This window comes from Megalobrama amblycephala, linkage group LG20 (genome assembly GCF_018812025.1).
Source record: "Megalobrama amblycephala isolate DHTTF-2021 linkage group LG20, ASM1881202v1, whole genome shotgun sequence".
Classification (NCBI taxonomy): Eukaryota; Metazoa; Chordata; class Actinopteri; order Cypriniformes; family Xenocyprididae; genus Megalobrama; species Megalobrama amblycephala.
Genome location: NC_063063.1, coordinates 9807239 through 9951417, shown reverse-complemented (window position 1 = coordinate 9951417; position 144179 = coordinate 9807239). Strand labels below are relative to the sequence as shown.

The following is a 144179-nucleotide window of genomic DNA, read 5'->3' as shown; positions in this document are numbered from 1 at the left end:
TCAGTCTAATGTGTCTCAGGTCACCTGCTAAAATATGTTTTGAATATTACAATAAAATAAAAGTTGAAGTCCTTGAATTTTAAGTCCTCAGAACTTGCAAATGACATGCCTGACCTCAGCTCATGTCCAAAGGTTCACATTTCTACTATGTTCCCTTTTAAATAATAATTGTTTCTTTGTACTGATGGTTGATTTATAATTTTATTCACATTAGTCACTTAATTGGTCTGTTTTCTAATGTTAGACTCTTACTGCTTGTAATTACTGTACAATTATAGAGGGGTCATGTAATTATGTAGTAATTACACACATCTTAAAACCATTACAGCTTCTAAATAGTTTGCAGAGGAAATCAGTAAATGCTGTATTTTAACACTGAAGTATCAGATGTATTCAGACTACTATTAAGTGCTAATGTCATGTCAAGTTATTATGGTAAAATCTTAAATTAAGGAAAATGTTACTATGTGGTTGCTAAATAACCTGGGAATTGCTGTTGGGGGAGTATTTCATTCAGAAGCAATATGTGGTTAACGGGAAAAACATCAGGGAAACTGTCTGTCATTACTTTGTGGGTTGAGGTGACTTCTTCTGCATAGATTGTGTAATTATATGTGACATGTCTTGAAAACGATAGCTGAATTTTCTACTTTAGTGACAACCATCATTGTAATTATGGTTTCAAAAGGCACAGTCTGGTGAGGAGATAAGACAGACTTTTGAAATGTGCCTTTTCAAATACACAAGAGCAAGAGAAATCATGCAATGAGAAACTTGAAAATATCACCTTCACCCCCAGTACCTCTGATAGGCTACATAATGTGCATGACAACATCAGCATGTCCAAGAAGAAAAGAGAGTTAGAAGACGGAATTGTGCACCTCCTCTTCAAACCCTATCAATCTGCTGAATTGTTAACCTTTCTGGGGGAAAAATCAAAAAGACATACCTGAATGTTAAATTTTAATCTTCCTTTATGGTTCAAAACAGGTCAAAATGCTACTGATTGGATGTGATTGGATCTTTCCATTCAGAGTCTGAAATCCATTTTTGTTCAGCAAAACATTGTCAAATATTCAAACCGCGAGGTAGCCTGAAACTAACAACGCATTCAAAGTGACCACAGGGCCTATCAAATTTTCAAATGTACCACATTTAAAATGGAAAACAAATACAAATGCAATTGACACTGAACCTCTAGAAGCTCAGTGTTGAGCATTTAATATTTTTATTATATGACAAAATATTATTCAAATCTGATATGATTACAGTACATCTGAAGGATTTCATTTTTATTTCCACTTTGATATATTAATATTGTAGGCATCTTTCCACAACACTGGAACTCAGATTTGGCTGGGTTTGTCTGATATTGACTAACCAGATTACTGACCAAATCAGCAAGAGTCATAATTAATTCAGAAGCAGGTCAACTGAGATTTTCACGATCAATGTCATAGTTCAGAAAGTTCAGAATTTACAATCATAGTTCAGAGTACAAAAAAAAAAAAAAAAAAAAAAAAAAACAGAAGTCTGGCACATAAAAAGCACTTGCTTCTTTAGAGAGAACTAGAATTTCTGGTTTTGTTGTTTTGTTTTTTGTTTGTTTGTTTGTTTTTATTATTTCTTCTGAAATTATACTAATAATACAGTGGGTTTTTGTTGTTGTTGTTGTTGTTGCAGCCCGTGATGACCATTTTTCTCATCCTTAAACTAGCAAAAGTGGATTCGGAGACTCCCTTAGTGCACTTGCGCTGTGCGCTTTAGACCATGCGCTTGAATCGTTAAAATAGGGCCCAAAATTGTAAAGCTGCTTTGAAACGATATGCATTATGAAAAGCGTTATACAAATAAATGTGAATTGAATTAATTAGTTTCTTGTTAGTTAATAGTAGTTACTAGAATGTTAATATTGTGTTACTCATTTGTTACTGTTTAGTTATTCATTAATGATGGAACAGTATTGTAAAGTGTTATCAAAACGTATCTAAAGAGGAACGATCAGATGTTACCTATTTTTCAGCAAGACAATGCTCTTGATCTACTTTATCTACAGTATTTGTGCAATTCTTGCTAATTTCCTTACAAGTGATTTGTGATTAAAATGGTTAAGACCATTAAAGTCTACTATTAATATATACTAATTTACTATATTACTATATACTCATTTTTCGCCGTTTTTGGCTCGACCCCCTTTTTTTCTTTTTCTTTTTTTTTAAAGGTTAATAAACATGACTGCTGAGCTTAGATCCTGCCTCATGACTTTCATTGTGGCAACCAGCTGTGACAGCTGTGTTTTAGTGATAAATACAATAAATACTAGTCAGTACATAAATAATTATGAAATTACACATAAAGATCTACTTACAATAAGTCCTAAGTAAATCAAACACTCTTAAATATGAATTTATATATAATATAAATTTATAAATTTAATCTATAATTCATTTTTAATTATACTTTAAATAAAAAAAATGAGAAAGAATCTCGTCTCTATGTCAAGTTGTATAAAACTGGTATTGGACTTCATTTTGTGGATTAAACTAACCTGTTATTTGATCTTCTTCTTCGTTGTGTGCTTGTATTTTATACACAACGAGCATGACACCGTTAACATTACATTCAGTTCACCCTTAGTATATTATTTTAAAGTATATTATTTCCATAATAAGTTCTATTTTTAAAAGTATGTTAAAGTGCACCTTCACAAAGGATGTCAACGTAACACAGTTTTCTGAAAAAAGGAAAAAATCATCAAAGAGTGATGAAGCAGGGGCATCGCTAGCAGGAGAAAAGGTGGAACTGAGCACAGGGGGCCTAAAGTTATGACTGGAATAGTCACTGAGCCAAACAGAAAGAGTCATAATTAATTCAGAAGCAGGTAAATTGAGTTGTTGATAATCACAGTAGTGCAGAACCAATCATCTCTACAAGAGGGATTCACATTCTGGCATGCAAGACACCACAGGTTTCTGCAGGGGACCCAAGATATACATTCAAGCAGGTGTTTAATTATGTATGCGCATGCTAATGCAGGTCAGTCTTATTTATTTGATAGAACACTGACCGAATAGGAGCTCTTTCTCTAGACTCTCAATAATGAACTTGTAGTAAATCATTGTGTGGAACACAGTGCCAAGATGATGTCAGGAGGGTTCTCTTGCATTTTTGTTGCTATTTAAGGCAGATAGCATTTGATGGTATTTTTTAATGAAGCATCTGCAGTCTGAACTGACAAGCTTCCAGGAAGTCTTCCTTTTGTCTTTTAAATTAAACCTGCAACCACAGGTAGAGGACATCAGAACTGAGCCATTACAGTGTATTAAAAACATGCTGTGACAGCCCTCACTTCACACATCATTAAGATCTTTGGGAAGCTGATCCTGAAACAGCCCCATGTTCACAGACCATCTGGACTTAGTGCAGTTTGCCTTCAGGCATGAATAGTTGTGGACGGTGCTTAGATCTAAATGCTTCATAGCACCTACTTCCACCTGGACAAGACTGGCAACACTGTCAGGATTATAGAATAGAATAGAATAGAATAGAATAGAATAGAATAGAATAGAATAGAATAGAATAGAATAGAATAGCTAGGACTCAGATTGTCCCACTTCTAAGTTGTTTTTGAAATTCAATTAATTTTGAAGCATGGATGTAATGTAAAAAGTGTTTAATATGATTTGTTTAGATAAACTATAATATAATATAAGTAAAATGTAATATATTAAATCATAAATATAAAATTATTGATTACTATTGTTGATATTGCTTGTTGATTGTGTAAGGTAAATGTTATACATTAACCCAGAAATGTGCAAACATTAAATAGAAATGTATTTAAAGAAAAAAAGAAAAAAAAATCATTAAAAAACACAGACGGGGGACTTTGTCCTCTCATTTTACTCTTAACTTCAACAAATTGTATTTAATATAAATTTAAAGTATAAAACATTTTCATTATAGCATAACAAGCAATTAAGTGTCCAACAACATTACACTGAGTTTGTACTTAAGTATATTCTTTTAAATATATTATTTCTGTAATAAGTAAAAAAAAAAAGTATCTTTACTTATCACAAGGGTATGTGTACTTCTTTATCACAAGGGTATGCTTTTTTTCTCCATCCAACAAAAATGCACAATCTGAAAAAGTATCTAAAGTATTTGAGCGGAGTGGAGCAAAAGCAATTTCCCTTCCCCACTCAAAGTGTTGTGTTCACTATATACAGTATTTTCCAGCTCCATCCCAGGTTCCTCCATCCCAGGTTTCCTGCTCCCAACATAAACTATTTACTAAATTGCATTTGCTTTTAAATTGTAGAAATTTGTGTAGTGTTCCAAGAAAATTATGCATGTAACTTGTAATCTGAAATCAAGAAAAATGAACAGTTACATACTGTCCAGATGGCTGTGTTAATTGTTTTGAGAGTATTAGTTTGGGAAAATGGGTAAAATTGTTTGAGAAAAATTGAGATTGGGATGTTTTAGCTGTTAGCGATATCTGGCATCTGCCTGAAGCGAGCAGATGTTATGTGTTGGGTGGGATGGGATCTTTTTAGCATGTGTGAAGTTGCATTTGATGTACAGGGATTCAGTGGAGGGGAGGTCTGTACCAAGAAAGTTTCTGTAACACAGATGTAAACAAGAGAGAGAGGTGGGCTTAAATGCAGGAGTCACACACACGTGATCAAAATACATAGGGAAGAGTGCGAAAACCGAGTAATAAAAGAGTCCAAAACCACTCTGGTAAATATAAATGTAAAACAGATGACTAGGAGAACAAAACAGCTTCCGAGAAGCACTTAACAGGAAAAGATAAACAAACTTAAACTTAACAAAATTAACTTAAATAGTCTGTAAAACTTGCACAGGAATCAACACCGGAGAGTTTAGTACTTCTTTATTCACACAGTCTTTAGTGCTGGAAACCAAACAGGAGAGTAATCCGTGGAAACAATCACAATCACAAAGAAAGCACAAGTAGCAGGAAAGTTTCTCGCAGTGAAAACAGGTCCATTCAGGACTGTTCCACTGGGCCATAGACCTCCCAGTCAACCAGGTATTCTAGTCTACCTCCACAGTGACGGAAATCCAGGATCTCGTTGACGATAAATGCGGACCCATCATCCAGGATGAGCGGCAGTGGGAGAACATCCGAGGAACTGGAAGAAGCAGATTGAGAAGGGTGGTAAGGTTTTAAAAGGGACACATGAAAATTGGGATGAATCTTATAGTCATGGGTAACTGTAATTGGTAAGTGACGGGATTTATTCGTTTGGTTATGAGGAAAGGACCAATGTTATATGTGGACTTCTTGCAGGGTAGTCGGAGCCAGATGTCCCTGGTGGAGACCTTCTGCCCAGGTTGCTACTGGGGAGGACTGGATCACCATGTGTCAGCCTGGCTCTTCTGGCACCAAACTGCCCTGCGAAGTTGGATGTGAGCTGCATTCCAAACCCTCTCGCTTCCCTTGAGCCGATGGTCCACAGCTTGAACGTGCGATGGTTTCCCTGACCAGGGAAACAGGGGAGGTTGGAAGCCGAGTATGCATTGAAATTAAGTCATCCCCATGGATGCCTGTCGAAGTGATTTCTGTGCATACTCGTCCCATATAAGAAAACGACTCCAACTGTGTTGGTTGGAATGACAGAACGTCCTCAGGAAGTGACCGATCTCTTGTATCTTTCTCTCCGACTGCCCGTTCGAATGAGGATGATACCCTGAGGACAGACTAACTGTTACACCAAGTAACTTCATGAAGTTCTTCCATACCTGCGAGACAAATTGAGGACCTCTGTCCGATACGATATCCTCCGGAGGGCCAAAGTTTCGGAATACCTCCTGGAAGAGTTTCTCAGCCATCTCCAAAGCAGATGGTAATCCTCTTAGGAGTATCAAATTGCACGCTTTAGAAAAACCATCAACCACCACCAATATGCAAGTGTTTTTTTTCTTTCTGATGAACACAATCTGAGATATATTAATAAATATCCTGTATTCAGATTAGAAAAGAAACGGAACTGGCATCACGTCAGTTAAGCTTTTTCCATAAGTTGAATAGGGAAGGCGTAGGACAAAGCGTAAGCTTTTTGAACTGCGAGAATTTTACACTTTCTTCATAAGTAGAATAGAAGGTGGTCTGACGGAAGCTAGATATTTTACTTCAAAACTTATTAAATATGGATTTAATGCATAAATAATGCATCGCTTCCCTTTAGAAGGCCTTTATTAACCCCCTGGAGCCGTGTAGAGAATGTTTATGATGGATGGATGTACATGGAGGCACTTTCTTCAGCTCATACTCGCTGATCCCGCTCACTGCCTGTAGGAGCCATTTGTTTCAGTTTATATAGTTTTTCTTTCACGCCACTAGAGGGCGCTTAATGTATTTATGTTGTCTAATCACTAACACAAGGGGAGGGCACGAAGAAGGTCAAACAAACGTTTTGACAGTCGTCATCGTAAGGGACTTGAATAGAGTTTTGTTTTCTTTATTTTCTTTATTGTTTGTTGCTGTTTGAATTGAGCAAATAAACGGAGTGGAATATCCAACTTTAATTTTTTATGGTATGGACATTTTATCTATTCAAGAACCAAACGCGTCAAAAACAAAGATCTTTAAAATTGGACAATCGTGCGCCCACACTGCCATTATTAAGCTTGGATGCGTCAGGATATTTATTAAAGTGCCCCTGTTATGGTATTTGAAACGTTCCTAATTTTGTTTTGGAGGTCTCCTACAACAGGTTTACATGCATCCAAGGTCAAAAAACACTTTCATTTTCTCATAATATACATTGAATATCACCACTAACGCAGAATGCTTGATTTATGATGCACTTTCAGCTTTACAACTTTGTGGTCTGTTTACATTCACATACAGCTACATTACACACTGCATGAAAGGTAATTTTCAAAAATCCATAATAGGGGCACTTTAATATATCTCCGATTGTGTTCATCAGAAAGAAGAAAGTCATATACACCTAGGATGGCTTGAGGGTGAGTAAAGCTTGGGGTAATTTTCATTTGAAAGTGAACTAATCCTTTAAAGGTTTTACAATCGGTTACATGCATTTCTCAATACATGTTATGAATAAATACCCTTTAGATAGTCAGTACAACAGATTTTGATAGATTTTTCAGGTGTGTTTGATTATAAATGAAGCTAAACTCTGCAACTCAGTGGCCCTCCAGAACAAGAGTTGCTCATCCCTGATTATGTTATGCAAACATGGCTGACAGACAGGTGGAGTGAAGAGGAAGAGGAAGAGGAACAGGGTAACACAAATGAGAGGAAGACTAAGAGCTGTAGTCTCAGATGAGATCAGTGCTATATAACTACAGTATAATCAATCATGTCATAAATCAAGACCTTTCCTTCAGAGAAGCTGGTCTGATAGTGCTGCCAATTCTATAGGACTCAAGTGGCGTCAATTGTGAGAAGTTTCAGCAAACAAAAAGGAAAAATATATTTAGTCTTCAACAGCATTTAGCTGAACTATATTTTGGCATTTTAAGCCCTATTCGGACGGGATTAGTTTTACGTGGGGAGGTGGAGTAAAGTAATTTTACCTCAAGACGTCTGTAATATTAATTGGCTAATTCGCACGGGACAAGACATCTCAGTAAAACTAGCAGAAGTGGGAGGGGTAACTCGATTTACGCACCGCCGTCACCTCCCTGTCGTCGTGTGGGTATACGTTGCTTCCAATGTGCGAAAACACATATAATCTAAATATATAAACTATAAATAACAGTTAGGTTCGATTTATTAATTAAATTCTGATTGGATTATGATGGTAATGGGCACTTAGCTAAAGATAAAATTAGTTTTGTGCCGCTTTGATCTTCTTTTTGCTCTGAATGGTATGTAGAAAATACTTGAGGTTTGCCACAGACTTGTCCCACCACCTACAACACAAATGAATGTTTCTTCAAGTGCTTCCATGCTTGAAAAATGCACAGAAAACTACTTTTAAACAGGAAATGACGGAATTTTACCGTACATATTTACAGCGGGTCTATTCGAACTGGTGTATTAATTAGTATTACCTGAGGTAATTTTTTCGGACCTTTTTACAGAAGGTAAAAGTCGCCGCAATCTTTACTGACATTGTCCGTAATGATTACCGAGATGGCACATTCGGACGGGACTAAAATCACTGAGAAGCTCTGGTAATAATTACTTTACCCCCACCTCCCCATGTAAAACTAATCCCATCCGAATAGGGCTTTAGATTTACATCGGCAAAGAATCCAAAAAAGGGGGAGAGGAAGTTCTCTTCACCAATATGTCCAGGTAAGATGTCTGCACAACAGAGCAGTGGTTTAGAACAAAACAAAACAAGAAAAACACAAAAACAAAAAAAACAACGCAGGCACTAAACAGTCTAACTGTTTTGTTGTCTTGTATTGATGTATTAAAGATTTATGAAGATCAACTATAGGCCAAAACAAGACAAGAGAAAAGTATGTTTCAGGGAGCATACCTGAACACATCCAACCTAGTCTTATCTCAGACGTCATGCCCATGGAACAATGGATGTCTGAACAACTGATGCACACAAAATGGGAAACTTTGCGAGTCCATCATCATCTGATTGATTGAATTCTACGGGATTTCCAGGAGACGCATCTTTCTTTAACGGTTCGCCTGGAAACAAAGCTGTTGTGACACCACACCGCCTCACGGAAGAAGAAAGCCATTGTGTTTACAACTCTGACAATGGGCGCTTATCAGGATCAAGTAAAGTATAGGCCTCGCCTATATAAACGCAACTTGTTTGGGAATGTTGCCATAAAAAAGCCTTTGGCGACATCAAACTGAATTTTCATGCACTTACAGTTTGCCAGGCATTACTGGAACTTTCAGTGGGACTGGGTTTTATGGTCAGATGAGACCAACATAAAGCTTTTTGGAGAAACACTAGAGGTGGGTTTGGCATAGACAGAAACATATCCATGTAGAAATGTGCCTCATCCACACTGTGAAGTATAGTGGTGGATCTTTAATGCTGTGGGGCTAATTTTCTTCCAAAGACCCTGGAAAACTTTTTGGGATACACAGTATCATAAACTCCATCAAGTACCAGCAGATATTACGACCCTGTCAGGAAGCTTAAACTGAGCCGTGGTTGGATCTTCCAGCATGACAATGATCCAAAGCACATCTCAAAACAAACAACAAAAGAGTTCACTAACCACAGAATGAAGGTTTGCCATGGACCTGACCAAAACCCCATAAAATTAAAAAAAAAAAAAAAAAAAACATGGACCTCTGAATCTGAATCATCTGGAGAGATTCTGTATGAAGGAATGGTTTCAGGTCACTTTCCATATGTTCATCAACCTTATCCAGATCTGTTATCTTGGCAAAAGGAGGTTGTACAAAATATCAAATGAAGGGGTGCCAACAACTGTGGAATATATTTTTCAGAAAAGAAAATAGAATGTGTTTTTTTTTTTTTTTTTTTTTTTTAACTGACTAATTAAAGGTTATATTTTTGTGAATATTTTGAATGAAAGACTAAGAGGAGAAATTGCAAAACAAATTTTCAGTCAGTTTTGATCATATTTACCAAGGTTGCCGATATTTGTTGAGCTCACTGTATATAACAGGTAATACAGTTTATTATTGTATTATATATATATGTCACAATTATGTTCAGTTAGTTTCATTTTCATGGACTTTTAGTTTGTATTAATCCGTTACATGTTTCCTTTGTTCCTGTTTCCCCACAACTAATCTGTTACCATGGATATTCATTAATGATCACACCTGTTTATTATCCTGTGCATTTAGCTCCTCAGTTTGGTTCTTTCTTTGTCTGGTATTGTTCTTCTGTTTGTGCTTGCACGCCATCTTGCATCATTTTGCATTACCCGAGATTACCTTGTGTTAAGAAAAACACTTCTACCAGAAAGACTCGGGAGGCAAGGAAACATTTGAAAAGATTTATTTAACAGTTTGTATGCAAATATCGAGTAGATGGAATGATAAAGTTCTTTGGCATAGGCCCCGTCCATAGTACAATCCGGAGGGTAGCAGACGATTGCAGATCCTGCCTGAAGATGAAGGCAGGGGCAGAGCCTACCCCAGATGTATGGACAGGGACCGACCTGGTGGTGGTGGTGGGGAGGATGGGGGTGAACGCCAGCGTCGGTATCTGCGAACACAATAGTGTGTGGAAACAGAACTTTTACTCAGTTGACGTGTAATGATTGGTTAGATAATGAGCAATGACGTGCATTAGAGTCTTCTGGGTAGAACTTCCGCTTAAGCTCCCATTTCTATTTGAATCTTCTTCATTGTCTTTAGACTGAAATGTGACAATATGACATTGTTTTGCAAGTGGATTAATAAAGCATTTGGAAGTTCAGTGTCACCATGTGAAGGCCTAGCAGCAGTGGATGTCCCAGGTCATCCCAGGGTTGGCATCATCACAATGTGTGCAGTATCCTCTGATGGCCTGCAGTTCCAAAAACCTGTAATTGGGCTATACAATACAGAGAGGCTCATTTCCTTCCTGAATGACCTCAATGGGAGTCCAAGTAAGGAGAAAAATGGCAACATTTATGATTATATGGGACAATGTGGCATTTTAACACTCCCGTGCAGTCAAAGAGCAATTCTCAGTACATCTTAGAACGATGTCTTTTTGCCTCCCACAAGATTTTTCTTAACACTGTGAGGAGCTTTTGTTCTCATGTAGGTGGAAAGTCTATGACCACTATTTATATGACCAGATGGTTCTCTTGGGTGTAATGAATGCTGCTGGCCTGAACATAAAAAAAAGATATGTGTATTTCATGAGAATATATTTGAAATGCAGAAGACCACTTTAACAAGGTTTGCAGACAAAGTTTGGTTTGCAGCACTTTAATTGACAACTATTTTTTAGATGTGTGTTGAAATGACTTTTAGTTGGCCACCTCAATCCAATGAAGGCAAATCAGATTTCTGATTTTATCTTGCAATATGCAAGATGTCCAGGAAGCAATGTTTTAAAGAATCTGAGCATATGAGGTTTCTGACAAAAACATAGACCTTGTATAAACTATAGGCCATTTGTACCTTCTTCACAACTCCACAATGGCACTATAAAAACCGAGTAGAAGGTGCTGACTGACTCTGAATTTTCTTAATTGTTTGAGGGAGTACAATGTTTGGTGTGTCTTTCTGATGAGGTGGTCTATGTGCTGCAGAAATGGGTGCCTAGGGATTTGAACAAGTCTGCTATGGTAATTTGTTGCCTGTGAGGAAATAAATTGGAAGTTTGGTGTTAACATTTATGTTCTTTTCTCGATTGTCTTCAACACCATCCTACTTTTCAGCAGATCCATGCAGGTAAATAACTTTTTCTGAATCATAGGCTGCCAACAGATGACAGGTAGCATGTGAAGCCAGATGTGTCCAGTAACATCTCTTCTCATCTCTGATGATGTGTTTCTCAGTGTGAGAATGGGACAACCTGTCACTCACATGAAATCTCAACAACAGCAAACATCAGAGATACAACAATTCCAGATATTCCAGACAAAATCAAGTATATTAAATGCAATTAAGAGTGCTTTTTTTGGACCACTTAAGAAGGGCTTAAGTACATCTGTAATAACATAATTTTTGAAATAGTCTTTGAAATATGGTTAAAGTGGACTGCCAAATGTACTGACAAGCATTTAATGTATTCATTTCTATTGAAACTTTTGTCATATATTTACATAAATTTGTATTTGCACATTTGTAATGATAATGTTGCAATTTAGAACATTTAACATTTACTAAGTATAATTTCAAATAACACACTACTGTTAAAAATTATAGTCAAGTACTTTATATGTGCTTTAGTGTGTTAGTCAACATATCAAAATAACTGTACTTCTTTAAAGCTTGACAAAAGCTTATTTAATCATAATGATTTACTTTAAAGTAAACCTTTTAATTTGACATATTTCTACGAACAGTCATGAAAGTGTTCTCTATTTAAGTACACTTAATGGATTGGTTCACTTCAGAATTAAATTTTCCTCATAATTTACTCACCCCCATGTCTTCCAAGATGTTCATGCCTTTCTTTCTTCATTCGAAATGAAATTAAAGGTCCTATGACATGCTACTTTTTGGATGCTTTTATATAGGCCTAAGTGTAGTCCCATGTGAAGTCAGCCTTGGTGCAGAATTTCAGCCGCTACAAGCCAGTCCCACAATGAGCTTTCCTCAGGATGTGTCGTTTCTGGGACTGTAGCTTTAAATGCTAATGAGGAGGAGAGAGGCGGGGCAGGGTGGAGGGTGGGTGTGGCCTTAACCAGCTTGCGGCTACGGTACCATGCACTAATGTTAAAGGTGCTCTAAGCAATCCTGGGTGGAGTAACTTCCTGTTGACGTTCGAAGTGTTGTCAAACAAAACAGAGGCTAGCTAGACCCTCCCTCCTCCCCTCCCCTCCGTGCTTCCTGAAACAGTCATGAACGCGCATTTAAAATCATTCTTGTCAGTTATTGGCTGGAGCGTGTTTATTATGATTCGTGGTCCAGGCTGCACCAGTTTGTTTTTATTGCCGTTTTTTGGAACTTGTGGCGACTACAGAGACCGTGTTTTTTTACAGTGTGTTCAGGGGACAGGCAGCTAGCGGATAGTGAGGAGATGTTTGCTGTATGTGACAAAAAATGTTTTGGCCTAAAAACGCGTGACATTGCTTAGAGCACCTTTAACAGTGGATGTATCCAATGGCTTGTAGACACGCAGACGTTCAAGCTTTCAGTTTGACCAAGAATCTGATCCGGATGAAGAAGTTGCAACTCAGCGGCTACAGCAGGACATCTCCGAATGGTTAGTTTAAAACATTGTGTCTGGATACAGTACTTTAGTTGGTTTACATATGCCGTTACAGTTATCATGTAGCTAATGCTAGCCTATATTTTGTTGGCTCTTCATGTTGCTATGATATGCTATCGTATATATATTATATATAATAATCAGTTATAGACACTAACCAGCGCAACTAAATTAGTCTTCTGAAATTATTACAAATACCTTTTCGGATAGGTCCGTTGTGGAAATGGCTACCATGCCAACATCATTTATCTGTTTACATATTTTATATTTCATAAATCTTAAAAGTTTTTACAATCTTTTTACAATTACATAAGCTTCAATCTGGAAATGTGGATATCGCGTGCGCCATAACAGCAGAACGGTTATTCAAACAACAAAGAAATGTAAAACACTCATGTTACAGTGTGTATTCGCACACATTCTTGATGCTGTCCACCTTTACATTAGCGACAGTAACTGGGCTGTTTTTGGCCACTAAAAAAATATTAAGGTGTTCATTTGTACATCCAGACACTGAGCAACTACCATGATTCGCTCGTTTGCAAGCCATGATGTGTCTCTCGAGGAAAAAAAAAAATATTGTGCTCGAATCTCACTGTAGTAGCTCATTTTCTCATGGGCGGGCAACGCAGAGAAATGGGAGGTAACCTTTCCCCTTATGACGACATATGGGGAAGATTCCAGATCAGGTCGTATAAGCTTTCATTTTCTCAAATGCGAAGCAAAACACCCAGTGCTCGGTTTACACTCATCGCCTTTTCTAGCCACTGGGGGACCATATGCAGGCTAGGGGATGTCATATTAACCCTCTGGAGTCTGAGGCTGATTTGGGGCTTGGAGAAGTTTTGACATGCCCTGACATTTGTGCATTTTTCAGTTGTTCATAAACATATAAATGACAAAAGTGTCATTACACTGTATTCAGCACAAACTAGACTACAATAATATGTGAGGAACATGTATGTACATGTTTGTATTTTTGAAGGAATAATGTTTATGCGTGGTTATTGAAAAAACAAAAAACTTAAGTCACTGAAATAAAGCCAAAAAAGTATATTAAATCTGTGTTCACAAGACTTTTGGGTATTGGAGGTTGTAGACTAGAGTTTTTGCTTCAGAATTATGTAAAAAATTATGCTGCCTACTCCTTCATATAAAACAATATATTGATTTAGTTTTTGTAAGACACTTTTTGTCAAGAAACACAGTATGCGTGGAGGCATGAATCTGCATGAATAATGGGCCATTTACACCTGATAAGACAAAAGAATCACATAATAATGACCTGAAATGACTTGCATATTAATGAGGCCTTTCAGTCAGGTAGGCTGTGAAAAAAAACCTCTGTAATAATGTCTCAGCTCATCATAAACAGCAATACTGTGAAATATTATTACAATTTAAAATAATGGTATTCTATTATATTCTTTAAAATAAAATGTATTTCTGTGATGCAAAGTGTCTGAACAATTATGTTACCTCTATGGCATTTCATATAGGCTTTTAGCTTAAAAGCATGCACATTTGGAGAAATATTGATGGATTTTATATATTTATGTCAATTTTCTATACTGAGGAGTAATATTTATTGTCATCACTATGAGTGCTGGATACTGTTTTTTCAATTCATACTTGCAGCCGGAGAGCGCTCTCTGTACACCTTTAGTCCACAAATTATTCTAAAGAAGAAGAGGACATTTCAGGAATGGTATTTTCAATTCATACTTGCAGCCGGAGGGCGCTCTCTGTACACCTTTAGGCCACAAATTCATATAAAGAAGAAAAGGAACTAGGAACTGATGGCATGTCTTCTAGAGATCGCTAACCATTGCTTTAACATCCAAATAAACACTTTTCAAGACAATAAATACACGATTGAGACGATGAATGCATGTATTGACTCAGAATTTGCGTCTGAATAGCACTGGCTCCGTGGGCGTGGCCGCATTAGCGGATAATGAGCTGAATCACAGACTTCTGACATGGCTCTCTTTTCATACAGATTACATAAACACAGAATGTTTGTTGAAAAACCTGACATTTCAACGTTTCTTTAGACGTAAGTGTCATTTTTTTGTCATTAGTATTCATAAGTTACAGTTCATTTTCTGAGAACTATCAGATTGGACTTCGTTCAGAGGGAGAGGAGAGATCACGCATCATGTTAGTTTTCTTTATTTTACAAAAAGCACAACATTGTGTTTTTACTCTGAGTGTACACAAATAAAAGAAGACATTCTATAGTTTCAATTGATATATTACTTATGTCTCTATGACAAGAAATGACGGAGTATTTTAAGTCTGTTTTGCTGCAATGTGAAAAAAATCCTGCAAAACGCGCCGGCGCGTTTTCAGACCTCAGGGAGTTAATGTTAAAAAACCTCATAAAGTGAAATTTTCATGCCATGGGACCTGAAATTAAGGTTTTTGAGGAAAACTTTCCAGGATTTCATTCCATATAGTGGACTTCAGTGGGGTTCACCGGGTAGAAGATCCAAATTGCAGTTTCAGTGCAGCTTCAAAGGGTTCTACATGATCCCAAACAAGGAATAAGGGTCTTATCTAGCGAAACGATTGGTCTTTTTTTCTTTTTTTTTTAAATACAAATTTATATACTTTTTAACCACAAATGCTCGTCTTGCACTGCTCTGCGATCACACATTACCTTGGAAAGGTCACACGTGACGTAGGCAGAAGTACCGCGGTAGGGCTCCAACTTCAAAATCGTCCGATACCTGTTGTTTTACCTTTTTTTGTTTAGGCCGTTAGGCTTATTTTTTTTTTCACGCTCGCTTTGTAAATACTGGATCGATGAAGTACGTGTGACCTTTGTAACGTGGTGACATCATGCGTGGCGGATCGCAGAGCTAGGTGCAAGACGAGCATTTATGGTTAAAAAGTATATAATTCTTATAGAATATAATTCTATATAATTTTTTTTTTTTTTTTTTTTTAAATGACCGATCGTTTCACTAGATAAGACCCTTATTCCTCATCTGGGATCATGTAGAGCACTTTGAAGCTGCACTGAAACTGCAATTTGCAATTTGGACCTTCCACCTGGTGAACCCCACTGAAGTCCACTATATGGAATAAAAACCTGGAATGTTTTCCTCAAAAACCTTAATTTATTTTCCACTGAAGAAAGAACGACATGAATATCTTGGATGATATGGGGGATGAGTAAATTATCAGGAAATTTTAATTCTGAAGTGAACTAATCATTTATGTGTCCTTTTCATTTTGTTAATTATTATTATTAATTCTGCATTAATTATTGTTCAGCATTAATTATCATCTGCATATACAGTGTGCAAATACAATTTAAAATTCTTGCAAACCATCCTGAGATCCCTGAAACTTATCAAAGTACAAGTGGGTGGAACATGACAAATCATGTTTAAATTGTTTGTAAGTTCTTTGAAATTGAAAATTTGAGTTAATACAATGAAGGTGATTGTTTTAATCAACAGAAACTCAAAATATTATGTTATCTGAACCACATTAATTGGCTAAGTTGATTTGACAAAAGAAAAAATGTCATAAATCATGAAAATATTTCTTTACAGTGTATGTCAATGGAGCTTTCGCTTCTCACATCTCACCTGTGTGGGACACATACTCCAGGTAGGTACAGAACAATCACAAAAATTTATATAATTAATATAGTATTATAATGAAAAATATTTGAACACATAATTTTTATTTCCACTCCCATATTTTGCTTCACTGAAACATATGATAGCTCCATTCAAACAGCTGAAAACTGGCTTTAGTTTCCAAAAAGACTCAGCTGAGCACATGTTCTGAGACATCTGTAATAGACAGCACGCTTTTGTACTCGGTGAGAGTGACATCGATTTCGATCTCTTGAACAAACCAGTCAGCGCACAGCAAGTATTCACTCGCCTTCACACGAATGACTGTTTTATTCCCATGTGAAATGTTCCAGCTGACACAGATTGATTTTGTGGAGTGTTTAACAGGTGGTCATTTGGTCTGTGCGTGCCTGATTACACGTGTGAGAATGGTGATTTCAAAGTAGGACGGGGATCAGTGGTCCGGTGGTACTCTAGAGGCCTCCACGCAGCCAGACCCTCCACACTGAACAGCTAAACAACAGAACGGCACAGACAACACACGAGGTTGGTGAAGAGAAATCGATGAATAAAAAAAAAAAAAAGGAGATGGGGAAGGAGAGAAATGAGAGGAGAATTTTGAAGTAAGAGGCAGCAACATGAGGTAAACAGAGGTGAATGCAGAAAATAAAAGGATTGGGGCCAGAAAATACAAACGATGTAGGAAAGGAATGAATATGCTTTATGCCTTGTCGTAATTACAAGATAACAACCTGAAATGTCCTCAGACTCAGAATTGTATGTTTCTATGGCAACACTATCAATGGCAAAATGAATCTGCAGTGGTCAGGTGGCACAATGGTCACATGGTACAAGTCAGAGCTCAAAAATTTAAATGTTGTAAGGATGTGAATGATTTTTACAAGTCAGAATCTTGTAATTATGTAATTCTGACAAGGCATTACTCACCTTTTGACCAATCTGTGGCCACCATTTGACATCACATGACCATCCCCTTGTTTTTAGTTATTAATTATGGATTACAATATTGATATATTGCAGCCTTGTCAAATAAAATCTTAAGGATTTGTTCATCAATCAATCAATGAATCAATAATTCTGTCATTTGCTCCTAAAATCATCTGACACAAAAAAATAAAAATAATTCTGAAAGAAAACTAAAGATTTCTGACTTCTGATTGGGAAGATTATGAATAATGACTTAATTTTAGTAAAATCAGTTTGTTTCTTACAGAATGCAACAGTATAACTTGAAATGTTGTGCACTAATCACATGAAATACTTACATTTTTTGGTGATTTTAGGAATATATAATATATCATTACCATATTAGTTATCAGCTGATATTTAAAAGATTTTTACATTTTTACATTATTATTTAAAAGTTTGGGGTCAATAAGATTTTGATTTTGATTTTTTTTTTTTTACTTCAGAGAGGATGCGTTAAATTGATCGAACGTGACAGTAAAAGCATTTATAATGTTACAAAAGATTTCAAATAAATTTTACTCTTTGGAACTTTCTATCCATCAAAAATCTTGAAAAAAATGTATTAAGGTTTCCTCAAAAATATTAAGCAGCACAACAGGTCTCAAAATAGTTGGGACGGGGGCATGTTTACCATAGTGTAGTATCTCCTCTTCTTTTCAAAACAGTTTGAAGATGTCTGGGCATCGAGGTTCTGAGTTTCTGGTGTTGGAATTTGGTCCCATTCTTGCCTGATATAGGTATCCAGCTGCTGAAGAGTTTGTGGTCGTCTTTGATGTATTTTTTATTTAATGATGCGCCAATCTTTCAGCATTCATAGTGCCTTCCAAAACATGCAAGCTGCACTTATGCACCCCCATACCATCAGAGATGTTGGCTTTTGAACTGAACGCTGATAATACAGTGGAAGGTCCCCCTCCTCTTTAGCCCGGAGGATGTGGCATCTGTGATTTCCAACAAGAATGTCAAATTTGGACTCGCCTGACCATAGAACACTTTTCCACTTTGAAACAGTCCATTTTAAATGAGCCTTGGCCCACAGGACATGACGGCGCTTCTGGACCATGTTCACATATGGCTTCTTTTTTGCATGATTAAGCTTTAGTTGGCATCCGCAGATGGCACGGAGGATTGTGTTTACCGACAGTGGTTTCAGGAAGTATTCCTGGGCCCTTTTAGTAATGTTATTGACACAATCATGCTGATGAGTGATGCAGTGTCGTCTGAGTGCCCAAAGACCACGGGCATCCAGTAAAGGTCTTCGGCTTTGTCCCTTACACACAGAAATTTCTCCAGTTTCTCTGAATCTTTTGATGATGTTATGCACTGTAGATGATGAGATTTGCAAAGCCTTTGCAATTTGATGTTGAGGAAAATTGTTTTTAAAAGTATTCCACAATCTTTTTACACACTCTTTCACAGATTGGAGAGCCTCTGCCCATCTTTACTTCTGAGAGACTCTGCCTCTCTAAGGCATCCCTTTTAAAGCTAATCATGTTACAGACCTGTAATCAATTAACTTAATTAGTTGCTAGATGTTCTCCCAGCTGAGTCTTTTCAAAATATCTTGCTTTTTCAGACATTTGTTGCCCCCGTGCCAACTTTTTTTGAGACCTGCAGCAAGCATCAAATTTGAAATTAGCTCATTTAGTGGATAAAAGTGTACAATTTCTCCCTTTAAACCTTTGTTATTTTATCTATGTTCTATTGTGAATAAAATATTGGCTCATGTAATTTGAAAGTCTTTTAGTTTTCATTTTATTCAGATTTAAAAAATGTCCCAACATTTCCGTAATTCGGGTTGCAGAATGATTTCTGAAGGATCATGTGACACTGAAGACTGGAGTAATACTGAAAAATTCAGCTTTGCCATCACAGGAATAAATTACATTTTATTACCATATATTGATTATTAGCCATAGCATTGAAATAATTATTGGCTTACTGCTAATCAAGAATAATTTTAATTTCAAACTGCTTTTATAGTGCTGTTCTGTGGTTCTTTGTGGTCACTAAGAACTATATTTTTGCATAGAAAAGAGCCACATGATTCTTCAGAATTTTTAACTTCAAACAGGTTTGAAATTACACGACTGTGAATAGTGACAGAATTTCTTAATTTGGGAGAACTAATGCTTTAATGAATGCAGACTGACTCACCAAAGTGCAAAAAAACAAAGTGCTTTTGTTTGGTTTGATTTGTTGGCAAGTCAGATAGCACACTCCCTGAGCATCTGATGCCTATTAGACACAACTAGAAAGCACTTTCTCAATCTGGTTACTCTAATCTGATTGGCTGACTTTATGTACGTTATGGGAGTCATTGTGCACAGGCTGTTCCATTAAGGGAGTCTTTTCCATGATGTTCTATTGTGATGTCAGCTATTTCAGATTTACTCCCTCCTGGAGAAACAAACTATTGGTTCATCTATTGTAAGTCACTTTGTATAAAAGCATCTTCTAAATGCACACGTAAATGGTCAGTTCTTAAGGGGCAGCAACAAATGGTTATTTTATGGGCAAAGTCCAGTAATTTCAATAGGAATCCACAGAATCCAGAATTTTGTGTGAAAGCAAATGTGGCTTCTGGGAGAGCTGTGGTTTCAGACATTGCTACACTATTGACCATAGATCTTAATCTGGTTAGGCACACTCAAGACCTGTCTCAGTCTTGAGACCGGTCTCGAGGCCGTTTTTTGAAGGTCTTGTCATGGTTATTGATTGAATATAAGACACTATTATAGAGTTATATAGAAAATAAGAATATGTGAATAATTCAATTTTTACAAAAATGTCAGATAGAACCTTATAATTCCAAGGGGACGATTTGTGAAAACAGTTCTCTTGCTCTTGTGATATTGCTTAATTATATCATATGGGTAACACTGGTATGGGGAACACATATTCACTATTAACTATGAATTTTGCCTAAACTCTAAATTTACTGCTTATTAATAGCTAGTAAGGTAGTTGTTGTAGCATTTGGGTAGGATTTAGGAATGAAGAATAAGATCCTGCAGATTAAGGCACTAATTACTAAGGGCTTTATAAGTACTAATAAACAGCCAATATGCAAGCTAATAAGCAACTAGTTAAAAGTGAAAATTGTTTCCCATACTAAAGTGTTACCATTTGATTACATTTTTGACACAATCCCACCTTAATTTCTGACCCAGAATAACAGTAACAAAAGAAATATGAAGCAGGAATTTTTATGATAAGACCTTTCTTAGGCAGTAAATGTGGATCTTTCATATGAATTTGAGGAATGCTGGTCTGGTCTTGGTCTTGGATTTGACTTGGTCTTGGTCTCAACCCCATAAAAGTCTTGGTCTTGTTATGGTCTCAACACACACTGGTCTTGGTTTAGGTGGTCTTGACTACAACACTAGACTGCAGTGTATTTCGTTAATAGCCTACATTTAGATTTGTACTTCTGGTCATTGCATTTAGGCTTCAAATTTCATAAAAGTTTGTGAATATTTTCATGGTGAACAAAATGTGTTAGAATCGTAAACCTTTATTGGTCACAGAGCTTATTTTCTGCAACCATCCAAAAGCCAATGAAAAAATCCTGTTGGGTTTTTTTGTTGAGGGATCCAGAGTGATGCTGACTCCTAGGTTGGACCACCTGGACCACCATTATGACCACCTTCCTAATATTGTGTTGGTCCCCCTTTTGCTGCCAAAACAGCCTCTGACCCATCAAGGCATGGACTCCACTAGAGCCCTGAAGGTGTGCTGTGGTATCTGGCACCAAGATGTTAGCAGCAGATCCTTTAAGTCCTGTAAGTTGTGAGGTGGGGCCATGGATCGGACTTGTTTGTTGTTTGTTTTATATATATATATATATATATATATATATATATATATATATATATATATATATATATATATATATATATATATATATAAAAGAGTGTTGGCAGATAGTTTTTAGTTTATATGTATTTTTCGAAAGTTCACTACATACAGTCCTTATTTTAATTGATGCATAAGTGTAAAGAGGAGACAAACTCAATTATTAAAAAGTTTTGACACATATGTCCTCGGGGAATGGGCGCATAGACTGAAAGCACGAGCTCCACTGTGACACTGTGAATAAAAATGCTAATCTGCTGTGGAGAGAGATGATGTGACCTTGTATATGAAATGGCTTTTCATTTATTTTACAGTCGTCTCCAGAGAGCGATACTGAGCCACTTTCATTTATTACTGAAGATAAATGCGAGGTACCCTACTCCCAAACATCATCTGAGCATTTACAGGAATAATGTTGACTCAACAGCTAACCGGCTCATGTCCCGCAACACACCATCACGTAACCCTGTGCAAGAGCTCTGTAGATACAGTATACCTATTAAATATAAATACAAAACTGAGCAGAATCAGACTTATGTATAGCACAGAGCTGTTGTTGATTTGTGTGATTAAGTGTCTTTAACATTTAAATTAATCATTTGATACAGTGCACTTATAGTGTACATGCATGTTTCTATATTGTACTTATATTAAAAAAAAAAGAAAAAGATTTGCATAATTACAGTATTTACAAATATTATATGTGTGAAATAATTGCTATTATTGAATTTGTTATAATCTAACAACATAAGCACCAAAACAGATTGCATGTTTATATGATGCTGAATAAAATGTTATTTTGAATGGAAGCATGATATTTTGAATGAAATTAGTGAGTGAACTGGCCACAGTCCACACAATGTCAAATTGGAGTTTGAAGTTGGAATGACAAGAGGAATTTACTGAATTATAAAAAAAAAAAAAAAAAAAAAAAAAAAATTCAACACAACAAAAGAATTTCATTACTCCAACAGAACAGAAACTTCTTAGGTTTTGTGGTTTTGTTCTGAAAACTTCAAAGAAATTGCAGTTAATACGAAGAATTTAATGAAATAAAATAATTAAATACACATTTCCATAGTTTACATTGAAATAATTATATTAATATAATTATTAATAATAATTATATTATAACTTATTTGGAAATAGCCCATAGATTGTGTATGACTTATTTTGGTAATTCATACTAAAAAATTACATTTATATTTAAAATAAAGTACATTCAAATCTCTATAAAGTCACATTTTGCATGGCAAACACTGCTCACATGTTCTTCAGAAAATGTAAAAATGTAAAAAAAAAAAATGTAATATGTATTTCGGCTTGCTTAAAGGCACAATATGTAAGATTTTTGGCTTAAAATTTCCAAAAACCACTAGAACAGTGTTATATCTTTTGTTGCCTTGTGTACTTACATTATCCCAGATGTTTCCAAGAATGTTTAAATCCAGAGAAATCAGATATTTTAACTAGGACACGGAACATGTCCGTGCGTTGCCTATCAATAACATCATATCTGCGTTACCCTCGATTTCCAGTTTTATTTTGTAGATATTCAAATATCGATCTAGCTTACTGCAGTGTGTCTCATAGCAGCTGCTGAGCGAACGAACACAGTAAGGTTATAACCATTTTCAACACACTCAAATGTATCTAATATGATAAAACAGCACTGCATTACCCCACATACGCTTGACTGGAAGAAGCAGAAGCGGCGAATGCGGGATAATAAAAGTTCCACTGCTGTCAAGCCGTGCGTTGCATTCGTCTCTCATGAGCAATCGCTCCAGCGGCCTCATTCCGCTCCAACAGCACTCGGCCCTGCTCTGCTTCATACTACAGTAATGTTAATAATCTTATCCATGAACATGATTCCTGCCCAAGTCCTGTCGGATTCCTTTCCACCGGCTGTGAGGTGAAGACAACATCTCCCATGATTCCACGCTCAATCTCGGCATCATCAAGCTACACCTTTGTTTCGAATAGGTGACCTCCAGTGGCGAAAAAGTACTGTGCCATTAACCAGTTTATGTAAAAAGCAAAATAATAATTTGACAACATTGAAAATACTGAGTGATAAGACTGACTGACTGTAAATATAAAATTTCAGTAACACTTCAGTTTAGGGTCCAATTCTCACTATTAACTAGTTGTTCAATGCTATCTCAAGACCAATTTGTACGTATTTTATGAGGTGGCTAATTTCGTATGAATTCATATGACCTCACTCGTACGAATTTGTAAAATTTGTTTAAACCCCAGTGACGGGTAGGTTTAGGGGCGGGGTTTGGGGTAGGTCATTCGTATGAATTCATCCGAATTTGTCAATTCGTAAAATTTTTCGCAAACAAATTCTGAATTTGTACGAGTGAGGTCATACGAATTAGCCACCTCGTAAAATAAGTTTGAATTGCCGTGAGATTGGGTTGAGTTGTTTATTAGCATGCATATCATAGGATATTGGCTGTTTAGTAGTACTTATTAAGCACATATTAATGCCTTATTCTGCATGATCATATTCTACATCCCTTGATCCTACCCAATACCTAAACTTAACAACTACCTTACTAACTATTAATAAGCAGTAATTATGAGTTTATTGAGGCAAAAGTTGTAGTTAATAGTGAGAATTGGACCCTAATCTAAAGTGTGATCAAAATTTCTGTTCTGAAGAAGTATACGTTGACTGTAGAATGAATGTGTGTGTGTGTGTGTGTGTGTGTGTGTGTGTGTGTGTGTGTGTGTGTATGTGTGTATATATCAATCATACATTGACATTCATACCATGATGGTTTAACCCTCCTTTTGTTTTAATTATACTCAAACATGTACAAACATGCACCTCTTTCATCTTTTCATTTGAAAACACACCCTGAGCTGCTCCTAATTGCCCTCAGGTGGATATGCTTCAGAAACATTGATTAAAACTGTGAATAATTTATCATCGCATGCCTGAAAACAAATTCTGCGAGTGAGCATTCACTGTAACTAACAACCAACTCAATGCAACTCTAACTTTTCCCATTTGAAGTGTAAAACAAGTCAAAGGAGCAAGAAACAGGATTACTTAATTAATTTTGAAAAATGTGTCTTATAGTTTTTTTCAACTGCGTGCACACATTTTCAAAACTTTGCCTCTTTTTTCAAAACTTTACACAAATCCAAGAATTGCACACACAAAATGCGAAATGCCTCACATCTCTTGCAAAATGAAGCACTGCATTCAAAATATCACAAACACATCTCAAAAGCAAACATTTGTCTTACGCTGCAAACACCTTTGCCATAATATTTGACATAATCATATACGCACAGTTATTTAAAACCTAAAGCTCTTCTTTCATGAGCTCCTATGTACATTTCTGTACAAGACTGAAAGTAATTAGCAGAGAGATGTTGAAAAATTCACGGTAAAAATGAAAGCAAGATTGAAACCACACTATTTATTTTTTTACTGTAAGCATTTGTGGTTGTGAATACAGTATTAGAAAACAGTATGAAAGAAAAGAAATACGTCAACCATGTGTAGTTGGACAGAAACAATGGTTGTGTTTGAAAAAGGAAATCAAGATACTTCCTATTAGATTTTTTTTGTGTGTTACATAGAGAATTGTTTGAGGTGTGAGTTGTTTTGCAAAAAGTGTTTTATGAAACTGAAAACTGAGTCAAAGGCAGATAATTGGTGAATGGTTTTGCAGATTTGGTGCGTGGTTTTGGTATTTAAATGTCAGTTTTCAGAAATTGTGTGACAAGTAAGGATTTTGTATGTAAGCAGTTGAAAAAACTTTAACTTTGATTGGCTACACATCCTGTATCACCTAAAAACTGAACTATTCCAAATCCTTATCACTTTCATTCTATTGTGAAACAAGATGCGTTTTAGTGCCATTGATATACTACTATAGTTTTTTTTTTTTTAAATATTTTGAATTTGATCAATCTACACATCATACACCATAAAGACAAACCAAAAAATGATTTGTGATAACTTTGTAAATGTATTAAAAAATACACAAATAAAAAAACTGAAATAATTACCTTGCATAAGTATTCATACCCTTTTCTGGGGACAGTGTGATTTTGCAAAGTAAGACATGTTCCCTGGATATTTTGTTGATCCTGGAACAACATTCCAATCAACCAATCAGATTTGAGGGACAAGTTCACAGTTTATGTCAAGTTTAGGCTTATAATCAGGGTTTGGTGGTCAGTGTTATTCACCTATCATTTCCCCCTGATTTTAGGTATGGATGGGGATAGAGCTTAATTTTTGGACAATGTTGTTCCTGGATCAAAAAAATATACTGACCCAGGAACTCTTCTAACTCAGAAAAATCAGGGTGTGCTTCCTAATCCTGTCCCTACCCCTAAACCTATACCCATAACTAATTAACTTAAATGATAGGTGAATAAGAATGGTGTAGAAGCCCCTAACCCTTGTTGTAAGCCTAAACTTGACATTAACTATAAAACTATCCCTCAAATCTGATTGGTTAATTGGAATATTTTTCCAGGATCAACATGGATATTGATCCAGGAACATGTTCTACTTGGTGAAATCATGTTCACCCTTTTCTGGGACACTTGAAATTTACAGTGCATCCGGAAAGTATTCACAGCGCTTCATGTGCCAAGCTTGTAGCTATGATGCTATAAGCTTGGCACACCTATTCTTGGTCAGTTTCTCCCATTTTTCTTTGCAGGACCTTTCAAGCTCCATCAGGTTGGATGGGGGGTGTCAGTGCACAGCCATTTTCAGATCTCTCCAGAGATGTTCAGTCGGGTTCAAGTCTGGGCTCTGTCTGGGCCACTCAAGGACATTCACAGAGTTGTCCCATAGCCACTCCTTTGTTATCTTGGCTGTGTGCTTAGGGTCGTTGTCCTGTTGGAAGATGAACCTTCGCCCCAGTCTGAGGTCCAGAGCACTCTGGAGCAGGTTTTCATCAAGGATGTCTCTGTACATTGCAGCATTCATCTTTCCCTCGATCCTGGCTAGTCTCCCAGTTCCTGCCGCTGAAAAAAAAAATCCCACGGCATGATGCTGCCACCACCATGCTTCACTGTTAGGATGGTATTGGCCAGATGATGAGCGGTGCCTGGTTTCCTCCAGACATGATGCTTGCTATTCAGGCCAAAGAGTTCAATTTGATTTTGATTTGTTTCATCAGACCAGAGAATTTAGTTTCTCATGGTCTGAGAGTCCTCCAGGCAGGCTGTCATGTGCCTTGCACTGGCTTTCGTCTGGCCGCTCTACCATACAGGCCTGATTGGTGGAGTGCTGCAGAGATGATTGTTCTTCTGGAAGGTTCTTCTCTCTCCACAGAGAAATGCTGGAGCTCTGTCAAAGTGACCATTGGGTTCTTGGTCACCTCCCTGACTAAGGCCCTTCTCCCCCGAACACTCAGTTTGGCCAAGCGGCCCGCTCTAGGAAGAGTCCTGGTGGTTCTAAACTTCTTCCATTTATGGATGATGGAAGCCACTGTGCTCATTGGGACCTTCAATGCAGCAGAATTTTTTATATATTATATACCCTTCCCCAGATCTGTGCCTCGATACAAACCTGTTTCGGAGGTCTACAGTCAATTCCTTGGACATCATGGCTTGGTTTGTGCTCTGACATGCACTGTTAACTGTGGGACCTTATATAGACAGGTCGGGGCCTTTCCAAATCATGTCCACCGTTCACAGGTTCATTACCACAGGTGGATTCCAAGTAAGTTGTAGAAACATCTCAAGGATGATCAGTGGAAACAGGATGCACTTGAGTTAAAATTTGAGTGTCATGGCAAAGGCTGTGAATACTTATGCACGTGATTTTTTTTTTCGTGTTTATTTTTTATAAATTTACAAAGATTTCAAGCAAACTTCTTTCACATTGTCATTATGGGGTATTGTTTGTAGAATTTTGAGGAAAATAATGAATTTAATCCCTTTTGGAATGAGGCTGTAACATATAAAAATGTGGAAAAAGTGAAGCACTGTGAATACTTACTGGATGCACTGTAGCTCAGGAGCGTTCCAATTTCGCTTGTAGATGTTATTACACTTTGAGTGGAGTTAACCTGTGGCAAATTCAATTGAATAGGTATGGTTTGGAAAGGCACATACCTCTCAATAAAAGGTCTAAAATGCAAATCAGAGCAAAAACCAAGCCATGAGGTCAAAGGAACTGCCTATAGAGCTCAGAGACAAGACTGCATCAAGACAGAGATCTGGGGAAGACTACAAAAAAATGTTCTACTGCACTGAAATTTCAGTCAGGATTCAGATCTCATCATAGCACAGAAACTGCGCTCGTTAAAATTACAAACGACTTACTTCTAGCTTCTGACCAGGGCTGTGTCTCAATACTAGTGTTACTTGATCTCAGTGCTGCGTTCGACACTATAGATCATAAAATACTCCTAGATCGACTACAAAATTACACTGGTATTCAGGGCCAGGCATTACGGTGGTTTAGATCGTACCTATCAGACCGTCACAATTTTGTTTATATAAACGGGGAAAAATCTAAGATCACAATAGTAAACTATGGAGTGCCACAAGGATCTGTGTTAGGCCCTCTGCTATTTTCAATCTACATGCTGCCACTCGGCAATATTATAAGAAAACATGGAATTAGTTTCCACTGCTATGCCGATGATACTCAGTTATATATTTCAACACAACCAGATGAAATCTCTAAATTATCCAATCTGACAGAATGTATTAAAGAAGTAAAACATTGGATGACTAGTAATTTTCTTCTATTAAATTCAGATAAGACTGAAGTATTACTTATTGGGCCAAAAACCTGTACACAGAATCTCTCAGACTACAATATGCATTTAGAAGGATGTACTGTTACTCCATCCTCGACAGTTAAAGACCTGGGTGTTATATTAGACAGCAACTTGTCCTTTGAAAATCATATTTCATATGTTACAAAAACAGCCTTCTTTCACCTCAGAAACATTGCTAAGATTCGGAATATGTTATCTATTTCTGATGCAGAAAAGTTAGTTCATGCTTTCATGGCGTCTCGACTAGATTACTGTAATGCATTATTAGCTGGTTGTCCTGCTTCCTCAATAAATAAGCTACAATTAGTACAAAATGCAGCTGCTAGAGTTCTTACCAGGTCAAGAAAATATGATCATATAACACCAATCTTATCATCTCTACACTGGTTACCTATTAAGTTCTGTATTGATTATAAAGTAATGCTAATGACCTATAAGGCTCTAAATGGTTTAGCTCCTGTGTACTTAACCGATCTTCTATCACCCTACAATCCTTCACACTCTTTAAGATCACAAAACTCTGGACTTCTGGTTGTACCTAGGATATCTAAGTCCACTAAAGGAGGGAAAGCATTTTCACATTTGTCTCCGAAACTCTGGAATAGCCTTCCTGATAATGTTCGGGGCTCAGACTCGCTCACCCAGTTTAAATCTAGATTAAAGACACATCTCTTTAGCCAAGCATTCACATAATGCATCTCATATCAGATCAATTGCACATGACTATCTTTGCTTAATGTTATGAACAGCAGCTACGCTAATTATTCTCCATTTGCTTTTCTGTTTTGCCTCAGGACACCCGTCCCGAGGTGACTAGAGAGGACTTCAGCTTCAGTTTGGATCCAGCCTCTTAAGAAGTCCTCAGATGACCAACACCTATGAAGAGACGGCGCCAACTCCTGCAAGGACTTCAGAAGACGCAATCATCTGGATCAACATGCACATTGCACAATTTCTACATCCTAATTATTGTTAATATGTAATTCTTTTTTCCAAGAACTCATTGCTTCTACGTTCAGTTAAACTGCTAACAGTGATTGTAAATTAATTGCCTAAATTATTACATTATTTGCTAACTGCATTCTTTAAATTGTAATGTTGACATGCATTCTCTGTAAAGCTGCTTTGAAATGATATGTATCGTGAAAAGTGCTATATAAATAATTGTGAATTGAATTGAATTGAATTGAAGGTTCACCGAAGCATGTATCTTTATAATCCTTAATGGAAGAAGTCTGGAACAACCAGTATTCTTCCTAGAGCTTGCCTCCTGGCCAAACTAAGCAGTTGATGGAGAAGAGCCTTGGTTAGATTGGTGACCAAGAAGCTGATGGTCAATCTAGTTGAACTCCATGATCATATATGGAGATGGGAGAAAATTACAGAGGGACAAACATCACTGCAACAGAGTGGCCAGACTTAAGCCTCTCCTCAGTGAAGACACATGAAAACTGACTTGAAATTTGCAAAAGAAGCACCTAAAGGACTATCTCAGACTGTGAAAAACAAGAATCTCTGGTCTGATGAATTCCGAGTATCAAGTATGGAGGAAAACAGGCACTGCTCATCACCTGCACAATACCATCTCAAACAGTAAAGTGTGGTGGTAGCAACATCATGCTGTGGGGTGTTTTTCAGGGGCAGGGACTGGGGGACTCGTCAGGGTAGAAGAAAAGCTCAATATAGCAAAATATAGAGGTAGCCTCAATGAAAACCTAGTCCATAGCATTCAGAACCTTGGGGCAGAAGGTTCACCTTCCAACAGGACAATGATCCTAAGTACACAGCTAAGACAATGCAAAAGTGGCTTATAGACAACTCTGTGAATGACTTTGAGTGGCCCAGCCAGAGCTAGAGCCCAAACTTTAACCCAACTGAACATCTCTGGAGAAACCTGAAAATATCTGTCTATTTTTCCTTTTTAATTAATTTGCAAAGTTGTCACAAATCTGTTTTTTGCTTTGTCACTATGGTGTATGGAGTGTAGACTGATGTGGAAATAGTAATTTAAAGTAGTTTAACATAAGGCAGCAACATAAATGTGGGGGAAAAAAAATAAGTGGTACAAATATTTTTGCAAGGCAATATATATAAATTGTATATTTTATGAAACTGAACGAAACTTAGAAACAGTGCCTTGACAACTAGCTGAAATAAAAACATATATATATATATATATATATATATATATATATATATATATATATATATATAATTTCAGATAATGACTATTTTATTTCAAGTAGTGAAAATGTTTTAGTAAACAATAGGCAATATAACTTGAATCTTACTAAAATGTATTTTTTTGAGATATCAACCTAAAATTCGGCACAGAACTTGTTCAGATATTTAACTTTGATTTTATTGAAGTTTTAGAGTTGAATATGTTTTGTAAAATATATATTTAATATCAAATATAAAAAATATATATATATTTTATATATTTAAAATTTTCATAAACTATAACTTTTTTAAACTTTACTTTTACAACTTTTTACTTGTACAATAATCTGTGAAGTTTTCCCTTTAAAAAGATACCAAACTTAAGTCTTATGCTCTTAAGTATTCAAGATTTTTAACAATTTAAGTTAGAAAAGTCATTTTTCATATCTATGCTCAAAAAGTGGGATAGATAATTAACAGGTAAAACAACTTATATTTCCACAAACTTTGAAAATAAAAAGCTGTTAAACTCAGTAAGACACTGGCAATTCAGTACTAGAGTTGAGGAGTTCTGACGTACAACACAGAAGTGTTTTGTATTTTGGGTCTGTAGTTGATTTTGAATGGCTGTCTATATGGGTGAAATTGACCCATGAACAGTACAAACGTATACAATTTCTGTATGCACATTTCAAAACACATTAGTGTGTTGAAACTTTGCATGCATGTTCATGACCCTAAATGAGAAAAAGTTACAAAATTTCATGAAAAACAATGCAAGTTAGATAGTATTTCAGATAGATTGAACAAAGAAATAATAGCTAATTTTTACCATATACCATATACCATATATATATATAATTTCAGATAATGACTATTTTATTTCAAGTAGTGAAAATGTTTTAGTAAACAATAGGCAATATAACTTGTGTTCTATACAAACAAGTTCAGCTGGTTATCTTTTTTCCATAATTGCACCATCTGGCAGCAAAAAGCATCTTTCCCCCTTTTCATTGTTTGACAATGAAACGCCTAAAGCCAGATATCTTATGCAGCCTATTTATATCACTGGAACCTGTATATCATAAATTTAATATTTTGCTTTGATGAATGGTGAAATCTTTGAATAGTGATCCATAAATATTTGATAAAGTAAAGTGGACGTAGACGTACTTCAAAATCCACTATTAATCCTTGTTCTAACAGATATATGTAGATCTAGAGAACTTTTACTCATTAACTCATCAGCTCATTAGTACAGTGACAAATGAGTCTGTTGTCCATTGTCAATCTTCAAGATTTACTTAATTGCTAAATCTTCCCCAAATTTCTTTGGCATCTAAGGTTCTTCATAAAGCTGATTCCCATGAAAATGTCCCTAAAATATTAATTAAATGTGACTGCATCCTTACTGGGAAAAAAATATGTTATTTTTTTAGGACTACCTACTTATATAGATTTCAAATCGTGTAATCAGGTACCGACACTCATTAAATAGTGTTAATAAAACAAATGCAGGCAGGGAGTTTCATATTCACAATTTTCATTCGCAAGAAATTATGCCAATAATTCCTCATGCATTTCATCCAAATATAGCAAACACTATAATCTCTGTTCTCAATATAAGCTTGCATTGAACTTGACTGGCTGTAAATAGCTTAAAATTAATGATTGTTCAAATATTTAATGGTGAGAATCAGATCATTTCATATTTAAATTAGACTTCTGTGTTCAAAGTAAGACCAATAGGTTTCAAATAAGTATGTATTTACTTAATGGGCAGAGAAAAAAAACTCTAAATGAGTGAGTTAAAGCCAGTGTAGCCAACAGCAGATGACAGGAGTGACTGGACAAAGTGTTGGGTAAGACCAGCATAACAACCATCCTGCTAATACAACAAAATTACCCAGCACACCTAAGCCCATAATATATTAGGACTTTATATCTCAACATTATGTGGAAAAAAATGTCAAAATTGCAAGTTAATTACTCTGAGAAATAAAGTCAGAATTGCAAGGTAAAATATGACAATTTAAGCTGCATTTCCACCGAAATTACCTTGAACAATTTGTCCCAGAAACTTTTTTTTCCCCCCCAGACCTGCTGTTGTCTGCGTTTCCATCACGGTCTAAAGTACCGTCAAGATTAGGCAAATTAGTCTGGTGACGTAGAACTGCGTGCGGCTGCTCCTCAGTCCAGGAAACATAGCAAGCCCATTGCAAACAACTCTTACTGCACGCAACAGACTTTTAACCCTCAAGCATTGTTCGATTTCTGGCAGCTGCCTGTATGGTCCGGGTCAAACTGACCCTAACTGGATTCTATACAATTCCTCAAAAATCACACTATGAAAAAAAAAAAAAAAACATACAATCATGTTTAAATAATTAACTTTTAATATCAATACATTTCACACATTACAAAGAATAAATATCTGAATTTATGATTTATAAAAATATTTTTAACCACTATTTTTAAGACTGCCCCTCCCCCGACCTGTGGGACATTTACCTTTATACATTTATAACAATAATATCTTAGTCTAAACGTAAAGTAATCTTGACAAACTATATATAGTTTGAAAGCTTTCAGACTCTAGTTTTCATAATTGTTGACTGATTTTCAAAAGAAATGACAGAGCAATAGATAAATAGCGATAGATACTTCATTTGTGATGCGGTGCCAAACTATAACACGCTCTGATTCTTTCCTTATGTTTTTTTTATGTGTTTTAGGGATCGAATTCAAATCAAATATTAATATTACTGCCCAAACTTCTAATGAATAGAATGTCGACTTCATAAATATTTTGAAAAGTATAGAAAATATGGTTCAGATCACTCAAACCATATATGGAAATCGAAGAGTCACCGGTGGAGTCTGGATGTCATCTAGTGAAAAAGTTTGGTACTGCGCACAAAAAAAAAATCTTACTAAAATGTATTTTTTTGAGATATCAACCTAAAATTCGGCACAGAACTTGTTCAGATATTTAACTTTGATTTTATTGAAGTTTTAGAGTTGAATATGTTTTGTAAAATATATATTTAATATCAAATATAAAAAATAGATATATATTTTATATATTTAAAATTTTCATAAACTATAACTTTTTTAAACTTTACTTTTACAACTTTTTACTTGTACAATAATCTGTGAAGTTTTCCCTTTAAAAAGATACCAAACTTAAGTCTTATGCTCTTAAGTATTCAAGATTTTTAACAATTTAAGTTAGAAAAGTCATTTTTCATATCTATGCTCAAAAAGTGGGATAGATAATTAACAGGTAAAACAACTTATATTTCCACAAACTTTGAAAATAAAAAGCTGTTAAACTCAGTAAGACACTGGCAATTCAGTACTAGAGTTGAGGAGTTCTGACGTACAACACAGAAGTGTTTTGTATTTTGGGTCTGTAGTTGATTTTGAATGGCTGTCTATATGGGTGAAATGAACAGTACAAACGTATACAATTTCTGTATGCACATTTCAAAACACATTAGTGTGTTGAAACTTTGCATGCATGTTCATGACCCTAAATGAGAAAAAGTTACAAAATTTCATGAAAAACAATGCAAGTTAGATAGTATTTCAGATAGATTGAACAAAGAAATAATAGCTAATTTTTACCATATATGGCTGACAAAATATTTTTTGTATTGAAATAAGTGAGGAAAAACTCCTTTTTTTAGCTTCATAGGGTAGTAAAAAACTAAAATAACAAAATATAACCAAGACATGTTTTTATTTTGGGTCTATACAGTTGCCTTAGAGCATTAACATATGTGGGTCAAATTGACCCGCGAACAGTACCAAAGGAACCAAAATTTAGTGTTTATGTCAAAACGAATCAGCCTGTTGAAACTTTGCATACATGTTCATGACCCTAAATGAGAAAACGTCACAAAATTTCAAGAAAAAAAAAACAGGTTAACTAATGTTTCTGAACAACTCAAAAATCAAAACGGGTCAAATCGACCCGCAACAGTACACAAGGGTTAATAACGGTGGTTGAAATAAAATGCTGCTTGAAGTCAACCAATCAAAATGCTATTTGAACTCAACCAATCAGTATGTTTAGCACCCAAGTCCACCCCTGAAAGTTCCTGAACTTTGAAAAAGTACTACCTCCTGAGCAGGGACTTTCTGAGGCAGAAATTTTTACCTGGAACTTCATTTAAACCCTGGTTCCATTTACCTGGTTTTATTTAAACCTGTGTTCGAAACACATCGAGTACCACACCAAAGTCCTGGGGAATATTCCTATGGTGGAAACGCAGCTATAGAAAATAATAAATTCAAAAGTTTATATCTCACAATTCTGAAAAAAAGTTGTGTCAATTGTGAGTTACAAACTCGGAATTGTGAGAAATAAAGTCAGATTTGCAAATTTATAAGTCAAACTCATATATTCTGACTTTGCACAAATTCTGAGTTTATACCTATTTATCAGATGGTCTGGACTGTCCTTGGTCATAGCTTTCATTGTATGGAAAATAGCCATGTGTGAACTATTCCTTCAAATTGTAGTTATTAAACCTTATTATGCTGGCTGTCTTTGTCTAGCTCTCATACATGTATAATACATTATACAATCACGAAAAAAAAAAAAAAACTCATTTTAGCAGCAGATATTCCTTTCTAAACTTGCTTTGATTTTTCTTTTTGAATTGAGGATTAAAGCCAGACACATCTCTTTATGCTTTTCAATCCCTATAAGCCTTACATAGTTATTACAGGCTATTTTGTGCAAAATTGAAAGGTATGTAATTATACAGAAGACACAATCACAGTCATATCAGAGCAAATAACCGCCTCAGTGATGATCAACCATCATATTTTGACACTCTAGACAGATTCTTTCAAAGTCTCTTTAATATATCTATCATGTTACTCTTGTTCTGATATCATCAGTGTATTTGTGTCAATCAGATATGTATGATACTTTACACACACTTATAATGGATACTTGCAAGTTTTTATTACTTGTAAAAACTATTATTATATATTTGAATTGATCTGATTTAAACAATTATTTTCAACTGGTGCCTCAAGATGGTGCAGATTGCTAGAGGAGTAGACTGAAATAAAATAGTCAGAGTGATGAAATACAGTAAAGACAATCTTTAAATGCAATTTCTTTTATAGGCACAGCCTTATGCAGCCGCTTCAGTGATAGTTGTGTTTGTGAATTTTATAGCGCTGGCTGCAGGTGCTTTATTTGAAGTGCCCTTAAAAAGATTGAAATATCATGACGCCTAAACTTATTACTGTCTCTCAACAAGACTTTCAGAAGCTCAAATAAAATAAAGTATAATTTCAAATGGTCTTCCAGTACCTTTTAAAAAGACAAAGCAGAGTTTTTCAAATCTGTAAACTGTACACACACACACACACACACACGCTTTAGCATACTTTTAAAAAAGTATTTATGGAAATAATATCCTTTGAAAGAATATACTGAAGTGTGAACTAAATGTAATGTTTTCAGATACTTAACTGCATGTTACACACTGCTGTGCTCAATTTTAAACGCTTGTAACACTTCTTTTCTAATGATATAGTCTGGGTTTGATTTTTTTTTTTTTCTTCAGAGATATTGTTAGAGTAAAGTACAGTACATGAATATACTGACCAAACACAGCACGCAAGACCAGTACTGCACATTGATGAAAATGTTTATTTCTCTCCACATTGTAAAATCAGTCAATACATCCATGCTTTCCCAAAGGGTGCAAAGGTCGCCTAGCTGGATCTGGCCATAGCACTTTATCCTCATCACATGCGAGATCCTCTCTCGCAAGACAGAGAGGGAAGAATTTTCTTGAATGTTGAATCCATCCTTGCACAGACCCTGCATCAATTAAGACCCAGGCCTCCTGCATTGCTTGAATGCGGTATATCCTGACAAAGGGCTGGAGATCATAAACCTCCCACCGCCATGCCGGAAAAAAAAGAAAAGAAAAAACTCCTCAATGGGGTTAAGGAAGTGAGAGTATTGCAGGAGGTACTGGAGTTGAAAATTGGAGTGGAGGACCCCATTCTGTGTAATTACAGCACACATTGTGACGTTATCACCACATTGGCCCAGGACATTCGAAATATCTCTCTGGCCAATGATGTTTCTCCCTCTTCTTACTTTTGTCAGGTTAAACCCAGCCTCATCTATGAAGATAAATTCATGTGGTATTAGATGTGTCAATTCTGAAAAAAACTCAAAATTGTGTAGTACACGTAAAAAGGTTATGTGTGCAGTGCACAATATTGAAGTGTACATTACTTACCTGCACATATTCATGCTGTAGGTCTTTTACTCTTTCAGAATTTCTTTCAGACACTCGGTAGAGTTCACTCAAAAAATTAGCTTTCACTCAAACATCCGTGTTCACATTACTTAAAAAACTTATGTAACTATATGAACTTAATTTAACTTAATTGAGCTGTTTCTACTAAAAATGGATTAGTCCACTTTTAAATAAAATTCCTCAAGCGTTTTGAGGAATACGGAAAGAGGAAGCATGTGCAAGCCGTTAATTTGTGTTTATAAAGCATATACAGTTGTATTTTTTTCGAAAATGACTGATCGTTTCGCTAGATAAGACCCTTATTCCTTGTCTGGTATCGTTTAAAGCCCTTTGAAGCTGCACTGAAACTGTAATTTTGACCTTCAACCATCTGGAGGCCACTGAAGTCCACTATAAGGAGAATAATCCTGGAATGTTTTCATCAAAAACTTTAATTTCTTTTCGACTGAAAAAAGAAAGACATGGACATCTTGGATGATATGGGGGTGAGTAAATTATCAGGAAATTTTTATTTAAAAGTGGACTAATTCTTTAAGTGTTTGCTCAGTCACCGTAACTGCTGAGTGAAACGCACAAATTAATGTTGACATAACCTGACTGGGCAGTGGATCTGTAGTTCCCAGCATGCTTTGCAAGGGACTGCATTAGGAGAGTAAATTTAGGTATTAAAGTGTTATTTTATGTGTTTTTCTGTGAATATGTGGCCCCTTCCTACTTTATGTTCTCGATCCTCAATCCTATGTAGAACAATAAAAATGCATGTTACAGCACAAGACATTGTTTCAAACATGGAATACAGTGAATGGGTTTCAAAAAGTACTGATGGAGGTCACCTAGCAGGATACATTGTACTGATTGTACTGTAGACAGTAGAGAAAAGTTGTTTGTTTTTTTTACCTGTGCTCATGTCAAAATTACTGTAGCATCAGTATACCTGCTGAGGTTTTGCTAAACTCGCTGTCCAGACTCCCTCAATGTCAACCCATGGCTTACAACAGTCAACCAAGGTTGCTCGAATCACATCTGATAAATTTGGCCTCTGTCTTCTTCCTCCACATCCTCCTCCAGGTCTACCTCTCCATCTCCCTCTTCCTCTTACTGCAACACTGTCTTGCATTTTTGTTGAAAACAGGTAAAATCACGTTGCCTTTTTATAGTGCTTAAACCTGATTGTTGAATTTACAATTAAGCACCTAATGGCACTTTTCCACTGCGCTGTACTACTCAGCTCGCTTTACTCTTCCACTGCAGTTTAGTACCGCTTCAAAGTGTGTGGGATTATAGACTGATCATTATAGTTGTGCCGCTTTACTGCCATGGATACGCTGGTGGGATATGGGTATGGTTGGGGACAGGTTTGGTGGTATTGTTATAGGTTTAAAGGTGGGTTAATGTGTGAGGGAAGTGTGTGTCAAGAAATTCTGATCAAAAGATAATATTTCTTTATCCCATTCTGCACTTCTGTTGGGAGACCTTTTTCATATTAACCCTCTATGGTACACAATATGTTCTAACCATGAAATATTTTTCAAATAAGTTATTACATGAAATAGCTTCAATTATGTAAATACATATCGATATTGAACGCGATATTGCGTGGCTTATCAGTGATCTACGGCTCTGTCTATTAAATGCCGCTCCATTTGAAAGCAGGTGATGGCGATTTAGCGGTAATCAGGGAACCGGCTTTACTGAAGAAATGCGCGTGACAAAAGCATTCGATACATCGCCCAGCCCTACTTGGAACTTATGCAAACCAAAAATAAGTAGATATAATTCAATACCTACAATTCCCTATCATTTGGCTAACTCATCCTCACACTCATCATATGGAAGAGCTAACTCTGCACTCTTCCTATTGCACTTTCTGTAAAATATTGCTATATTCATTTACTGAAAAGAAGAAATGATTTTGTTATTTATACATAAACACAACTATACTACAAAAACACTTCATATTGTTGATGCTACTATCTATAAAAAAATCCCAATGGGGAAATACATTACTGCAGTTCCACTGTGTAGAGTTGCCATATGGCAACATTGATATTTTCTCAATTTACAGTGAAACTATGTTAGACAAAGTTTATTTGTGAATAGAGTTTTCTAATTTACTTAAAGATGCTGCAAAAAAAAAAATCCCCCTTGAGAAGAGATGTTTAGAAATTAGGTAAATAGAGCAATTTCTGGAGCACTTCTACAGCTGTTTTCCGTATGAGGGTGACAGTGGGAAAGAGAGATTTGACGGACATTCAAATGTCATGGGAATTAAAAACAGCACATCATTGGTAACGTTAAGGCCTACCCTTTTATTCCCATAGTGAAATATATTGTATTTTTTTCTGAATAACAAGAGTAGAAAATGAAATTAAGTAGAAATGAATTGTTGCCCTATGGCAACTCTGTAACAGAGAGTTAAGGCCCAAAAGCAACTCTAAGGACTTCAACAATAATATTAAACTAAAGAACTAAAATATCTATTACACTCAATGGCTCAGTTTACTAGTAGAACCTTTAACACTTGAGAAATTAATGGTTACACTTTATTTTGATGATTCCCTTTAGACATTTTGTTGACTATAAGTAACATTGCACCTACATGTCAATTAACTTTCATTAGAGTATTAGTAGAGTATTAGTAGACTGTTAGGGGTAGGGTTAGTAGAATAAGTTGACATGTACTTGCAAAGTGACTTCTTGTCAGTAGAATGTCTGTTGGAGAAACATCACAATAAAGCAGATATTAAACAGACAGTCTACAGTCTACTAATGCTCTACTAATACTCTAATGAGAGTTAGTTGACATGTATGTGCAATGTTACTTATACATACTTATACAGAGAAGAGACTCAATGAATGAAACACAACTATCTTTCACAGAAGAAGAGAACCACAGTACTGGGTGACTTTGATAAATGCAAGAGAAAAGGATGGAGGAAAATACAGCTCTTAACGATCAGCCAGACATGAGTAAAGGTCATTTGTGAATCTGCCTCAGTGGAAAAGAAAGGAGAAAAAAAAAAAAAAAAAAAAAACAGCTGACCTTTGACACTTCAGTTGTTGAGATGATATTTGGCATGTCAGTGGAGTGTGCATTTCCATCCACTCAACTATTCACATGAAAACACTGATTTTCACTCTCTCTGTTCTCACACACAGAAGATCTGGCTTCCACAAGCTTCATTGAACTCTCATGCTGAGCACAGACACACACACACACACTAGCGATGAGGCAAATCGATGCCTGGTAATTAGGCCGCATGGTGCTCTGGACACACACACTCGCGGTGCCCAGCAGTGTGAAATGAAACAAATGAGAGGTCAGTGGAGAAGCAGATGACCCTCAGAGTGCAGAGGTCTGGGGTCAGTGCTCCTGCCATGTCCCACCTCTCTCACATCCGCCCACTTTTTAGAAACACTCAGAATTTTGCTGTTGGTACAATTCCCAAGCTGTCCAGATGTTTAGTGCAGGAACAAATGAGGGGTGCACAAAATCATCAAAGACAGAGGGAGAGAGAGGTGGCCCCACAACAATTCAGGATGGAAAGAGACAAGTATGATGAATTGTGGGAAGACAAGTGGCATTAATGCTGCCTTCACGTGCTATCTGAAATTTGATAATTCCCACTTCTGAAGTCTAGATTACGAGCTCATCTCATTCAACTTTCGAAATGGGAGGGCGTTAATGTGCAATTTTTACCTAAGAAATTCCGAAAGCACATGAAGGAAGCATAACAACCATGCTAGTTTTTTTAGATAAGAGATATTAAAGGGGACCTATTATTCCCTTTTTCAGTCTTGATTTTGTTTTTGGGCTCTACTAGAATAAGTTTTCATGCTTGATTTTTCAAAAAAAAAAAAAAAAAAAAAAAAAAAAAAAAAATCACATATTTGACATTGTTGCAGCACCTCTGTTCCCAGTCTGTCAGTAACACTGTTTAGTTCTTATCTATATAAAGCCCCTCCATCCGAAAAATGCAATGTGCTCTGATTGGTTGGCTGGACCAGTGTGTTGTGATTGGTCAACCGCTTTGAGTGTGTATCGGAAATGTCAAGCTCCTTATCGTAACTGTGAGTTTCAACACACAACTCAACCAGGCCTTGACCTGTTATTTTGCGTATGCTTTGGGTGGGAATTACTGTATTTAAATGAGGAATATTGTGACATATAAAAAAACTTAAGACTACAATCAAGGCACTTCATTAAACAACTTTAATACATGATGTGAAGGCAAAGAAGGTCTCAGTTTACGTATACGTATATATTACATATGTAACCCTCGTTCCCCGAAGGAGGGAATGGAGAAATCACGTCGGAATGTACCGATGAATTGGGATCTCACCTGAAAGCCCAATCACCTTTGAGTGTAAACTAAATGAGCCAATGCACAATCTCACAATGTGCATTGGCTAGTTTAGTTCTGATCAGCAGTGATCGACTTTTTCAGCGTAAGCTGCCTGTAGGGAGGTATCATGCGGGAGTTACACATATGGCTTGGCCTTAGGCAGTACTACATATAGAAGTCTTCGGGGAAGCTCTGGCCTGTTCAGGAGGGAGTCAACACCTGGTCATAGAAGGCAGAGCGGACTCTGCTAAGGAAAAGGCATGGGCTTGCCGCCAGGGAAGCCGTACCATGGAAGAATACACATATGGGATCGCCGTAGGGATCACAACATATGGCACCTAGCCTATAACGGGTCAAGCACTGGGCGGGGTCTCCGGTCTTACTGGCTACCTGAGGTGAGCACACAGGAGGATACTGGCTCTACACGAAGGCTATAGAATCTAGAAAACATGTTGGGTGTCACCCAGCCCACAGCTCTACATATACCCGTCAATGAGGCACCATGCACCAGCATCCAGGAGGAAGCAACACTTCTGGTAGCGTGACCTCTCAACCCGAGGGGGCATGGCACGCCTTTGGTTTGATACTTCAATATGATGGCATCCACTATCCAGTGGGCCATCCTCTGCTTAGAGACAGCCTTTCCCTTCTGCTGGCCTATATAACAGACAAAGAGCTGGTCTGAGGTCCTGAAGCTCTGCGTTCAATCCACATACAGGTGCAAAGCGCGGACGGGACAGAGCAAAACTAGGGCTGGGTCTGCCTCCTCCAGGGGCAGCACTTGCAGGTTCACCACCTTGTCCCTAAAAGGAGTGGTGGGAACCTTGGGCACATATCCAGGCCGTGAGAGTTAGCCAGCCCGAATTCCAGGCACGATTTGTCGCCAAAAAATTTGTGCAGGTCCCCAAACCCTTTTTGATGGAAGCCAGTGCAGTCAGGAGCACTGACTTTATTGACAGGATTTTCAACTCAGCTGACTGCAGAGGTTCAAAGGGGGCTCTCTGCAATGCTGTAAGTACCAGAGATGGATCCCAAGAGGGAACGGGGTGAGAGCGAGGAGGATTCAGCCATCTCACACCCCTCAGGAACCTGATGATCAGGTCATGCTGTCTGAGAGATTTACCATCTACTGCATCGTGATGTGTAGCAATCACAGTAGCACACACTTTCAGGGTGGAGGAAGACAGCCTTTGCTCCAGCTCATCCTGCAGGAAGGAGAGTACAGCTCTGATCGAGCATCTACGGGGGTCTTCCCAGTGAGAAGAACACCACTCAATGAATAGGTTCCAATTCAATGCATAAGCATGCCACGTAGAGGGCACTCTCGCAGAAGTTATGGTGTCTATCACACCCTGGGGTAGATCACTCTAAGTCCTCCTCGTCTTGTCCAGAGATCTGGATGCAGGATGCCATAGGGTTCCCAGTCTCTGTGAAAGCAGGTCCTTCTTCAGAGGAATGCACCAGGGAGGGGCTGTCATTTGGGCCGGTTGGGCCAAAAAGGGGCAACTAGCAAGACCTGCTCCTCTTCCTCCCTGACTTTGCACAGTGTTTGACGTCGTAGCGGCAATTTGAGGTGGCCCAGCACAAGGCGTACTGCAAGCAACTTGAGGTAATTGATGTACCAATGCAGATGGGGTCCTGTCCAAACAACTAAAAACTGCATGCCTATTGTATGATGCACCCCAGCCGGTAGTGGAGGCATCCGTGAAGAAAACAGCATGCCCGGACACTTGTTCTAGGGGAACTCCTGCCTGTAGAAACACAAGGGTCCAAACACGGGCTGAAGGTTTGGTGACAGGCCTGGGTGATTTTCACCCAGTGCGTGCCACGTTGCCACGCCCATCTCGGGACTCGTACATGAAGCCAGTGCTGAAGCGACCTCATATGAAGCAATCCAAGCGGCGTTATTGCGGATGCCATATGCCCCAGGAGTCTCAGAAATAATTTCAGTAGGGCTGCTGTCCTTCTCTTAAGTGAATTCAAGCAGTTCAACACTGAGCGAACACGTTCCTCTGTGAGTCCAGCTCCATACCAAGAAAAGAGATCCTCTGCACAGAGTTTGCTCTTTTCCCAGTTGACCCAAAGCCCAACTGGCTGAGTTATCTGAGCACCATATCCCTGTGTTCCCACAACTGCTCTCGTGACTGGGCCAGTATGAGCCAGTCATTGAGGATCCGAACACAGTGTTCTCTCAGGGGAACAAGGGCCGTCTCCGCAACCTTCATAAAGACGCAAGGTGACAGGGACAGCCAGAAGGGGAAGATTTTGTACTGATATACCTGCCCCTCGAACGCAAAGCGATGCACCCGATGATATGTTTCTGCGTTAGCATTTTCAAAACTCACAGTTCCAAGATTGGCTGTAGTCCACCACCTTTCTTGGCAGCCTGGGAAAGTAGCCTTCAGCTCTGAAGTAGGGCAACGCTGCTCTGCCCAAAGGGGCAACCCTGTCTTCATATCAGCTGGAGGGAACGGTGTAACACTCCAGTTAGTATGCCAGGAGGATACACTAAATAAGGGGAACATAAAATAATGTGTAGCACTTAAACAGCTTTACAGTGTAAAACAAGGAAAGATAATACGAGTAACAATGGGAAACAATAAGACAGATGAAAAAAATTCATCAATAAACCATAACATTCAGTGAAATATTAGTACAATGCAGTCAATCAGTGAACACAAAAGTAACATTCAGAAAACGCGTAAGTTTTGAGAAGATTCTATATAGGAGCAGTCTCACAGAGTGAGCGGGGAAATAGCCAGAGTCCGAGAGTACTGAAAGATCTGCCCCCCATTTACAGGTAGGCAGTCCAGGGACTGTTTAAAGTCCAGAGTCTGGGGAACGAGTAGCGATCCGTAGGGGAAAAAAAACGATATACTCCACAAGAGATGGCGATTTAAAATCAGCACAGCAAAAAAACAGTCAGGAAACGAAGCAGGGAAAAAAGATTTAAATATGAATGAAAAAGACACGCTGTGAAACGCCGGTATTCGTGCAGCGGTTCCTTATATGTAATCTGGAAATGGACTGGAAGTGCCAATGAAAAACATCCCGCTGAGATGACAAATGTAACGTCACGTGACTTTGGACGGAGCACGAGGAGAATCTCGCGGGAGCAGAATCTCGCGGGAATATAAATCAGGGTCAAACACAGACATTTTTACACAGTATTGGATGTTTTGATGGAGAACCAGCAATTTCACGGTATACTGGGTAAAGCTATTACATCTAATACTCAATGTATCATTACTGACAATTGAAACTATAATTAGCCTTTCCCTTATGTGGCAACGCTACAACAGCTCTATCGCATCCTTCACCAGTAGGACTGTGATTTCCGCTTATAAGACAGAAGTGTTGCTGGCAAGCACGGAGGTGAACTGGATGCCCCTGAAGACTGGGGAACACTGGGAAAACTGAATCACATATATTTGGGTACCGCTGGTTGCGGGGCTAGTGGCGGAACAGAAACAAAACTGAACAAAAGATTTTCCACCCAGCCCTCCTCCGGGGGAGCGAGTGATGCGTCACCATCTCCCGAAGAGCTCTCCCCTCCATCTCTGGGTCGCCTGTCTCAGAGCTGCTTGCTTTTACGCATTCCACCTGGTTTGGCAGGGGCCCGGATGGAGGCTGCTGCTGAGGCTAAGCGGGAACTGCAGGCCTGTGAGACAAGTCAAGACAAGTCACTTGTCAGCCTCCCACATATCTGCCAGGTTCAGCCAGAGCTGGACCACCAGAGTGGACAACAGAGTGCCTGACAAATTTGAAATAGGATGGTAATTAGATAGAGGGAAGGTTGGGTTTCTTGAGAACAGGGGTAACACAGAGGAAATGAACAGTGATTTTGGTTGCATGTAAGGCAAGGTCCGTCGCTGTGTGTAGCTCCTGCTTAAGCTCTGGATCAGAACTACCCTTGTGCAACTCCTTAAGCGCCTTGACCTGATAGACCTGCAGGAGTGCCATGGTATGCAGGGTGGAGGCAGCCTGTCCAGCAGCTCTGTAAGCCTTGCCCATGAGAACAGAAGAGAACTGGCAGGCCTTGGATGAGAGACGCGGATTATCACTCCAGGAGGCAGCGTCTTTGGACACCATTGCATTGCAACCGGCCGCTACACGTACCCCTTGGCCGCCCCACCATCGAGGGTAGTGAGGTGGGGGAAGAGACACCGGACGGGTTTCTGTCAGAACAAGGTGCCATCCACGATCTGGTGACTTCCTCATGCACTTCTGGAAAGAAAAGTACCGGGTGGAGCACTGAGAACCAGCGCAGGCTGCCTCAAGAAACCAACTGTCCAGCCTGTACTGGTATCATGAAAATCAAGTTGCGGGCGGAGATTGTCCCGGTAAATGACAGCGAGACCACCCCCTTTACCATGCAGACAAGGTCTGGACGATACTTATATCCTTCATGCGAGAAGATTTAACTGTAGAAAATCATCCGGAACTTGCCAAGTTTCAGTGAGAAGAAAAATGTCCACAGTGATAATTTCAAGGGGCTTTGCGATATAGATCCTACTCGATGCAGGGAATTCAAGTTAGTGGTACTTTGCTGGGCTGGGATAAATTAAAAGCAATGTATATAGCCAGTTGTCTAAGCTCTGGGTCAGACTTAAAGCAAAAGGGCAATGCGGTGTATGTATAGAGGGCGCCAGAGAACTCTGCATTCATACCCAAACGCGGGGGCAACGTAAATATCCAATATCCATTTTGGAAGTGAGATAAAAAATGAGCAGAGTGCCCGAGGCTTCAGATCACCGGCACAGGCTCAAGCTCACCAAAAACAGCACTAAATAGGAGATAACCACTGATGCAGCAAAAGACATCAGAAGAGCCGAACTGATTAACAGGCAGAGGGCCCAGAGGAGCCAGACAACAGGAGTTTGATAATGAATGAAATGACTCCAGGTGACCCCGCACAAACATGGGAAGGACCAGCATGCTCATCCAGAAGCTCCACAAGTTTGCGATGTGCTAGAGAAGTGGGGTGTCCACGGAGATTGTACTTGGTGGGTTATTCCTCACTGTGATCCTCAGGTCACACTGGCCTCGTTTGAGGTACTGGAGTCTCATCTTCCCGCAATGGGTACATGACTCATCCACGAAAGCAACCTGACGCCCAGACATGTGAGACAACGATTGTGACTGTCATTTCGGCACCAGAAAAATGACCGCATCCAGAAACACAGTGTTTTGCTCTTTTAGGGAAATAAGCTCTCTTATAGTGCTGAAGCACACAGGGGAAATGGCCACGGCACAACTGGCAGGAAATAGTGAACCCTAGAGTGTGCACTCTCATTGAAGGCACAACAATACTCTTTCTTAGCTGTATGAATAGCAATATCTCATTGATGGCGCAACCAATGCTCTTTCTCAATGCTGCATGAACAGCAGGAAACTATCAGAGATCACAACCACCAATGCAGTGCCGTCACACCAACACCGGTAGAAGAGGCTCGTAGAATTAACACTCTCAGATGGCTTGCAGAGCAGTAACAATTGAACTGCTTGGCTCTGAAGCGAAAAGCTGAATGTCCGCTGCACGCGCTTCCACATCTATACACTGCTGGGAGGAATGCGAGACGCATATCTCGCACGACAATGTGCATTGGCTCATTTATTTTACACTAGAAGGTGATTGGGCTCTCAGGCGAGAACCCAAATCGTCGATGTGTTCTGGACGTGACCGACTGAAAGGGAACTGTTGATTATCCTGCTTGCCAGCATGGACAAGTTAAAGCTGTTTTTGATATACGTCATTCACAATGTTTCATGGGATTGTAGTTCTTTCCTTTAGTGCATAGTATTGTACCTCTTGTTATCGGTTTTTCACATTTTTTTTTTTTTTTACCTTGCTCCTGAGAAATGTGATATAGCAGCTCAATATTATTTTCATTTAATCTGTTTGCTTGTTATATTTACTTGAATGTATCTTTGGTCTTTGATTCTTTGCTGTGATATGCTGCAAGGGTCTTTGAAATAACCAAAATCATTTTGGTGAAGTGAAATGGAACTGTAACACAATCAAGACCTGCCTACTATAAGTTTAGCTGTGCATTTGCTGAAAAACAATTGCAAACCTTAGAACATGTCAACCAATCAGAATCCATCAAACAGCCACATGGTATAAATATTTATAAGTAAACAAAGTTACTGATCACTGTAAATTAGAGCTCCTTGCAGCACACAAGGGAAAACTGCATGCTTTAAGAGCCCTCTAAAACCAGTTATTTGTGAAAACATTTACAGTGTACTTCATCTAAGAATTTCTGGTTACTCTTTATTTTAAGGTGTCCTTGTTACAGTGTAATTATACATTTAAGTACCAAGTAATATTAATTATCTACTGCCTGGTTTCACAGACAGGGCTTAGATTAAGTCAGGATTAGACCTTAGTTTAATTAGGGCAATTAGAAACATGCATGTGTCCATATTTTCCTTTCTATTTGTTTGTTGCTTGCAAAACATTCTTAATATCTTCGCTACAAGAGATAGATGACATTTTACTGCACATTGGTTCCAATTTTGTATGTACCAGCAGATTTACATGAAAGATTTGCATAACTGTACAGTAGACATTTCCATGTTTTCATTTTCAGGATTGAAGAGACAATTTACTTGTTTCTAGAAAAAGAATGTTTAGCACCTAGAGAGGAAAAGAACAGCATAATTTTGTCATTTTTTCTGTCTTTCTGCAATGGAGGCATTTGCATGCTAACACAATGAAAGTTATGCTTCTGTCAGAAAAAAAAGGGAATGTTTGGCATTGAAAAAAAATGAAAAGGCGCAGTGTCATAACTTGCAACCTTTTATTAAATAATACAGGTTTTCAGTCAAAGTCCTCCTTCAGACCTTTTATCTTACCTTATATGCTTTGCAAAATCTTGCAAATCCAAAACTGTGCAGCAGCTACAACATTGTGCAGGACAACTTTTATTCTTTTACATTGCACTGATAAAAAACCCTGCATGACAGGATATTTTTGGCATAAATATCCAGTGCATGTCAGGGTGTATGCTAAGATTTAATGAATTGTGACAAGTGTCACTTTGCAGCAATATGGGCAGCTCAGGGTTTTGGCTCGTGCACCCTGCAAAATGTGGCTTCACTGGCACCATGTGAAAAGAAGCTGCTACCATCGATTCATCCTGTGTCACTAATCCCCTCAATGAAAACTCGGTTTCATTCGGGCTAGTTTCGCTCTGACAGGCGTGAATCCACCCCAATTTACCCTCTACGTGGGGTTTCCCTGAATGCACCCACCCCACGCTGGTTTGATCTCAGCCCGCGTCTTCGCCTCAATGAGGCGCTTCATTAGCTTTAATATGTGAAGTGTGCCAAGACCTACCCAGCCACATCACGGGCAGGGCATGAATAGCCCCCTCCATGAGCAAACTGAATCTTCTTTTGTTGCTCTTGAATATTGCAGTACGTGGAGTGTGTGTGGGGGGTTTCTGTGCTGGCGGTGTGGGTTCTGTGCGTAATTGGATTAGACTTATTGCTGCGGATGTCGCCTGTCAATTAGACCCTTATGAACTACACTTTATTGCCTGAGAATATTTCATGTACAATGAGCAGATTATATGAACAGACAGAGCAAAAGGCTTTAAATTAAACCGCTATCATGCGTGCATTATTGCAAAAGTCATTATAGACAATATTTATATTTATTTATTGTTTATTTATTTATCTGTTTAAATGTTTGGAACTGATTGCTCTTTGTACTTGTAATTGCAGTTGTGTTTGAAAAATGTCTAAATGTTGAGTTGCAAAATATTAAAGCTAGTGTCATTTAAAAAAAAAAAAAAAAAAAAAAAAAAACTTTCATGTTAAAGATGTTTAAGTTTCAAATTACAAAACCATATATTTTATATATTTACATTTAAAATAAAAGAATATATATATATATATATATATATATATATATATATATATATATATATATATATATATATATATATATATATATATATATATATATATATATATATATATATATATATATATATAAAAAATAAAAGCAGCCAACAAGTGTTAGTTGAGGCTGTAATACACTACTGTGGAAAATAAGAATAAAATGAGGTGTGTGGTGTATAACAAATCCATTTGTTTATTGATATTTGTGTAGCTGTTAAGCAGCGGCAGAAAGGCAGCAGTTATCTGTTTACCTCCTAGTGTCAGGAGGCCCGTCAGTGATCACTCACACGCATCTAATCCACTTTTGATGAACTGGGTTAATAGACTCCCTGTGGTCATTATCAAAGAGACTCATTTCTATTCATTTCTCAGCGCACACGACCCTCGCGCACCCACCCCTCATTACGTGTGTCCTCTCCTCAATAAATACAGCTCTTCTGTGCTCTGAAGTGTCAGTTCATCCTCAAGTGTTCAGCATGCCCCGTCCACAAGGCTCTTACGCGCAGTTAATCTGGAAAGAGGCAGAGAGAGCCCGCTCGGACACACATCCCAGAGCGGCAGAGGGCTGGAGGGAGGAGAGGGCGCAGGGCAGGGCGAGCTGTGACCCGTGCGCTCTCGTCCAGCTCCGGCTCTCCGGACTCGCATATCCCAACGAAGACCAGAGCGCCATCGCTCGAGCCCGGAGACGTCGCAGGCTGGCTGCTAACGCCCGTGAGAGGAGGAGGATGCTGGGTTTGAACGTGGCCTTTGACCGCCTGAGGAGCGTCATTCCTAACGTGGAGAGCGACAGGAAGCTGTCCAAGTCTGAGACGCTTCAGATGGCGCAGATCTACATCAGTACTCTGAGCGAGCTGCTGGAGGAAAGAGACTGCGACCCGGAATTCAGTTACCCGACGTTACCGATGGGCATGCAGGATCAGGTCATTCTGAAGGGTTCGATGGAGACAGAAGAGACCAAACCAGAGCAGAAAACTGTTCCCGCCTGTAGGATAAGATCATATGCTGGGAATTTCAGGCGTCCCACTTGCTGTGACCCCAAATCACCAGAACTCTTAGTGGACTCTCACTATCTGGAGAGGAGCAATGGAGCAAAATAACAGTCTCAGTGTTTTTTTATTTGTATTAAAATTGATTGTTTTTTTTGTTTTTTTTTTTAATTACAAAAACTGTTTTTGGACATTTTGTAGTAAAATATAAATATTCTGTAATTAATGATATATTTCGCCTTTTATGCTACACAAATAAATATTTTCAGAGGAAAAAGCTTGTCTTTTTCTCTTGAGTTCACAATGCATTTGTTAAATAGTTGATTTAGTACCAATAGTTATAATACTTTGCTTAATTATAATATGCCAATCAGACACCAAAAACGACAAGTAAAAAGTACTGAAAGTAGCAATTTTTATTTGCGTTAAAATTATGTACAAGTAACCAAAGACATTATTTTGAAATTGGTACAAATTTCATGTTCCTGCAGTTGGCTTTTCGATAACTCTTACCTCAAAGAACACAACTGAGAAAAATGCAGTATAAAATAAAACAATTGAATTCAGAAAAGTAGTCTATCTAGTTCTCCAACAGCCAATATTTACAGGAGTATTTACAGTTCATGTTGCTTCATTCAGTCCCCCGCTGTGTGACTTCCTGTTGTGATGTTTGGAGCTCACTGACACACTGCAGGACTGTGCCCAGAACTCGACACTGACTACCTACAAAATACAACTCATAGTGTTTCGTGTAACAGAGTGAAATTAAAACAGTTAAGAGCGTGAGAGAGAGAGGAAAAAATGACCCTAGCTTACTTTTGCCAAGCTTTGTGCATTAAAAATGAAGTTATTTCAGTCTAAGCCCATGAAAGGACTGACAACGGCAGCAAAACATCTTGAGCATCTCACAAATGAGCCTCCGTAAAGCTTACTGTTAAGGGCGATCACTTCAGAGGCAAACAAACAATAGAGAGCTTCTGAAAACACAAACTTGAAGACTAGAACGGTTTGGGTCAAAATTGTACTGGCCTTTTCAAAGAGAAGTCAAGCGCTAAGTTCAATCTTGTATTGAAAAATAAACCATAAACAAAGGACAAATTCCAAATTTATGAAACAAACTAGTGAAATGTGGGATGAAAGTTTGTTGTGTGGCTCAGTTTAACGGTTGAGCATCAAGGTCACGGTAGACTGTAACCAGCGCTCTGTAAAACTGCATTTATCGTTTATTCTCACAGCAACTTTGGCTCTAACCAAACCTTGGTAGCAGTGCGTGCGCAAGAATTTTCACAGAACCTGGGTTACTGTGCAACCATGACCCAAAACCCAAGGATGAGATTTCCTGGCTTCAAAAACGCATTTGAATTTATAAAAATTCCCAATCATCTCTCTCATGCACAATACGCTTATGCAGCCAAGCTTTTGCATGATATTAATAAGTTTTACTGTTGATTTTGAGCCTCATAAGGTTTGGAAATCAAGGTTAAGATCACAGTTAACGTTATGGCATTTGGACTATATGGTTATGAGTCACGACTACTAAAACATTCGAAAAACGCTTTGTCCCTTTCCTGCCCTAGCGAAATGGAAAGTGATGTAATTTATTCATTCGCAGACCTCTGACACCGCGCTATCGATTAAAAACGAATTTGTGCAACACAAAGGAAGCGCATCCTGAAGTGAAGAGAATGGATTTGAACCAGGAGGGCATGTCTTCACTGCATTTCAAAGAGGACCAGAATTGCGAATGCTGTTTTGGATTCGCCCTCCAATCGTTCAGGTCAGTGTTGAGCGCTCTTGAATTTACAGACTTGAAAGTGGAATTAAACAAACAGAGGGGGAGACATCCTTTAACAAGTTTTATCAAAGCTACTCTCTATTTCTGCCAATGAAAACAAACTTCCAAGGCGACTGATCAATAGATGGCAGATTAAGGAGGGTTGTGATGCAAGAAACACAATTAAGCCGTGACGAAAACATCTGAAGACGAAACGGATAAGCAACTTGTGACAAACTCAATCAAAACAGCTCCTTTTAATATAGTTCTGTGTGTGATGTGCTTTAAACTTCATTCTTTACAGTCTGAATGAGGAAAGTACTGGTCAATGGTGATGATGGGTTGTTTTCCAGGTGTGTCAGGCTGGGCAGGGGTGTACTGAGGTCTGTGTGTGGAGCTCCGCAATCACACTAGCAGTGTTCCAGATAATCAATGACCCTGGAGATAGACTTCTGGCCCGTGGTGCCCACATCACACTGTAAGGGACACAAAGACAATTGCTCGGTCAATAAGTGTCATTTTCTTATTGGTTTTCTTTCTGAAATGATGAGGCAGAACATTAGTATTAATATTGCTTACATGCTTACACATATACCTACCTACATATATTTCTATATTCATGTTGCATAATTTCTACCTGACAGGCCAATTAATCAGTCGATATTTGCCCATTCTGAGATTATAGTGGTTCAATTTACCCACTCAGACAATTAACAGAAGAGGAATTTCTATCACGGATCAAACTTTATTTTAATGTCACTGTTGAGCATCAAGGTCATGGTTAATTTAATCATTATTGTGTTAAATGAGAAAAGCATCAAATAAATGTCACAAAAAAATTTAGATATACAGTACTGTGCAAAAGTCGTAGGCACGTCAGTATTTTCAACCTCCAAAAAAGGTTTTAAGCCAGTTATTTATATCTTTTGCTGTAGTGTGTCAATGGGAAATATCCATTCACATTTCCAAACATTCATTTTGCCATTAATTGTAATAATCCATTGAGATTTTTACCCAAGTGCCTAAAACTGTATCTTTGCAGGCAGGTTTCTTCAAGCGTCTTAGAGACACGGCCACAGTTCTCCTGGATTTAGTTTGTCTCAGTTTCATCTGTTTCTTCATGTAATCACAAACGGATTCGACGATGGCGAGATCAGATCACTGTGTGGAGCACCGGCTGTTGTCAGACTCCTTGTATATTCAAAAATCTCACTGGATTATTACAATTAATGGCAAAATGAATGTTTGGAAATGTGAACGGATATTTCCTATTGACACACTACAGCAAAAGATATAAATAACTGGCTCAAAACCTTTTTTGGGGGGTGAAAAAAAACTGACGTGCCTAAGACTTTTGCACAGTACTGTATTTCCAGACCAAAACAGTTTGGTTACCAACATTCTTCAAAATATCTTCTTTTATGTTCCGCAAAAGAAAAAGTCATACAGGTTTGAAATGGCACAAGGGTGAGCAAATATAAATAAACAGAATTTTCATTTTTGGGCAAACTATCACCAAAATATGAAATTATTTTTTAAATCAAATGATACTCTAAATAAGAAACTAATACTGCCAGTAGGTGGCAGTAGATGTCTAAATGAGTAAAGCTAGGTGCGCACTGTACGATTTTGGCCACGATTTGTTCGTCCGAGACTAATTTTGAAAATTCTAAAAGATTCCTCTGATCCCAGGCTAAAATCTGTAGTCTTTGGTCATTAGTTTGACATGTTCACCGCCAGCCGATTAAAGACTGTCGATGAAATTTTACCTCCGATGAAATTCTGGCAGTGTCAGAAGATTTGGCGCACAGTCCTGCACTGTGACTTCTCCTACAACATGTGTCAAATTTACTTGTTTTTTAAGACAAGCCATGATGAAAATTAATGAGATTTCTTTGTTAGCCACCATTTCAGTCCCGCATGTAATGCATCTCACAGTCACTGAACGTGTATGGGGTGATGTATAAAACTCCAGACAAGTTTTCATGCGCGCGTCCGTCTTTAACGCGGCTTGACTGTCGTACAGTCTGACATAAATGGCAGCTTAGATACCACAGTGTGACATGAGGATTATGTTTGTACAGTCTGACAAGCAACAATTGCAAAGGACTATTATAAATCGCACAGTGTGGACTCGGCTTAAGTCATCGAGTCATTCATTCATTCGATTTGTTCAAACAGCTGATTCATTCAAGAATGAAGTAAATGGCTCTTTTTATGAATGGGACATTGAATCATTGGTTCACCCAACTGATTCGTTCAAAACGCTGAAACGAATCACTACTGTGTTGCTCGGAGATGCACAACAGTTCTGCTCTGGCTTTATAGGTAATATATGTGTATAATGTATTATTGAACTTGAACAACTTTTTTTATTGAACTGTTGTTCACACACACATACATATATGAAATAAAATCTCATATGGGGCATTTTTGCCCTGATATCTTAGGGGCATTCTAACTACAAATACATTCTATAGGCTAGACCTCACAGTGAGTTGTTGCCCTGCTTCATGTTTGTCACCAATCAACTATATGAAATGTAAGTTGAACTATGAATGTCTGGGGAGGGGTGGGAGAATTAAATTATTTTAACACGCATTTTAACTCCTTCCGGTCCCAACAATGATCCCACCAGTCAATGGGTTTTTGGTTAAATGGCCGAAAATGGGACTAGAGAGGTTGTCATATACATCAAACGTCATCGCAGCAAACTCGCACTTTCCAACTGGTAGATTTTAAATATTGAAAGATTTATTGGAACCTTACTGGTGGTGACACTGAAGTCATGTGACTGCCTATTGTGTTTAGGCTTTAAAATTCATTTATTTGTGTTCATTTGTAAAGATTCTCTTGATGAACAAAATGAGCAAGAATGGTCACAGAGCTTATTTTCTGCAATAAAGCAAACCCAGGGAACCAGGGTGATTTCAGGGTTGGCCCACAAAATGATGTCATCCCTGCAGCACTTATTAACATAATAGCAGCTATATTGAAATAGTTGCAAATTGAGAAATTTCGCTGGTATGGACTACTGAAATTGTTATTTGACAATTATATTATCAGTCACCCTGCTTTTTAGATATCTGCATCGCTCATTGAAATATTATACTGGTCAATTACTTGTGTACTTACTGTAAGGTTCATGAAATTCAAGAACTTCTTCAGCATCTCTGTCATGACTGAAAAATCCCCTTTTGGCAGGTTTTCCCTCACAGTAGTCACATTCATCTGAAAGAGAAACAGAATTAGCAGTGGTTCCTCCTGCGAGGTTACAGTACACTGCAGGCCGGCTCTGAAAGAGAGTCTGGAGATTTTTAAAGCAGGTCTCTGTTGATCAAAGTAGCAGCACTACATCTCTGGCCATCATTTTTTCAGTGCGCTCCAAGTCTCCATGGTACTCAATCTTCAAAAACACATCAAAATCAAATATTTCCCTCTTTCCAAAGGCTTGGATGCCTCCTAACATGAGTCTAAAGTGCAAACAGAATGATGTGCCTTTCAAAAGAAATCCTATTTTGAGTCAATTTGCTTTGTTTTTCAAAAACAGAATCAAACTTGACCTCAAAGTGTGCAAACATGCATCCAAAAGGAAAAGTGGGTGAAATAAACAAAGTATAAATGCCATCTCTTTTTGTTTCTGCGTCTGGGCTGTGTTTATTGGCGAGACAGATAATGGCTGTGTACGTCAGTCAGAAAGCAACAGAGTGGTGTGAAAGAGAAACAGAGGAGTCCATTACAGACGATTCAACAGCCCACCTATTAACGTCCTGAAAATAAAGCCATTAATACTGGCAAACACAACACAGGGGCTTTCTTCTGATACCTGCCCTGAAACTTGAAAACTGCAATTTAGACAAACAACCCTTAAACCTTGCAAAGGTGAAGGAATCTGAACAGCAAAAGCTCTGTGACAGTAAATGCTATGCTTATATTGGTCCAGCCTGGGTTTGTCCTGACATTAAAGAGACTGAGGGCACAAGCGAGCACTTGTTGAGGACTGAAAGGTTTTCTAGATCAAAGGTAGTATTCTTGGCATAGCTAAATGCATACCTTACATGAGGAAAATGAGGAAAATGTAGGTTCTGAGAAGACAGAGAATACAAACCATGTATCAGAGATACAAAATAGAAAACATTGAGGTACGTGAGTGTGTGTTACTTACTGGGCTCCCCTGGCACAGACAGCCCAAAAGCAGTGCAGTGTATGACGCCACAATACTGTCCTCCATGTGCTTGCCAGCATGCTGAAGAGCTGGAGACAAAAATCACAAGACAGATTTTTCAAAATAACTTAAAAACATAAGTGCGCATATTTACTAAAGTTTGAGGCATTTTTCAATAATATGAGCTCAAAAAAAGGAATATTCTATTTATACAAATTAAATGTAACGAAAAATATGTTGTGAAGTTATTTTTATTCACTTTTTTTTTTTTTTTTTTTTTCAAAACAGGATAATTATATGCACAAGCAGCATACACTATACCTGCTTTATTGTTGTTCTTAAAAAAAATTTTTACATGACAGTTTTCAACTAAAAACAGAAAACGTATGCGTTTTGGCTGTTCATTTAAAGGGGTGGTTCAATGCGATTTCACTTTTTTAACTTTAGTGTGTAATGTTGCTGCTTGAGCATAAACATTATCTGCAAAGTTACAGCGCTGAAAGTTCAATACAAACGGAGATGTTGTCTTGTAAAGTTAAGGCATTTTAATGCCTACAAAAACGACCGGTTTGGACTACTACGAGCTTCTTCCCGGGTTGGTGACATCATAAACCCTGCAAAACACTGCCCCTGGGAACACACAACAAAGAGGGCGAGGCCATGTGGCGCAGCATGTGGAAGCGGAAGCGTTGTGTACACCGGACGTGAGCAACGTCAAAATATAATAGAACCCATTATAATCCGTGATATTTTCTACACTGAATGCGGCGCTGAAGACAGCTTCCAGAATCTACACAAGTTTAATGCTGGGTTTGCACAAAGGCTATTACTGAAAGAAGCAGTTCCTACTTTAAAAGCAGAAGCTGCCGTTTATCAGCCCCAAACTGTAAGTACGTTTTATTGTTTGTACATGTCTTTTAAACATATAGTTCTGTTGCTATTTTTTGGTTGCATCAAGGATGTAAACAAAGACCAACTCGTTTTTGCTTCGCTAGCCAGTTAGCTAAATTCTAGTGCATACTTCAACAAACACCAACAAACGTCTATGTTCATAGACAAACAGTTGTTGATGCTATAAATTAAACGCTACCTTTACAAAAATGCTACTACTAAGTCATGTATTTGGCTAAACAGCCAACTGCTTTTCTCACTGCTGTCATTTTTGTTGTGTTTATTTTATTGTTGAAAGCAGCAGTGTGGGTGGCGTCAGGATGTTTGCTAACAGTATATCGCTGGTCACGCATTTCAAACTTCTTTTTACGCATAAACGAAAATGAAAAAGTACTTCGCTGTAAAGTTATCGGGCTTTAAAGCAGAATATACACAGGAAGATAAAGGTCTTGCACAAGCAGCTTTATCTCTGAGGCTGCACTCGATGACTACAGAAGACAATTACATAATATTACCTCTGCATTAGACTAACTGTGTATTGTAACTAGCAGAAACATCAGAAAAATTAACTAAGGCCAATTTTGGGCACCTCAACAGCTTCTCTTTAATCTGTTCCTCCAATTCTAATCAAATATGAAACTTTAACAACAGTGTTACTAAACAACAGCATTCATTCATCTGAGATTCGTCGCCCACCAAAGTGGCTCATGGAGGAAGCTCAATTTCCTGCAATGGCAAAAAAAATATATCTGCATTTTGCTAGTCCCAAGGTATTGTGAGTGAGTATCTACCTTTGTTGAGATCAAGTTCTTCATCCTCCTCTTCCTTCTTCTTGTCCTCTGTGGTGTTGTTTTCTGAAGCCACCCACTGGATCTCTTCATTCGTTTCTTTCCATTCTCCGCTCTGGTCCAATTGGGGCTTTGGCGCATCATTGATGAAGTCATCCGTCTCCGCCTCCGCCAACATGGCCGCATGCTCTCTTTGAAGGAAAAGCTATTCATGCAGAAACAGAGGCAAACTAATTAGTTTAGTTTGTGAACCAATTAGTGAATGAAAAAAATTTGGAAAACAATTTAAAATCACTGAAATTTCTCACCACTAATACTAATGCTGTTCTATTACATCTTTATATTTTTATTACCCCGCACACGCATCAATTAAAACCTTTGTATAAAAAAAAAAACCTCACATTGTGTACACCACAATGTACACCTATGCATAATTTTATTTTATTTACACCAAAAAAGTTTAATGCAGTAACAGTGATGTATGTAGTCATGAAATCAGAGACCTTCATCTTTACAAAATCCGATAACTAGTGGTCCCATTAGATGCAGTTGAGATGCATGCCATTGGATCATTTGGGACACCAAGATCTTAATAATAGGTGTACTAGGTCCTGTTTTTCAAGCTATGAGCCCTTTAAGAGTGAAGCATGGCCATGCAGTAGTAGTTTTTCTGTATGTCTGTGTGTGTTTATACCTTCACCAAAGCAGCGATGGCACCGAGAGATCTCTCAGTCTGCAAATCATCTTTGTCAGACACACACATGGAGTCCCAGACGTCACCTCCCTCCATTTGCAGCTCCACCAGACAGTGTCTGTTCCTTGCGCTGTACTCCACGAGATTAATGAGCAAGCCCAGACCCTACAACCACACACACACACACACACACACACACACACACACACAATGAAATAAACCTCATTTAGATCAACCACAACACAAACAGAAAACCTGGATTTACTTTATCAGTAATGTCATACACAACTGGTTTGCACAAATGCTAACAAAAATAGGGTTATATTTATAGGGTTTTATAAATAAATAAATAAATAAATAAATAAATAAATAAAAATAAATAAATAAATAAATAAATAAATAAATAAATAAATAAATAAATAAATAAATAAATAAATAAATAAATAAATAAATAAATAAATAAATAAATATATATATATATATATATATATATATATATATATATATATATATATATATATATATATATATATATATATATATATATATATATTCAACCCTATATATTTTTTTATTTTTATACACTTAAATTCTAAAAAAAAAAAAAAAATAAAAGATTTAGTAACAACTAAAATTTAACAAAATGTGAAAAACCAATTAATCAGCAATTTGTTTGCATTATAACTTAATGTTCACAAAAAAGTCTCTGCGAAGTTTAAGCAACTAATTAATTTGTTCCTAATGGAAGGAGTGTATTAACGCATTACAATCAACACAATATTAACCACTCTAAAAAGTAATTCAGGGGGCCTGTTACCACAACTTAAATAAATGCATAGCTGCAAATTAAAAAATCTAATTTATTGATTTAATTAAACCTTTGAAGTTTACTTAATACGTTTATTAAGTTTAAACATTATTTTGTTGAGTTCTGTTGACATAATAATGTTGATAATTATATTAACTTAATTTTGGGTCTAATATAAACTCACATTTCTGCTTTAATTGAATGTTAAAAAATTGTTGTCATTTTAAAAATTTTAAAAAAGTTGTAGTAACTTAATGAAATTGTCTTGATAACTTTGGAAACTGTGTATAGTGTATTTCTAGTTCCCAGCATGCTTTGCATGAGACTGGATAAGGAGTCCATTAGTGTTTAATGCTGTTATGTTTGACTTTTAAAAGAGTTTCTGTTATGTTGAAATTTTGGTGGTTACCATTGTGCAGTAGACAAAATGAAGGTAAACGCTACATTGACTCTATAAGCAATAAATGTGTTAATGCCAGTGACAAATAATAATATACTTGTTCATTAAATATGAATGCTAAATAAATTACATTAAGCATGTGTTGTGGATTTTACTGAAATAGATAAACAATTTCATTGGAAGTTGTCATAACTTAAAAAAAAAAATAATAATAATAATAATAAGATGCAAACAGTTGCATCAGTTTTTTTAACCAACAGTTTTACAATTACCAGCAAAATACATCCTCACAAATAAGCATTGTATATATATCTGAAACATCACATAACCTTATTTATTACAAATCTGACCACAGTATGGATTTTTCATTTGTAACATTTGAAAGCACTCTGGAACTCCTAGTGGACACTGCTAGTCCTCACTGAATGTATACCTAACACGGAGTGATATTAGTATAGCTGTGTACTCACCAGGACTCTGATATCGAACCTCTGCTCCTGCGGCAGGTACTGCGGGACCCTGAGCACACAGTTCAGCGCTGTGATGATTAACTCCTCCTGCTCACCTGTCTTTGTGCTGCCCCATTCTACAGACAGAAAACGCACTCAATAGCTGCCGTATATACGAGTTCAAAGTTAGTTAATCAGGGATTTTCTCTGACTGTTGTTATCCAAGCTGCTCACATTTGGCTTATGACCGAGTAGTCCTGCATTATGCTGAAGGGGTTGGCAGCAATACTAGCGAACAGCTAGCCAAAGCAGCACTGCTAACAGAAATCCATTTGGCACATTGAACAAAACCCATGCAAGGAAGCCAAAAGACTCTTATTGACTTTAAGCCTTTCAAAAGCAGAATAACAAACGTTCTATTAGGCATAATGTAATGAGACAGTCACTGCGGCCCAGTCGCCTGATTGTTCAGCTGAACAGCTTCCAGCCCATATTACAGTTCAAGTGTTAGGGAGTAACTAACTAAAAGCAGCAACATAGATCTGTAATGACTAATCGATAATAACCAATAATGTGTATCACTACTGATTAGTTGGATCTGCGTGCTGGAGAACCTCTGTCAGTGACAACACATTACAGTAGTAAAAAAGTTTCATTGGTGAAAAACATATTTGAAAAATGGTGGTCACAATGCTATCGAGCTGCTGTGGGAAAGATTCCAAATTCTTGACTAAAGCCAAGAGTATTCTTCACGTTTTGACGTGAATCGAACGCTGGAATATGCAATCGATTTACAGTTTGGGGAGTGTTGGGGAGTAACTAACTAAAAGCACCAACATTACTAGGTCTATGTGCTGTGAATGGAAAACCCATGTCAGTGATATCACTTTAGAGCAAAGAAAAATGCTTTTCTATGGGGAAAAATGCCTTTGAAAAATGGAAGTCATAAAGCAAGTAGCTAAGGAAAAGGTCCCACAAACACTTTAAACATGGTCATGAGCATATTTCACTGGAGTTCTGTCAGGTGTGTGTGTGTGTGTGCGGTTTAATGCACTTGAGGTATTTCCTCTCCAAGCGTAAAGACTAGCAATTTACATTATCATCAATAAATGTTAGAAATTCACACAAGCATTTATATTTTCAGAAAAAAAGAACAAAAAATTGCCTTAGAGTCACCATTAAACATTCAAACACTACACTAAGTGAGAACATCGATATTTGATGTGCTCTATAAGTATGTGTGTTGATCAAATACCGTACTTGCTTGACACGAAAGAACAAACCTCATTGGTTTGATGCATGTCATTCAAGCATAGTTGAGTTTCCGTAATTCATGGGCCAGTTGCGTAAATATAGCCGCTAAGCTGCATTCTTAAGAACTAGTTTAACCAACTAGCAATTAGTTATTGCTAATCATTCTTACCTTTTCAGATTCAAATTAGACCAAATCTACCTTTTTATGTAACTGACTTAAGTAATAACCAGTCCTGAAGAAAATATTCCCATCTCGCTCGATTCATATGGATTAAGTTTACAATGTCTTTTTGAACGTTTTAAAATGTCAAAAGTTTTGTTGGAAGGAACTTTCAATGGTTGGGGGTGGCAGGTGAGGGGGGAGCAGAAATATCTCAGGTTTCATTAAAAATATCTTAAATTGTGTTTCGCAGATGAACAAAAGTCTAAGTCTAGATGAACAAAAGCGAGAAATTGATGACAATTTTCGTTTTGGGTGAATAAACCCTTTAAGAGTACCTTGCAGCTTGGCAAACTACAGTTTCAAAGTGGCTTTTTCAACACTGTTACATTTACAATAATTTACAATGCATTCCTTCACTGTCAAAGTAGAAGGTTTGTTTTGTTAAATGTTCTGGTCTTTGCACTTACCGTTATCATGTGTGAGGTTTAACAGGACTCCAATGATGGCTCGCATACAGTCTTCTACGGCTTTCCCCACATTGCTGTTGCTGCAGTAGGGCAGCGGCGTGCCTGATGAGCACAGGCCTCTGTTCACCTCTCGGCTGTACCTCTGGATCATCTCCTCACAGTGCCGTAACGCCCTAAAAAAAGTCGAAGATGTCATGTCCGTCCAAATAATAATTATTTTAATATTCAAAAACATCTTGAAGGGACAGTTCGCCAATTTTTTCACATAAAGGTTATTATAAAATTTCAGAAGTCTTGGAATATGTAGTGCATGAGTCAAATTGTTTTTAAGTTTCTTTTTATTCAATTTCATTGTATGAAAAAGCACAGCATGAACATTCTTCAAAATATCTCCTTTTGTGTTTCACAAAAGTCAATCAGTTATATGGGTTCAGTAAAACATGAAAACCAAAAAGTTACACATTTTTGAGTAAATTAAATTAAGATATTGGTTCTCAATTGGTGGGTCTATTCTGATAGCTTGGCAGAGAGCAGGGGGAAAAAAAAATATGCAAATAACAAAATGTAGCTAACCATATAATTGTGCATAGTTAGGATAATAAAATAAAGAGCCTTATCCATGAAAAGGGCGGATGACACTAAAAAAGTTGTGCATCCAATAAAACTGCGGTATTTTGGCACAAATTCACAACTATAGTAAATTAATGCCTCTTCTGTGTCTCATTATAATTCACGAAACTGTGTGTCCTTATCCTAAATGATGACAGTTCTCTTAATTATTCACAACAGCATGTGATGCTTTCCTATGACAGATGCTGTGAGACGTAGATGTTCACGTACAGTAAGTATGAGTGAGAGGAGCATTCATGGATCACAAGTGAGTGTTTTTGCTCTGTAAGAGTTTCTGCGAGGCATAAAATCTCTTCCAATGACCCAGTCTCCTAAACAAAAGGGATTCATCTGCACCTTGACTGTAAAGGGTCTTTAGAGCTCCTTAAAGGGATAGTTCACCCAAAAATGAAAATTTGATGTTTATCTGCTTACCCCCAGAGCATCCAAGATGTAGGTGTCTTTGTTTCTTCACTAGAACACAAATGATGATTTTTAACTCCAACCGTTGCCGTCTGTCAGTCAAATAATGCTAGTGGATGGGAACTTCTACAATAAGAGTAATTAAAACTTGCTTAGACAAGTCCAAATTAAACCCTGCAGCTCGTGACGATACATTGATGTCCTAAGACAAGAAACGATCGGTTTGTGCGAGAAACCGAACAGTATTTATATAATTTTTTACCTCTAATACACCACTATGTCCAACGGCATTCATCACTCGATTCGTTTGGTCTGATCGCGCTCATTGAAGTATATGCGCAAGACATCACTGCCGCTGTCAGAGCGCGATCAGACCAAACGAATCAAGTGATGAATGTCGTTGGACATAGTGGTGTATTAGAGGTAAAAAATGATATAAATACTGTTTAGTTTCTCGCACAAACCGATCGTTTTGTGTCTTAAGACATCAATGTGTCGTCACGAGCCGCAGGGTTTCATTTGGATTTGTCTGTCGTGTTTTATTTACTCTTATAGTCCAAGTTCCCGCTGACTTGCATTATACCACTGACAGACGGCAGTGGTTGCAGTTAAAAATCATCATTTGTGTTTTTCTGAAGAAACAAAGACACCTACATCTTGGATGCGCTGGGGGTAAGCAGATAAACATAAAATTTTCATTTTTGGGTGAACTATCCCCTTTAACATAACTTCTTGAATAAATGCTAAAAAATAAGTCTCAAAAGTTATTAAAAATGGAACAGCGCGTTCATATGTATACTTTTGATTTAAATTAAAGCAGTCACAGGATATGTACACATTTATGCAATTTATGTCAAACTTACTAAACCATGTATAATATTAGGGGTGCAACTGTTCAGATTACTCAAGGTTCGGTTTGTATCACGGTTTTAGGTTCACGGTTTCGGTACGGTTTGGTATGTGCTATATTCAGGTAAAAAATTACTACTGTCAAAAAACAATAAATAAAATAAGAACAAATAATCAAACAGCACAAATAAATACAGTAAAGCAAAGATACAAATAAATAAAGCCCTTCAGGTTTTTCATGTATCCAGTTTTTCAGGTAGAATTTGAATAAAGTAGCTAATAAAATGTAAAACATTGCATGTAATCTTCACTGTATAAATGAAATAAAGATCAATCATTATTAAAGGTGCCCTAGAACTTTTTTTTAAAAGATGTAATATAAGTCTAAGGTGTCCCCTGAATGTGTCTGAAGTTTCAGCTCAAAATACCCCATAGATTTTTTTAAATTAATTTTTTTAACTGCCTATTTTGGGGCATAATTAGAAACGAGCCGATTTCAGGTTGCGGCCCCTTCAAATCGCGTTCTCCGCCCCCTCTCGAGCTCTCGACTCTATCACAGCATAAACAAAGTTTACACAGCTAATATAACCCTCAAAATGGATCTTTACAAAGTGTTTGTCATGCATACTGAATGCATGCGTCGGATTATGTGAGTATTGTATTTATTTGGGTGTTTACATTTGATATTGAATGACTTTGATAGTGCTCCGTGGCTAAAGCTAACATTACACACTGTTGGAGAGATTTATAAAGAATGAAGTTGTGTTTATGAATTATACTGACTGCAAGCGTTTAAAAATGAAAATAACGACGGCTCTTGTCGATGGTAACGATGGTAACTTTTAACCACATTTAACAGTACATTAGCAACATGCTAACGAAACATTTAGAAAGACAATTCACAAATATAACTAAAAATATCATGTTATCATGGATCATGTCAGTTATTATTGCTCCATCTGCCATTTTTCACTGTTTTCCTTGCTTGCTTACCTAGTCTGATTATTCAGCAGTGCACATCCAGACGTCCTGCCCTTGTGTAATGCCTCAATCATGGGCTGGCATATGCAAATATTGGGGCGTGCACCCCGACTGTTACGTAACAGTCGGTGTTATGTTGAGATTCGCTTGTTTTCCGGAGGTCTTTTAAACAAATGAGATTTATATAAGGAGGAGGAAACAATGGAGTTTGAAACTCACTGTATGTCTTTTCCATGTACTGAACTCTTGTTATTTAACTATGCCAATATAAATTCAATTTTTAATTCTAGGGCACCTTTAATTATTAAGTTACTATTCAGTTAAGAGCAATGAGTGATTTCCTTGTCTTTTGTTGTTTGATTAACATTAAAAAAAAAAAACATTCAGACAGCAGGAATGCAAGGGCTGCTGTCTTTTTAAGACAATACACAGATCAGTACACTTATACTGAACACGTGCACTCTTTCTCGAGTGTATAAGTTCACTTAAGACATAAACCGACTATGCTTGCTGGGATACTTGCCAAGCCCGGCATGTAGAAATAATTTTATGTGAATTTATCCATTCAAGAACAAGACTTAAAAGAGACCTCAATATTTGCGCGCTGTACACACACTTTGGATGAGAGCACAAATCATCTCACAGAGCTCGCTTAAGTTCTCTTTCGTGCCTTGCACTTGATCTTTAAATTATATAATATATGTGTTGATTTTGTTGCATGTGATGGTGAATTGCCGCATGCATTTGTGGGGAAACGTTGATGTATTTTTGATGCTTTCCACGGCCACTTTTTTAGCATTTTTCAAAACTGTGATGAGAATTAACTAGTGCTGAAACAGGGGGTTTCAGGACCCTTTAAAACTTGGCACTGTGAAAGACAAAATCTGTCCTGCAGCAAAACCAGCTGAGAAACACTACTTTAAGGACTTTGCAAACTCCATGTGTTATTGTAAGCACAAAAATAACTGCTCTTGATAAATGAAATCATAAATTTAGTCTTTCACAGGGCATCAAAAGCCTCTTAGTGTACCCCGGCACAGTGACGTCACATTAGAACATTTTAACGACTCTAAATCTGGTCCTACAAGTGCTCCATCAGCATTTAAATAATGGCCATTCAGAGTAACACTCGAGATGGAAAAACAGCCTGCAGCATCCTAATGGATCACATTTACACCGCTGCCAGGGTCAGCAGACACTAACACAAGCTGCATTAGCTTTCTCTAGAGGGGGAAAACTTAACTCTTCCTCTCTATTAGTCCCCAAGATGTGTGTGTGAGTGAGATAGCAAGAGAGAGGTAGTCAGCATCCACAGCACAAGCGCTAACAGTATGACCAGCTTCATGCAAAACGCTACTAATGCGCTTAGCATAATGAGAGGTCATTAGCGAGCGAGATGGGAAATGGAGGTAGAGGTTCATGTATTCATCTATTAGTGGGGTCATTATTAATGCAGGCCTGCCGTACTCTCTAATTGAATTAGAGCCAGCTGAATGAGCTCTTCCAAAAGTGTATGTGTGTGAGCTGACTTTGTTGACTCATCTAGATCCTCTTCATAGTCCTGAGCACCCGTGTTTAGTTTGCTGTGCACTCTCTGAAGCATCTGACCCCGTCTAGAGAGCTGGGCCATCAGCTCATAATTACATTAGCAGTGAAAGAGAGGCCAGACTGCCCCAAGCAGACAAGTATGAGCTAGATTTACCATAAATAAATATGCTTTACTCTCAATGTGCAAACTGAAATCTGAAAATGTGAGTGGTACTTGCCCATGTTAAAGGGACAGTTCACCCAAAAATGAAAATTTGATGTTTATCTGCTTACCCCCAGGGCATCCAAGATGTAGGTGACTTTGTTTCTTCAGTAGAACACAAATGATGACTTTTAACTCCAACCGTTGCAGTCTGTCAGTTGTATAATGCATGTCAATGGGAATTCCATCTATAAGAGTAAAAAAAACATGCACAGACAAATCCAAATTTTGACGACACATTGATGTCCTAAGACACGAAACGATCGGTTTGTGTGAGAAATCAAACAGTATTTATATAATTTTTTTTACCTTTAAAACACCATGTCCAACTGCCCTGCGCATCCGGTTAGTGAGGTCTGAATGCGCTCTGACAACGGAAGTGATCTCTCGCACTCATTGAATCAAAGCACGAGACATCACTTCCGTCATCAGAATGCGTTTTCTGACCTCACTAACCGGATGTGCAGGGCAGTTGGACATAGTGGTGTTTTAGAGGTAAACAATTATATAAATACTGTTCAGTTTCTCGCACAAACCGATTGTTTCGTGTCTTAGGACATCAGTGTGTCATCATGAGCCGCAGGGTTTAATTTGAATTTGTCTGTGCATGTTTTTTTGTTTTTTTACTCTTATAGACGAAGTTCCCATTGACATGCATTATACGACTGACAGACTGCAACGGTTGTAGTTAAAAATCATCATTTGTGTTCTACTGAAGAAACAAAGTCACCTACATCTTGGATGCCCTGGGGGTAAGTAGATAAACATCAAATTTTCATTTTTGGGTGAACTATCCCTAATGCCAGGACGCTGCTTCATGGCTGTTTTTTTTTTTTTTTTGAGTGTTTTTTATCGTGTTGCTATCTGGTTGCTAGGGTGTTTGCTAGTGTGAATTCTTACTGGCCCAGCACCCATGTTTAGTTCGCTGTGCACTCTCTGAAGCATCTAACCCTGTCTAGAGAGCTGGGCCATCAGCTCATAATTACATTAGCAGTGGAAGAGAGGCCAGACTGCCTCAAGCAGATGAGCCAGATTTACCATAACAGATGCTTAAATATGCTTTACTCTCAATATGCCAACTGAAATCTTAAAATATGAGTTGTACTTGCCCCTGTAAAAGTCACATGGCAGGGCGTTGCTTCATTGCCGTTTTTTGCTTGTTTGTTTTTTTGGAGTGAGTCTATGTAACGTTTGTTGTCTGTTTTATCATCTGCCAGGCAAGAATTCTGATTGCTCGAAAAGTATGAGCACCATATGAGTTATCATTCATGTCTGTAGCACAAAAAGTGTTTGGTGAATTAAATGCCAAGAATAATGGAGATAAAAATATCAATTCACAACAGTGATTTCTGAAACCAAGGCCAGAAAGTTTTATAATACATATTGTGAAAGGTACAATCATAAAGTAGTCAATATGACTTGTGCACTAGGTGGACTCTTTTATAATGTACATTACGTATACTATACATAAATATGTACACTGTGCTTTACATTATATTACGTTGGCATTAAACTGCTGCAATTTGGTTTCTAATACAGCTGTACATTTGACATATTTCTCTTATTTGACTGTCACAATTCATTCCTTTTGTAAAGCAATAATGGATTTTTTTTTTTTTTCTTTTGCAAATTTGCTCCCATGTAACTCCATAGAGGTTTACACTGTAAAGGAAATGTTACAATAGATTCAAAGTCTTCTGAAGCTCTGTATGAGGAGCAGACCGAACAGAAGTATTCAATCATAATCTCTGACAACTTTCAGTTGATATTCAAATATGGAGCATGAAGTTCTGTGATATCAGATCCAAATGGACTAGCTTTATGGTGCTTGACAACTCCTGATAGAGCTGTCAAAAGTACAGACTTTGGTACCAATATGTATATATACTTTTGACAACTCTAGCTCCTGATATCAGTATACTTTCATTGTAAACACTGTGTATGCAGTGTTTTGAATGACATGAGGGAGTAAATGACAAATGACATTTATGGGCTAACTATCCTTTTTCGTGCTCTGAAGTTGGACTCTTGAGACGGTATGCAACTCTCGTTTATGTTTGAAATGATTGGTCTCTTTAAGAAATGTCAGCATGGCTTGAGCTGTATCAGAGGGTGTTCTCTGGCACAGAAGCTCTCTGCGCTTATGGTCTTGGCAGCTGGTGCTGTTGATAAAGTGTTCCTGTTGCTGTTGGGGTTGTTAATGAGTCTGGAGGCTGTCTGCTGTAATGAGGAAAGCTAGCACAAAGTGCACGGCTAACCTGCACCCCTGCCTGACTGAACAGTACCAGGGTCTTACTGCCAAAAACAGTCAGGAAAACATGAAGAGAACTGTTACATTACCGTAAAACCACAGCTATACTGCTGAACATCTGCATTTGTTCTGGAGTCACTTACTTTGCTGAAGACACTATGAGTTGAGAGTCCTTGTACGCAATCAGGTAGGCCTGGTTTTCTGGATTGTGAACAGTTACCTGTATCAAATAATATCATATTTAAAATATGTATTAAAAAAAAAAAATCCTCTTAAATTGACCCAGCATAGACAGATTATTGTATCTGACTCTGTTGTTCAATCTACAGTAGGTTAATATCAAGGTTAATGCAGTCTGTTTATCCCCAAGAGAAATCTACTGACTCATTCTGCCAACAAGCACAATAACCAATATTCCCTCACAAAAACATAGCATTAGACATCTAAAGTTATGAAGATAACTTTAGCAAAAGCATTATGACCAGAATCTTATATCACAGTATGCGTAATATTATGATAACATCTACACAACCGTTCAAAGTTTGGGGTTGATAAGATTTTTAAAATTGCTTTTCCAAGAAATCTCTCACATTCACCAAGGCTGAATATATTTGATCAAAAATACAGTAAAAACAGCAATATTGTGAAGCATTACTGAAATTTAAAATAACTTTTCTATTTGAATATATTTAAAATGTAATTTATTCTTATGGTGAAAAACTGAATTTTCAGCATCATTACTCTAGTCTTCAGTGTCATATGATTATTCAGAAAGAATCATTCTAATGATGATTTGATGCTCAAAAAACGTTTATTTTAACAAATGCTGAAAACAGTTGTGCTGCCTAATATTTTTGAGGTGCAAACTGTGATGCATTCTTTGCAGAATTCTTTGATGAATAGAAAGTTTAAAAAAAAAGCACTTTAACATTATAAAATATAGATGCACCGATGTATTGGCCGCCGATATTTATCGGTCGATTTTTGATCAATTTACAACCACTGGCATATCAGCTTTAGCATGAAAAAGGCTGATATAACACACCGATGGTTTATTAATTAACTGCGTGAAGGCACTGAGTTGTATAATGTCTCTTGCATAATCCAAGATTAACCCATAATCTAAAATTCCTGCTGTGCTGCTGTCTACGTTTTAATGTTAATCAAAAAAACAAAAGATAAAAAGCATTAATGTGTATAGGGCCCTATGATTATCGCGACGTGGTCGGAATTGCGTAATCCAGTCACAAAAAAAAAAAAAAAAAAAAAGAGTTTATTGTACGACGCGGAATGCCACATAAAGTTTTGATGAATAAATAAAAAGTAGGTCGGCACACAAATCAAATCGCGATATAGACTAGTGTCTGTGAATATTAAGCCGCAAAAGGAATATTTCAATATGAATATCGCATATTCTTCGTGTCTCTGTATGAATGAATGGCGCAGATGCGCAGTTTCATTTAGCTTACCTCATATATACACTGAAGAATGTGTGATGCTTGCCCCAATATGTGAGGACAATGGATGAACTTTATCTCCAGAGTCACTTCGTGAGAATTTTACCATTTCATTTGAAAAAAAAAAAAAATCTATCGTCATATCATAAACGTACAGAAACTCAAGTAGAAGGTCTTCACGGCAACCCATCAAAATAAAAGTTCAGTTTAACTTGAAGTGACAGAAATGTATTACTGTTGTACTGTAGAATTTAGCTTTGTCTCAATGTAATAATATATGGATTTAATTTATACGGTGAAGAATATGCAGTTATTTTACATTGGTTTACTTTATTTCTATATCTTTATGTAGGCCTGCTGAATGTTAAATGGATCCAATCCATGTTCATTAGAAATAATTTGATGCAGCCATTAACTAGCTAGTAACTTAATGCATGTTTTTTTTTTTTTTACTTTGCTGATTTAAAACATGATCGAAACAATATCTATTTTAGTGACAAATGTTAATGACAAAAATAAGAGCAAGTGACAAATATCAGTATCAGCCAATAATAGTTTGTTGAAATTGGTATCAGCCCCAAAAAATCCTATCAGTGAATTCCTATTATACATATCTTTACTGTCATTTTTTGATCAATTTAATGCATGACTGCTGAATAAATGTATTAATAAATTAATTATTAATTTTTTTAATCTTACTGACCCCAAACTTTTGAACTGTAGTGTATAGCACAACAAGACCATATCTTTGGAAAGTCACTGAAAATGTCTTGTTTGTAAAAACCATGTGAAAGCATATATAATTTTATTCTGTTAATGCTGCAAAGTATGTGAATTTTAATTGAAATTTGTGTATAACCATGTTAATGGGGTTTGCAGGTTCAAGGAGAAACAGCCTGAATCTACTTGATATAACTTATTCAGGGCACTTTATCCACCTTATTTTTAAACATGAGAGGGCTAGGGCCATTTGTAACTTGAATGTGTGAGGCTTCTGGTGTCATTCGCTTCCAGTTATTTTTAGCTGTACAAAACTATTTGTTATGCTGCTTGATATTGCAAACTGGTATTTCTTATGGAATGTCTCACACATTCACAAAAAAAAAAAAAAAAACTTTGCATTGCAAAATAAAGTGGATAATGCACCATGTTGCACGTAACATAACATATGCATAACAAGTAGTGTCTAAGAATCACAACTCAAAAGTGTGAATGAGTATCAAACTTACACTTTCTAGAACACGGAGACATCTCTCAGCCCCCCACAATGACGCCACTAGGTTCTCCTTATCATCCTCCCTGCTCAGGTTCTCCACACACTCTTTAACTGTGAGGAAACACACATATGCACAATTGCATATAAACACACTGTTAAAAGCATCTTATTCTAAAATGCATGTGTCTGAAACAAATAAGATGGCCATGACTTACTAAAATATTAACATATCTCTCTGCACTTCAGCATAAAATAACAAATAATAAACAGATCTTTAATATTACACAGGTCACTTCAGCAAATACACAGTAAAAGCAGAAGACCTTTATCTACAATGTGGTCCAGGCCTCCCAGAAGCCGGAGTTCTTCTTTAAACCAATCCCCCGCTCTCTTCGACGTCAATGACAACAACGTCTCCATGGCTAAATGTCCCGTCTGAAGAGAAAAAGAAAATGCACAATCAGTCTGAAAGATATTATAAAAAATACTTTCAGTTAGAATGACTCCATTATGCAAATGTAAAAGTTCTATTTGCTGAACAGAACATTAAAACAAATGTAAATGGAGGGTGTGAAATGCAAAGAAACAAGACTTGATAAAAGTTAATAAGACTTATGGCTCAAGCTAAAACATTAAAACAAGTAAATATTATAATAGTTTAGTAAAGGGTGTTTTGAATTAATTTATGGGTGAATTTAGAGACAACATCTTGTAGAGGGTTTTATCATGCTGTGCTTTCATGTGCTAACAGTCTAAGTAGGCGTTCACACAAGATGCGTTGTGTTCAGTTTGTGTATTTTTAATTGCTGGCCTATGTGCACATGCTCCAGACAGATGTCTTTGACCAGTAAGTCATGTCTGTTTTTTTGTTTTTTTTTCAACGTCAGCATTTTCAAAAACTGCATGTCAAGTAAAAACAGCTCAACTTAAAATCCGTGAATTCTATATCTTTCTGATGCATTCCACCCAGCTGTTTTTGAAATCATCCTGTGAGAACAGCTTACAAAACCTAGGCTGTCAGCAGAATGTTAAACCTTCTCAGAGAAAGAGTCCATAATTTCACCCAAAAATGAAAATTATCCCATAATTTACTCACCTTCAAGCCACCCTAGGGGTATATATGACTTTCTTCTTTCAGTCAAACACAATCAGAGTTATATTAAAAATATTCTGGCTCTTCCAAGCTTTATAATAGGAGTGAGTAGTAACCAGTATTTTGAAGCCCAAAAAAAGCACATCCATCCATCATAATAGTAATCCATACGGCTCCAGGGGTTTAATAAAGGCCTTACACCACAATACACAATACACCAAATAGATTTTGAAAGCATCCCTAGAATTAGGAATGCACCGATACTATTTTTTAAGGACAGAGTAAAAGTACCGATATTTTTTTTCTGGTACTTGCCGATACAGATTCTGATGCCTACACATTTGTTAATTTCTTTTTGTCTCACGTGAGGTATCGGTCTTTGGTATCGGGGGTATTTTTACGAGTACGAGTACAAGTACATGAGCTTGGTATCGGGCCCAATACCGATACTTGTATCGGGTGCATCCCTACCTAGAATGCACAATCCAAAATCTGAAGTGTATCCACTAGAGGGAGCAGAAAATTAAAGGATTAGTTCACCCCCATGACCAAAGCGCCCACCAAAACCATGTGTTTTGTATTGATTTACCATCTAACGAAGTTATCATAGTTGGTTAAATGAAGTCGGTGTGCCATCTACAGGCCTTTTGGGTGAAGTGTAGGTTGGTAAAGAATGTGCAAAATGGCCATAACTACATTACCCTTTTTGATAGAATAATCGTGATTAATAATTTTGAGCAAAATATTCGTGATTATCAGTTTAACCATTATCGTGCAGCCCTAAGCGTAAGCTTTTTGAAGAATATGGAAATGTGGTTTTGGCGGAAGCACTTAGAAGGCGATCATTTGTTTATATAAAGCATATACATTTCCATTTTTTTCAAAAATGACCGATCGTTTCGCTAGATAAGACCTTTATTCGTCGTCTGGTACCGTTTAAAGCCCTTTGAAGCTGCACTGAAACTGTAATTTTTGACCTTCAACCGTTTGGAGGCCACTGAAGTCCATTATAAGGAGAATAATCCTGGAATGTTTTCATCAAAAATCTTAATTTCTTTTCGACTGAAAAAAGAAAGACATGAACATCTTGGATGACATGGGGGTGAGTAAATTATAAGGAAAATTTTATTTGGAAGTGAACTAATCCTTTAACCTTTCTGAAAACCCCAAATGAACAAAATCTCCCATCTGCATGGTCTATCACACAAGCTGAATAATAAAAAGTTCAAATCCTGGACAGGACTGTTTGTAGATGGAAACAGAAATACTGCACTGCAGGAAGAAACATTCACCCAATAAACAAGCACAAGCTGATCTCAAGCTTACCGTGATATTCTCCAAGTCGAGATGCTTATTGTGGACGGTTTCACAGAGTTTGCGAATCTTTTCTTTCACTTTGTTCATCTCTTTTGTCGTCAGCTGATCAGCAATGGATTTGTCCTGTTCTAATTCCAGTAAACGAATCATCAGATCCAAACTGGCCCGATCCAGGTCCATATTCAAGCGGTCCCGACTGAGAATGTACATAAGAGAGGCCGTACACAGAGCTAGATTCTAAGGAAGGGACAAGGACAGCAAAGTAGAACCGATTAAATGTTAGGCATCACCAAGTGAAGATTTTAAGAAGAGTCAAAACATCTTCGGACTTACTGGATGTTGAGGTGCATCATTGAGAGTTTTAAAGACCTGAGCCACTTTCCCACGAGCCCTCAGGTGCATCCTGAAACCGGGCATGGCGCACCGCGTGGCCAAACTAATAACACTGCACACAATTGCAAAAGTATTGTAATGAGCAAACATTAGGTCATAGCTTAAATATCACAGAATGGTCAGAATATATACTGAAGGAATGTTTTCTGCACCTAAGGCAGCGTGTGTTAAGGGGTTGACCAGTCTTTAGACCAGTGGCAAGATACTCAAAGTCATCTGTGAACTCCTGATTCTCGCCAAACTCCACCACATCATTGAAATGCTTCACGTGCTGGACAACAGTGTACAACTGCAGAGAAAAAGAGAGCATGTTGCTGGTTATTTTATGGGCTCAGTTACTATTTCTACCAGTGCAACCGAGCAAAGTGGTATCAAGCTACATGCAGCATTAACCTCGTCAACAAATTTACTGAAAGAAATATTCTTTGATGATGGGTTTTGCTTTCCTGAGGTATATGGGTATATAAATATATAAAGCCCCTCACCGACTCAAACACTTCATTCATATTTTAGATGATATGGACACATTTTATATTTTATAATATGAGAAGTTTTATTTCATGATAACATATTTAACTGTCATTTTGGTTATTTTATTTTAGTCATTAAAAATGAGAACAAGGAAACAAATTACAAACAAAAGGACAAGTGCAAAAGAATAAAGTTCTATTCAGTAAAGGTGCAATATGTAAAATTTGGGAGGATCTATTGACAGAAACACAATATAATATGCATAACTATATTTTCAGTGGTGTATAAAGACCTTACATAACGAATCATTATATTTTTATTACCTTAGAATAAGCCATTTCTATCTCACACACCACGGGTACCCTTACATGTTAAGTCGCCATTACGCACCAGCATGTTCTACAGCAGCCCTAAATGGACAAACTGCTCTACAAAGCGCGTTTAGTCACTATGTTGTTCTTCTAAATTGTTCGTGTTTTTAGAGGCAACTTGCATCGTCACTACGTTGAATATACACGAAGAAGTAGTAATAGTAGTAGCCGTCTGGTTTATTAGAAGCGCGAGAGCCGCATTGAATTCTTGTTCATGCTGTATAACTCTTTTTAAAAAGTACGTTCCACTCTTTATTTTTTTTATTCATGCATGTTTCTTTATCACTCTAAAGTGTCAATAATGATAGACACTTTATATCATACCAACATTATACTGTATATTGTCATGCTGCAACAATTATCCAACTGTAACTATTTGTTTAATGTCATCAGTTACTTTACACTAGTTACACATGTTCTGTATTATATTTTTTAGAAAGGCTACTCTTTGTTTAGTCTAAAGTATAGGCAATTCAGTATCAAGTTAAAACTGAAATTAAAAAATAAATAAATGAATAATACCAGCTTTTCTGCTATGCTGGTAGTACTAAGACCTGGATTGATTCGGAACCTGTCAATAGGCGGCTACTTTAAAATGCTTCATTTACAAACAGTTGTCATGAAGTGTTGATCACGGACGTGTGGGGCACATGAATGCAATGGCCAATCAGAGCCACTTAAGTTATCAGAATGTGTGCAATTCTGCTCAAAATGTTTTGAGAGTTTCTGTTTAATGCAAGCTTAGAGTTCTGCACGCTTGCAAATCCTTCAATTATAACAAAGTGTAGACACAATGTAAACAAGAGATTCATTGTGCAGTGTAGACAGCTTTTTTGATTAAAATGGGAGCTTTCGAAAGAGGGCAGAGCTTAGTGAGGTTGTCCTAAACTGACGCGATTGACAGGGTGCACTTTTTGCTTGCTTTCTGTACATAACCCATTCACAAAGTACATAATCCATTCACAAAGTTTTATTTTGTAAGTAAAAAGCTAAATTACTGAACTGTATTTAAATGCAGGATTGAATCCGAAACTGCGATGATTAACCATGATAACCATAGCAATAAATGGGACAAAACAATTCTGATACTGTATGTGAAAATTTATCTGTGCATTAGGTCTTGTAGTCTAAATTCCAAACTAATAGACCAACCACTTTTTTTCTATTACATGTAATGTGTTTCTTTGTTGTTCATTTTATTACTAACTTTTTACTTGATCTATTTAAACAATGTTTACTTATCAATATTTGAGAACCAATTTTACTGGTATTGGAACAGACTACAGGAATTTTGGTATCATGGCAACACTAGCAACACTAGTAACACTCCAATCACTGTCATATTAAAAATAATAAATAATTTAAAAAGTGGTAGTCTGGAGTAGATGAAGATTCGTTCCACATGGCGCATGCAGGCCAGCAAAGTATTTCATGTTACGCTTCATTATTTGCTGATAATGTGTGAACAGAAAGACCCAAACCAGAGTTATAACAAGCAAGAGCACTTTCTTATATGTTATAACTCTGATTTGGGGACTGAAAGCTGCCTAAATGTAGAAAAATCCAAACAGTTTACAACTTTTAGCCTAGATGAAAACCAAACCATTCATTCAGTGAGTGGGCAGAGTAAGAGTTGAGGGTTGTAACGTAGGTGGGCTTGAACACCTTTCTAACTGTTTAACACCCACAATAAGAATAACTCTACAGAACATCAGTGCTTTCTGGACCCCATCGATAGGTCTTTGTGTATTACTATAACAGTCCTAATGATCAAGCCAGTTTCCAATATGCGGCCACTGAGACATTCAAATTCAAAATTCACTGAAAAACAACTGCACTACTTTGTATGCATATTAAGATAGAGCTTTATGCCTTTATCGTTGGTTCCATGCCACTGACTTTCAAATTTAATTGGCTCCTGCTTGGGCCTTCAGTATTAAGTTGCCAAATGTTTAAACATCTAATGCATTATAAATGTCTTAACGCAGCAGTAAAGCCACACAATACAGATTCAGCTTTCTTTTTTTTTTTGTCCCAGTATTATGCACAAGTAAGTATTTCAAAGATGTTTCCAGTCTAACTCAAGCCCAGGCCTGGGACAAAAAGCCCGGTTGTACCCCCATATTGGCAGTCTTGTGCATGAACTACCCGGATCGATGTTGCCAAATATAGATTTTGAGATGTATATTGATTTTGAATATTTCAGACAGTTTCAATACTCATTTTCAATGTCTCAGATAAGCTCGGTTGACAGTAAATGCAGCAAACTCCACCTCTGTATGTGATGTGAGTTTAACGTGCATTAAGAACGCAATGTGCGCCAATTACAATTTATTTTCAGATAATTTCTAACATTTTTGTGGACAGTTTAAAACCTTTTTATGCTTTTCACACACATCACACAGCTTTTTAATGAGAAACATTTATAAACCCTGTTTCTTGAGGGTTAACACTTGGAAGTGAAGAAATTCATTTGACTTCATTTAAATAACTAATACTAATGAAATATTCCTTTTTTATTTTACTGTGGAGTTAATGCTCTTAATGTTGTAGCATTTTTTTTTAACTTTTCATAATAACATAAAAGGTTTTTAACATTCGTGTGTTATGTCATTGCTTTGGCAAAGTATCTGTCAAATTGAACTAAAATCGAAAGCGGAATAAGGCTTAATCCCCTTATCAAATCGCAAAAGGCTGTGACTTAAAGTCTGTTTGCACTGCTTGTTTCAAAGCGAAGTGCGCACTTTACTTTACATGATAAGCCCATTGGCAGTTCAACAGTGAATTAATGCAGTGAACTCTATTTCTGCATGTGATGTGAGTTTTATGTGCACTTGGGAACGCAACAGGCACCAGTTACACATTTTCACATTTACATAATTTCCAACATTTTTGTGAAGTGAAGTATTATAATTTCCCTACTGTAATGTAAAGAAAAAAATCCCTCTCAAATATTTGTTTTCATTTATTTTAACAGTGCATTTGTTTTTTCAATTTAGATTAGCAATATATTTGTTTGGCTTCCTAAATCACCAGTGTGAATGCAATGTAAGACACGCATATATCAACTAAAATGAGGTTTGAGTCCACTTTAAAATCCAGGATACAAGTTAATGTAAAGACTTTTTTCTCTCAAAAGTGCACCGATTGATGCGTTTAACATTAAAAATGTTCTACATTTAGTTACGGTGGAGCTATAGTCCCCTAAAGAGAGACCAAGGTCCAAATCCTGTGGGATTTTCCAATAGGCAATGAATTCGAAATTCAGCTTTCAGTGTGCACATTTAAGCAAATAATATTAGCCATGATTTTAACATCTTTCTAGACTCATCTGATCCAATCTGCCAAAAGTTAAGATATTTTGTAAAAAAAAAAAAAAAAAAGATTAAAACATGCAAACCAATATTTTTAAAGACAAAAAATGGATGTCACTTGTTGAATTAAACATGCAACATGATGAGAACGTGACGACAAGCATACTACATCTAAATTGTTTATTAATGCATTGTGTTTCATGCTATTTTGAAAAAGTAGTAAGCAATATACACATGATTTGATGCTATGCAGCAAGTTTCAATATTGTATAAAATCAGAGGGGGCGTCAAGTGTTTCCACTCACCTCCTTGTGTTCTTTCCTACATTTGAGTGCAGTAACCATGTCCTGGTAGGGTTCTGTGGGGATGGTAACGGACTTGATGACTTTGGGAGGAGGGGCTGGAGCTTTGAATACCCCGTCGTCCTTGTGAGAGTTCGACTCTTTACTGCCTCCTGATGAAACAGCCTGTGCAAGAACGACGACTCAGAATTAAAGCATAACATGATGTTTGGAAGCACTGCAGAGCTGATTCACATACACCAAGAGCTGCCAACAACCAACCCACTGCTGGTTACATAACATGACGACTAAGATTGGGTCTACAGAATGCTATGAATTCCTCATGCAGCAACAGCTAAAAGGCCAAATCCACAGCCAACAGCAATGCTGCTAAATAAAATGCTCCTAAGATGGCCAAGCGCTAGATACTTGAATGAATAATGCAATGTTTTGAAAACTTTAATATCTGTGGCCTTGTTTATAGAAACAGTACAAACGGAGGTGCTGAGCTAATGAGAATGCTTACAAACAGTTCAAGTGAAGCGTAAGCATATCTGTCAGTGTGTTTATTATTACAGTGGGCTTCACTGGCAGCAGCAGATGCAGGCTGCCTAAATTGTGTGGGATTGATTGTGTTTAGATTGCAAATGTAGAGAGCGAGGGAGAGGCTGTTAGTAGAAAGAGAAGTGCATAATGGGGTTGATTTGCACCAAACATAAAATCAAAATTCACCCCATTTACTTTAATATACAATCCTGGTTTTAATGTGAATGATTCATCAGGTCCAGTTATTCCAAAGCAAAAAAAAAAATGCTTCTTTCAGAATATTTCATTAAAATATAATAACTTGCTTCACCTTGCTGCCAGGTCAACTGTTTAATGTTAAAAAAAAAAAAAAGCTGAATTAGTGAAGGGAGAAACAAAGCTTTTCAAAAATCTGAACCATGTTCAAAGTAATGTTCTGTTTCAAAGCACTTGAAATATGGAAACGCTGTTGCTGTAATGTGAACACAGCCCAAGAATGCATAAAGACTAGGGCTGCCAAAATTACCCTAACGATTATTTTGGTAATTAAGTAATCGGCTGATTATTTTTATGATTAAACGAGTAATTAGGTTTTCTTTTTTTGTGTGTGACAAAAATAGACCTAAGTGAACAGTAGCCTTTAAAATTACTTAAAATACATACAGTACATAATAATAATAATAATAATAATAATAATAATAATAATAATAATAATAATACTAATATGAGGCAATAATTATTCCGGCAGAGAGCGCCAATGGCCTGGTGATTGTTGTTACACTTTGCAGCATGATCAAATCCTTGTTTAACATTGGCCAAACATTATTTAATTCAAACGTCCTCTTAATCTTTAATGTTTGGCCACTTATTTGCGATAGAAATACTACAGCCACTGTAATTTCTTGAAAAAGAACATGTGGACATCAAACATTCAAAACTCTGAGCGCTTGTTTAAACTTTTATTTTGTAATAGTGATAAACAACAATTTGCATATTTAGAAACATACTGATGTATTCTCATGTGTTAGAGTAGGTTTATAAATGATAGTACAATGCTATGATTATGATTAAGTATTGTGATTTTACATTTTTTAATACATCGCACAGCCTTACAAAATGGTCTAATAATACAGTTCAAGGATTCACGTCTGTGGAATGCACCACTTCTGGTATTTTGCCGGATAATCGACATCAGTAAATTTTTTTAAAATTGAGCACTCAAATCTAATCAAGGACTCGTGACAGCCCTAATAAAGACCATTTACAAAGCTTTAAAATTATATAATTATAGCATTTCCCCGAATATAAGTTGGATTTTTTTTTTTTTTTTTTTTTGCCAGTAGATTTACTTTCAATTTAATTTTAGGCTTGGTGTTTATAAAGGTTTATAATGAATGCCACTATAATTCATATATTTCATTTCATACTTTTTACTTTGTTGCAGTTTGACAATGTAATTTTGACCTGGTGTGACAGTAAGATGAGGCTCAAATAAAATAAATCTTCATCCTTCACAATCTACTGCAAATTCCATCCAAGTCTATTCCTGATGAATAAAATCTAGTCTCTCCCTAAAACATCACAAAACTAAATTAAAATGGAAGGTGAATGTCATTTCATATTGACTTTAACAGCTGAGTTCTGGTGCTAAGCTATTACTGTTTAATGTTTCACACTGAGTGAACACCAAAGCAGAAATGTGTGGAGTGCTATCATAGAGGTAGTAGATTTCGAACAAAGGTGACTATAAACATTGTGGTGATAGTATGAGAAGTGCCTGATCTGAAGTGCTTTCTAAAGTGGACTATGATGACTGTGTTTGTGAAGAAGTTGAGGTGTTCAGTGGAGTATCCCGTGCTTGGTGTTATACTCACTGGAGGAGCTTGAGACCGTGATGGAGGCATGGGTAGCAGTTCTTCTGGCTCTGGCTGGTTCCAGTGTCTTGCATTATACACAGCTTTAGTAGGCGACTGTGGAAAAAACAGACAAAGCACTTTTACACTGAGGGAATTTTCATACTAGAGCTTATTCCAGAGTTCATTTAATGTCTTGATTATCTTTGGGTTCATTAGGTTTGGGTGGCTTGTATCAGGGACAACAACTCCATTTTGAGATTGAACAGAAGTTTCACAGTTTTATTGGGGGAAAAAATTAGGCATATTGGCACATAGATTTATCAGTGGTTCTCAAACAGGGAGACGAAGCCCACTAGAGGGCCTCAAATGACAAAGTAATTCTACTTTTGATTTTAATTTATTTAATTTATTCAAAATTGTGATTTCTAAATCTGGTAAAGTGGAATAGGCATTTTTATAACAATTTTTATAATGGGCATTTTTATAACAAATTTTCTCCTAGTTACAAAAAGCTCTAAAATATTTTTATTGGGTAGAAATTGTGATTAAAACATTTTTAAAATCCTTCATCATTCAAACTGAGCGAGAGACTTTGAATATTATTGTGGGAAATGGCAGGCCTTGGAGGCAAACAAGGTTGAGAATCACTAATGAGAACCATTACCCATATTTTAGTAGGGACAAGTAAGTAAAGAAGTTAAGCTAAGAATGATTGAGTCATTACCTTCTATGATAAATATCTATTGCAAATATTAATTTACATTTAAAGGTCCCATGACATGCTACTTTTTGGATGATTTTATATAGGCCTAAGTAGTCCCTAGTACTGTATCTGAAGTCCCTTTCCCGAAATTCAGCCTTGGTGCAGAATTTCAGCCACTACAAACCAGTCCCACAATGAGCTTTCCTCAGGACGTGCCGTTTCTGAGTCTGTAGCTTTAAATGCTAATGAGGAGGAGAGAGGTGGGGCAAGGTGGAGGGTGGGTGTGGCCTTAACAAGCTTGCGGCCGGGCACTGTACCATGCGCTAATGTTAACAGTGGATGTATCGCAATGACTCGTAGACACACAGTTGTTCAAGCTTTCAATTTGACCCAGAATCTGATCCGGATGGAGAAGCACCAGATGAAGAAGTTGCAACTCAGCGGCTACGGCAGGACGTCTCCGAATGGTTAGTTTAAAACATTGTGTCTGGATAGGGTACTTTAGTTGGTTTATGTATGCTGTTACAGTTATTATCATGTAGCTAATGCTAGCCTACATTGTTGGCTCTTCATGTTGCTCTGATTTGCTATCGATCGTATATTATATTATTTATATATATATATATATATATATATATATATATATATATATATATATATATATATATATATATATATATATATATATATATATATATATATATATATATATATATATATATAATTATCAGCTATAGACACTAACAAGCGCAACTAAATGTGTATTCACACACACACACACTTGATGCTATCTACCTTTACATTAGCGACAGTAACTGGGCTGTATTGGCCCACGTTGAGGAAACAGTCGTCGGTGAAATGTGTGGCACAGACATACAAAACTTTGGGAAGTTGTATCAGTGCATTACCAGAGAAAATAATATTAACCCACTATTTCTTCATAGGCTCGGATGAAGGAACTAAAAAAAAATACATTTGTACATCCAGACACTGAGCAACTGCCATGCTTCGCTCGTATCACATATATATGATGTCTCTCGAGGGGATATATATATATATATATATATATATATATGTGCTCGATATCTCACTGTAGTAGCTCATTTTCTCGTGGGCGGGCAACGCAGAGAAAGGGGAGGTAACCTTTCCCCTTATGACGACATATAGGGAAGATTCCAGATTGGGCCGTCTGAGCTTTCATTTTCTCAATTTACCCAGGACTCGGTTTACACCCATCGCCTTTTCTAGCAACTGGGGGACCATATGCAGGCAAGGGGAACTCATATTAATGTTAAAAAAAACCTCATAAAGTGAAATTTTCATGCCATGGGACCTTTAACGTGTTTAGTGACAGTATTCACCATTTTTTTCATTTTCTGAAGAGAATGCAATTTGTGCTTGTCAGCCCAAAACTCAAGTATGAGCAAAATTAAGAGCAAAGTTTGCCTCCGCAAACACAACTATAATGCGTAGTGAACAAAACATCCATTTCTGGTAGTTACCTAGCCACAGTGATGAAAAAGCCACTTATGTTCAATGAAGCAAACACATCAGGGTTTAGAGCCAAAAAACGCATTGTGAAAAGAGACCTATGAGAGTTCGGGAGTGGAATCACACATGGGTTCAAAGAAAGCAACCAAACCAAGTGTGAAACCCGAGAACACATCTAACATCCAAATCCACTCTAGTCATGAAGATAATTGTCTGTAAACATTTGTCAATGCATAAGCCTCTGCTCCACTTTGCACAAAGATGGCTATATTCCTTCAACCATAATCACGTTTGTAATTAAAACTCATTAAGAAGTGCTACATTTCTCAGCTTGTTTGTTTTGGCGGAGTGTGAAATGAAGCGCAGGTCATTTGTCTCAGTGGGAGTGCATTCAAAACAGACTACAGGAACACTCTGTATATGAACAATTCACAGAGGATGCCAGATCGAGTCAAACTGCAGGAACTGACGGCGCACAAACAGCCAAAAGGGAAGGGGGTGATAAAAGTGCACTTGGCTATTGGAGGAGGTGTAGGCACAGTCCACTGGGCAACACTGAGGACTGGGTTATTATTAATAATGAAGAGAAAGAGTCTGGCCCTCAACATAACTCTGCAGGAGACTGGTTTTAATCTTCTGTAATTAAGAAGTGTTCTTCATGCTAGCAGGGAGTGAAAGTCTAGCTCCACCCCATACAGAGTTCCACATGCTGGGCTAGAATCTTCCAGAAGGTCTTGCAGAGAGAAATCAAACTGCCCCCTGAAGTGTTTTTTCTGCGAGTTGGAATCCCCATCTAAAGACTGGGAATGACGCTGCCAAGTGAGACCTCCAACAGGACCAGCATACAAACGCTTCTAGCTATGCAAGTTCATGTTGCTATGTTATGAAATACCACAATGTGATTAAAAAAATGTGCAGACTTGATGTAAATAACAGATTCATTGTGCAGTATAGACAGTTTCATTGATTACAATGGGAGTTTTGGTGAGTTGTAGCAGCTTGGTTTCAATAAAGGCTGTTTTTGGACATTACCCACATTTTGATTTCTGAAACTTACTGTCTGTATGTCAATAGATCAGGGTAAACTACATTTCTCAATTCATGACCCCTTTATTTGTAGAAAGTCAACAGCCTTTGTAACAACTGCATTTGGAAAACCAAACAAATCGTTGAACAGTATAAAGAAAAAAAAGCACACCTGATGATTGTCTAATGGCGCTTTTCCACTGTGAGGTACTGTACGCTCGCTTTACTTTCGTTTTTTCCACTGCAGTTTAGTACCGCTTGAAAATGGGTGGGATTATAGACTGATAGTTATAGGGCTATAGGGCCAGGTGGATCCGCTCCTCGGCTACCAAAGAGGAATGTCTGCACCTCGTCTACTGACCACGATACAGCCATTTCTTTTTTTCAAGATGCGTGCGACCGCGGTTTAAAGCAAGTTGTTTTTAAAAAAGTCATGTGAATAAATGATACTGCGGTGGCTGTTATTGACTATTTAAATCTAGCGGGTTTGGGGTCTCGTGTTTCAAATCCAATGACGCTTCTCTCTGACCAATCAGTGATCTGCAGTGTTTACACATAACATTTTAGTATCATGTACCATGCAGTGGAAAAGCGTCAATAGACAACTGAAAACTCGAGTAGAGAATGCATCTGAGAAGAGTTTAGATGCGTTCAGCTCACATTTTAAAAATGAGGTGGTTTTGACTTCAGCTTCTTTACAAATCATCACAGTCATATGCCACAGCTGTATGATGACATAAATGGATTAAAAAACAAACATGGCTCTCCAGCACCTGCGTGTCAATAGCCAAGCACTTTAATTAAATTAACTTTAAATATCATAACCATGTTATTACTGAAGTGTCTCAAGAGCTTAGGAAAAGAGAAAATGTCTCTCCATTCAAATGCACAACCAGTAGCTTAAGTCTGCAGCTGTGAGTAATTTCACTACAGTCAGGCACTTCTCCAGCAGAAATACTGCCATCAACTGCATCCTCGTGAAACTACTAATAGAAAACATAATACAAAAACATAAAAATAAACAATTTATCTATTAGTCATGTAATAATCAGTTCGATACACCTAATAAAGCTTCTCTCAGATCATGATGTAATATTAATAATGATAATCTTCAGTCACTCGGCTACTCTGCAAGATATGCTCCCCTGTTATTGCACTAAGATTCAAGTTTCTCCACATTTTGCCTTCTGTTTCAATGAGCGTCATCAGCATAGATTTTAGACTCCCTGCTTGCGAGATCTTCAACGGATTACAGTGAACAATGTCAATTGAAGTGGCATCTCTCATTCTAGTAAGGAGTTATGTCAACAACTTTGAGGGCAAGTATTCTCAAGATATAAACGTTATAAGAGATTTAATAAATGATTACCTAATCTTTAAAAGTATGTTTGTAAAAAGATTTTTTTTTCTCTTAAATCATCCTAGGAAATCCTAGGAACATTTCCAACAAATTGGCCAAATTTGACTAGTTGATTTGTGTGGTGAACCATATTCTCTTTTTACATTTTAAAGATCTAATATTGTTATGGCTGCACTTTAAAAGGGGATGAATTTATGAAGTTTTACTATGCTGACTAGTTGTCAATGTTAGGTGATAATTCTTTGTTTTGTTGATTTATTTATTACATATATAAAAATTGTGTTATATGCAATGGCACAATACTGTCCATTGGCCATCCTGCTTTCCAGATACTATTACCAGAATGAATGAATGAATCCAAAAGAACAGGAGGACAGAGAGAGAGAGAGAAAGAGAAAGTAAAAAAGAGAAAGAAAGAGAAAGTGAGAAAGAGAAAGAAAGAGAAAGTGAGAAAGAGAAAGTGAGAGAAAGAAAGAAAGAAAGAAAAAGTGAGAGAGAGAGAAAGTGTGTGTGTGTGTGTGTGTGTGTGTGTGTGTGTGTGTGTGTGTGTGTGTGTGTGTGTGTGTGTGTGAGAAAGAGATGATACGCAGAGCTAAAGTGCAATGCCTCCACATAAATGATTCATGCAGGAGAATCAGTCTGAGTTTGTGTATCGAACCAGAGGTGAGCAGGCTCTGCCCTTGGCATGTTCAGCAGTGGCAGTAGGAGTGACCGCGATGCTGAGCTTTGACCCATTTCAAACACCTCTCATATTTCACAACTGTCATGAATAAGAACATCCCTTTCCTCTCTCTCTGTAACTACAGTTGAAGGCACATGAAAGGAATGTTCTGTTAAGTGGAATAATGCTAATTACTTCAAAAAAGACCAATCATTCAGGTTTTTAAAAAGAGCAAAAAATGCAGTTACAGTAATAAACCTACAATGGAAGTAAATGGACACTGAGGGAAAGCAGAAATTTGAAGCTCACATTTTTGTTGAAGCAATTACATGATTTATTCAGTAAAAGCGTTATTTTAGCTTTAACATCATTTAAATCATTCTTCCAGCAGTGGCTTAATAACATGGATTGCCTGAGACCAGTGCGAGAGCTTTGCGGCAGCTGTCAGAACTGTCACTTGTCCTATTGGGACTAGGGATGTGCACAAATAGAATATTCGAATATTCGTTCTGTAATTAATATTCGAAAAATAAAAATACTATTCGAATTTTACTATGTTGCTTTGCTGGCCGTAAATGCAGTGAATCCATGATAAATCCTGAGCACTAAAACTCGCAGTTATAACTAAATGCACCAGGTGGCGCTGTGGAGCGTGTTTAACAAGTTTATTTTATTTGATCGTCACAATGTTGTCATCTGCCTCGCAAAGTTTGGAATTACTTAGATGAAAATGATCTTACAAAATGGAATTAATTAATGAAACTGAGTTATCATAATATCAACACCATAATGAGAAAGCACATGAAATCTAAATACCCGTCGAGTGAGGAAAGACAGCTGTCCATCACTGCATTCACGACAGGTAAGTGCAGCTGTAAGTTATCCCCGAGTGAGCCAGGATGATCACTTATCTGATAGCAAAATGATTTTGAGACATATGCTTCCTTTAAGTTTCGTCGAGGGAGATATATTTACGAACAGAAAACAAAGTGCTGCTGTTAGAAACTTAGCTTAGCTTATTTAAACATGCATATATTTCTTAAATGTATACATGTACGTCTGTGTATTTATATATTCATAATTATTATACACAGACCACACACATATATTATGTAAAGCACAGACTTTTATTTTGCTAACGATTAATCGTGATTAATCGTTGCACATCCCTACACCCGAGCATGTGGACACTAGATATTATTGTTTTTCTCAACATGAACATGTGAAACAATATAAACACGATAACCATATACTGACTCGAGTGTATTATGTACGTTTTGTACGATAACTGCCGCTGTCTGCTTTATTAGTATTTTCCCGCTCGCGCTGCTTGATATTAAATGCTTTTGTTCTTAATATTTTCTGTTTACACATATTGTTTAATGCTTTGAACTAAAAGAATATAATGAGATATAATGTAAGATTGTTGTGTATATTGCCTAATCGTAAGCTTGTACAGAAATGGTTACAAAATATTGATGAATATAAAACAATAATGTCTTTCTCATGTAACCTCATTTAAATAAACGAATATTCGAATATTCGTTTTTTACGAATACAATATTTTGGAAAAATGCCCATCACTAATTGGGACAGCAATTACGTTATGACGTTCCAACAATCTCACATTAATTGATCATGTCAATGCTTTATGCCTTGCAAACTTAAACATTTGCTTGCTGTGATATTTTAAAAGAAGTTTGGGGAATTTTGCTGATTTAAAATGTCACCAAGTTTTTTTTTGCTGGCTACCATAAATGAGGTTTTGAAAAAATAAAGGGGTCATGAATTGAGAAATCAAATTTCCCTTGTCTTTTGACACATTAGAGTTCATTGTACTATAAAACATGCAGTAATAGGGCTGCACGATTAATCGCATGAGATTGTCATGCGTGTCTCGTCAGTAAAGCCGGTTCTGTGATTAGTGGTAAATGTCCATCACCTGCTTTCAAATGGAGCGGCACTTAATATACAGAGCCGTAGTTCGCGGACAAGCTACGCAATATCGCGTTCATAATCGAAGGCGATTCATCTGCGATTATGAACGCGATATTGCGTAGCTTGTCCGCAAACTACGGCTCTGTATATTAAGTGCCGCTCCATTTGAAAGCAGGTGATGGACATTTACAATTACATTTACATTTACATTTATTCATTTGGCAGACGCTTTTATCCAAAGCGACTTACAAGTGAGGAATACAACAAGCGAGTCGTCATGACGAGGCAAATAGACAAGAAGTGCTCATAATACAAGTTATAGGCAGTGCTCAGATTATCCTAAGATACAATAGAGAGGGATTAGAGGAAGTGAAAGGATAGGAGTAAGAAGTTTTTTTTTTTTTTTTTTTTTTTTTTTTTTAAGATGAGGTTAAGTGCTCACGAAAGAGATGGGTTTTCAGCTGTCTTTTGAATATTGCCAGGGATTCCGCATTCCGGATGGAGGCAGGAAGATCGTTCCACCAGCAAGGAACAGTGAACGAGAACGTTCTGGAAAGTGATTTTGTGCCTCTCTGTGATGGTACCACAAGCCTTCGCTCCTTTAATGAGCGCAGGTTTCTGGTAGGAGTGTAGACTCGTAAGAGTGAGTGGAAGTAGGAGGGTGCTGAGCCTGTGGCAGATCTGTAAGCAAGCATCAACGCCTTGAATTTGATGCGAGCAGCAAGTGGTAGCCAGTGAAGAGAGATGAAGAGAGGCGTGACGTGGGCTCTTTTGGGCTCGTTGAAGACGAGACGTGCTGCAGCGTTCTGAATCATTTGTAGAGGCTTGATTGTGCATGATGGCAGTCCAGCCAGAAGAGCATTGCAGTAATCAAGCCTAGAAATGACCAGGGCCTGGACCAGAAGTTGTGTTGCATGTTCTGTTAGAAAGGGCCTGATTTTCCTGATGTTGTATAGTGCAAATCTGCAGGACCGAGCTGTCTTTGCAAACCACTAATCACAGAACCGGCTTTACTGACAAGACACGCATGACAATCTCATGCGATTAATCGTGCAGCCCTATGCAGTAAGTTTTCTTGTTAAAACAGATTTTATAAAATTGGTATCGAAAAAGTTATCATTCAGGAATCGGTATCGAAGTCAAGGTATCGGTATCGATTTGATATCAAAAATTTTTGAATGACACCCAGCCCAAGTCTTTATTTTTTTTTTTTTTTTGCATTTTCAAACGTTAAATTATCTAACTTTTATTTTGATGAAAATCAGAGGAAGCCCTTTAAAAAATACTTTGTTGATAAGCACTTTTGATTTCAAGTATGAGAAAATGGTAGGCGTATGTTGCATTCCCAAATGCACATTAAAGAATCCAGAACTAAGAGAAGATGCAAAGATGGACCTCGTGTGGAGCAGCATTTAGTGCAAACCGAGCCACTCTGAGACACCGGAGGATTATGAGCTGCTCATGTGTAAGAACACAGAGCTGAGCTTCACTCTGAAACATGCAGTGCACATATATTTTATTAAGCAGCTATTGCAAATATCACAATTTCAGTTTTATTCTGATTAATTGTGCAAGCCTACTTCTCACTAGGGTTGGGTATCGTTTGAATTTGAACGATTCCGATTCCGATTTCGATTCCTTGTTTCGATTCTGGTTCCTAACGATTCTCGATTCCGATTCTTTTAAGAGGCAGGGTCAAAAAAATTTTAGGATATTTTAAATGAGCTAGCTAACCAACGGTCTTTCTGAAGGAAATAGTCTGACGTTCTCCATCAATTTTAATTCTATGAACTTTTTACTTTTTATGAACTTTACTATGAATTTCTCACAGGGCTGTTTTCAACTACAATATAAATATCAAATCTATGAACTTGAATATAAATATTATAAATTATGAATATATTGAAAACACATTTACACATGAGTGTATGGCTGCATTTACACTGCAAGTCTTAATGCACAAATCCGATCTTTTGACCATATCCGATTTTTTGGCCAGTGTGTTTACTCACTTTAGACGCGAATGGTATCGATATCTGTGTTTACATTAGGCTACTTCCTGCCCCAAAATGATCGTCACTGATAGTTTTAAATGCACATAGTAGATCCTCGGGTTTTGAATGGCCGTGCTATTAAAATTATTTATATAATTCATGGAGTGGCCATGATTAGCCTGTCAGGATAAGTTAACAGCTATCATGGATGTATTGCAGCGCGAATTCTGACTGAACGGATATAGACCGGAAAATAAAGGTAATTTGTGTTTGATATTTTATCTACATTTATTAGTTTTAGAATTCCGTTTTTTGAATGAATTCGAGCGAGCAAGGGAGAGAGCGCGCGCGTGCGAAGCTGCTGAATATATGTGTGTGCGCAATTTCTTTCATGTCAGACAAAGTTCCCACATTAATATTGACCTGCGAATTTTTAGTGCGAGTGCATACATGCACGTCTGCTTCATAATACAACATTGAAGCTATATTTTAGTGAGCAAACGTGCCGCCCTCGCCGTTTGATGGCTTGGAATTACAATAGGAATCGGATATGCGTTCTATTTAGAAAATTGAAGCCACACTTTGGACCGCCGACGCACGCTATCCATGTTCGACTCGCTCGGTTATGCCAACACTTTCAGTGGACGCTTCTTCGTTGGTGTTCAGCGGTTTCTTCTTCCAGTCGGCGGACTGGGAATCGAAACTAGGAATCGAAATTTAAACTTTTGAACGATTCCGGGAAAATCGCAAAGCTAGTCCCGGTTCCAATCGATACTCGATACTCGATACCCAAGCCTACTTCTCACTATCAGTGATTGTAGCTAGTCAGTTCCGCTCTAGGGCTAAAACGGCATTATCAGCAACGTCGACAAAAAAAAAAAAAAAAAAACATTTTTGTTGTCGAATAGTGTTTTGATCCCATATGACCTATTTTAAGGGCCTACAATAACACGGTTTGACCAGTGGGAAGCTGTAGCGCAATCCTGTAATGCCACCCTATCAGATGCAATCCAATAAGAAAACGACACGGCGCTTCGGAGTGCAACCGAAGCTGAACCAGTAGAGTGTAAGTTTAACATAACTACAAAAAAATGCTGTTATATGCAGGGCTGCCAACTCTCGTGCATTCAGACTCAAGCAATTGACACTGTTGACACAGAGCAAAGAGGACACAGACAATGCATGGACAGAAAAGACAGAGCAGGTTACTTTTGATATGAAACAAAGTCTCAGCTTTTAAATTGTTGATTTTACTATGATATTCAAATAATAAATGTGGATTTCACTACAGTCTGGCACTTCTTAATGTGCCGTGACAGATCGCTCTAGCATCTCAGTTCAACCAGCATGTGAATAGATAATCTCTTCCACTTTACTACTAGATACAGCATGAAATAAACATGAATGAATATCAGAAGTTATGCTGAAAAACAGTACAATTTGGTGAAATGGCATCATGTCTCACATCATCACTAAATCAGTTTCAACTGGAGAAACACAGCTTGTAAACAATGTCATGTAATTTTACACTTACCAACAAAAAAACCATTCAAATGACCATAAACTCAATAGTTAGCTAGAAAAATTAACTCTAGAGGAGCATTTTCTAAAAATATGCACTATTTTTACATAATCATATTTTTACTCTTATTAAAGTTATGGTAATGTTATTATAAGAACTGCATTATATGTAACTGTATACAAATCAGTTGTTAATTTTGACCTTTAATATTATAGTAATGTACCAGCTGACTGGATTCCCTGTATGTATAGTTCTTATTTTTTTTATATATTTTTTTATTAGTTAGAAAAGGTAACTCAATATTTTAAACTAAATAATCGATAAAAGCCTACTGATTAATTGGTGAAATAATCAAAGATTAGTTGATTAATTGTTCTAATAATTACTAGATTAATTGATAAAGGAAATGCAGATAAAGGAAACCATGGTTACCTCAAACCATCAGATTCAAATACAGAGAGAGCCATTTAATATGTAAAGTCATCTATAAGTAAGCCATTCACAGGCTAATTCCCCCAGAAAGTGTAAACACTGTGGAGCTATGAAAACATTGCTCTGTTCGAGCATTTTTTGGTTTAAAGTTCAATCATAACTTGAACAATCAATCATAACCCCAGAGAAGCCTGTACAGCAGCTGCAGGAGCAGTCGTAATAATGGCTGAGCTGTCAGCGGGGGTGAGCAACATAACTGCATTACTGTCATTACAGATAAAATTCAGAAGATGAAGACAACGGCGCAATGCCCGTTCCACCCTCTGCATTCACCACACTTCCATTAATGTACACAAACCAGAAAACAATGAATCAAACGCCTTCATCATTTCTTTACATGATGGCAGTAGGGCACCATTTACTTTGTTGAAATTGGCAAAACATCCTTCTGATTCTAAATGAAATGACACCGAGTACACCAAAACAAATACTGGCATCACAAACCATCAGCTGAATGATGGAAAAGATGATGCTATGAAAGAGATGCTATGAACCTCACCTTCTTGGGTCCACTGAAGATCTTCCTGCTGCCCTCCTTGGCTTTCTCCTGAGCTTTGACCTGAGGTTTCCTCACTGTCTCAGAGGGGAAGGGGACCTCTGGGAACTCCAAAGGATCTGTAAAACCACAAGCAAACATCAGCCATGTGCCTGCTAAATGAAAAATGTTTCTGTGTGAAAATCTGTGTTGAGTGTAAATACTGACCGTGTTTAAGGCAGTGACTGTGACCTGCAGTGTGACTGCTCTGAGAGTCCTGTATCTCTCTGGGTGGAGGACTGTCAACATTTGTCTCTATAGACACCAGTGGCACTGCTACAGCTGCCGCAGCCTTCCTCTTGGCTTTCCTTCTTTCAGAGGATCCCTCCTCATCCTCACTGTCACTATCACTCAGTTCATCAAAGCCGAAGTATTTGATCCTGTAGTTTGAGCTTCCTGAAGCAGAGTCGTCATCCTCAACCACTGCATCGGCGTCATCAAACCCAAAGAGCTCCAGCTTACCGCTCTTCGTTTTGCTCTGTGTGGGTCTGGAACGACTAAAAACCCAGACAAACAGCCAGAATCTCACACATGTAGACTTCAAATCAAACATGAAAGAATTGAGGCCAAGTGAGAGCAACCAATGAATTATGAATTTAACAGAAATATATGGCATCTTTCAAGATTTTTTTCACATTTTGCTTCATCAATGTATACTTGAAGTTGATATCTCCAAATTAGGTTTAGTGAATCAAAAACTTTGCAATCCTCATGTCAACAACCTCGGCTAATTGAATTTTCTTTTTTTGTTAGGTAGGGCTGTCACTATTAAATACGTACCTGATTTATAAAAAAAAAAAAAAATCTTTCAAAAAGGGTTTTCAGAGTGGTCAAGGCCACTTCAATGTCCGAAACTAGATGCCATTAAATAAATATATTCTAATGTCTGGAGATGGATGGAGTTAATGTTCACTTCTCTATTTCAAGGCGACGACATTCACATGGCAAATTTATTTATTTATTTTTTCTTCATTAAAACTGACTAAATGGTCGCATTTTGCAATCTTTTTTCCTGCCGGTGTGATTGAATTTTGTTAGAGGTCGCACTGGTGCCACTACCAATTTGACCAACTGGTAAGCGCTGGCATTTCTGTTGCATATCAAATAGTGCGTTCGTGTTTTTGCTTGTATCTGACCTCGACGGAGTGAACAGAAGAAATAAACCAGAGAAGACTTTCACATCAAAAGAAGATGGAACCGGAGAGCATAAATATACATACGAACGACACTAAATATATATTCGACCGAATTGATTTTGTAAACGCTTATGTGGTCGAATGCGTTAACCATACGGGATTGTACCAAGCACAGTGTTCTCTCACCATTCCTGATTTCTAGAGCAGAAATGAAAGCTGATGCTCTCCATATGTTTTCCATCCGTTTATATGTAAATTGCGCAAGCTTATTTTGTCATTTAGATCGAAAGATCTGAAAAAAAAAAAAAAACATACTTGTATCTGCCCATAGACCCTCCCATAGAAGAAATAAAGACAGAAGTGGTTGAAAGTGGACAAGAGAGACGGATTAAAATACAAGGTGTAAACGGGTATGTGTCTCCCTCGTCTACTTGTGATCCAATCGACCAAAACGCATCTTAATACCAGGTGTAAACAGGTCCTAAGACCATCATCCAAAACTAGCATGAAGTACAGCTCAAAATGAATTTAGAATTTCATGTGATTGCAGTGATGTTCCACACTAATCAATTACCTGAAAGTTTTGCTTTCTATCTCGGTTTTCTTCCTCAGTCTTCCTTCATCTCCTGGACCAGCCGCTGGGGCGCTGGCCATGTACTCCTCCATACTGCGGTCCATGGAGTCCTGGAAGGTGACGTTAAACATGGAAACACAAGACGGGTGCAGCACTGTGTAGTCTCTCGTCCGAACTCTATTCGTCGTTTTCCCAGCATTTTCGGCCCCGCTATTCTGCAACTCTCCCGTGGAGCTATGACTGGAAGCGCTTCCACTCCCATCAGTTCCACCAGGCTGTTTGCCTTTACTGGGTCTGCAGTACGTTCTGCAGTTGGACACCCTGAGAACAGACTGAGAGTGGTCCTCACTTTCAGATGGCTCAACAGGAACATTACAGTCCCCTTGGCCAAACGCATCTAACCGAGTCTCAGTGGAGGATGTGCCCTGAATGTTGCTGCGACTGTAACTACTGGATGCCCACAAGGTAGATGGAGGATTTTTATGTCCAGTAAAGTGGGGTGTGGAGTGTGCCCCCAGACCGACCACAGCGCTCCAAGCATCATAAGAATCCTTGTCCTCTGTTTTTTCAGACTTTAACGTGGTGGTCTGGGCAAGAGGTCTTGTGTCGCTTTCAGAAGGGTTTTTGTACCATGAATAGCTGTGGTGGTCTGTGCTCTCAATGGACCAACTCTGGGTCTTACCTACAGAAAAAAAGTCAGCAGAAAAAGCATCAGTCAGATGTTCAAAGTAGGGCTGCACAATTAATCTAAATTAAACCACACGTGATTTGGCAATTGGCTGTTATTTTTTTTTTTTTATGCGCAGCTTGTCAGTGAAGTATGGCTAAATGTTGCTCCATCTGAAAGCCAGAGGGCGCTCTAGCGCAGAAACTTCAAATATGCCCCGCAGAAGAAAGATAACGCACGTCGTTTCAGGAAATCCCTATGGGCATAACACTATCGCTGTAGCTCAATAAACAAAAGACTGAAATGTTTTGATTGATTAAACATGACTAATAAACACACGACTACGACAATATATGGTTTATCTGAGTTCTTCAAGCCTTAGGTATTACCATGATAATAAAGTATCTTTATAATGCAATGCTAATCGACATCGCCTTTATCACTGTATAGAATACTATAAAATATGTTGTGTGCCTTATTCTGGGTAAGAAGCAACATAATTTTACAGAAGGATGTTATTTCAAACACTCAACTGATATTATGTAGTGAGTTTGGAGTAAAGACATGTTATTAAATGTCTTTTGTTGGACAAGAGGTTTGTAAACGCTTCCCATGTTTTGAAAGATGTTTGACGTGTTGCTTTTCAAATGCACGTTATAAGCGACTCAAACTCTGTTTGCAAATAGAGCAGCATTTACTACTGATCACAGAGGCATGCTTCACGGACAAGCTGCGCATAAAAATAAATAAATTGCAGCCTTTGCGATTTCATAATCGCATTAATAATCTCACCAAATGGTTTTAGCGCAATTTCGGGTTAATTTCAATTAATTGTGCAGCCCTAGTTCAGAGAAAGCATGCACACATGGTTGCCAAGTTGGAAAGATTAAAGTAAAACTCTGAGTGAAAAATGTATCCATTTAAGAGAAAAGCTCTTTTCATCTGGCAACCCTAAACATGAAATCTTGTGGAGGCTTGTTACCAATGCAAGATCACAAAAATATCAAATGAATAAAGGGAGGAAAAAAACTTCTCAGGATAAATAATCAGTGGGCCAATATCTCAGATGACCGTTCTCATTATGATTAAAAATATAATTACTCTTTCTAGAATACTATCTCTTGCAAGTGTATGCCATTTTAAACAGATGTCAAAAGTACTACTCATTTCTTTAGGCTTAAAACTAATGCACCTTTAAGACCACAGACTGAGTCCATGAATTTTCTCTGATCCCATGACTACTAGTCAAACACAGGTCAGAAGACGATGTGAACACACAGCTAGACATCTTCAAAGCAATAATCACACCTCTGCAGCCATAACAACATCTGTGCTATAGTCTGCCAGACAACACTCACAGTTTACCATTCTTACATTACGGTATGTCTTCATCATTATATCTATAACCACAATTATGTCTATGTACTTTGAGTCAGGAGACAGGACAAACACTAATGGCAGCTTTGGAAAAAATGTCCCCAACACAAAAATCCCCACTGAGCTCCATGGCAAAGAAGGCTATTAAGTCTAAAAAGCATCCATTACACAACAGCACTTACACAATTTCAGTTATATCATCACTTTGGTAATTCAGAACATTTCCCTTTTCATTAGATTTTGAAGAGCCAAAAATTACAAATTAGGCTGTCACAATCATTTCATCTCAAACAACACCAAACAACATATGAAGGGTACTGAAATGACTTATAATGACAATTTAAATCAGCCTTTGTACTACCCATTACCCTTCAAAGATTGAATTCTGATCAAATCTTAGTTCAAGAAAGGATTTATGTAACAGACCAAATGGCTTTAACACATCTGATTTGAAGTATATGTAATGTGCGAAAAAGTCAGTCAAGGGGCACTTATATAGACACTGTTTTGGATAGGGCAGCAGAGTTAGTGTGTTGAGGTGAAGTGACTGACAGCAACCATCAATTATGCAACAAAGTTAAGCAGCAGTAGTGAACTATGTAAATTACTAGTACAAACTTGATTCCAAAAAAGTTGGGACACTGTACAAATTGTGAATAAAAAAGGAATGTAATCATTTACAAATCTCAAACTTATAATTTATTCACAATAGAATATAGATAACATATCAAATGTTGAAAGTGAGACATTTTGAAATGTCATGCCAAATATTGGCTCATTTTGGATTTCATGAGAGCTACACATTCCAAAAAAGTTGGGACAGGTAGCAATAAGAGGCCGGAAAAGTTAAATGTACATATAAGGAACAGCTGGGGGACCAATTTGCAACTTATTAGGTCAATTGGCAACATGATTGGGTATAAAAAGAGCCTCTCAGAGTGGCAGTGTCTCTCAGAAGTCAAGATGGGGAGAGGATCACCAATTCCCCCAATGCTGCAGCGAAAAATAGTGGAGCAATATCAGAAAGGAGTTTCTGAGAGAAAAATTGCAAAGAGTTTGAAGTTGTCATCATCTACAGTGCATAATATCATCCAAAGATTCAGAGAATCTGGAACAATCTCTGTGTGTAAGGGTCAAGGCCGGAAAACCATACTGGATGCCAGTGATCTTCGGGCCCTTAGACGGCACTGCATCACATACAGGAATGCTACTGTAATGGAAATCACAACATGGGCTCAGGAATACTTCCAGAAACATTGTCCATGAACACAATCCACCGTGCCATTCGCCGTTGCCGGCTAAAACTCTATAGGTCAAAAAAGAAGCCATATCTAAACATGATCCAGAAGCGCAGAGGTTTTCTCTGGACCAAGGCTGATTTAAAATGGACTGTGGCAAAGTGGAAAACTGTTCTGTGGTCAGACGAATCAAAATTTGAAGTTCTTTTTGGAAAACTGGGACGCCATGTCATCCGGACAAAGAGGACAAGGACAACCCAAGTTGTTATCAGCGCTCAGTTCAGAAGCCTGCATTTCTGATGGTATGGGGTTGCATGAGTGCGTGTGGCATGGGTAGCTTACACATCTGGAAAGGCACCATCAATGCTGAAAGGTATATCCAAGTTCTAGAACAACATATGCTCCCATCCAGACGTTGTCTCTTTCAGGGAAGACCTTGCATTTTCCAACATGACAATGCCAGACCACATACTGCATCAATTACAACATCGTGGCTGAGTAGGAGGATCTGGGTACTGAAACGGCCAGCCTGCAGTCCAGATCTTTCACCCACAGAAAACATTTGGTGCATCATAAAGAGGAAGATGCGACAAAGAAGACCTAAGACAGTTGAGCAACTAGAAGCCTGTATTAGACAAGAATGGGACAACATTCCTATTCCTAAACTTGAGCAACTTGTCTCCTCAGTCCCCAGACGTTTGCAGACTGTTATAAAAAGAAAACTTTTTTGAGATGTGTTGATGCCATGAAATTTAAAATCAACTTATTTTTCCCTTAAAATTATAAATTTTCTCAGTTTAAACATTTGATATGTCATCTATGTTGTATTCTGAATAAAATATTGAAATTTGAAACTTCCACATCATTGCATTCTGTTTTTATTCACAATTTATACAGTGTCCCAACTTTTTTGGAATCAGGTTTGTAAATTAACAAATATACAGCAACCACCAATTGAAAAGCAGCACACACAATGGGTCCCATGAAGTTGGACCATTTACCATCAACCAAACATACGAAACTGCCATCTCCAGTCATTAAATCATCACATGGCCCTTTACCCTTGAAGTAAGCATGAAACATGAATTGTGTAAGGTAATCTTTAGGCACTTCACAATCCGATTCAATCATGATTCAATTCTAAAATGATTGTTGATCTACATTTTATTTATTTATTTATTTATTTATTAATGAGCTTACTTTTTAAAATAATTAATAATAAATCAAAACAAATGTGTGTTAAGAATTAAATAAATATAATTTTAAAACATATAAATAAGGAAAACAAAAAACTACACGCAATAAATAAATAGATTCTTTACAGGCACATTAATTAAAAAAAAAATAGAATTATGTGCATTGATAAATCATAATACATAATAAAAGCTGCAATATTCCAATTAAAAAATAAGAATTTTCCATTTTGATTTCATTTTGACTTTAAACTTCCTTCAATATGAAGTCAATATGAAATGGCATTCGGAAAATTCCTTTTATAACTTATTTGCTTTTATATAAATTAATGTCTAGGTACAAGACCATTCTTTGACATTTTGAATAGACTACATTTCTGGAAGAGGTCAGAGAAAAATGTATTTTCCACTGCAGTGCTCTCACATTAATTCTGCCTTCACGTGCTCTCAGAAATTTGATACTTCCCACTTCTGAAGTCGTGATTAATTCGAAAATGGAGGGCGTTCATGTGCAATTTTTATCATCGTATTTACGATAATTCCGAGAGCATGTGAAGATAGCATTAAACACTGACAGGGAACTGGTGAGTTTCAATCTCCCAACCAGTGAGGAGTCAAATAAGTAGGGCTGTGAATTTTAATTTTTTAACAAGTATCCAATTCCTGACCTTAAGTATCCGATTCCAATTATGAAATTTCAATTCCACTTATCGATTCCTGCGTGCGCATTTAAATGTGGTTTTAAACCATTCAAGCACAAGATGACGCAAAAGAGAACCCCATTCGGCACTCACGCACCATTTCTGTGCTGGGCACATCCAGAACATGAGCACAAAAAGCGACCTCTCATATAGTGCACGAATACTGTGAATTCAGTTATAAGTTATACATTTCATCAATTATGAAACTGGTTCAATTCAGCTACAAAGCAGCTCTGGAAAAAAAACAGTGATGGAATCATCCAGCTCAGTTTAGCTCTCATCCAACAGTGTCAGTGCAGTCAAATCAATAACACTGCTGAATATTAAGTGTCTCCAACTAACAGGGATGCAAATACTACATCAGGGGTGAAAAAGGTGAGAAAGATGCAAGACATCCCATACAGCAACAAGGTGCGAGGTTGTTCTTTAATTTTACACTGGGGTTATTTACCCTACATTATTATGTTTCTTGGGTCTGTGCTGTGCTACCTTCAAAGCAAACAAACCAGTGCACCTTTATTTTGTTGCTTAGTGACGGTTGTGTTGTTCAAGCCAGAAATGTGCAGGTGCTGATCAATTCGGCTATATTTAATATTCATATTGACTTAGGAGTATGTTCGCTAAATCTGCACAGATTACATTAACTTCGCCAGCAAACTGATAGAAGTAGTGAAGATAATTTGTGAAACATAACCCTCCAAATTGCTTAGTGGTTTCACATCGTTACCCTCCACAGTTGATTTTTACCTGCATTTTACGGGTGTTAATTTCAAACCCTGTCATTATGAAATTGCACAGAGCATCTTGTGTGTGTAAAAGCAAACTGTTTAATTATGTTGTGATTATGACACTATAGTATAGTATAGTAGAGCTAAACTAAACTTGTATTCATTGGCAAAATAATGTTTAAGTACATTCGATTCGGTGGAAATAATGCTAAAAACGTTCAAATTAAAACAAGTCAGCCATGTCAGTCTTATTAACAGTCCCAAGCTTTACATATCAATACTTATGACAATTAAATTTGAACAAGCACCGATTTGCCTGTGATTTCGAGCATTTGTCGGCGATTTCTCAAAACCTGTCGGCGAGCCAAAATCGGGGCTAAAATCATGCAGTCTGAACTTGGCTTAATTGAACTGATTAAGATGTGATACAGATTTCGATGAAAGTCTAACTCTGATTAGTTCATAAAGTTTATGTAGATCTGATGTAGAAAGAGTACACCGTTCTGGTATGTGAGCACTGTATGGATCGTGACTGTGTGAAAGTATTTAGGTGTTAAAAATGGCAGAGCATGATTATATCTAACTGTGCTTATTATATCATCTTCCCAGACCAGAGACGCAGCAATTCACTGGTTACATTTTTGACCTAGCTAAGCCCAATTTTAGATAGATGATATGAGTGAGTCATGTGAGAAATGTAGAGTAGAGTTAAAGCTCTAATATCCACCCCATACTTTCATGTTCCAGGTGTAAATTTGCATTAAGCATACCTGTTGTTCAGAATTCTATTTGAAATTAATTAATTTGCCATTAATGCTAGACAATACTTTACATGTCAAATTTGAGACGTTCACTTTGAAAAATTGGAGTGATGTTTTCTTTATGCATTTTGGATGTGTCATTTTTAAATCTCATTATCTGGTTTTAAATCTTCTTATAACAACTGAAATAGATTTTCCAGTGAGTTTATTACATATTGACTTTTACATCCATACAGTGCAGTTCTAGGTCTCTGTGTGAACAAGCCTTAAAGCTGGTGGTTGACTGATATTGATTATGGTACCTACTATAGGAAGTCTGTGTACAATGAATCTTTTTTTTTCAAATAAAGACAATGACATGAATACAACATGGATATAGCGCAGCATAATTTGATAAAGCATTTAAAGTTTCTCCAAACTGCACAGACTGACCGTTGCACATAAAATAAACATTTTGTATGCAGTCTACATACACACACTTCAGAAGATCTCACAGCTGGATTCACCAAAGTTTGCAAGGTTTGTCAAAATAAAAAATTAGTTCACTTTCAAATGAAAACTACACCAAGCTTTACTCACCCTCAAGCCATCCTAGGTATGACTTTCTTCTTTCTGATGAACACAATCGTAAAAATATTAATAAATATCCTGACGCATCCGAGCTTTATAATGGCAGTAAGCGTTACCAAACGAGTATGAGCTGAATAAAGTGTCTCCATCCATCATAAAAATATTCCACACAGCTCCGGGGAGTTAAAGGCCTTCTGAAGTGAAGCAATGCATTTGTGTAAAAAAAAAAAAATATATATATATATATATATCAGTGGCGTGCAGTGGTGTTCTGAAATGAGGCACATTTTTTTTTTTTTTTTTATGAATCAATGTAAATTCATGTGCATTACTCTTAAAGTTGACACATCTTTCTTGTTAAATAAACATTACTTTATAATACACCAAAAAAGAAAAAAAGAAACAAAATACAATTCTATTTTGTAATTTTATATTAACAATGTAATGTTCTCAGAACCAAGACAGTCTCATCAAGTTAGTGTTTTAAGCATTTCTACATTCATTCCAAAATAATAACTGAAGCCAATAATAATATAAACAATATATTTTATTTGTGTATTGCGGTTCTTCTTTTTAATTGTCAACCTAGGATATTTTGGATCATCAGTCATGCTCCTTAAACACCTGTCTGTCACAGACACGAATTGTATTTTTAATTTCACCAAACTGATTGCACTAAAAACCTTTCAGTCCATTTCAAGTTTGACTTTGACGTGACATAAAGCGATGATATCTAACTGTGATCCGTTTACTTACTTTTCAATTAGTCTTCCAATTGACGCCATTATTTGTTCAGTCAAACTGAACGCGCACGTCAACGAGAGGCAGGATTTATCGCACAAAGCCAATCATATCCAATCACAACCAATTACATCCAATCATAGCGCGATGGAGACACTGCCTCCTCTCACGTGGCTTTCCCCAATTCATTCTCAATTACCCCCCACAAAACCCACCGCACGCCGGGGGTCTGATGATTTTAAATGGTTTTCTATGAGAGGAAAGGGAGGCATGACTCCTCTGTGTACCTTTACCTGCGGGTGTCGCTGTTGGGCAGTGTTCCTTAAGAAATATGCATGACTTGCGCTCTTTTTAATGTCATAATTTGTCATATTTGTGTTGATTTATATGTAATATGGATTATTTTCTCATCCTATTTTTTTTTTGAGGAGGCACTGCCTCCCTTGCCTACTCAGAGGAAACGCCCCTGATAGATAGATATATATATATATATAACAAGTTATGGAGTAAAATATCTAGCTTCCGCCAGACCGCCTTCTGTATTCAAATTACGATAAAAACGGAACTGGCGTCACGTCAGTTCTGCAAGTTGAATAGGCAAAGGCGTAGGACGTAGCGTAAGTTTGAGAGTTTTACACTTTTTTGCAAGTAGAAGGCGGAAGGCGGTTTGCCGGAAACTAGATATTTTACTTTATAACTTGTTGAATATAGATTTTTTTTTTTTTACACAAACGCATCACTTCACTTCAGAATGCCTTTAACCCCCCGGAGCTGAATATGTTTATGATGGATGGATGTGGACGGAGACACTTTCTTCAGCTCATACTCATTTAGTAACACTTACTGCCATTATAAAGCTCAGAGGCATAAGGATATTTATTAATATTTCTCTGATTGTGTTCATCAGAATGAAGAAAGTCATTTAGGATGGCTTGAGGGTGAGTAAACCTTGGGGTAATTTTAATTTGAAAGTGAACTAATCCTTTAAATGTTTATTGGATATTGAAAGACTTCTTTAAATGGTGTGATTTTTTTCCCCAAACCTGTTCAGCACAAACTCCACCCCGCAGCTGATTCTAAAAGATTCCATTGGTTTTGTCAATCACTGTGCTGATTGCCTACACAATGCTACAAAAAAAAAAAAAAAAAAAAAAAAATACTAAACCCTAACTAGTTCTGTCTAATAAAGTCATAGAATGGGAGCACTGGCACAGGCGTTCTCGCGCTGTCAACATCAAAAAAAAAAAGTCTTGCTTCCGACACATCGCCCAAAGCGATAACTAAAAAAGGCCAAATACTGGTGGAAATATCAGCTTTGGGGATATAACGGTCAACCACTACTTAAGGCCTGTTCACACCAAAAATGATAACTATATCATCCACATCAACCAAAAATAATGTTCTGTTTGTGCACTGCAGTTATGTCATTGTTTACCACATTAAATGCTCAAGATCTTATAAGTCGGGTGGATTCTGATTGGCTGTCTATGTTCGTATTAATCCTCAGCTGGAAACCCAAGTGAAAAAGATTCCAACAATATTATTCCTCTGTGTCTTTATAGTTATAGCACTGGGAGGGACATCCCTATTCTCAGAGAATAAGAACAATTATTAAAAACTTTATAGTTATCGTAATCATCCATAAACTACTTCCCCTTTGATTCAGTGTGCTTTGTTCTGCTGTCTAGAGAACAATAGAAACATAAACGTCTACTTCTATCAGATAATAGATTGATCCATGCAATATTCACAGGAGCAACAAAACTGGAGTATCTTAGGGAGAGCCACTCAGCATTGCATTCTCACAAGAGACCCTTAGCGTTTACAGACAAGGTGATGAGTTCTGCGTGCTGTGCTTCCAAATGAGATAAGCAGCTCATAGGGGCCTGTCCAGACGCTACGCTCCATCGGCATCTAAGTGTTCTCGTATTAACATCGCCGCTGACGGGTGTCAGTGTTCTGAAAGTTTCCTCTAACTTCACCTCATTGATTACTTAGTCAGCCAAATGATTTGCAAGACCCTGGAGGAGTACCGACCTGAAAAAGCAATTATGCAGAGGAAATGTAAAATAGAGTTTGGGCCAATTAAAGATTTTCATTTCTTGGTCTGCTGGGAGCTCCAGGCTGCTGTTGTAAGAGTCAGTCCACCGTATCCATTACTGTGATATTAAGCAGGTCTTACACAAGTCTACAGCCTGTAACGCTGGTGTCCTGAGCATTTACAGCAGTTATGGTGCAGATCCCCTCAAGGAAGTTTTCTGATGAATGCGAACAATTATATTTCGAAAAAAATAAAACAGAGAAGTGACGGGTCAGTTTATTTTCAGGTCTGTACTGTAACATCACTTCGATTACATGCATGTGAAATTCCACCCACATTCACTTCCACATTTCATTTCTCCCCTAACAGAACAAAACAATTGAGAAATCAAAGTGTGATGGTTTGTTTTTTTGCCATTTGGTTGCGTATGAACAGTAGTATAGTCTAAGGCAGTGGTCTGCAACCTATGGCACACGTGCCAACATTGGCATGGGCAGGGATAATCATTGGCACGTGACAATTGCTAAAGAGACGTATGTATTTAAATAAATTTAAATAAAGTCCCTCAAACCTGCAGAGGGATGTACATTTTGAGGAAACCAATCCTCATAGTCACACAGCCTGCTTTATCAAGTTTGGAGCTACAAATACTGACAACCTGCGCTAGCACGCAGATCCTACAAACCAAGAGGTGCGCGCTTCTGTGATTATCCCTCCAAGTGCCATAGGTTGCTGACCCCTGGTCTAAGGTAGAGTTGTCAAAAGTAAAGACTTCAGTACCTATCAGTACTGAAATTTTAAAAATGTGACATTTTAAGCGCTGTTGAGCGGATTCATAAACATCTCTGATTGGCAAGTTGTGTTGACGTGCTCATCGGATATGTCTGTGATTGGCTACAATGATCAATGCACAGCAGCGTTTGAAACCGCATGGAAGTTTTTGAATTAGAAAGCGTTTTGAAAGCGGGAGCGTTTGAAAGCAGGCGTCTATCAGTGGACTGGTCCTGTATATCTGTGTAAGCACTTGGTGAAGAAGCTTCATTGATGACTATTTTCAAAGTTTTTACAGCGTTGATCATTAAAGACAATCACAGACATATCCTTTGAGCCGTGAACACAATGGCCAATCAGAGGTGTTTATGAATCTGCTCAACAGTGTCACATTTTTTAAAATTTCAGTACTGAAGCTGGTACTTTTGACAACTCTAGTCTAAGGTATACGGATGCATATACTCAACTAATTTTTTGCATATGCCTAAAAATGAGAGTCTATACATATCTGTAAAATATAGAACACTAACTCTACATTGGGAAAAAGTGATAATTATTTTAGGAGAATTAAAATTGTTTGATTTGCGATCCTATAGTCTAGTTCTCAACTGTCCGCATTTTGATTTTAAAAAATACAGGCCTTCAAATTACATCTCATATGAATGTATCTTCTTAAAAAGCCATTTGTTGGACAAGTGTTGTACATTTCAAATTGTTTCTACTTCCATTTTTACCTAAATCACTGTTTAACAGTTTACCATTTAACCTGGTTCAAGTTTCATCATACACTTCATTTTTTTAAATTCATAATTAAATATTGATTAAAAAAAGCATTATTTATGCAATTGTAAATTGATTGATTTGATTGGTAACAAAGTCTCATTCTAATTAAATGCATTGATTAAATGTATGCATTAAATGTATGCATTATATTTTGTCAAATTGTTACACCTGATAAAATAAGAAAAAAAGAAGGAAAAAAAAGCCCTTATAAAGGTTACATTTCCCTTGAAATCAGTTTAAGGCAGGGATGTCCAAACTATGGCCGCAGCTTCTCTATTAAAATATATTATATGTGGCCCGCCATGCATAATTTAACAACACTAATGTGCAAATCAGGAGAAACACTGATCCAGTTAAAATACTTTAACCAACAATTCAACAACATTTATCATGGATTTACAGTGGTAACACTAACTGTAACCGTGGTATTTTGTCAGAAATGTAGGTTAATATCTGATTTTATTTAATTTTTAATGTAGACATGTATTAAATAAGTAATAAAGGCCAAATTACAGACTATTTTTTGTCAAACTTGCATTCGTATTTATATTAAATGTGTTTATAGACTAAATGCCACTAAATCCCAGAAAATATTGGAGAGTATAATTTTTTTCTCAACATCGCACACCAATAACATCATCTACTGAAAACCCCACGAAGACCACTATTCAAAAGACCTCTAATAACTAAAAACTAGGGCTGCAACAACGAATCGATAAAATCGATAAAATTCGATTATTAAAAGAGTTGGCAACGAATTTCATTATCGATTCGTTGTGTCGCGCCTCTCAATAAGACGCGGAGATGTTTTAGTATAAAAAAAGCGCGGTTGAGCGCGAAGCAGAGCGGAGCAAAAATAAATAAATAAATAAATAAATAGCAGAGCGGAGGTAATTAGAGGAAAGACCATCGGAGAGACCCGTAACGTTGTTCTGAACAGGCGCGCCGTTGGCACGGGGGACAGAAGGGTCAGGACCCCCGCAGTTTTGAAAAGACAGAAATCGACCCCCGCACTTTTGATACGGGCTGCTTCAATCAGTCACACTATATCATCTTTTAGCTTAGGATTTTCTTTCAAATGAGACCTTTTTCACGTTTCTGTGAGTTTTCGTTCATAAATAATCAACTGTTTTGTCGCGGATGTGAACAGGAAATGCGCTCTCGAACGGAGAAACACGCGATCTCCAAACAATCGATCACAGCGTGCTAACGTTTTAGGACAGGTCGATGGTATATAAATCATGCCCGAACGTTAACGTCTGTCAATCAAGCCAAACCGTCCATTCAGAAACCGAGAAATTTGACACTTTAAGGTAAGGAGGCTGATCTCTCAGGTTGACGCGCGAGCTGGCTTGACTGAAGTTTTCGTGAGGATTTAAGGTTTATGGACTGTTTTGATTTTGGTAATTACATCTAGAAAGGTAAAAGCATTGATGGCATCTATAAATGAGATATATGAAAGCGAAACGAAAGTCCAGTGAGGAGGACGCACGAGAGGAGACCTGCACGTTTAATTGGTATACTGTAATGCTGCATTTACAATGCTTATCAGTGGCATACACTTTGATCGTGAAAGTGAAAATCCAAAAGACTATGACTAAAACTACATCAAAATTTGCTGTCAAAATTAACACTGATCTGTTGTCATGTATTTATTCTGTGCTTTGTCCATATTGGTTATTGTTGACAAATATATTTGTGTTGTACTTTTTAAATTTTTATTGCACTTGGTCATCTTAAGCTAAACAAAAATATACATCTTTTTGTGCACTTTATTTAAAAAAACAAAACAAACAAACATATATTTGGCAGATGTAAAGCATACATGTGTATGTTTTTTGTGTTAGTCCATTTTTTTTTTTTTTTTTATTACTTTAACAGCTCAGGGATGTTAAAAGCAACCTGTTTTTGCATGTTCTGAGGATTTTTTGCACTGTGAATTTGCACTGTCATTTCTGTTTTTGAATAAAAAAATTAATTAATTGGTTGGATATTAATGTTTCCCCCCCCCGATTCATCGATTAATCGTAAAAATAATCGACAGATTAATCGATTATTGAAATAATCGTTAGTTGCAGCCCTACTAAAAACTGTACACAAATGCATTAGCCAAGTAAAGACAACAAGCAGTCTTAATGTTTTTCTTCCAAGCATTCATGTGCACTTGTAAATTATGCTGAACACCTATCAGAAACACCTGATGATATAAACTCAAGTGGAATTCACCAATGCTCTTGCACGCCTCTTAATCGGAGCAAAAAGCCACTGAGCCAAAGAAACTGCAAAAACTGCTGACAAACCCTCCAAAGGACATTCAAGGATTTGGCAAGGACTTTGGTGATGACACATGCTTCCTAATTTCAATAATGCACGTTATACCAAATATGGACTTCAAAGTCAAACAAAGTAATATTTATATGCCGTCTTGTTCAGTAAATTAAAGTTGTTTGTTCAAATGTTTCAGGCAAGTAAACAACCACAAAAAAAAAAAAAAAAAAAAAAAAAAAAATCAATCTAGGGCAAGTTTATACAATGTGGTAAGTGTGCACTTGCTCTTCCCTTTGAGAAAAATGGGTCAAACACCTGAACGACACTGACATAACTACTGAGTAATGCAGGAACAAATCAGATATTGTTTGAACAATAAAAGAATTCAAATGTATTTTGGGGGGGGGTCCTCCATGAACAAAACATACCTGTAGTAGGTGCGTTAAAAAATTTCCCAGGGTCCTCTGGCACTTTGTGAGCACTTCTCTCACTGCTGAGAGTGAAAGGGGCCCTGCTGGGGGCCACGGCCTCCACGCTGGCGGGCTGGTTCACCCTGCTGTTGGGCTCCAGCGTCAAACTGGCCTGGGAGCCCCCTGTGGACGTCACTTTGGGTTTAGACTGGGCTACATTACGAGACGTGACCGGCTTGGATTCATCGTCACTGTCAAATCCGAACGGATCCTCTGAGCCATCACCTTCTGAGACCTTGGACCTCTTGGTCTGATCCGTCACCTCGGTCTTTAAACCAGGCCTCTTCGCTCCCACCTTGGCTTTGTAAGTTGTCTCACCCCATTTGGTGCTGAGCGTGGCCCTTTTATTGGACAACACCTCATCAAACTTAGAGGTCCCATCTCCTCCTCTTCGGCTGTATGTTTTTCCAAATCTAGACGTCATTGTGGCATCTGTCTCATATTCCCTGTAAATGATCATAAACTGTTTCATGAATAATTCACTGGTTGTTTTGCAATCAAATGCTGACGATTAACAATTTGCCTCAAGATTCATCTGTTCATAATGAATAACATCAACAATATTCTGCATTCTCATGTCTGAACCTAAAAGATCTTGGGGCTACTCATTATAAAACAGATGCACTCCTAAACTTATTCAAACCAGACAACTACTTGCACTTCTGTGCTGATAAAACATGGGAATCGGAACACTTTTAAAATATGATTTTGATTTCTATACACATACAGTACTGTGCAAAAGTCTTAGGCATGTTAGTATTTTTACCAAAAAAAAAAATGGTTTTAAGCCAATTTATGTATTTTGCTGTAGTGTATCAGTAGGAAATATCAGTTTACATTTCTACACATTCCTTTTGCGATTCATTGTAATAATCCAGTGAGACTTTTTGTATGTACAAGAAGTCTGACAACAGCCGGTAGACTCCACATGGAGATCTGAACTCACCATCATCAAGTCCATCTGGGATTACATGAAGAAACAGAAAAAAACTGAAACAGACTAAATCTAGAAGAACAATGGCACCAAGACACTTGAAACCTACCTGCAAAGCTACCTGAAAAACGATGTTCAAGTGTACCTAGAACAAAAGCTTTTTTTAAACGCAAATGGTAGACACACCATATATTGATTTGATTTAGTTAATAGAAGTTAAATGATAAATAAAATCTATTTACGGCATTATTTTTGAAAGCATCTTCACTTTACAGCATTTTTACACAAACATTTCACTGTACTGTAGCTTTGCAGTTAGGTTTCTTCAAGTGTCTTGGAGACGTTGCCGCAGTTCTTCTGGATTTAGTGCGTTTCGTTTTTTTCTGTCTCTTCACGTAATCCCAGATGGACTTGATGATGGTAAGTTCAGATCTCCATGTGGAGTCTACCGGCTGTTGTCAGACTCCTCGTGCATACAAAAATAGTTTTGATATACACAACAGCTATTAAAAAAGCAATGCCAAGATCCTAACTACTAACTAAGTTCTAACCAAGTTCCAAGATCCTAACTACTATCACTGCTAAGCGATTAGCAGTGCTAATAATCACGATTATTGATTAATTGTCTGATCATGGTTATTCAATCTAATCGTAATTATTTGAGATAACCACAATAATTGTGCAGTTTAAATTTCAATCACATTTTGCTAAAGAAAATAAAGTAAGATAGTCAAATGTCTTCCTTTATATGAAATGAAGGTTTGTGGAATTAATCAGACTGCAATATATTATATTATAATTAATTGTATAAATACTAGGCCTAATTTTCACAACATTAAAGTTAATCATAAGGGCCTATCTTATAATATTTTTATCATTATATTATTTATGATTCCAAGTAAAAATATGACACATTAGGAGTACGCTGACAAACAAAATAGAATTAAATTGGTAATCGCAATTATCAGAAAAATTCATAATCTTGTCAAGCCTACTAACAGCACTAAAAAGAACCAAAACCATTGCTTTTTAGACAGACCAAGGTTGTACAACTGTATTCCTTTATGTAAATTATAACGTACATTAATATAGCAATCATTAAGTATCATGGTATTGCCATCTGCATAATTTGAGGCCATCATTGGCTTGCAATCTATAGTGCCAACTGAACAACCCGAACAATATTACACAAAATGTTTTGCTATAATACCATTCAATATTGTTCCAAACACTGTTGCTTTATATAAAAAAGGCATTGCAAATACCTAAATAAATAGATTTAACAGTTACTTTGTGCTCTACATAAGTAAGAAAAACAAATCTGATGCAATGTGCGCAAAAACTGAGAAGTTTAAGCTTTGATATCCACAACAATAAATAAAAGGAAGTGCAAGATTCTGGCTATAATAATAGCACTAAAAAAAAGAACCAGAAACTAGCATGAATTTTAGAGTTGAATTCCATTAAATACTAAGTATATGGCATGGCACATCAATATGGCAATCATTCAATCAGTACTATGGTATTACCATCATAATGATTTTAGCCCATCATTGGCTAGTGCCAACTGGTCAACCTCAAAAATAATAAACACAATTTAAGATATAATTCCATTCGATATTATAGCAAAAGCAGCGAATTTTCCTCAATAATAAGTAATAAACTAAGAATGCTAAAAGCTAGTGGGATAACACGTTAGTGCTATTCATTATAACGTTACCTGTTGTCTTCTGTTTACATGTCATTTTTGCAACTTTCTTCCCTTCGCTAAGCAAATAATACATTAACGCAACTTCTTCCCTTGGATTAAAACGAAAGAGGTCTGAAAACTAGTACAGCTGATAAAAACAACATACCCAAGCTAATGGCTAATGGGCTAGCAAGAGGATTAGCATGAAGAAGCTAGCAGGCTAATAAGGCAATGCTATGAAATACACTTTCAGATCCAGCATTAAAACTCATTTATTACTAGGTTACAATGCATATATGGAATGTATAGAAGAAGTGAACCCACAGCAGGACCAAAGGAGGTTAAATACTCGCCTGATTGGTGAAGAGAGTGAATCCGGGCCTTTGAGCTCTACTAACACTATAAACAAACACTAAATACTGACACGCAATGCCTCACGAACTCCACCGACACAGTTATACGTCTATCTGAGATATGAGTTTCGATTTAACGGATTATAAAAATTCACAGGCTTTCTATTTAAGTTTTCCTCATGTATTTCTCCCTCAATTGTTTCGGCTCTGAAACACCAACGGCCTCCATTCGCGTTCCCCCTCCCTCACGTTTTTGCGTCACGACAATCGCGTCGCGGCACAGGCGTAACAATGTTAACCAATCACGGGCCGCGCTATGCATACGTCGGAGGCGTATGTGTGTTTTCGAGGCGTGTGATTGGCTGGTCTTAGAAAGAGCCTTGAACTTGAACGCGATGGGCGTCACGTACTTCTCATTGAACTATGGGTACTGTAGGCACTTATCGGGTTTATGTTAAGGAATTTAATGAAATAATATTTGAATAAAAATATATATTCACATCCAAGTGGATTATATTCAACCATAGAATCTTTAGTTAGTACAAAAACGTCTAGTAACCAGTCAGTGATACTACTGAATGGAAGAATAAGCCAGTTTAGCATTGTCAACACTTTGTGGTAAAAGTGAATTCAATTAATTTGTCGGTGTAGCATTTTGTTTCCTTTGTTTTAGTCAGGAATATGTTTATATGTGTCATCTGACACTAACAGGTCAAGTGACCCACATGTCTCCTAGCAACAGAACCTGTCAACAAGAAGACTGCAAACTCTACCGCTACTCTCCATCCACCTGTACAGTACTGCCTGGGTTTGTTTTGCGGTTTTAGTGTTTATTCATGATGTATAGTGTAGTGAGAAACAAACACCATCCTCATTAAACCTCTTTAGTCTTTAAACGTCTTTAATGTTTGAGAACAGGATGTGGTCTGTCAGTCAGCACTAGTGAAAGCATTATTTGGATTTAAACAGAATGCACATCCAGTGGAGTCCTTTATCTTCCAGGAATATGCCACTCAGACCTCACACAAGGTGGGTTAAACACAGTTATTAGAATAACTTAATATAGGGTCCTAACTTTTTAAAAAATACTTGTAAATTAACTGCAATCTTCTTCTGCAGGTGTTTTCTTCTTCTGATCAGTCTCATACAAGGGACCCCATCATAAAATTACTATTAAAATAGTTTCTACTATAGTACTGTACTGTTATTATTTATTTATATGTTTATATATTTGAATATTTTGTTTATGATAATCAAATTCTTGATAGATAGATAGATAGATAGATAGATAGATAGATAGATAGATAGATTGATTGATTGATTGATTGATTGATTGATTGATCAAACATGAAACTCTAGTGTTGTCTTTAGTAATCAATTTTAAATGCCACAGACCCCAAAATTTGATCATTTTTGTGTGAGAAACCCCCAAACTCAAATTTAAAAGGCAACTATAGTTTAATGTCTAAAAGACTCAATTTATAGACTATACTGTGTAAAAAATAATATTATAAATGAGTAAAATGTAATTTGGAAAATATTGTTATTTTCATTTTTGTTCTACTTTGTTCTACTTGTTCTACTAATTTTTTTTGTTCTACTTTGTTCTACTGACACTAAATCTAAGCTGTTAGATTTATTTATTTATTTATTTATTTATTTAAATATTCTTTATTTAGGTTAATCAAGTTCTTATTTATTTATTTTAATCTTTGTAACAAAGTTTAAAGTTCAGGGAAGAGGGAAGCGGGAACTGGCATACAATCAGCGTAACTTTAATGACAAAATAAACATAAACAACAAAACGAAAGTAAAGCGGCAGCCCCTCACAGACAACTACCGCATATAAACATAATAAAACAACAACAGAAAATCCAGGCCTGGTCCTCTCTCGTCTTTCACTGTCGTCCCTCCTCCTTTTATCCTTCCGGAGCTCCTTCGTGGGACTCGAGACTGGTTAACACTCATTAACACTCACGCCAAATGCCTCGCTCCGTTCCCGCGGCTCTCGGCCCCACCCTGCTTGCTGCAATCTAAGTTATTTATTTATTTTTTACATTTGTTTTTCTGTGAACCTTTCCATGAACACCCTAGCACTCCGTTGTGGCCCCCTGGGGGTCCTCGAACCTCAGTTTGAAAACCCCTGCTCTACTGTATGTTATATTAGACACCAATATACTGTCCCTAATTTATTTCTCAAGTCTATTTTCATGTGTTTTTGCACTTCACAGACATAAACTAGTCAATTTCAAATGAGATATAGTAAATCTTTATTAGGCTACTCATTGTTTTTTTGTTTTCAGGTCGGTGCCTATAACCTCCTACGTTTCACAACAAAACTTTAAAAGAAGTGTAAGTTTGAATCTTCTTCATGACTCTATAAAATAAGACCAAATATATTTATTTTTCTTTGAAACATTTAGCACATCACTTACTGTTATTCTATGATTCTAACAGGTGTCAGCTCGCTCACTAGGTCAGCGCACACAAGCTGGCCACACTAACCGGTGGCAGCTGCCAGGTGCTTTAGGCAGTGACCTATTGGGACAGGCACAGGTTCAGAGGGCAGAGGAGTTTGGCAATAAATCATCAGACAGAAAAAATAATTCAGGTGAGATGTGCAATCAGCCTAAAAATGCAAATGAATCACATGTTTTGGATTAGTTTTAAATATTAAGATATAAGTATCAAGGAAGAACTGTCTTGGACAATACATTATCACTGCCCTATCATATCCTTTAATACCATATAAAAACTTTTATCACAATAAAATAATAAATATAAATATAAACAAACATCAACACAATACAAAAAAAAATCTGATAAAAATATTTATTAGACCCAACAAATACCTAAATACAAACATACAACATATCCAGTATACATTGGCTTCAAAAAGATTTTTAGATACTACTTATTTTGGAAGCTTCCATGCCAGAATGTTATTGAAACAAAATATCAAAACGAGCTGATCTTTTCTTTTCTTTTTTTCACTTTCACTAATTTCAATGACTTTCAATCACCAGATGTGACAGTTGTTTTTAATAGATGTATGAAGAGACATGTTCCGCTAACATTTCACAACCACAATGTGTTACATACCTTTGTATTCATTTCAGCACTTTATCTGATTTACCATATTAATTTTAACAAATCTCTTTTTGAAATCTCTTTGAAAGGTTTGGCTAAAAATGTATTTGGGTCATTGACGAATAAGGTTTTTAAAAGTGTAAAAAAACATAATGGAGATTAATTTTGAAGTTTTATAAAGTGTTAACAATGAGATTGTGTGTTTTTTATAATCAATTAACTCTGCTTTTGTCATTTTGGACAAAATTTGTCACCAAAAAATTAATTAGGTTTAACCAAAATTTCGGTTTTACCGAATGACACTTTTGGTTATACCGAATGACAATATTTTCAACAATGCTAACAGGCTGATATCTAGCTAGCTAGCTGACAAAAGTACAATCAAAGATTTATATTTAGTACAAGTTTTTAAAATATGACAACATTTTCCATGTTTTATAGTGGTTGTACCGAATGACCTGATGAAGTAAAAACATTAATTTTTCAAATAGTTAAGAAAGCGTTAGTTACTTTGCTTCACGACCCTGTGGGTACTGTGCAGGTGTCTGAATGATGTCACATCCTGTTAAATGATATTGACCGCATGACTTGATCCAAAATGGTCCCTTTATATTGGTTACTCTGAATGTCATCAATGAAATTCATTCTTCCGGAGATTCTTTCTCATAACAAAGAAACGACTACTCTACACATAATTTACCTTTTTGCACTATGTTGACATATGATGATAAAAAATATATACATTTATTTCATTTTAAGATATTTTAATCACAAAAGAAATGGCTGTATTGGCCTTTGGACAGTTAAACCGAATGACATTTTGACAAATCTTTAAAATATGTAGCAAAATATAAATAAAACATTTTGGATTCAATAAAAGAGATCTAGTCACGTCATTGACCCATTTACACTCGGCTATATGTTCACTTGCTTTGATATTGTTTTATCTCTAATGTAGTAACATTCAAACATTTTAAGTGCAACTTAAATGTCCAAATACTTTTTGAAGAATATACACTGTAAAAAATGAATGTGATTTTAACGGTAAAATATTGTAAGAACGCTACGGAAAAAAATTGTAAATAGGTTAACAGTAAGTTCCCGTATTACATACAGGGAAAAACTGTAAAATTGTAAATTTTACAATTTTCATAAGTAAAAAAGACAAAATCAATGTATAATTTACAGTCAAAATCTGTAAACTGATATTCCCACAATTCCCTGTGTGACACTCCACATTTGAAAGTATTTTGTTTAAATAATCATGTTTCTTAATAGTTTTTGTTATCAGTTATGTACATTAAGGTTACATCTTCTTTTGTTTAATGAATGTTTATTGCATTATTTAAGTATTGTGGGTTACCATGATGGTGTTTTGCGTTTGCATGAATGACTCTTTGCACCTTCTTTATATTAGTATATACTTCAGCTTGTGGAAAAGCTACTTGTGATGAACTCTGATTCTTCATGTGGCTTTCTCTTTTACCACCTGCATTATTATGGTGGCTGTCAGTATATGTTAAAGGTACAAAACAGATTTTAGTAGTAGTGTGCATTGTTGAATTTATTGGTTTACATACAAATTTTCTTAAATTACAGTTTTATACTGTAAAATTTACAGTTTGTTCTGTAAATGTGTTTACAGTTTTTCTGTATTTTTTACAAAATTATTCTGGCAACCACAGCTGCCATTATTTTGTAAAAACTACGGATTTTTTTTTTACAGTGTATGAATGTATAACAATGAATGAACCTATTTTAATTTCTATCTTTTTACCATTGTTGTTTAGCATTTTGAACATAAATTAAAAGAAAACTATAAAAAGAAACATGCAAAATGCAATGTAATATATAGGCTATAAAGTCAGTTTGTGTATATTATTGGTTCCTTAATATGTACAATCAATATACAGTATATTAAACAGATTTTTTTTTTTTTTTTTTTTTTTTTTTATCTGTGGCCCTTGTAAATGTAGATTGTTAGGCCCAGTTTCACAGACAGGGCTTAGATTAAGCCAGGATTAGGCCTTAGTTCAATTAGGGCATTTAAGTAGCTTCTGTAAACGTGCCTTAGAAAAAAAAAACATTACTGGTGTGCATCTTGAGACAAAACAATGACACTGACATATTTTAAAGATGTGTCAATGCAAGTTACTTTCAGTTAAAATAGCTCAAACATGCATTTTAATCTGGGACTAGACTTAAGCCTGTAAAACCGGGGGTAAGTGTTAGTGTCTAGAGGTCTAATATTACTACTTAAAAAAAAAAAAAAAAAACATGTCTCATTTTTCTGAAAGCCACAGCGCGCCTTCAGCTTTGACTTTTGCCAGAATCCTGGGTTTACCAAGGGAATAAGAGTGTCACTTTGTGCCAACCCGCCGACCTGGTGTCACAAACCTGGCATCGTTTTAGAGATAGGCACCTGTAGGGTTTTGGCACAGGAGTGGTATAAGAGGAATTGGCAGTTACGCACATGAACACCCTTTACAACCATCCCCCACCCTACCCTCCAAAAAGTAAGAAAGACAGTATGTCTTTTGATTCCTGTGCCAGGCTTCTGTGAGTCTGTTTAATTCAGAATAATCAGAATATTGCGGTGAAATAGAGGTGGACATGCTGAGAGGCGTCTGCTTGAATTGAATGCTTCTTATGACTAGAGTTATGGCTAAAGCTGTGATGATTCTTTTCACATCTGAGACACTGAATATGGGGGTGTTAAAAGACACTCTCCACAAATAACAAACTGGTGTCCTATTACTTTGTTAAAGCCATGAAGGCACAAACCCCATGTTCTATTACATTTATTAATTAAATTTGATAATTGGAAATTTTGTCATTTAAACACAGTCTTGTTGTTCCAAACCTGTATAACTTTCTTTTTTCTGTGAGACACAAAAGAAGATATTTAGAGGAATGCTGGTAACCAAACATTTTTGATGACCATAGACATCCATTTTGCATTGGGTGTAATGCATTACTAAGTTATTAATTACAGTAATTTAATTACCTTTCTCTTGAAAAATTAGAGTAAGGGATTTAACATCAAAATTTAATGTCTAATGATAAATTGTATGTTTTTAATGTAACATTCTCCCTTTAAAGTCCCCCTGTGGTGAAAATCATGTTTTTAATTGTTCATATGTCTATGTGGTGTTTTTAACATGCTTTAAGACAAACCATGTCCAAATTCATAAGTCAACACAATTGCTGAGTATTTTCACTTTAAAACTGCAGTAAACCAAAGACAGTCTCAAACCCGTGGTTTGAAATCGCTGGTGTTTCTGACATCAGAAACTACCTTGTAACCAATCACGTCAACGTGCCGGGGGGGCTTTAGCATATCATTAACTGACCACGCAAGGGAGTCTCAAAAGAAGGTTATCCTGGTATATTTTTCTGTTGATATGAAAATTGGGTAGATTTAGATTTAGCCATATGGTGGGTGTATGATACCTATTACGATGTTATGATGAACTATATGCCTTTCTCCAGCGACGTTCAAAGCGTTTCTAAGGATTCTGATCGTTAGAATGCAGTTGTCTGAATGTGAACATGGTTTTTGTAACATTAGCAACACATTATTAGCTGTTTAATAACAAAGTCAAGCAAAACACTGGTCATATTAATTACATTTATGTATCCAACATTGTAAAAAGCGATTCCATTGTGCAGCGTTTACCTCAGTAAGTTCACCGCGTGGATCTCGTCTGAGCTTGTGCAAGTGAGTGGAGGCGGGGCTAATTATCATATTCATAGTTCCGAGTATATTAAATGAGGCAAGGGTATAGAGTTACATTCAAGCTATTTTAAGGCATTAAGATTTTTTTTTTTCACGTTTAAATATGTATTTTTGGTGAAATGATTGACTACAGGGGGACTTTAAATACTTTGGTCAGTTCAAGAATAATTTATGTAATTTTATATTATTTATTTGAAAGAATTAAAAGAGCAGTTTCATGTCTATCCTTATATTGTTCAACTGGTCGAGGTTGATATGGGATTTAGAAAGTAATCAGTAATAAGTAATGTAATACTAATAATAGCTTTAGAGCAGCTTACCCAACGCTGAATATTTTACAAAATTTCTTCTCAAAATATCTTCTTTTATGTTCCACAGAAGAAAGAAAATCATTTAGGTTTGAAACAACATGAGGGTGATCTATCTTGGGTGAACTATTCCTTTTTAGCTATCTTGTTACACCACCTCAGCTATTTACACCACCTCATTTCTCTATTTAAAAATGTGCAACAAATGGTTACAGATATACAAAACAGTATAACTGAAACTAACAAGATTTATTAAGATTTATTTGCTCTCTCTCTCAGTTTTTTTTTTTTTTTTTTTTTTTTAGAAAAACAAACAGTTACTAACTATTCACTACTAAAAGTGTCCTTGGTAGTATTGCAGTTTGATGTGGTGTTAATGAAAGTCAGCCTCCTGTTTGACCATTCTGGCAAAATGTTAAACCTTTTATGTGTTTCTAATGGTATAAATTGCATTATTAGATTTTTTTTATTATTATTTAATATTTATTGTTAGAAAAAACAAAATAAAAAAAACACTCGTCACAACTTTTGTTACAGTGACAGGATTGCAAAGATAGCAAGCTAAATAATAAAATACTGATCATAATATGGAGTTTAATTAGTAATAATGTTAAAAATATATAGTAAATTTATTATTTAAAAAGGTAAGAACTGCCCAAACAAGCAGTGCTTGCTGGAGTGATGAAACAAAGAATAATTAAAAAGCATTGAAGTATTAGTTATCTACAGAATATTCTTAATTTGCATTCATTTTTCATCATTTTCTCTCATTTGCATTAATGCAAACAGCCATCTGTCATAGACATATGTTTGCTCAAAGCTCAAATATCTGGATCACTTCATCCTATTCTTGAGCACACACACACTTAGATTTTCTCTCACTGTGTGTTTATGTTGCAGCTGACCCCATGGCACTCCACTGGCACGAGGATGCCACTAGCTGCCCACAATCCCTTTGCCACGTCTCATTCACCCGCTCTCGGCCAGCCGACGTACCCGACTCTGGTATGTTGCCAGGGGCAAGTGGTCTTCCATGACAACTGTTTAGCGGGAGAGAGAGACGGGCAGGCGAGGAGAGAGGGGGACAGTTTATCTCACTCCGGGGATAGATCTGTGGGAAATCTGCCAGGCCACATGCTATCATTATGGAGCAGGTTGGATAGCACATTAGAAAATGACAACTTTCAATTTGGTGGGCCTTTGAACACAAAGACTATCAGGAGGGACCGCAGAACACTTGGCACTGAAGCACTGTGGGATAAGAGGGGATTAAAGTGACAAAGTGTTTGTGTGTGTGTGTGTGTGTGTGTGTGTGTGTGTGTGTGTGTGTGTGTGTGTGTGTGTGTGTGTGTGTTTGCATCTATAATGTCTCTCTTTACCTTTGTATACAGCAAAGATGCCACATGGTCTTCAAAGCATGACACTCCAGAGGAACGATTTTATGTTTTGTTTCGCAGAGTGGTCCATAACGCTAAACCAGGTATGAAGTATTGAAAATTGTTTGCTAAGGCAGGATTCATTATTGATATTGCTCAAATTAAAGGTTTAAGGGATAGTTCATCCAAAAATTTAATTCTTTCATTGTTTACTATGCCACCCCGATGTATATGACTTTCTTTATTCAGATAAACATTAACAAAGATTTTTAGGAAAATAATCCATCTCTGTGAGTCCATATAATGGCGTTGAATGGCTTCCACTTGTTTGACACTTTGTTTGACACAATTACACACAGCCATCACGATGGAAAAAAGCTTTGATTTACTGTTAAATAAATTAGAGATATTAGTTTTGTTTTTTTTTTGTTTGTTTTTCTTTACACACACACGTATATTGTTTCGCTTCAGAAGACACTGATTCATCAACTTGGTCTTATGAATTACAGTCATGATCACTGTGATTGCTTTATCTGTAGAAGAAATTCATATACAACCCCGAATTCTGGAAATGTTGGGACGTTTTTAAATTTGAATAAAATGAAAACTAAAAGACTTTCAAATTACATGAGCCAATATTTTACTCACAATTTTACACTTTTATCCACTAAATGAGCTCATTTCAAATTTGATGCCTGCTACAGGTTTTAAAAAAAGTTGGCATGGGGGCAACAAATGCCTGAAAAAGCAAGAAATTTTGAAAAGATTCAGCTGAGAGAACATCTAGCAACTAATTAAGTTAATTGATTACAGGTCTGTAACATGATTAGCTATAAATGGGATGTCTTAGAGAGGCAGAGTCTCTCAGAAGTAAAGATGGGTAGAGCTGTGAAAGAGTGCGTAAAAAGATTGTAGAATACTTTAAAAACAATGTTCAACAATGTCAAATTGCAAAGGCTTTGCAAATCTCATCATCTACAGTGCATAACAATATCAAAAGATTCAGAGAAACTGGAGAAATCTCTGTGTGTAAGGGACAAGGCCAAAGAACTTTACTGGATGCCCGTGGTCTTTGGGCCCTCAGACGACACTGCATCATTCATCGACATGATTGTGTCAATGACATTACTAAATGGGCCCAGGAATACTTCCAGAAACCACAGTCAGTAAACACAATCCGCCGTGCCATCTGCAGATGACAACTAAAGCTCTATCATGCAAAAAGGAAGCCATATTTGAACATGGTCCAGAAGCACTGTTGTGTCCTGTGGGCTAAGGCTCATTAAAAATGGACTGTTTCAAAGTGGAAAAGTGTTCTATGGTCAGTCCAAATTTGACATTCTTGTTGGAAATCACGGACGCCGTGTCCTCCAGGCTAAAGAGGAGGGAGACATTCCAGCATGTTCTCAGCATCAGTTTAAAAGCCAGCATCTCTGATGGTATGGGGGTGCATAAGTGCATACGGTATGGGCAGCTTGCATGTTTTGGAAGGCACTATGAATACTGAAGTTATATAAAAGTTTTAGAGCAACATATGCTCCCCTCCAGATGACGTCTATTTCAGGGAAGGCCTTGTGTATTTCAGCAGGTCAATGCAAAACCACATACTGCAGCTATTACAACAGAATGGCTTTGTCGTAGAAGATGTCCAGGTGTCCAGGTGCTGAATTGGCCTGTCTGCAGTCCAGATCTTTCATCTATAGAGAAACATACGTCAAAGACGACCACAAACTCTTTAGCAGCTGGAAACCTATATCAGGCAAGAAGTGGGAGCAAATTCCAACACCAAAACTCTAGAAACCCATAACCTCGATGCCCAGATGTCTTCATACGGTTTTGAAAAGAAGAGGAGATGCTACACCATGGTAAACATGCCCCTGTCCCAACTATTTTGAGACCTGTAGCAGGCATCAAATTTGAAATGAGCTCATTTTGTGCATAAAATTGTAAAATTTCTCAGTTTAAACATTTGTTATGTTATATGTTCTATTATGAATAAAATATTGGCTCATGTGATTTGAAAATCTTTTAGTTTTCATTTTATTGAAATTTAAAAACCATCCCAACATTTCCGGAATTCGGGTTGTATTTGGGATGGCATGATTGCGAGTAAATAAGAGAATTTTTATTTTTGGGTGAACTATACCTTTAAGGATTTAAACAATGTTATACGAGAATGAATGATGCCTCAGATTATGTGCCTTGTGGTTACTGATGTTGTGTTAATAAATGATTTTCACCTGGATAAAGATTAAAATGGCCGAATAAATCCCGTAGGCTTGGTTTCACAGGGCTTAGGTTGCAGGATTAGGCCTTAGTTTAATTAGGACATTTAAGTACTGTAACACAGTTCGTAAATATGGGAAGGAGGCGGGAACCGGCGAACATTCAACAAAACTTTAATTCAAAATAAACAAAGAACAAAATGAAAGTAATGCCGGCATACCCTCGCGGACGTCTGCCGGCCACACAAACATAATAAAACATAAAATAAAGCCCAGGCCTGGTCCTCTCTCATCCTTCACGGTTGTCGCTCCTCCTTTTATGCTCCCGGAGCTCCTCCGTGAGAGACTCAAGGCTGGTGCGCCTCCCAGGTGATGCTCGTTATCACTTGCGTCACCGGCCTCGCACCGTTCCCTCATGGCTCTCGCCCGCCCTGGTCACCACATACCCCCATCGCCCCTCGCAGGCCGGGGGGTACTCCCGAGACTGCGCTCTACTCCCCCCGGGGCCTGTCTCGGCGGCCGCAGCACCTGGGGGTAAGGACAGACGAGACGAGAGAAAGGAGACGGAAGCAAGGGGAGCGACAGGACGAGAGAGGGGAGAGAGGAAAAAGAGAAAAAAAAATTCTGGGTCCGGCTCCCAGACACACTGCCACTCCGTCCTCCGCCTGCCAAGAGGCTCTTCCTCGCGGTCCCATGCGGTGGCACTGGACCCTCAGTGGACGGCCAGATCCTCGATTGCCTCCTGGCGGCTGGCGATGGCTCCTCCGGTTGAGGGCAGCCGGCACCAAGTCCCCCGTCCCTTGCTCCTCCCCTTCATGGCGGACCACAGCAGGCTCCGGCCCACGGCGGATGGCAGTGACTCCTCCGCTCCCTCCTGGACGGCAGCCACCCCACCTCGTCCCAGGAGCACGGCATCCGGGTCTCCGCCCCACCTTTCACAAGGCTCCAGTACCACCGCCTCGGGCAGCCTCTCGTGGTTTTCACACTCCCGCGCTGCCCGAACTTCGCAGCCCCGCGATCCCCCTCAGCAGCGAAGGCTCTCCGACAGCATGTCCCTCCTTCCTCCCGGGTTTCGGCACCAATGTAACACAGTTCGTAAATATGGGAAGAAGGAGGCAGGAACCGGCGAACATTAAACAAAACTTTAATGCAAAATAAACAAAGAACAAAACGATAGTAATGCCGGCAGACCCTCGCGGACGTCTGCCGGCCACACAAACATAATAAAACATAAAATAAAGTCCAGGCCTGGTCCTCTCTCGTCCTTCACGGTCATCGCTCCTGCTTTTATGCTCCCGGAGCTCCTCCGTGAGAGACTCAAGGCCGGTGCGCCTCCCAGGTGAAGCTTGTTATCACTTGCGTCACCGGCCTCGCGCCGTTCCCTCACGGCTCTAGCCCGCCCTGGTCACCACAAGTACCTTTTATAAACATGCCTCAGAAAAAAACTTTTAATTGGCTTGAGACAAAACAATAGAATTGACATATTTTAAGATATGCCATGCTTTCAGTCAAAACAGCTCAAACATGCATTTTAGTCTATGCTAGGCTTAAGCCTTATCTATAAAACAGGGGGATAGACTTACATTGAAGCATGGATCCGAGTAATATCTAGAGACCAGAATATCATACATAGGGCTTGGAGGTGGGCTCTTTTTATTTAGAATAGTAAGCCAGCACTCAGAACACCATAGCAACACCCAAGAAACCACCTAAAACAACTAGGTAAATCACAAAGGCTGTATCCGAAAGCTTAGGCAGCTGACTTGTTGCCTTACTGCCCTATCAGGCAATGGCAGCATTTACGCACTAAGGGGTGAATGTGATTTCACCAAGTACAACATGTTGCTGGATCAACATCTTTGTTGAACCTGGAACAATATTCTGATCAACCAATCAGATTTGAGGGACAACTTTACAGTTTATGTCAATTTTATGCTTACAACTGGTGCTTCAACATCCGTCTTATTCACCTATACCCTCTGATTTTAGGAATAAGTTATTGTTATGGTTCGGGTGGGGATAGGGTTAGGACTATGTTTTCTGACAGGAATGTTGTTCCAGGATCAACAAAATATGTTGATCCAAGTCAGGAACATGTCTTATTCTGCAAAATCACGGCAACCTGCACAAAGGTGCAGAACCTGATTTTGCCAAGTACAACATGTTCCTAGATCAACATCTTTGTTGATGTTGCATGGAGCAACATTCCATTCAACCAATCAGATTTGAGGGATAAGTTTACAGTTTATGTTAAGTTTATGCTTACAACTGGTGATTCTACATCAGTGTTATTCACCTACAGTATAATTTCCCTTTAAGTTTAGGGATAAGTTGTGAGTAGGGTTAGGTTTAGGGGTAGGGATATGGTTAAGAAAAAAACAAAAAAAAAACAGAAACATTTTCAGACATGAATGTTGTTCCAAGATCAACAAAATAAGTTGACCCAGAAACGCGTCCAACTCGGCAAAATCAGGACGTGCCACAAAGTTACCTCACGAAACTGATTTCGGACAGAATTCTGAGGTAGCATAATGGTTTAATGATCTAAAACAAAATAGAGAGAGGTTTGGTGCTAAGCGAATATTTAATTACTACAATACTAATTTATCGCTAGAAATGTCATTAAATGTCTTGGAAAAACACAGAATCAAATACACAGGATACATCTATGCTGCCTTCAAAAATCAATCAGATGAAGCCATCTCAGTAGACAGGATGTGACATAATCATCGGATTCTGACGTACCTTATTGCCTTTCTACCACTGCATGTTTTAGTTTTCGGATGCAACCATAATGACTCCCTGGAAATGAACAACCCTAGGGGCCATAGAGACTTGGGGTTAGGCTGTTTTGATTTTATTTATGCCATAGCAACCACCCACAATACCCTAGCACAGTTGCAGGGGGCAAAATGCTCTCAAATTTTGTTCAGAAAATGTTAAAATCTAGTTTAATCTCTTATTTTATTCCTCGCTGCCATTATTCTATTCATATATCTGTCCTTTTTGTGATTGTTCATAGATGCAGTACTGGAATGTCTGGGGGTCAGGTGGGAGCTGCATTGCTCCATCATGAGTAGCTCAGACACATTATTTGAGTTGTATACCAACAGCAAGAGACAGCGGGATGTCGAGCTACAGGAGAGAGCAGGTATGGTGCGGTATAGTGTACAGTAGCTCCCAGATCAATGCATTTTTTTGTTTTGTTTTGTTTTGTTTTGTTTTGTTAAGCTTCTCAAGATAATAGCATAATTAGTCAACAATGTGCAATTTCAGAAATCACATTTGCCTGAAGATGTAACCATAGCAACAGTGTGCTGCCTGAATACTCTCAGTTAGTGGCACAGATATCACACACTTTAACTATAAAACTACAAATTCCCTAGAAATAGTTGACATAACCCAAAATTCATTAATGAGCACATGGGAAATAATTGTTTATTTGCAAAATAGTTAGTCATAAAATATGCAGGACAATAACTTGTGAACGATTATTGTGTAATAAATAATGCAAAAGAGAAGATCACATTATTGTGACCATGATAAATAGACCGTGTTATCCTTGTGATCATAACAAATAGACTGCTTAGAGTATAACTTACAGATATTCTACATATTTATCATAGACCTTGTGAAATAGACATGTTGAAAAACAGTTAAAGAGAGAAACTCAGGCCATCCATTTTGTGTTGTGGTACTGCAGTCATTGGTAAAGGCAGCAGAGTTAGTAGTTCTGCATGTGGGAGAGGACTGGTCTACAGGAAGTGGCTACTCAGCGGTCCTTTGACTCTCCGACTGCATGTCAAAGATGCCTCCATCAATAAAGAGGGTAAGCGCTAAAAGACATCATATTTATTATATTATAGCAGTAAATGACAAGCTATATCATCACTTGTTGACTTGCTGTTACATGAGTTTCTGATTTAAGTGTACTCTCAGTGATGTTGACTGATGAGGGGGCATAGAGTGACAGTTAAGGAATAATACCGTTATATAAGAATCTCTCTTGTGCTGCAGCATTGTCTTTTGCCCTGCGTACACTGTATGACCCTGCGGAACGCCCTGATGAGTGGGGAGAGGCCGTACTCTCCACTGCTGCATTACTGGGAATGTCAAACCTCTTCCAGAAGTGAGTAGCAACATCTTTAACTCTGGCAGATTCATTCTGTGGTGTTCTGAAATGAGGAGGCAAAGTCCTCACAGTTTTTATTCTGAAAGGTTTATTCATGTCCCAGTTACACTTTACGTTGTCACATTTTCCTGGTTAAATGACACTTTACATTACATCAAAAAAAGAAAAAAGGAAAAAAAGAAACCAAATTCATTTCTATTATGTATTTTTCCATTAACAATGCAATTAATGTTCTATTTATTAAACAATTTTTAAACAATTTTATATTCCAAAATAATAACTAAAGGCATTTGTGTATTGACGTTAAGCTGTTCTTTTTAATAGTCAGCTTGTTTTCGGATCATCAGTCATGCTTTGGTAAACAGTCTGTCACAGACACGAAGATGTATCTTTAATTTCACCAAGCTGATTGCTCATTAAAAACCCACAGTCATAATGTGTTCAGGTCTTTTCAAGTTTGATTTTGATGTGACATAATGCTGTGAAATCTAAGTGAGTGAGCTGTTTACTTACTTTTTATTTAGTCTTCCCATTAACGCCATCATTTTGTTCATTCAGACTGACGCGGCCACAGAACGCGCACAAAAACGAGACAGGATTTATCACGTGAACCAATCATAGCTAATTATAACCAATCACATCTAAACACAATTACCCCCCACTAAACCCACCGCACACTTTAGGGGATCTTTTTAATCTCTATGAGCTGAAAGGAGGCAAGCCTCCCGCTGTAACTTTACCTGCAGGTGTCACTGTTGGACAGTATTAATTTAGAAAAACTAGTGACTTACAGTTTTTAATGTCACATTTTGTAATTTTTTTTTTTTTTTTTTTGAGGAGGCACTGCCTTCCTTGCCCCCTTGTGTGTGTTTGTGTGTGTGTGTTTGTGTGTGTCTGAATGTGGTACATTAAGTAATAAACTCTGATCCAGAAGTCCTTAAAGGGATAGTTCACCAAGAAATGAAAATTCTGTCATTATTTACTCACCCTCAAGTTATTCCAGACCTTTATGAATTTCTTTGTTCTGCTGAACCGAAAAGAAGATATTTTGAAAAATGTTGTTAATCAAAAATTTGATGGACCCCATCGATTTCCATAGTAGGAAAAAAAATACTATAGAAGTCAATGGTTTCCGACATTCTTCGAAGTTAAAGTTTAAAGTTACTTTTAAAAAAGTTACTAAAAAAGTAACTTATTGCGTTACTTAGTAACTTAGTAACTTAGTTACTTTTTATGAAAAGTAATGTGTTACATTACTTTTGCATTACTTTTTCTCATCTGGGCTTGGCTTGTTTTTTTTTAATGTTAAAGGACCTTTCACACCAAAAGTGAAATGAATAAGCCATTGCTGCCATTCTGGAATACAGAAGAATAGGATACAGGAGAAGGAGGTTCAACACTCTTATTTCATAATCTAATCTAAAGTAATTTTTGATAATTAGTATGGTTGAATTAGCTCATTGAAAGTCAGCAGCAAAGACATTGGTTAATAAAGTGAGATTAAAAACATATAGTATATTTGTGTAATTTAATACAGTTAATTAATACAGGTTTGCGTAAAATACTGTTTTTATTCACTTTGAGAAATACCGACTGTTTTCATGCAAGCGAGATGAGTAAATGCATGTTCACATTTAGTCTAGAACTACAATAACCATCGTGTTTACACAGTGCACATGACAGCTCTGCACTTATTACTGATTCCTCTCAACATGGGGACAGAAGCGCTGTCAGTCAAATGTGAAAAAATAACTTGCGTTACTTATTTTAAAAAGTAACTCAAATATTTGTTGTAAGTATTTTGTTACTTTACTAGTTACTAGTAATCTGATTACGTAACTCATGTTACTTGTAATGCGTTACAACTTGAGGGTGAGTAAATGATGACAGAAGTTTCATTTTTGGGTGAACTATCCCTTTAAGGCCACACCCAGGTCTCTAGAGAAGTTTGTTTTGTACAGTCTTTGATTAATTCATATCCAGGATGTTGGGTGGAACTGGATGTGATTTTTGGCACTGTACAGTCACTGCATTTATTTGAAAGATATTTTTCATATAAGATCAACTATGTTACACCCTGCGGAGTTTGAACTACAACATGCATTGCGTCACAGTCTATATCTCCCTTGGACATGGGTGCGTCAATTTGTAATTGTTTATGCAAATCAAATTTTACAGTCACGAAAGCTTACATGTTTAGTTTCAGAATGAATACACAGTGTTGTATGATATATCAAATATTATATCCTTTTAATGCTGATGGATTTGATTAACAGGTGTCTTAAAGAGATGCTGACACATATCTCATCTTCGACTGTGTGCAGCTTTCATCAAGTGTCTTGCAAGGTAACTATTATTGTTGCTGTTTTTACAAAACTATAATATTTTTTTTTAATCCTATTCCTGTTCCTATTCAATCCTATTCTATTGTTCCTTAAATGACCAATAGGGGGAGCTCTGTATTCAGCTCTATATTTAGTGTATACACGTCTATTAACCTCTTTCTGTGTTTTTCAGTTGAAAGAGACTTTTCTCCAGAGAGCATGTGAGCGCTGGTTGGAGCTGTTCCTAGTGACCGAACTCTCTTTCCACATAAAACTCAAAGATTTGCCTTTTGACCTGCTGCTGAAGACCCTGCGTAGTCCAAGGTCTCATACTTTTTCTTATGTTCTTGACCTTTTTAAGAGTATCACTAACACATCACATTGGGAAACACTTGCATCATTATCTTGTTTGATTGCATTGCTTGTGCATAAAGACTATGAGGCCTATAGGACTATTAGAATTTTTTGCACCGTGACATTTTCATCCCAAAGCCTCATTACTGCAAAGCATCAGGATGTTTTACTTTTGAGTTTGTTTGTAATTATTTTTATTCTCAGCATTTACATCAGCATAAAACAAATGCATTGTACCAAATACATATATATATATATATATATATATATATATATATATATATATATATAGCTGAAATGTCACCCTGCAAAAATAAAAGGTTGTAAAATAGACTTTTCTCCTTTATGCAAAATAAAATTAGCTGTTTTTTCTTTTGATTTTTGGGTGACATATGTCCTAGACATTCTTTTCAAGTTTTTAAAGCACTTTCCTGAACTTGAAATAACCTTCTGCATAGTTTATAACTAATAAAACACATCAGAAATGAGCAGATGGAGTAAATCAGCAGGAAACTATTAAGGTCTCTCTGTCTAGACTGTTTGCATCTAATGAGTATGAGGTCTTGAGAGCAGTGCTGTACTGGTTGTACCTGAAGTTAAACCCCCTCAGAGAGACCCTACCTGCCCATAGCATCATCATCCACTTCTTCTCCAGGTACATAACCTTCATCAAACCATTTATCAGCAACAACACAATGCACATGGTCCATTAGTATAATTCCAGTCAATAAAAACCCCATTTACAGCGGACATTACAATAATTCAATGACGTCAATTGTGCAGCAAACTCTTTTTGAGATGACCTTGATACTGCTTAGCTATTTTCACGCACATATGCTGTTTTAATGACATCCCTCCATCATCTATCTGTCTGTTTCAGGGAAACGGCTGTTTTCTTGGAACAGCCTCAGGGTCAAAAATACATCACTATCTTTCAAGCTCTTCGTATGCATGGCATTACTGAATGTAAGTTTTTGGATGCTTAATGAATTGTACACATCAGTTTTTCACAAGCTCACAAACTAACACCATCTACAACATTAAAATGAGCCTCAAAACCAAGCATATATATTTGATTTTCCCCCAAATCTCTGAATATTGTTGCACCCCATCGTTAGCTTAAATGAAAACAGACAGTTTGGCAGAGTAATGTGTATATCTGACAAACAGTACATCCCAGCTACAGGCTCACGTCATGGACACATTAAGAACCACATCCACTGGACCTCCAACACCCACCCAGCATGTGATTATGACACACTCCCATCCGACAGACATGACAACACTATCAACTATTCAGAAAACGCCTCACAAACACACAGTTTTGTTACTGATGTGTGTCATTTTGTTGATCTTAAGGGACAAGTTTATCCAAAAAGGACATTTTGATATCATGTGCTCACCATCATGTCATGCCAAACTTGACTTGTGGAACACAAAATTAGATACTTTGAGATATTTTTGGGGGCTATAAAATTAAAATCAGATGGGTTCTAGCTACATGTACAATAAACCAAATAATCTATTAGTAATCACATTGACTCAATTGGACAGAAAATAAATTTGAAATTTGGATTTTCATTCGGATTGGAAGGGGTGATGTAGACCTGAAATAATCAGATCAATAAGAAAGAATTAAGCATGTAAACTCTTGAATCTGACTGTTTTTTCAATCGGATCCCAAAAGTTTGAGTTTATATAAACAGAACTTTCAGAATCTGAAATGGGATTGGATTCATTCTGAGTTAGTTCACCCAAAAATGAAAATTCTGTCATGAATTACTCCACACCCATAAGACCTTCGTTCATCTTTGGAACACAAATTAAGATATTTTTGATTAAATCCGAGCGGTATATGACTCGTCCATAGACAGCACTATAATCAACACTTTCAAGGTCCAGAAAGGTACTAAAGACATTGTTAAAACAGTCGACGTGACTGCAGTGGTTCAACCTTAATTTTATGAAGCGACGAGAATACTTTTTGTGCGTAAAAACAAAACAAAAATAATGACTTTATTCAACAATATCTTCTCTTCTGTGCCATTCTCATACGCTGTTTACGTCCAGTGCTTCCAGGTTCTACATCAGAAGACCAACTCATTATTGGCAGAGGATGTTCACGTGAGCGTGCATGTGATGCTGATGCAGGAGCCGGCCAATAATGAGTTTGCGCACAAAAAGTATTCTCTTCGCTTTATAAAATTAAGGTTAAACCACTGCAGTCACGTCAACTTTTTAAACAATGTCTTTAGTACCTTTCTGGATGTTGAAAGTGGTGGTTAAATTGCTGTGTTCCAAAGATGAACAAAGGTCTTACGGTTGTGGAACGACATGAGGGTGAGTAATTAATGACAAAAATTCAAAATTTTCATTTTTGGGTGAACTAACCCTTTAGTATAAACATACCAAATGTGGTTTTGGACCCAAATGACTTTTATTGTATGGACAATATAAAAATATAACAATCCCTTTAAAATAAAATGTTCTGTGATGCTATCGTAACATTGCCGTGTTTATTTGAGTGCCAAGACATGTCAAATTGACATTCAGAATACCTATTCGCCTGAAAAGATGGTGTCAACCTGTGGGGAAACCTGTTTGGAAACAATTATTAGCGGCGTTGGCTTCATTAGCAGGATTATGGATCTGAAGAAATTCTTAAAGTCTGCTTGAAATGGAAGTGTCAATAGTCTTTTCTCTCCTATTGTTACATATATCAGTACGGAAGAGGATTAGGGCCAAGCAATAATAAAAAAATAAAACCATCTCGAGATTAAAGTTGTTAAATTTCGAGAAAAATCTCATTAAATTTTGAGAAAAAAGTCGAAATTAAATGTTGAGAATAAACTCCGTTAAATTACGAGAAAAAAGTCGAGATAAACTGTTGAGAATAAAGTCATTAAATTACGAGAAAAAAGTCGTTAAATTACGAGAACAAATTCGTTAAATTATGAGAAAAATGTCGTTAAATTTCGAGAAAAAAGTCGAGATAAAATGTTGAGAATAAAGTCATTAAATTATGAGAATAAAGTCATTAAATTATGAGAAAAAAGTTATAAAAAATAACATAAAATAAAAAAGTATTCTATATAAAAGTATTTTATCTCGACTTTTTTCTCGAAATTTAACGACATTTTTCTCATAATTTAACGAATTTGTTCTCGTAATTTAACGACTTTTTTCTCGTAATTTAACGAGTTTATTCTCAACATTTTATCTCAACTTTTTTCTTGAAATTTAATGAGTTTTTTCTCGTAATTTAACGAGTTTATTCTCAACATTTTATCTCGACTTTTTTCTCGAAATTTAACGAGTTTTATCTCAAAATTTAACAACTTTAATCTCGAGATGGTTTTATTTTTTTATTATTGCTTGGCCCTAATCCTCTTCCGTATATCAGAGTGAAACACTTCTCAGATAAGAAAAAATGTATGGTGGGACTTGATTTTGTCCATCAGGAATTGATCGGATCATTGGAACGTTGTGGTTTGCTGTTGCTGCGATCTCATCAGAGGAAGAGAAGAAATGTCACTGCAAGATTATGAGCGCACATGAATTTAAAAAATAATAATGATGATGTGCACTGATAAATCATTTATAATAAATACTGCAATATTCCATAAAAACAATTCAGAATTCGCATTTGAGGAATAAGTGTATAATTTATTTTGTAGAATAAAACAAAAAAGTCTTGTCAGTCTTGTTAGAAAATGTAGCTTGTTACTGGAAAAGCTATACTGTTTTAGAAATAACTGTGCTGCTGGCACACTACTGATAAATGCAGCATTGCTACTTTTAGTTTACTACCCAAAACTAGATTTGAGTTGTGTTGTTTATGTGTGTTCATGTCTCAGGGCAGCATCTGCAGGAGCTGCAGAACATCAGAGTGCTTCCTGAATCCTGGCTGCTGAGCATCCTGTCAAACCATTATCACACTGTGAGCATATAGAGACCTCAACACACAACACCACGTTCAACCCACTACCCATCACTCCAGATGCGGTGCTATACTTAATTCATGAACTGCTTGTTTCAAAGCAGTTTTATATAAGTTGTATTGATTTTTTGTTACCGAGTGAGAACTAATTACGAATTCACTAGCTTCATGTTTAATCTATGTTTTTTCTCTATAGCTTTACAGCGGAGGCGACATGGTCGTGACTGACTTCTCCAAACAAGCCATCCGGTTTGGAATGATGTTTCATAGGGTGCGGTACACTTTCTGACACTTTAACACAGATGTGTTATGCCCAGAGCTCCATGATGCTTTTCTATCCTTCAATCCCTTGCTATTACTGTTGTTACAATATTAAAAAAGTCAATCCATTTTTAACCTATTATGTGTTTCTTGTTCTTTTACTTGCTTGTAGGCCTGTATTTTATGTAACAGTATGTGTTTTTCACTCTGTCACCGTACAGGAAGAGGAGTGCTGCACTCAAACCATCAGCCTCTGTGGTTTTTACTTTCTTCTCCAAGGTGCTAAAATGGGTGAATCAGATACGTACATCTTCTCCATTGAGGTTAGAGCACTCACAGGTTCATATACCCTTGTGAAAAAAAGAAAGGCACATAATTGTATTGAATGTGCACTTGTAGTGTACTTATAGTCTTGAAAAAGATAGCATTCTTTTAATGAAATAAAAGCCCACTTAAGTACAGTACACTTTAACCATACATCAAAGACAATAGAGACAATTAAGTAATTACATATTAAGATGTACTTAAGTGCTACTTATGTAATAACACTCTTAAGTTCAACTAATTGCATTTAATAAAATTGAAACTAGTGCATTTTCATTTGTAAATAACATGTAATTAACTATCCAAACACATTACATTCGGTTAATACTTACGTATATTCTTTTAAAGAATATTGTTTCGGCAATAAGTACACTTTTAAAAAGTATTCTAATGTGTAATTTTTTTTATTTTTTACAAGGGTACTTTGTACCTTATTAAGTATCCACCAGATGGCAGTTTCAGATGGGGCTATCAATGTATAACTGGTGGTGTTCATTTAAATTTGTAAATATAAAGATACAGTTTACCCTGTATCTTTACATACCCACTTTATGGCTTAGCTTTTCTATAGGCTACAATAAATAATAATAATAATAATAATAAAATGAGGTCTGGTGTTGTCAAGCTATAAAAAAGACCCAAAAAGAAGACATGCAATAGCCGTGTGTCTGAAATTTAAGTCATTACTGCTTCGATCATTGTAGTCAACCTTGACACAACATATTTGAATGTTTGCATGCATGAATTCCACAGAAGAAAACAAAACTCATATATTTTGGTGAGTAAATGATGACTGAACTTTTATATTTTGGGTGAACTATTCATTTAAGAGATATTGCATCTTCTCTCACCCCTCCTTCTGGCTTACTCTCTCTCTCTCTGTGTGTGTGTGTAGAGGTTAAGACACTGGGATCCTGCTGTATCACAGTCTTCCATAGTGAGCCGTCCATACTGTATGAGGCCTGATCGATCTATGTGCTATCAAATCACAGTACAAACCTTCGCCAACGGCAAGTGGCAAGAGCACAGCAGTGGACCTGTCAATCAAGAGTTTGGCTTATGCAAACGCCGCTGTAAGAGCAAGGTATATCAATACACAAACAGACTGAAATAAAACAATGAAAACTAGAGACACTGCGATAATCAGTTTGTACAGGATAATCTGAGGCCTGCTGCATGAAGTTGGTTTCCAAGTTTTTTTAGATTAGTTTGAGCAAACTCTGTTTTTTCGGGCTCAAGAAGGTGGATTGGTTTTAGGGCCAGCTCTCTTGTGAGAAGTGAATCAAACTGATGCTCTCCTTGTTTCGTGTGATTGGCTGTTCGCAGCACGTCACACTTTCAGGTGCAAACACTCTAGAGTTAACCAAAAACTCTGGATCTAACCCCCCAGTGTCACGTGAAGTGAGTGCAAGTAGCGTACGACGAATGAGAATCAAACTAAACAGACTTTATTTAGAAATCCACAGGGAAACATAGGCTATAAACAGCGAATACTCCACAGCTACACACAGATGTAAAACAGTGACAAGATCAGATAACCAACTGAAAGAAACAAGGATTATAAATACTAGAACAAATGAGGGAACTAATGAGTTAATTAACAGAACAGGTGAATGGGATAACTAATCAAGCTCATTGAGAAACTGGGTCAAACAGGCAGACAGGGAAGTCAGAACCAAAACACAAAGAAACATTGCCAAAACAGAACATAACTCTAACACTGAGTTGACAGAAAACATTGTGAGCCCCCTGAACCTGATCTAAAAACCAGGTTAGATTTGTATGTTTTTGTCAACTCTAAACCTACTCTGAAACTCAGAGTTTGTTAGCTTCATGTAACAGGCCTCGAACCTGCCAGTTTAAACAGTTATTTATAAATAACTATTTTATATATATATATATATATATATATATATATATATATATATATATATATATATATATATATATATGGGAAGTGTTGTCTGCAAAAGCTTAAATAAAATGAATATGAATTAATAAAAGAATAACATTTATTTTATTTAAACAAAATAGTTTTTATGGTATTAGTTTTTAGTTTTAGATAAGTTATTTCATATAATATATATATAAAATAATAATAACATCTAAACATTATTTATTTAATCATAATTACTAAATTATTATCTTTTTAAAAAAGTAGATTGTTATATCAGAAATAAAAAATGTTGGTTCATCTGTGATGAAAATAATACACTTTATGTCAGATGATTTTTTAAAATAAAGTTACAATTTTCTAATTTTTATCTGTTTTTTTTTTTGTTGTTTTTTTTTTTTTTTTTTTACAGCCATTTCAGATTGAAGGACTGTTTCCACCCATCCTGGTCACCTTCGCTTTGGCATTCCCATTTTGATGTTGCATCTGCCTGGGCTTTTTGCTGTTAAATAAAACTAATATCACTCCATTTAATTGTAAATATATTAATTGATTATACCTAATGTCAAAATGCTTTTGTATATTTCATGTTCATGTATGGTGAACAGCTATGTCTAATAACAGCTATTGTACTACTTATGCCCTTAAAGTCACTGCATTATACATGAGTAATGCACATGCTGGATATGAGTGTTTAATTATTGATGCTTTATTTAATCAACAGTACTAAAAATAGCACAGAAATGCTTAAGTTTATATGACTTAAAGTTCTTGTGAAGATAAAAGGATGAAACCCAGCATTTTTTAGAGTGTACAATCCATTGTAGGAAACAAAACTATGAAGCAGCTAGTTCAATGATGAAGCAGGCCTTTATTGTACGTGGAGCCTGTGAGCTTTACTGCGGGTAAAAACAATTTATATCCATATAGCATAACAGAATAAAAAAAGAATACAAACACTGCTGGATATTTTTATTTATTTCCAAAGGGAAAAAAAATGTTGCAGTGTACCTGTAATTATTAATAAAAAAGTGTCCTCAGTACTGCAATAAATTGTAGTGAAGCGAATAAGCAATGTGAAAGCAAAAATATATCCAGACCTAAAAATGAAGATCTTAAAATTACTAGCTGAAAAAAATCTGAATGATATAGAAAGAAAAGATACAAAGAACAAAGATGCAAAGTAAAAATAAAATGTGTCAATTAGACATTCAAATTAGTAAAGATTCAAATTTGGATTAAGACAACCTCCATCACAAATAGGATCATTATATTGCACTTTTTGCTATTATTTATTATGCTTTTTTTTTTTTTTTTTTTTGTGGCAGATATTTATTTGTGCATATATTTTCTTGGAGTAGTTATTCATTTGATTTTTACATTTGTTTCATATATAGGTTGCAAATCCTACTATGACTAAGGTTTAGCTCATGAATATTAATTAGTTCATGCTGACATCACTAGGTAACATTCCTAGAGCATCCAGTCACATTTCTTTATTAAGCCAAGCCTTCTGCAGTTATGACAATAAGCCAGGGATGACGCGTTTTTGTAGGCCAACCCGGAAGTTAGCGGCACACGGGTTCCCTCGGTTGAAAGCCTATGCATTTTTCCCATAGACTTTTGAAAAATTGCAGAAAATAAGCTCTGTGTTTAAAGGTCCCGTTTTTTGTGGTTTTTTGACTTTGATTGTGTTTATAGTGTGCAATATAACAGTGCCGTGTAAAAAAACCAGTATTTTTCACATAATTTACTTATCTGGCTTTTTCCATGTCATAAAAACGCTGATGACTTCCTTTTTTGAAGTCCCTCCTTAGAAATACGTAACGAGTTCATTGTGCCACGGTTCCTGTGTTGTGATTCGAAGTTGAGCGCACCGTGCGGAAAGGTCACGCCTCTTACCATAACGTGGAGATGAACGCGCTCGTTATTGTAAACATGTCTTTAATTTTACCCTTCAATTTGAGCCGGAATCAGACCCGGTGATTGGACTGCGGGATGAAAATAAAGCGTTTCGCCTGGCGACAAACACACTCTACAAACGCAACTCTTGTGTATTCCTTGGGCGGAGGTTAGTCAAAAAACTGTTTTAGTGACGTCATTAAAGAAGGAAGTAGAGGGATGTAGTCCAAACTGGCCTTCGATTAGGCGACTTCTGTTAAATAAAAATCTCGCTTGGCATTGAACTTTGAGCTTTAAAATTTTACAGATTTTATTTATACTCTAACAACAACATTACACACTAACTAAAGTTTGAAACATGGGATCACGAAGAACGGGGCCTTTAACAAAGGGTTATGACACTTACACGTTTTGTCTATCAAGATAATCTTTACAAGTTAACACAACATTTATAGATTTTGAAGCCTAAATAAAGTCGTCAGATATAAAAGGCTAACAGTAGGCTATAAACGGACTACAGCACACCATAGTCGCGGATCAACATCGTCACCACCAAGCTTCCTCAAACTTTATTTAGAAAACAACTTTATTTATAAACATGCTCGCTGATTATGATCTGTGCTGTTATGAATACTTATCCACTTTTTCATGAGAAATGCTGTCCAAATGTCCCGTTTTTAATGATGACGTCTAAAGTCCCCGCCAAAGGAAGTAGTCCCTTTTAGCAATTTGTTAGCAACCGCCGATTTTAAGACAAAATTTTTTAAAAAATCACAAGTGGGTTATAACTGGTGTGTTTTATGTCATAGATCAAAATGTGAAAGTATTTAGAGGCTTTGTTAACCACAGACCTTATTTCAGGTGATTTAGCAAAAACCCATTCAAAAACCCCATAGACTTGACGGCGTTGGAACCGGAAGTCCTAAAATGCTAACTCGCTTCCGGGTTTTGCCTACAAAAATGCGTCATCCCTGAGGTACTCTATACTGTTGTCAGTCCTGTACGTAGGCCACGTACACTTGTCAGTTCACCTTTTAGTGCTTAATCGCGTTTTGTACACACACAGGCCACGTTCACACAGCAGCAGAATATGGTTGTCAGTCCTGTATTTGAGTCCTTAATACGGTGACGTTCACACACAGTACGGTTATTTACGAGAGTGACAACTGCATTCTATAACCGAACTCACACCCGTAAATTTCCAATAGGAATATTCGCGCTGTGTGAACGGAACAGGACTGGACAACTAGTTGTTGTGCGAGAGAGCCGCTCTTAAGGTTTTGTGTGTGGTTTCACTTTCGGTAACCTACTGCGACAGAGATATGAGCTGTGCGTCATCTTAAGGTGTTAGATCCAGTCACTGTTCTCTACCGGAGCGGCTCCCGTCAGTTTTGTGTTTCTTTTCCAAATTCAAATGCCGTGTCATGCGCGAGACGCAAGTGCAACGGATAGACTCCGGCTATCGCGTGTTTGCATTCTGCTGTTGGTTAATGAAGTTTGAATGGATGAACTCACGGTTCAATTGGTCTCTTGTCATATCAAAAGTGATGAGACTTTTCAGTTTCATTGACGTCGCCATCTTTAATATTATTCACTGTCGTTATGATTACTGGTAAGAAAATACGGGCTTGACTCTCGATGCACGTTCATACCTTTTTACAGTCTATGGTTCATACAGACAGTGTTCCAGATGCTACTGTAAGTTGCTGTGTGAACGGGACATTTTGAGACTCACACCTGTAAGTAAATGCGATTGTCAATACCAAAAACTGACAGTGTGAACATTGCCATGTGTCAGGAAATTTAATTAATATGCATTAACCAAACCTTCACCATAATAGGATTCACAAATTTGCGAGTTTCAGACTCCTATGTTGGATAGCAAAATAACCTTATAAAATTCTTAAACTAGACAGTTGAGGCTGAGAAAAGCTCTGCAATTTGAACCCTGGTAAATTTAGGCAAAATTGCATTGTGGGATACAATATTGACCAGTGTGTTATGGAAGAAGCTCATCCAGGTTTCATGCACACAGAAAATTAGCCTGTATTATTTGGACATTATATATGCTATCATGGTAGTAGGCCTACGTTAGTATGGGGAACAATTCTCACTATTAACTAGTTCCTTTTATAGCTTGCATATTGGCTGTTTATTAGTACTTATAAAGCACATATTAATGCCTTATTCTGTATGACCATATTCTACATCCCTAAATCCTACCAAAACGCTACAACAACAGCTACCTTACTAACTATTAATAAGCAGTAAATTAAGATTTTATTGAGGCAAAAGTCATTGTTAATAGTGAAAATGTGTTTCCCATACCAAAGTGTTTCCGCTATCACCTCCAATCTCTGAAAGTTACTGTAATATTGAAAAAAAAAATCTTTCTTCTTCTTTTGCCAGAAGCAGCTATTGCATCATTAGCTGTTGTTTTTAAAGCTCATTTCTCATGCCTAGATCTGATAGACTGGCCACGTCAACACTGTGGGCTGCCGTCATTTGGCTCATGCAACCTCAAAATAGTTTCCCTCCGCTTGAAATGTGCTGCAGTGCTATTGTTTTCAGGGGCTGCGAATTGAGGGAAGAGGAAGCATGCTTTGCGTGGTGTGCTCTGTGTTTTCACATGGGCAAACTGCCACTGAGGAAACAAAGCTATCCTGATCACAATACATGCTGGAAAATGCTCAGTGGAGCAGTGCGGATATACAGCAGCCGTCCACAGACTACTTACATGACTCCTTGACCTGCTGCATGCTTTAAATAAAGCTACTCTAGTGCTTTGACCCGCAACTGACTTCCCCTGACCCACATTTTAATTCGAAAGTGAGTATGAGAAAGCAGAAAAACCTTCGTAAAAAAATGCTTTTTTACATGTTCAACTTTCTTTAGTTTGTCATGTTGCTGTTTGAGCATGAAAAAGCACAAAGTCCATTCCAAAGGCAATTATTTTCTATATCAGTAAGTGTTTCTGAACTCCCTGTAATGCTTAGATTGTGGTCTTGAGTTTTCGTCCGGGAATGTACACATCACAATATTGATTTAAATAACTCCCATCCAATGCATACACAATAAATAAATAAATACATAAATGGGGGCCTGTTGAGTTGTGTTAGCAGTGTGTTGAAACTCGCGGTTATGGTAAGGCGTGTGACATTTCCGAAACACACCTAAAGTGGTTGTCCAATCACAACACACTGGTCCAGATCAGAGTACATTGTGTATTTCGAAAGGAGGGGCTTCATAGAGATATGAACTAAAGAGGGCAGTGTTGCGCGGAATTGGGCTACTTTAACACTGCTGCCGTGGGTTGTTTTTCATGTCTGCGAGTTGAAGCAACTCCAAATAACATGATATTTAGTCCCCAGAATGCGATTCTTTACCAAGGGGAACCCCGCCAAAAGGCAGATTTTACCCCTCCCAGATTTTTACCGGGGGACCCCCCTGAAATGCAATTGGGTTAGTTTTGAGTAGAAATTGGGCAGGTTTTGTTGTAAAAGCCTGGCAACCCTGAAAGAGATGAGCATTTCCCGAAAGTGTTGTTAGCCAACTATGGTCCATCGTTACAACATAGTTCCAACAAACATTCGCAAACAGCATCGCAAACTTGTGTGGTTGGAACTACAGCTCTCGAGCATATAATTTCTTGTTGTGGAGTTGATTTTGCTCTTGGGTACTGTGACGAGCAGGGCGGGCGAGAGCCGTGAGGGAACAGCGCAAGGCCGGTGACGGGAGTGATAATGAGCGTCAGCTGCGCATTGCACCGGTCTCGAATCTCTCACGGAGGAGCTCCAGAAGCATAAAAGGGGAGCGACGACAGTGAAGGACGAGAGAGGATCAGGCCTGGACTTTACTTTATGTTTTATTATGTTTGTGTGGCCGGCAGACATCTGTGAGGAAAGCATTACTTTCGTTTTGTTCTTTGTTTATTTTATATATTAAATTTGTTTAAACGTTCACCGGTTCCTGCCTCCTTCCTGTATCAACTAACCTTACTACAGGCACAATAAGGAAGTTTACATGTAGAACATAGATCTTTCATTCTATTTAAATGTATATGCATTTTATTTAATATATTTTAGCATGTCCAAAATTGTTTTTGAAGAGTTAATTTGTGCGTAAAACTCTGGAGTATGGTGTATGAAGGAAGGCGCAATGAATCAAACATCAATTGAAGCGAAATAATGGAACAAAAACAGTGATGTAGTCATTAGGTGTTATTCGAAGATCTCAAATAGATTAATTAGCTCATCCACCTCCATGTGACAACATTATTGACAGTCCTATATTGTTAAGCCAATGTGGTTCAAACAATCGTGCCACATGAGTCCTGAAAAGTGAAGCCAAAGCGTCTCGATCGCCCCCAGGTGGCAGGAAGCAGTATAGGTCATAAACCCCGCCCTCTCCTTGTATTACAATGGGACGTGAGACAAACTAAATAATTAAATTACACTTCAAATATTTTTTTTCCAAAGACAATTTCTGTTTTTATCATGCTGGTGTTAGTTCAAGTGTTCGTTCTTTAAAAAAGATTGACATCTGAGGTTGACAGCTTCACTGAGTGAAATAGAGTGCCTCAGGGATGACGCATTTTTGTAGGCAAAACCTGGAAGCGAGTTAGCATTTTAGGACTTCTATGGGTCTATGAAAGTCTATGGGTTTTTTGAATGGGTTTTTGCTAAATCGCCTGAAATAAGGTCTGTGGTTAACAAAGCCTCTAAATACTTTCACGTTTTGATCATAAAACACATCAGTTATAACCCACTTGTGTTTTTTTTTAACTTTTACTGTGTCTTAAAATCGGCGGTTGCTAAAAAATTGCTAAAAGGGACTACTTCCTTTGGTGGGGACTTTAGACGTCATCATTAAAAATGGGACATTTGGATAGCATTTCTCTTGAAAAAGTGGATAAGTATTCATATACAGCGCAGATCATAATCAGCGAGCATGTTTATAAATAAAGTTGTTTTCTAAATAAAGTTTGAGGAAGCTTGGTGGTGGTGACGTTGATCCGCGACCATGGTGTGCTGTAGTCCGTTTATAGCCTACTGCCTTTTATATCTGACGACTTTATTTAGGCTTCAAAATCTATAAATGCTGTGTTAACTTGTAAAGACTATCTTGATAGACAAAACGTGTAAGCGTGTCATAACCCTTTGTTAAACAGAGCTTATTTTCTGCGATTTTCCAAAAGTCTATGGCAAAAATGCATAGGCTTTCAATCGAGGGAACCTGTGCGCCGCTAACTTCCGGGTTGGCCTACAAAAACATGTCATCCCTGGGGTACTCTATAGTCACTGAGGCACCAACAGTCTTTTTTTCTGGATCTTCACGAGGTGATTGGTCATTTCCATAACTGTTTATTTCACACCAACATAATGAGCTGTTCTGAGTTTGGGCAGGACATTGATATCATGGCTCCACTTCGTGCTCACTACTGTGCAGACTTGGGCTCCAAGTTCACTATGCACAGACTCGAGACTCAAGATGTCAGCGCCATATTGGCACACCGTTGGCTTCAGTTTCTATGGAAGAGAGTGAAGGTGCGTACGGCCATGTTATATGGTTTTGGGAAACAGTCGTGACTAAGGAAAGAGGTGCTGCAATAATGTAAAATATGAAAGATTATGTTTTTTGAAAAATCAAGCATGAAAACCTATTCTAATAGACCCCAAAAAGAATATCAAAACTTATACATAATAGGTCCCCTTTAAGATTCTTTCTTACAGTAACTGTCACCAAGAAAGTTCAGGAATTAGAACAAATTAAGAATTATAGTTTTTTTTTTTTTTTTTTTTTTTTTTTTTACAATTAAGTGAACACATTTCTCAATACTTACGCCACTTTTTCAAAACTCTTCACACAGTTCTCTTAACCAACTTTCAACTTGGCACAGCAGTATGTCACTTTCATACATGTCTCAAATCAGCTCATTCTTCCATAACAAACTTGAATAAGACAGCAGTTTGCTACATTTCTACAGTAATACCATTTGGAAATATATTCCAAATCTAAAAAAAAGAGAAAGGGAAAACTTAGGAATACTTTTTTTACTGTAATCATTTAACATCTTGCAGTGAATTCTAAACATCAGAGAGAGTTATTCATGCTTGGTAAAGAAACTTTACAAAAGAAAACACTGTATGATATGTGTGTTTGTTGGATGACAGTCTTTTCTAGTGTTGTGGAAGAATAGCTTGATTTGAGACATGCAAAGTGTTTTGGTACTTTTTGTGCCTTTTGAATGTGAAATTAACTGCTGTCCCAAGCTGAATGTTTGGAGAACTGTGGAAAGAGTTTTGAAAAAGTGACCCAAGTATTGAGAAATGTGTCCTAATGATTGTATAAAAAAAAAAAAAAAAAAAAAAACTTTGAGAACATGAGTTTACGTATTTATTTTAGAAATTTAAGTAGCAACTTCATGCTCAACAGTTTGTCCATGCTGCACCTTGCATTATACACTATGCATTTGCATTGTTCAAGCTATACATGCATTAAATATTATCTAATTACATAGACATAATTGTGTTTGGACCAGTTTTGCAGCCTGTTTAAATGCTGTTTCCATTGTTTGTGTGTGTATGTGTGTGTGTGTCTCAATACATGTAGTCTGAATGCAGGTCACTATAACCTCTAATAACCTTTACTCAAATCTTAAACTTGCATCTGAACAATACAATGGGAATTTCCCATATTGAAACTATTTCCTTCTTCAGCCCCTTCAGTCACCTATGGCATCAGAAGGCATGAATCAAGCATACACACTTAAGATGCCCCAAAATGCTGTTTATGTACCT

At 37.1% G+C, this 144179-nt stretch overlaps 3 protein-coding genes across 3 annotated transcripts; 2 read left to right on the top strand and 1 right to left on the bottom strand.

Annotated features, from left to right (window-relative positions):
* The first annotated feature begins 48981 nt into the window (after window positions 1-48981).
* On the top strand, window positions 48982-50061 carry atoh1c (atonal bHLH transcription factor 1c). Its single transcript, XM_048171380.1, has one exon. The coding sequence runs from the start codon at window positions 49273-49275 to the stop codon at window positions 49891-49893; it is 621 nt and encodes a 206-aa protein (XP_048027337.1). The 5' UTR covers window positions 48982-49272; the 3' UTR covers window positions 49894-50061.
* A 119-nt stretch (window positions 50062-50180) lies between these two features.
* waplb (WAPL cohesin release factor b) lies at window positions 50181-111766 on the bottom strand. Its single transcript, XM_048171378.1, has 20 exons — window positions 111511-111766; window positions 108492-108979; window positions 94225-94906; window positions 92683-93011; window positions 92479-92594; window positions 80811-80906; window positions 78436-78597; window positions 74127-74263; window positions 73915-74026; window positions 73591-73818; window positions 71495-71606; window positions 71185-71282; window positions 68642-68718; window positions 61636-61808; window positions 59773-59888; window positions 58095-58259; window positions 57404-57605; window positions 55722-55810; window positions 54692-54787; window positions 50181-52032 (listed from the first exon to the last, which is right to left on the bottom strand). Exons 2-20 carry the CDS (start codon window positions 108955-108957, stop codon window positions 51967-51969), a joined length of 3522 nt encoding a protein of 1173 aa, XP_048027335.1. The 5' UTR covers window positions 108958-108979; window positions 111511-111766; the 3' UTR covers window positions 50181-51966.
* A 49-nt stretch (window positions 111767-111815) lies between these two features.
* On the top strand, window positions 111816-136175 carry btbd16 (BTB (POZ) domain containing 16). Its single transcript, XM_048171379.1, is given in 19 exon segments — window positions 111816-111937; window positions 112222-112539; window positions 113814-113862; window positions 113968-114121; window positions 119548-119595; window positions 119598-119652; window positions 120039-120127; window positions 125271-125399; window positions 125952-126077; window positions 126266-126377; window positions 128657-128726; window positions 128898-129028; window positions 129594-129713; window positions 129939-130024; window positions 132916-132998; window positions 133195-133269; window positions 133481-133582; window positions 134479-134667; window positions 135890-136175. Coding segments are annotated over 18 exon segments (1743 nt in total). The 5' UTR covers window positions 111816-111937; window positions 112222-112480; the 3' UTR covers window positions 135956-136175.
* The last annotated feature ends 8004 nt before the right edge of the window (window positions 136176-144179 follow it).

Coding starts and splice junctions, on each gene's coding strand:
- atoh1c (XM_048171380.1), top strand. CDS start 49,273: ATGCCCCGTCCACAAGGCTCTTACGCGCAGTTAATCTGGAAAGAGGCA.
- waplb (XM_048171378.1), bottom strand. CDS start 108,957: ATGACGTCTAGATTTGGAAAAACATACAGCCGAAGAGGAGGAGATGGG. Junction 93,012..94,224: donor ATAGAAAGCAAAACTTTCAG/GTAATTGATTAG, acceptor CTGGGTTTTTAG/TCGTTCCAGACCCACACAGA. Junction 74,264..78,435: donor GTAGGAAAGAACACAAGGAG/GTGAGTGGAAAC, acceptor TTTTCTCTGCAG/TTGTACACTGTTGTCCAGCA.